The sequence below is a fragment of the Strigops habroptila genome, chromosome 5, assembly GCF_004027225.2.
Source record: "Strigops habroptila isolate Jane chromosome 5, bStrHab1.2.pri, whole genome shotgun sequence".
In the NCBI taxonomy this organism is placed as follows: domain Eukaryota; kingdom Metazoa; phylum Chordata; class Aves; order Psittaciformes; family Psittacidae; genus Strigops; species Strigops habroptila.
In genome coordinates this window covers 76,877,919-77,022,097 of record NC_044281.2, presented here as the reverse complement: position 1 = coordinate 77,022,097, position 144,179 = coordinate 76,877,919, and the positions used below count along the sequence as shown (strand labels likewise).

The 144,179-nt window shown below is 41.3% G+C and overlaps 4 protein-coding genes across 5 annotated transcripts in view; 1 reads left to right on the top strand and 3 right to left on the bottom strand.

Moving 5' to 3' along the window:
* Positions 1–24,806: 24,806 nt before the first annotated feature.
* On the bottom strand, positions 24,807–50,626 carry SEC23IP (SEC23 interacting protein). The gene is made up of 19 exons (XM_030486671.1): positions 50,447–50,626; positions 45,886–46,409; positions 44,354–44,549; positions 43,672–43,865; positions 43,248–43,337; positions 42,190–42,310; positions 41,779–41,868; positions 41,476–41,617; positions 40,023–40,231; positions 39,253–39,371; positions 38,499–38,666; positions 38,025–38,120; positions 37,266–37,472; positions 36,487–36,642; positions 35,625–35,727; positions 34,597–34,782; positions 32,917–33,079; positions 29,220–29,320; positions 24,807–26,137 (listed from the first exon to the last, which is right to left on the bottom strand). Exons 1-18 carry the CDS (start codon positions 50,592–50,594, stop codon positions 29,239–29,241), a joined length of 2,994 nt encoding a protein of 997 aa, XP_030342531.1. The 5' UTR covers positions 50,595–50,626; the 3' UTR covers positions 24,807–26,137; positions 29,220–29,238.
* Positions 50,627–50,652: 26 nt separating this feature from the next.
* MCMBP (minichromosome maintenance complex binding protein) lies at positions 50,653–69,066 on the top strand. 2 transcript variants are annotated; one of them, XR_003991483.1, is made up of 16 exons: positions 50,653–50,928; positions 51,695–51,780; positions 53,901–54,041; positions 54,361–54,402; positions 54,872–54,973; positions 56,576–56,705; positions 58,086–58,237; positions 59,275–59,375; positions 60,840–61,009; positions 61,914–62,037; positions 63,573–63,690; positions 64,863–65,028; positions 66,530–66,663; positions 67,673–67,833; positions 68,245–68,333; positions 68,684–69,066. XR_003991483.1 is itself a non-coding variant. In XM_030486672.1 (16 exons), the coding sequence occupies exons 1-16, from the start codon at positions 50,871–50,873 to the stop codon at positions 68,808–68,810; spliced, it is 1,905 nt and encodes a 634-aa protein (XP_030342532.1). In that variant the 5' UTR covers positions 50,653–50,870; the 3' UTR covers positions 68,811–69,066. The 2 variants fall into 2 exon arrangements, 1 of the variants encoding a protein (XP_030342532.1); XM_030486672.1 differs by having other exon boundaries at positions 67,669–67,833.
* Positions 69,067–71,102: 2,036 nt separating this feature from the next.
* Positions 71,103–116,663, bottom strand: INPP5F (inositol polyphosphate-5-phosphatase F). The gene is made up of 20 exons (XM_030485771.1): positions 116,290–116,663; positions 102,117–102,197; positions 94,763–94,899; positions 94,327–94,455; positions 93,441–93,608; positions 93,037–93,093; positions 91,273–91,471; positions 88,830–89,009; positions 86,554–86,621; positions 85,993–86,117; positions 84,754–84,831; positions 83,886–84,006; positions 81,651–81,779; positions 79,792–79,909; positions 79,055–79,253; positions 77,958–78,029; positions 77,788–77,861; positions 76,426–76,554; positions 75,620–75,707; positions 71,103–73,794 (listed from the first exon to the last, which is right to left on the bottom strand). Exons 1-20 carry the CDS (start codon positions 116,384–116,386, stop codon positions 72,660–72,662), a joined length of 3,384 nt encoding a protein of 1,127 aa, XP_030341631.1. The 5' UTR covers positions 116,387–116,663; the 3' UTR covers positions 71,103–72,659.
* Positions 116,664–140,251: 23,588 nt separating this feature from the next.
* BAG3 (BAG cochaperone 3) overlaps positions 140,252–144,179 on the bottom strand; it is a 30,941-nt gene continuing 27,013 nt past the window's right edge. The window contains exons 4-5 of the mRNA XM_030488108.1: positions 143,208–143,588; positions 140,252–141,561 (exon numbers count right to left, since the gene is read on the bottom strand). Of these exons, the coding sequence (XP_030343968.1) occupies positions 140,788–141,561; positions 143,208–143,588 (1,155 nt within the window). The 3' untranslated portion in view covers positions 140,252–140,787. The remainder of the gene's footprint in view (positions 141,562–143,207; positions 143,589–144,179) is intronic.

Below are 144,179 nucleotides of genomic sequence, written 5' to 3'. Positions count from 1 at the left end.
TCTCTGCACTTATGAGAACTGGATGTGACCTGACACTGAAAAGGCTCAAAGAATCAAAAATCTCCCAGCAAATGCTGAAGACAGCATTTCTCCTTAGTGATGTTAGACTTCTAGCCCATGGTTGATTTATATCCCTACAAATAGTGTAATTTCTGTATGCCGATCTTCTGAAGAGGGGGGTACAGAGCGTACACGTGCCACATTGAAGATGTATCTACAATGTCCCAGGTCAATATTAATACACATGCAGAAGTAGTTTTGCACATTATTGCTATCATGAGCAGCACAGCAGAAAGCAGACAAACTAATACAAAAACAAAAGAGCAAAAGCCTGTGGGGAACACGATCATGAAATCTCACTGAGGGGTTTGATAGTCAAATTTAGAATTGTAAACACCAGTATTTCATATTGGCCTTTATTTATGTAATTGTTTTCAACTTCAACAGAAGGACTTTAACTTGGCTTTATTCATTTTGTTATTATTAAATATAGCTAGCTTTGTTATTAATGGTAAAAGAAGATTGTTTGTTAGTTTTGATCCATTGTCTTTATAGGGAAAACGGGAGCAGGTTTGGGATGAAGGCCTTGACTTACAAAAACAAATGACAACACCGTGATCAGATCTAGACACTTATCATGACATATTGCCTCCCAACACCTACAGTAACTTGCATATTCCAATATGTTCATACTCTAGCCTTAAAACAGTATCATATCATAGCAGTGACAAGCAGTTCCTTATGTGCAATTTGAAAATAACAATAGAAATTGGACTTTTGACTCACTTCCCTAAAAAAAAATTCTTGATTGCTTGGAAATATAACAGCATTCAGCTTTGGAACTATGCATTTATGTAACTGCACAAACCCAAGTTTTTTAATCTCTGGAGGAGAAACAGACTAGAAAATACTGTATTTTTCAAGATAAACACATTAAAGTCAGTATTCAGGACTTGGACATCTAGTCTTTTTTTGCTATAGTGGTACCATAGTGATACATATCAATATTCCAGTTTTTTCCACTTACTGGTTTTGTCCTTTTTCTTTAAGCTATGTAGACTGCACCACCTTAGGAATTTTTTTTTTTTATATATGGATATAGGAAATAGATTGATGCATATTTATATCTTTGGCCTTCAGTCATTTGTCCTAGTAAAGCAATGACTAGGAGTTTCCATTAACAAACATGTACCTTGCATTTAAAAATACACTGAATAGTATTAGCTGTCTTCAGATATTGATAATTACTCCTTTTAATAGCTAAATACACCAAAATGGCATTTTTTATTCTGAGAATCGAGACTATTACAGTAACATGCTAAGCCAAACTCAGTAGCCTGGTAAACACTGATGCTTTACTGAAGCATGAATTCAGCTTTTCTGATGGGTGATATGGAAATGCTGATGTTTGAAATTAAAAACCATCATCAAACAGCTGAAGATTGTACCATTTACCTGCTATTCTGCTTAGAAATATTTAGCTTCGCTGTTGTCTTCCAAGGTCACTTCTTGCCTGATCATGCAGGGTCCATGGTTAAATGGAGTACAGATGTCCCCGATGCTCCCAAGCAGTCCTCTGCTCTTCTTTTAGTCAAAACAGGGCTGGATACAGGCATCCCTGTTTCCTTTTTCTCTTTCTTCCATTGCTTGCTATAACTTTTTAGATCTGCTTGTGCTGTCAGTGGTAGGGTATGAAAAATGAAGCTCAACTGGTGGTAGGATTGCTACTGGCAGGCAATTTATTACCATTAGTTACTAGAAGGAAAACAATGTTCAAATAAAACTATAATTTAAAAATGTAGCAACTGATGGGGCTATAATCTCTGTACTGGCAGGGTTCTTAACTTAAAGCCTCACAGGATCTATTAATTGAATTCTTTTCCTGAAGAAATCTTTCTCTGTATACATTCAGAGGATAGAATACGCAGCTCAAAGCTTGCAAAAATTACACTGATTTCATACCTGTTTAGAATAAAAAGAGGAGAGAGATTCCTTCATTCGAGAGTAAATCAAGAGGAATGCAATGATTCCCACTGAGCTACATCAAACTGAGACTAAAGACATACAATAAACACATCGGTATTTAGCACATTGGTGATAAAATCAGTCTGGTAGGAATTTTATTCATGTTAACAAAAGACACTGGACCCTGGGAAATATTATATGACAGGTTGAGACCTAGCCCCAAAACAAACATATTTAACCAGTCTTCTAGGACAGATTTATATGTGAATCATGGTAAGAATCACTAAACAGAATTTTGTGTTTATTTTCCTTAGCTTTTTAAACCTATTATTTGCAAATATGGAAATACTTCAGAAAGGCTTCAAGAAAGAAAACATGAGGCTCATATTGAACTCCTAGGAGCAATAATGACATTAGAATGACCTCAGAGGTCTTTTGAAAGTGCAGAGTAAATATATGCCAAATATACAGGTGGATAGGAGTGCCATTCTTTGGAAAATAAAGACAATTTCATCCTCAGGCTTCCTGTGTTCCTTCAATTCCTTTTCAGAAGCAGATATTTCTCCTCGTGTCTGTCCCAAAGGAGGGGGCAGAGAGCACAGTTCCATGTACCTCCAGTGTCACAGCAAGGGATTAAGCTACAACCACCAAGGATGCTGCCCATAGCTTGTGGGGATGGTTCAGCAGAAAACAGCCCTCATGAACAGATGTTGCTTTGCTGTAACAATCATTCACATGATGCATTTAGATCGTGCAGCAAGAGGTAAATTGTGTGCAGTCAGTGGCCACTAAGGAATGCTAGATCTACCTTAGGTCACTACTTGCAAATAACACCTGTTGTCTTTGTGATACTGTAAGAAGAGAATACAGAACCCAGATTGGCACATATATAGAATCACAGAATGCTTTAGGTTGGAAAGGACCTTAAAAGCTCATTCAGTTCCAACCCCCTGCCATGGGCAAGGACACTTTCCGCTAGACCAGATTGCTCCAAGCCCTATCCAACCTGGCCTTGAACACGTGGGACAGCTTATTGATTCAGATGCACAAGATTGCCTCTAAATAACCTATAGTAACCTGAAGATGGAGCTCATTGAAGATTAAGAAGCTGGTGTGTGGTCGTGTTGCTGCCGCGACTTCAGAGAGATAAACTAAGGCCAGGTTCCTGATGAGACACCATCCCTGTTTTAACTGAGTGTTGTTTCTATAATAACCCATGCAATTCCAGTAAAGTGGACAGTAGAAGCAAGCAATTCAAAATGATTTTCGAAATGAGCCATTACTCTAACTCACCAACTGAATCACAAACCCTTCATGCCACTATGCAAATTGCCAAAGTCAGGCAGGATAACTCAGCATTGTTTTTCATGCTAAGTCCACTGCAGCTGCAAATCCACTGCTGAAAACTTCTCCCCTCTCCTGGATTCATTAGTATGCTGCTCTGGTTTAAATGTCAGCAGCAGAACATGTAGCATATGATGAGTTTAGAGGGGGAACTAAAATGAGCTATCACGAGTGGCATGTGCATTGCTCTGAGTGGCACAAACATTCATTATAGCAATCACTAGTTCCCTAAATCTCTCTCCCCAGGCTTTAATGACACAGGGACACATCAGCATAATTATCCAGGATATTTTGCTGCAACTGCTTCATTTTAATCTCTTGATATCATATTGTCTGGGCTTTCAGGCAGCTTCCTGCTTTTTGATGTTTGGGGGCTATAGAATGGTTTCTTTAGTACTTAAAACTTCACCAAAAGTCATTGCAACTCAGTGGGATAACTGAGCTGCCTAAAGTTATTGCTGGATGAGGAATTCTTGTATTTCATTCACATTAACCTCACTGACATTCTTGCCACTGTCTTCCCTGGGAGCAGGTATAAGCTGCTGTAGCCTAAAGGAATAACTGGCACACAGCTATCAAGACAGGGTTCAACCTTGGAGTCAACCATGTAACAGACACATAAGCCAAAAAGACTACAAGAAAATTTATGCTGCAGAATAGGAGCCTCAAGACATCTGGACTTCCTGTAACAGATTTAAGATCTTTACTACTAACATGCCAAAAGCCAGGAGAAGCAGAAAACATTACAATACCCAAACCAAACAAGGTTATGCATTGAAGTAGGGAGGTTTGTGTGTCTTCTTGCAACGAAGAGGATGAAACACAGCTGGCTTTAAAGAACCATGTAGATGAGGCACCCTAGTGACATGGTTTAGTAGTGGACTTAAAAGTCCTTGGGTAAAGGTTGGACTTGGTGATCTTAAATATCTTTCCTAACTAAGTTGATTCTATGATTTCTAGGACACATTGTGGTTGCCATCTGGGCACCTGCCAGGCAAAGCAAAGTACTCCCTGTACAGATTGATCTGCTTTACTGTCAGCAGACACTGAAATTAGGATGTTTGTTCATTGAATAAATGAGCTTCTTATGACCAGCAAAAGCAGCCTGGCGTATGGTGATGGATGAAGGTGCAGGATAGTTACATGAGCCCTAGTTATCCTCGGGATTTATACCAAGCTAGAAAGGATTATCATCACTGTAGTGCAGGTCACTGGTTTCCTCCAGTTTTAACTAAACCTTGCCTTTCAGGATAAACCCAATCTTGACTTTTAAGCTGCCCTTGGGGAAAAATCTCCACCACAGCTTAGCATAGTAATGTATGCTAGGCTAAGTAGTTAGCATACTACTTAGCTAATATTCCAGTCAGAAAAGTAACTTGCTAACTGTATACCCCTTAATTGAGGCTGCCTTTGACTCCAACAGGCCAAATGCTCTTTAGCAGGTGATAGCATTCTCATCTTCCCTTCACCATGAAGTTCTGAGATGTAACATTAGACACAGTTTTCAGAGGTTTTCCTATGCAGGAAGCACATAGAAACAAATTGTTTTTTAAATGCATTTTTGCAATTTGGGTACTTAATTCCCTTTAGGAGCAGTCATGTCAGGTGAGCTTCAAGTGGCTGGATGAGATCTTCCCCACATAACCAGCAAACTTCTAAACTTCACTCACTAGGAGAAGAAAAAAGGTACAAGGAACAGTAATGCAATTTCTTGCCTTTACCAACTGGGAAAGGCTTTGATGAGTTCTAACTAAGAATTAGTTATCTGTATTGCTGCTCATAAAAACAATTTGCCAGTGGATACATTTTTACTACTTATCTTTAACAACTCTTCAGCAACCAAGAAATCCCCAAAAGGTATCCTCCAAACAAACCACCATACCCAGCTTGTGTCACATGTTTAAGCTCTGCTTATTTACAGGAAATTCCTAGCTTTTATACAAGCCTTTCCATTTATAGGCTTTCCCAAGCTCTAAAGGAAGTCAGTAGATGCCTCACCTTTTGAAGATGGTGAAAACATTGCAAAAAGAAAGAAAATTACCTGCCCAAAGCCTTCCACACCCCACATAGAAGCAGACTGGGGAACATATTACCAGCATGTGGCAAGGGCTGGCTGTTCCATAAAAGACAAGGGGCCACAGGGCATTGGCCTCACCAATCCAGTCTCATCCACAGTACCCAGCAAGGCAGACCCGGAGGCAACAGCCAGGTCCAACCAAGAGCCTGTATCACAAAGCAATATCACAGTGATGAGGCAGGTCCCAGGTCCAGCTAGGTCAATCTGCAGGTCAGGATCAGGTCCAGTTATCACCAGGTAGGTCCATTGTGGTAAGATCAAGCAGAAGCCAAGGCATTAAGCAAGCCCAAGAACTGAGGCCAAGATTAAAGATCTTTATGGCAATACAGACCACTTCCACAGTGGAACTAAGCACATGACCCACCAGCAGCATTACTCAGGTTTTCACACCTTTAACAGGCCCAAGCTGAGCTTAAATAGAATCCCTGAGCCAGGGCTGGGGGGTGAAGGTCCCAGGTGAAGCTGGTTGGTGCCATTAAGTCTCGTTAGTGCCCTCAGGACCTTGACATGCATGCTCCATCAAACTGTGTCTGTTATTTGCTTGGAGAAGAGGGTCCATGTGCAAGCATAGCAATCTGGTTTACTGCCTGTTAGAGGGAGCAGAGTAGCTGTGTTACACGGACCTGTGCTGTGTAACGCTGGTCCCTCTGATGCTCAGGGCCAGTGGAACATGCTGTAGGAGATGCAGCTCTCTGCAGACAAGCTGTGTCAGGTCCTCAGGTGGTGCAAATTAGCTCTGGTGGTGTTTCGGGACTGATGCAGGCTTCAGCATATTGAATTATTTTCCATTGCCTGAATCTGTACGTTTGCAGAAGGTGAAAGGCTGAGGGAAGGGAGAAGGGGCTGAGACAGACATTGCATGTCCTCACTGGCTTTACTTCACATGCCAAAGGTTCTTTACATGTCAGAGAACCCTGGTGGAAATTACAAATTAACTCATTAGTCACATAAAGGACAAGAGGAGCCAAAAGACAGAAATGAATCATAGAATCATACCATTGCTTAGGTTGGATGGGACCTCAAAAATCATCTAGTTCCAACCCCCTGCTGTGGACAAGGACACCATTTAGGTTGTATATTTTGATCTTTCAGCTTTCAAGTCAATGAGTCCCAGCAGCAGCTTATAAAGTTAGCTATATAAGATGTAATTGCCCCTGAAGCTCCACGGCAGTTTAGCTAATGGTTTATGGGAAAAGGCTGCTAAAAGTGCTAGGAAAAGGAAGATGGAAAGCCCTTTCTTGTTAAGATTGGTTGAATAAAATGCTGTTAGCTCTAAAAATTTCATAACATAATGAAATACATTACACTACTCCATGATTTTCATGGTGTTAGTAGGAAAGAAAATGATAAAAAATAGTTGGTGATAGTAAAGTGATAGTTGATGATTTTGCAAAAAGATCACCTACAGCAATTTCATTTGTTATCTTGTTTGCTATTCAGTTTGCAAGAGAAAACTGATCCTATTCTACACATTAGTATAGCTCCACCTTTAGCAGAATAGTCATAGAATCATAGAATAGTTTGGGTTGGAAAGGACCTTAAGATCATCTAGTTCAAACCCCCTGCCATGGGCAGGGACATCTCACACTAGACCATGTCACCCAAGACTCCGTCCAGCCTGTCCTTGAACACTGCCAGGGATGGAGCATAATGTCCAGAAAGAAGATGATGGCTGTTGGCACAATCCTACTCATTTCTGTATGGACATAGTTGATTTTATATGAAACTTCCTTAGCAGACCAGATGACAAAGTGTAACTGGATTCCTCCTGTCTACTCTCCTTGTCTGGAAGCACCAAGTTGTTTGAAAGTGGAATTGTTGCTCCTATATAACCAGCATGACTGAAAAAATAATTTGGCTGAACTTCAGATCTTCATTTATAAAGCTGCAGCGTAAAATTACCTTATTCTTTCTACAAAGATTGCATTTGACAGTTTAGCTTGTCAGTTCTGTCACAGCCACTTTGTATAGATGAGTTTATGGTTTTATGATTCAGCTGTACTGGAGAGAAAATATCATGTTGTGCTGACTGGTAGTAGCAGAAGCTGTACTTTCCTCATCAGCATAAATGTATTTGGATAATATTTCTGTCTTTTTCAAACAGTTTTTATTCTAATTTTTTTATTCTAATTTTATTCTAATTCTTTGGTTATTTTATTCTAATTAGAATCATAGAATCATAGAATCGTAAGGGTTGGAAAGGACCTTAAGATCAGTTCTTTAGTTATATTTTAGTTATATTCTTTAGTTATATTTTAATGAGGCATTTTTGAATGAAGCTTTAATGTGTGTTGAGTTTGCTATGTTAATTAGACCACTTTCATTTATTTTATACTAATGTTCTGGATGTAATTCTATACCCTCTGCAAGAAAACATTTCAATGACTACATCTTAAGTCTTATGAGATAATAGAAGTGTCACAATTTCATGTTCTGCATCTGATATAATTGCAGCTGTCATACAATATTCCATTTCTGACAAGAAACGAATAAACCAAGAGAAGAAAGGAAAAAATACCCAACCAAAAGAAGCAGTGATTGATGGGCAGACAACTGAGCTCGGATTTGCCCGAACAATGTTAGTTACACAACATGCCAAAAGAGAGTTTCCAAAGAGAATGTTTTTCTGATTAGATGTAAATTACAATCAGGATCAGAATAGATCTAGAAATTAAATGCTGCTAAGCATGGAAGTGAACTAAAAGGATAACTGTTCTCCTTTTAAACAGGGCTTTGTTTCTCTTGGCTTCTTATTTTGTGGCAGCTGTCCTGCCTATAAATTATGGATTTTTATCTTTTTTTCCAATTGACAAGTAAAAAATGTCATTAAAACAGAACCCTACCTGTGTTGCTATATATATAATATATATAATGTTTATAATATTCCATGTTATTAAACCTGAAAGAATGATTTCAAATCTCATTTAGTTTTCAGTAATTCACCACTCACACATTAGATGTCTTGGGCAATAAAAATATTTGTAGTTACTTCACTTTCTGGGATGTTGTAACAGGGTTTTGTAACATGTGAAGTGCTGAGAGAGGTTTGTAAGCAAACATTTCATTCATTTAGTTTCCATAAAATGAAAATATGATAAAAGATGTTAATCAACATGAGAGCCTGTAAAATGCATTTTGCCTTCTCACAAAACATGAATTACCTGGCAGCACTAATAGAGACAACTGAAGTGTCTGAGAGAAAAAATTTCTGAAGTTTGGTTTGAGAGGCCAACATGACAGAATAATTAACACAGGCTGTCCAAACATTGAATTCCAGTACCTAGCACAAGGCTGTGAATGGAAATGGAAATTCTACTCCTTGAACTTCAAGTCTGTATAAACCTACAGTAATCTTCTGAGCAGCAAGATGTGTATGGGATGCCTGCAAAGGGGCTGTGACCACCTTACCCTGTTCTTTCTCCTAGTCTTCCACTTCTCTCAAGTGGAAGCCCAGACCAAGCTATCAGCATGTTGTCTGAAAATACATATGTCTGCAGACACTTGTGTGTACTTGTTAACCCAACTTGGTAACTTGAAGCACCTCTCCTATGAAGCCAGGCTGAGAGAGCAGGGCTGGTTCAGCCTGGAGAAGAGAAGGCTCCTGAAGGGGACACCTTCGAGCAGCTCCCAGAGTCGAAAGGGGCTACAAGAAACCTGGAGAGGGGCTTTGGACAAGGGCCTGGAGGGACAGAACAAGGGGAATGGCTTTAACCTGCCAGAGGGGAGATTGAGATGAGCTCTGAGGCAGAAGTTCTTCCCTGTGAGGGTGCTGAGGCGCTGGCACAGGGTGCCCAGAGAAGCTGTGGCTGCCCCATCCCTGGCAGTGTTCAAGGTCAGGTTGGACACGGGCTTGGAGCAACCTGCTCTAGTGGAAGGTGTCCCTGCCCGTGGCAGGGGGGTGGAACTGGATGAGCTTTAAGGTCCCTTCCAACACAAACCATTCTGGGATTCTATGAAGCCCATGTGCACATAAATACCAAGCTTAAGACTCCAGTTATGGAATAAGAACCCAACATAAACTGAAGGATCTACTCCAGGAAAAAACAACTTCAGACTGAGGCTACAGACAGCAACACAGCCAGATGCATTGTAGGAAATATGCAGGTACCTCAGTGCTATTTAGGAGAAAGCATGTGCAAGTTGAAGTGTATGGGTTGCTGTTGTTCTGAAGTGTAAACAGGGATTTACAGGCAAGAGATGCCAAAGAACTTACAAGATAGCTCTTGGCAGCTTAGCAGAAGCCCTGTCTCAGTTGTGGTGTATGTTTGGGCTGGACAGAGCACTGGGCAATGCTGCTGGGACAGCAGAAATGCAGGGTACTGGTCACTTATCCAATGGAGGATGCAGCTGGACCAGATTTGTGCAGAAGAGGAGGATTTTAATACCCAACCCCATGAACACAGCAATGGCAATAAATATGAATCTACTTTAAATTATGAGGGATGTTACACTGTGTGCTTAGAGGAGGGGCTATATCAAGCTATTTTTAAGTAGGCTCACTTTTTTCTTAATCCTTTTTCAGTAGCCTTTCAGCCTGTGGTTCTTCCCTTACTCCTTAGAGTTAAAACTAAAACAGGAAAAATATGTCAACTATTGGTTTCACATCTCACACACAAATCATCTTACTACAAGGTCAACATTTTGTGCGTTGTTCTCCTATGAATTGTCTGCACTTGCTGATAATTCATTCATTTTCTGGCTCATCACCTCTTCCTTCCAAAGGATTAAATGGCCCTCATGTCTCCTCAAGAAATATGAGAGCTTGATTGCAGAGGGATGACAGAAAGGATGAATGGATTGAATTTTGACATGGCTCTTTATTTGTTTATTTCCCTACTTCTTGACAGAAAATGGTCTGCTGCCAGTGCAAACGTGCATGAGGAAAGCAGTAGAGACCCACTGGGAAATTTTACTCTTGAAAAAACAACTCAGGGCAGATGCTAATAGATGAAAATTCCCTGTGGAAGAACCCCTCTGAACAGGAGGGTGCTGCTGTCTGCTGGAGGACTGGCACACACCACGCACCTTTCACACCCTTTTGTTCTTGTCTCTGGAAACACTTCTTGCAAATTGGTCTTTCCTTCCCATGTCAAAGAAGGAATTTCAACGAATTTCCACAGTGGTACTAAAACCTCTTCACCTATTCCTCAATAGAAATACAGATGAAGTCCCTACTCTGTGACACATCTTCTAAGGAAAAGTCTGTGTGAGGGTACTGGATTTATGCTGCCAAATGCTTGTATCAGAGCAAGACAAAGGCACTATTAGCAGCCTTCCAGTATCTGGAGGGGGCTTACAAGGATGCTGGGGAGGGACACTTCATCAGGGACTGCGGTGATAGGACAAGGGGCGATGGGTTCAAACTGAAATAGGGGAAGTTCAGGTTAGACGTAAGGAAGAAGTTCTTTACTGTGAGGGCGGTGAGGCACTGGATCAGGTTGCCCAAAGAAGTGGTAAATGCTCCATCCCTGGCAGTGTTCAAGGGCAGGTTGGGCAAAGCCTTGGGCGACATGGTCTAGTGTAAACTATACCTGCCCATGGCAGGGAGGTTGAAAACAGATGATCTTAAGGTCCTTTCCAACCCTAGCTATTCTATGATACTGTGATTTTACCTCCTTTATTCCTATATCTGATTATTTAATGCAAATAAATGCTTTTGTTCCCCATTACGTCTTGGATCTTACAAGGAATGACTTGTCACAGTTACTTGCACATTCAAACAGGACTTTTGGACTCCATTTCTCTTTGTGTTTTTGTAAACTGCTTTTGCAGAGGTGCAGACTGAACTGGACGTGGAGAGAGCAGCAGGAGGTTGTTGGTAGGACTGGCTCCAAAAGCGCACCAAGTCAGATCTAAAATCCTACTGAAGCACTAATGAACACCTTGTCTGTCAGCAAAAACCCTTGTCTTTCAATTATCTTTCTGTTTCTGATACAAGTAATCATCATTTTATGTAGTACTTCCCACATGCAGTGCTGGGATGGAAAATAGCTAATTAATTTCTGCTCAAGAACACTAAAGACAGAATCAAAAGAAGATCTGCAATATGTGTTGAATATGTTATATTAAAGGGCTATTAGAGGTCCTAAAAGCCATTGTCCCCCTGCAAAGGGAAGTACCAGAGTTGTAAAACTGCTCCCAAGTTCTTCTGGATATCTGGTGGGGCTAGGCTGAAGGAAGGGGACATTCTAGACGATACCATGAGCCATAGGTGGCTCTTGTACCTCAACTGAACTCCTAAGGATAGTTTGAGTTACAGAGAGGCTAGGGGACAGCTTAATGTCATTGCCATGCAAACGTCAAAGGAGACTGCTCGTAGTCATCATACTCCATCCCTTACTCCAGCTCACATGTGTGAATTCTAATCCAACTGTACAGCTGCTACTTATCAAAAAGCATATTCAAAGAAAACATGACTTTTTCCCTGTTCAGCAGCGTGAGGTCCATCAAGCCACTGCTCCCTTGGCTGGCCAACATTGTGTCAGTGCTCCCAGAGTAAGGATTTCTGCACAAATGTGTGGCGTTTCTGCACAGACCTACCCAAACTAGCATCAGATGGTTTTGGAGCCCACTGCATACCAATTTTCTCTGCTAGTAAGTAAGCAGTGAGTACTACTTTTCTGTCAAGAGACACAGTGAAAGGCAGTACATCATCTGTGTTTGAGTACATAGCTGAAGACACAGCTAAGCTATGTGCAAGCTAAGTGGTATTTTTGGAGTATGCACCATGGACATAGTCATAGTCTTAAGGACTATTTTTTGGAGGGGAAGGTATCTCATGAATACAATCCTTGCTTGAGTGAAAGACATTGTCATTATCTTTTACTAGGAATGGTACTTAGAATCAGTCTCTTGTGTATATTAATGACACACTAATTGAATCTGGAAACTCATTGCTCAGAAGCAATGGATTCAGGGCTAATATTAGCATTTAATAGCCTTGGATAGAACGCAAGTGAGGGTCTTGCCAAGCTAAACACAAGGTTTGCTTTTATTGCTGGCAGGCATTCCTTGAGCTCCGTTGTTATAGCTGGAGTTCAGCAATGGAGATCAGCAGACAGCTTAGCCTGAAGTCTTTAACTCCCTGCTGTGCTGGAGGTGAAGTCCTACATAATCTTCACTGAAATTCCCTTAGTAAAGAGAATTTCAAGGAATTCCTAAGCCCACCCTTTCCTTTCTGAAGGAATCCGTTCTTGACACTCGATGTGAAAAGCTAAAAGATTGTGGAGTTCATTGTTATTTTAAAGTGCATTCAGGAGAGCAAGAAATGAGAAATTTCTTACCTTTGCATTGCAGGTTTCCACCGGTACATCATGTTTACCACTGGGTAATGGGGAAGGTTGGATGGAAATACTTTTTATCAGTAGCAAGCCCTACTTTGGCAGTGTGTTTTAGAGCCAGACATGGCCAGACACATTATCTAAAGTTGCTGAGGGCACTGGTGAAATTACTCTATTCTTGTTTGTCCTAGGAAGTGCTGTGCATGATTTCTGTGGTTTATCAAGCTTCTAGAACAGACTTTTTTCCTCTCTATATTCCAATGGGATTTTCAATCACTCTCTTAGGTGCCTCAAAACACATTCATCCGGAGATCTATACTCTTTACACAGACCTTGTCTGTATAGCCCTGGAGTTGTGAAGCTTGTTAACAAATTTTGGCAAGTGGCATGTATTCATTGCATTTGAAACCTGGTATATTCCTAAGGGAACTGCTTACCAAGATGACAACCCATCTGTCTCTACTTCTGGTGTTTTCTTTGCTTCCACATCCATATGTTAAGGTAGAAATAATGTTTTCAAGTCAAAAGCCTAATTTGGTCTGTAAATTACAGGTTTGTAATGATCGAAGTTGAAGCCAGACAATGAAGATTTTTCCATCACCATTTGCTGGTAGGAATTCCTTCTTCGTAGCATGACTGGCTTGCATGTTACTGCCCCAGTATTTGAATTCAGTATGGTGTATTTTATCATCACCATGTCCACATTCTGGACTTCTGCTTGTTCCACCCAGATCCATGATCATTTATAGGAACCATTCTGCTGCATTGGTCCCTGCCCGTGTCAAGAGATTGGAACTAGATGGTCTTTAAGGTCCCTTCCAGCCCAAACCATTCTGTGATTCTGTGATCAGCTGTTCTCTCCCAGTGAGGCTTCTACTATAATAAATATGGGCAGTGTAAAAAACACTTTGCAGAATATTGCTTTGATTAGCAAAGTGCTGCAAGAATGTGCTGGAGAGTCTGTGTTACATATGCAGACACCTGGAATGAACAGCAGACACATCATACATGGGCATTGCTAATCCTGCTGACAAGATGCCTGATGCTGTGCCCAAGAAGAAATGAGTTTAGACGAGATGCACCAGGCAAGGCAGTCTTTTTGAAATAAGGCATTTAGCATTGGCAGGATAAGGAGGTAAGAAGCCCAGAGCCTACGGGAAGTGTTGGATGCTCTTGGCAGCGAGAAGAGAAGACAGCAAAGGACATCACCTCAAGTCTTCACTTCTGGCAGCCTCTGTGGACAGTGTATTTAGTGATGGCACAAACCACTGTGAAGATGGGCTCCTTGCCAAGAGACCCCTTCTGTCACCACGCAGGGTACAGCAGGCAGAGGGACGACGTGATGTTGGCCATGGGCACCTTGGCTCTCCCACCAAAGGTGTCCTCAAAGACACTCAGTGTTATCCCAGTGTCCTTATTTCAGCTGGGATAGAGTTAATTTTAGCCTTTAGAGACTAGTTTTCTGCAAAGGGTTTTGGAACTTTACCCCCAAACCCATTCTTCATACTCATTTTCTTCACAATTTTCAGAGGTTCAGGTTATATGAACTTTTCCTTTCCTCTTCCCTCCTGCCATCAACTTGTATTTTAAATGAATTTGGTGAACTTCACAATCCTGACACCCTGCAAAAGCACAGGATCTTTCAAGCTTCTCCACTGTCATTGACCTCATTGAATTTATGCCTGGTTTCAAGCACTTCTGTCCTTCCCACCAACTATCAAAGTTCCACCAGTGGCCAAGCACAATCCCTGCAATGTTTTCAGCTGACAGATTATTTTAACTTGTACTTAGCTAAGCCCTAATTGCTTTACCCTCAGTGCTTCCAGTACAACATCTGCTATGATTAGCTATGCCATTAATTATCTTGTACTTTTAACTATGAACCTCCTGCTGAAATCCAAGGAAAGGTCAGTGTAAATCTAGAGAAAATGGTACATAACAAGATACATTTATCAGCAAATTAGGCACAATGTGAGTTCAGCACACGCATGTGGTCTAAAGGATTTTTACTAGTGAGCTAATGGTACCTGTTATCTTCCCAAGGATATATGCTTGTGGTCAACAGGACAGTTTTCATTGCAACATGTTTCCCTGTAGTTACAGATACACATAGGCAATCTTTTTGTTTGTAGTGTTTTCTGAAGTGTTTGGTTCCTTTTTATCCTGGCATCAGATGTGCCCTCTTATCCCTTTCCTTTATGGATATTTAACAACATAATATTGCAGTTCATAAATATTTCTGTTGAGTTTCCTTCAGTTCGATTATAACTGTCACCATCAACATACATTTTCCATAGATATTTTCAATAGCTTGACTTAACTTTTTATCACTCAATCCTCTTTTCTTGTTTTCCAACATTATCAGCAGCAGTGGAGGTACAGAAATTCATTGTTTTGGCTTTTTCCCATACAGATGTTACCAACTCAGAACATCTCCCACCAAAGGTACCACCTTCAGAGCTTGCTTTTGTCCACAGTTACTGGCCAACTTCAACTCTTACCTTCAATTGCTTTTGAGGAAATTTGAACAGAATAGGCACATATTTCCTAAAACACACCCCTAAACCACCCTACTTTTTGTTGCAAAGCCAAAATAACTTAAGTGACGTGCTCTGAAAGACACTGCATCCTTTTGCTGGATTCTCCGGCAGAGATGCAGGAGCACCTGAAGGGAGAGGTGACAGGATCCCAGTTAAGTTGTACCCATTCCATGGGTAGGAAGAGACCATATATTCCTATAATTGGAATTAAATCTTTCTCCATTTGAATCACAGAATCATAGAACAGCCTTGGGTTTTGAAGGACCTTAAAGCTCATTCAGTTCCAACCGCCTGCCACGGGCAGGGACACCTTCCACTAGAGCAGGTTGCTCCAAGCCCCTGTGTCCAACCTGGCCTTGAACACTGCCAGGGATGGGGCAGCCACAGCTTCTCTGGGCACCCTGTGCCAGCGCCTCAGCATCCTCACAGGGAAGAATATTTGCTCCTGCTTGAGGGCAAATAGCCCGCTGATGTGGAGGCAGGCGTGAGTAGCTGTGCTGCACCTTCATATGGGATGTGAGCCTGGAAGAGCCTCTCGTGCCCTGGTGAGGAGGATTGTGTGCTGGTTCCCCCTACTCACCCTCAGTTTGAGGTTTTGGGGTGGGTGGTGCTGGAAAGCAGCAGCTGGTTCTCAGTGTAGGGGAGCATCCTGCCATTTCACAGAGGAAACGTTCAGTGATAGTTACTACTACCCCGACGTGCTATTCCCAGTCTGCCAATACAGTTCCTACATTTTTTAGTGTTGGATGAACACCAACAGATATGGCATGTTTTGATAAATATAGGAGGATAGAATGGATATTTTGCAAAGTGTGGACAAATTTATCCATGGATTTATCCAGGGATTTAGGACTCTCAGCTGTTGCCAGATAAACCTCCCAAGGAACAGCTTGGCAAGCTTTTGCCTTTGGCACTGTTGCTGGCACAAGCATCTAGCCCCATGCTGTCTCCTCTATTGTGGCTGAGAAGTCATTTGGTTCTCCAGATCTAGGAGCTGAACCAGGTGAAAAAGCCTTTTTCTGCTGGGCTACATTTAACCCAAGCACAGATACAAACAAGTAGGCAGTTGAGTGGTCAAAAGAGGGGAAGGGGCTTGTAAGGGTGATGTTACTACTCAGAATCTGTCAAAACACCACCCAAGTGGTTGAAGAATTAATTAACAAATTGAGTCCATTGAGTTCAGTAAAATTCACATTTGAGTAAAAGCAGCCCTGACACAAGCCCTTTGAACACAGCACAACAGTGTTTCTACCCCTGACTTTGAATTATGCTGTATAAGTGGTCTGCTGCAGCTGGCATTTTGAACTTAATCCATTTAAAAGAAAGGCACCACGTCGAGGTGATATTAAAATATTTTGGGGACATGCTAAAATTACTTGGTTTATTTCAGTTCCATTTGTCTTAAGGGGTTTGCATCTTGTAGAATTTCTCTTGGTGGAAAGGTCAGGCTTGGGATCTATTATCAAAACAGAGTACTCGAGGCTGAAGAAGCAACTCACAGTCTACGCATCTATTTGGCACTTCATTGTTTCATCTTCCAGGTTTTGAGTAATAAAGCACCTGGGTGCACACAGCAGGTCTGCACAGATGGTTGAGCTTAGGAGGACTTGAGAGCCAAAACAAATCAATGCATTGCAGCTCCTGCTTGGGCAGCTGCATGTGTCTAGGCACTGAGGCTGCGGTGTGTTCCTGCTTCAAATGGAATGTGGCTTTCAGTGCAAAGAGAAGGAACAAGCAGTCAAAAATCAAGCCTTGGTGTTACAGGAGAGATGCCTCTTCTATCCTCAAAACCCAGAAATTTTCAAAGAGGTGTCTCAGTTTCATTCCATTCGCCATGCTCTTAGCTTAGATGCTGGTAACAGGACATCACCTTAAGACTGCAAAGTTCATACCTGAGAAATCTGGACAGACTGTCCCTGGAGACATTCAAGGCCAGGCTGGATGTGGTTCTTAGGAACCTGATCTAGTTGAAGATGTCCCTGCTCATTGCAGGGGGTTTTGATCAGATGAGCTTTGTAGGTCCCTTCCAACCCAAACTGTTGTATAATGGTATGATTCCATATAGTCTCAAACTGGCCAGTGAATACACAGTGTATATGCCACGACAGCAAGCTAACCCTGCTGTGGCAATGTCCTTTTACCTGGTTCCTACTGGAGTCAATGGAGAAAATGCCTCTTGATTTCAGCAGCAGCTCATCTTAGTAGGGAGAGAAAATGCAGTGACCTTGAATTGCCTGTATTGTGCCAGGCAGGCATTTCACAGAAGCTGCCTGTGACACTGATTTATAATCAGAAAGCTCTGCTCAGGCAGACACTAGAACATAACCTCGTGCTGCTTGAGATTTAAAATATCAAGCATTTTGAATCTGCAATAAGCACAACAGGTAAGGAATTGCACAGTTGTCTATGTCCACAGCTAAGGCTGCCAATATCCAGTGCTGGTTTTTAGCTCTGAAGAGTATGAGTTCACCTGAAAGTGGCAATTTAACAGCCAGGATGTGATAAAATTTCAGTCTTTATTATCACCAGCTAATAATACTTCAACCTTCATGCAACTTCTTTCTCCTTAGGAGCTTCCAGCCCCCCTTGCAGCCCAGGTGGCCCTTCAGCTATCTTCACACGTGCCTGTGCGTTTTGGTTCATGCAAAATCTGAATGGTTCTTCAATTTCATTCATGTTCTAAAAACAACATGAGACTAGAAGCAATGAGAAACCATCCTGGAAGAGTTTAACACACAAAAATTTAGGTCAGTTGTATTGATATAAGTAGAATATGTCTTTGAATTTTACTGTAGACTTTAGGTTTTTCTCCTGAGTGGTTCACCTGTGCTTCTGTGCTTACCACCTAAGTACCATGAAGCTCCACTGTATCTGGGCACTAAGACTCCTGTGCATATAATCTTCCAATCCACCAACGCTCAATAAACACACATTTGAAGTAATTTCAAAGTAATTTAACCTTTTTCCACATCTTTGTTTATTACGAAGATAGCAATAAAGGAAAACACACTATGATTATCTGATGTCTGAGGAGCTGAAGTATCCCTCACTCTCCACATCAAACGTGAGCCTACGCTTATGAGCTTTTAGGGTTCCATTTGGATCTGTTTCTAATATATAGATCATCATATATATATTATATATACACATCAATATATAGATCATCATTATATAGACATCATACGTGTGTGTGTGCATATCTATACAGGTAATATGTACATCAATGTATAAATGCATTTATACCTAACTGTTAGTTCTGTATAGTTGCTATCTCAGTTCAATTACTAGTTTCTGGCAATAGCTCTTTTTATACAACTATCAAGCATCACTGTTTTCTAAGTGTGTTATCTCCCGAGGGGATTTCACAAATCATTCAATATGAGATGTCATTATATTTCAATCAATAAACTTGTCCCACAATGCTATTAGTGAAGGATCTCCCATTGGCTAAACCCCCACATATTTGTAGAAAGGATGGTCTGAAAAACAACCTTAATCTTGTTTATTGACAGAGCTTGGTTTGGAAAAAGTGGTTTCTTAACAAATCCTTTAGCCGAGATGCTTTGCAGAAATACTGCCACCTTCACAAAGCAGTGTTTCAGCTTATTTGTTTCGGCTCTACGGCTGCAACTCCCATTTTTCACTCAGTATCACTGTCATTATTTTCTCCACATGTAGCCTCCACTGAGAAGCTAAGGGGGAAAAAAGGACAGAGAAAAAGTATTTGTCATGACATAGCTGTGCTCCCCTTCCCCTGCAGCCGGCTACTTTATATTGCCAGACATCTGAGACCTGTTTCTCCCTTCGCTTTCGTAGCTCCCCTCCCTCGTCACTCAAGAGACTCTCTCTGGATGCTGCTTGGGCTACAGCTCATTATTTAGAAATTCTGAGCTGTATGCTTTCAGTCCGTTGTGCAGATGGAGAAACTGGGGAAAGGACAATCATATATGAGCATCCTGCAGCGCAAAGAACATCACAATACCCCAGGCTATAGACAGATGAATAACTAAATGTTTCACAATACCCATAACAAGCCTTGGCTTAGGAGAACTTCACCTCTGCCTACACTCAAGAGAGCTCTTTTTAGTTTCTGACTAAACCCTTTCCCTACTCATGCACTCAGAGCAGTCTCAAGCACAATTACCGCTTCAGTTGCATTCATCAGGCCATTTTAACATGATTACACTAAAAGTTGTTTCAACATTCTTTCGGCAGAAAGGGAGATACAAGGTCAACTGCTTGCTTTATTCTGCCCTCAGACCTTTGTTCTCTATTACCAGCTTTTAAACAGACACACTTCACTTTTGATTGCCTGAATTTGTATGGATCTGAAGCTATTTTATTGACGTACAAAAGATGTTTCTTCTTTTATAGTCTCTGTATGTAAAGGAAGCCTGGAGAGTCCTAGGATTTGCAAGCCATTGAGCTGAAAGCACCATTCCTCCTGCATATTGGGAGAGCCGTGTTTTAACTTCAAGAAGATGCATTACACAGGGTTCTTGTACCCTCCAAGCAGCTCAGCTGAGCATTGCCGCTGCGAGCAAGACCTGGACTGATGATCACCTCTTAGGTTGCTGAAAACTTCCACTGCAGAAATAACACAAAGTCTTTGGGCTTTGCAACAAAGGAAATAGAAGTTTATGTTTTTCTGTCCATAGGTTGCTTTTGCAGTTAGGAAGAAACTCTTAAAAGGAAGCACAGACAATGGTAGTGCTGTTTGATACTTGTGCTGCCACTCAAAATGGCCTCAACAGGCTGGAGAAATGGGTGAAGAGGAGTCCTGTGAAGTTCAGCAAAGGCAACTACAAAGCCCTATGCCTGGAGATGAACAACCCTGGACAAAACTAGGGGCTGACAAGTGGGAAAGCAGCTCTGAAGAAGTCGCCGTGGGGTCCTGGTGATGGTATGAATACCATCTACATTCTTGCTTTTTGAACCACTGTTTGCATCATGCAGGAAACGAACATGATGTTCACTCACATACTTCCAGGTTCTCCAGTCAAAACCCCATGTGCATGGCGAAGGGTGCTCTAAATGACACCCAGTTTTGATGCTCCAGATCCCAGTGAACTGTAGCAATGCTCATCTTTCCCTCAGCCCCCTTCCCTATGCTGGCTGGGAGGCACCCAGGAATTGTGCGGTACCCACAGCCTGTCCTGCTTTCCTTCACCTCCTTCCCATCATCATGGGACGATGGTTATCTAGATGACACCACTAGTAACCTTCCAGATCAAATAAAAGCCCCTCACTGATTGTGGAAATGCTGAGTCCCAGCAGGTCTCTTTGTAATCATATTTACACTGGAGCGGTTCCACTAGCTTTTGGGAAGCTTTTGGGCTTCCTTGTACAAGCCTGATTTACAATGATGAAAATTAGATAGAAATCTAGAGCCAAGCTCGTATTTTAAGAGTTGCTATTACAAGGGGCTGAAAACAACCACCAGACTGCTCCTATTAAATCAAAGTAAACTATCAGTGACTTACACCATTTCAGTTGAAAACAGATACACCAAGAGTATTGAAATGGGAACAGGTATTTGAATAATATTTCCCATTATTAAGCAAGAATTCATGGGATGTTTTTATATCATCATTGGGGAACACATCCTAATTCAAAGTGATGACTAAAAAAAGAGCCCAGGTCAAAGGAGGTGATCCTGCCCCTCTACTCTGCTCTTGTGAGACCTCACTTGGACTATCGTATACAGTTCTGGTGTCCTCAACATAAAAAGGACATGGAGCTGTTGGAGCAAGTCCAGATGAGGACCACGAGGATGATCAGGGGCTGGAGCACCTCCCGTGTGAAGACAGGCTGAGAAAGTTGGGGCTGTTCAGCCTGGAGAAGAGAAGCTGCGTGGAGACCTCAGAGCAGCCTTCCAGTATCTGAAGGGGGCCTATAAGGATGCTGGGGAGGGACTCTTCATTAGGGACTGTAGTGATAGGACAAGGGGTGATGGGTTCAAACTTAAACAGGGAAAGTCCAGGTTAGAGATAAGGAAGAAGTTCTTTACTGTGACGATGGTGAGGCCCTGGAATGATTGCCCAAAGAAGTGATAAATGCTCCATCCCTTGCAGAGTTCAAGGCCAGGTTGGACAAAGCCTTGGGCAACATGGTCTAGTGTGAGGCATCCCTGCCCATGGCAGGGTTTGAAACTGGGTGATCTTTAGGTCCTTTCCAACCCCGACTACTCCATGATTCTAATACTTAGTTTGGTCTGAGAAAGACAACACTGCAAAAAACATACAGGGAGGAATCAGGGAGAATATTATTATAGAAACAGCATTTTAGACAGAGTTTGTAACACATCTGTCATATTGCAGATACAAAGTTATAAATACTAATATAACATCCATTGGGAAAGGACCAGGACAACTCTAGAAGCACAGTGACTGAAAATGTTTAGTGTTATGCAAGCCATCTGCTAGCACAAGGAAAACTTATTTGATTATGCTTCTTTACTGGAGAGATGTGCAAGGAGGTGTTCCCAGAACACAGAAACCTTCATTGCCAGCAGAGGCAATGGCTTCTGAAACAGCGGGAGAGGCGCGGTGCTCAGAAGGTCTTTCAAATGAAGTAAGTTTGCAGTGGAAGATTCAAATTCATTCATTCATTCTTTCTTTTGGAAATTAGAACCTCCCATTTTTTCTCGGAATTCAATGCATAAAACTTTCCACCTGAAGATTTAATCTTCCACATGAGATCTCAATGCAAAACTGGACTATATCAGAGTCTGACTTAGCACTTGAAAGAAGTATCCAGAAGCGTGTGACCTTTCAATGGAAGCTGATTAGTTTTTCACTTCTCTGGTTGTTTCTTTATACCAATTTCTTCTGCACATTGTGTACTTTTTCTGCCTGTGCCCTTCATTTCTTCCATGGCTGTGAGGAACACACCAACAACCTTTGGTTCCTGCACACATTCTCTGTTGCAATGCCATGAGGATGAAGTCCTTGTGGAAAAGTCAGTGGGAGCACTTTCATCCTTCAATGAACTTCTTTTCCAAGAATGTGCAATTTGACAGATTTGTAAATGAGAAAAAAAAATCCTACTATTCAACACAGCAGTTTCCTCACAGGAGAGTAAAGGCATTTGCTTTTTAACACTTCCACCAAAGCACCATATCTTGCCAAAAGCCTTCAGATCTTCTACATAAATGTCTTCAGACACGTGTTTGGGCACTGAGGTAGTCTCCCATTATACCAATAAAAGTCAGGCTGCATGATAGCAGCACAGGGAGTAAGCACCAGTTTCAGAAGATCCTCCAGAGAACACTTAACATGAACATGTTAATTGTAGGAAATACTGATTTAAGTAGCCCAGCCACCCTCAGGGCACCAGCCTCTCTCCAGCAGGCTGGGACATAGGTGGCGTTAGTTAGAGCATCACATACACGGCCCAGGGGATCTGTTTGCTGTGACTGGAGCATTTCCTAGAGCAGCTTGTTGTTAAGACTTTAATGATGACTATCTGTCCCCAAATAACACTGCAAGTTTTCAGGAGTAGGAAGGGAGATAAAGTCACAGAATCATGGAAGAGTTTGTACAGGCCCTTGTCCAAAGACCCTCTCCAGGTTTCTTGGAGCCCCTTTAGGCACTGGAGCTGCTCTAAGGTCTCCCCTTCAGGAGCCTTCTCTTCTCCAGGCTGCCCCAGCCCAGCTCTCTCAGCCTGGCTCCAGAGCAGAGCTGCTCCAGCCCTCGCAGCATCGCTGTGGCCTCCTCTAGACTTGCTCCAACAGCTCCACGTCCTTCTTGTGTTGTTGCCCCAGAGCTGGAAGCACTACTCTTCAGGAAAGTCACAGAGCTGCACAGGGCAAGATGAATCTTCTACTTCGCACCCTATCAGGTGGTTTCTGTCAGTAAGAATTACTCATATTTTTACCCTTCTGCTATGAGTGAATTCAGTTCTTTTGCCTTTGCATGAGCTACTACATGTTTATCAGTCTCAAGGATGCTTTAAGCACTGAGGAGTACAACTGCACCACGGGAGCTGTCTCTCAGGTTAGGCAGGTGGTGCCAGCATCACTTTGCACCTCACACCCCACTTGTTCCAGTATTCCTGCACACCTCTATGAGCCTACTAGCACAACTCCATTCAATACAGTGCTGCCCATCGCCTCAGTCTGTGTTTTCATGGCAGGGCCAGCTGTAGACACACCATCAGAGCTGCAGAACACAGCCAGGATTCACCCACTTCACATGAAATATCTTTAAGTTAAAGCTCACAGGCAAACTACTGAAAAACTACTAGGGGTGGGTGATGTTTTCTGGGGGATCCTAGAGCCCCGAGCCTAAGAGTACTGGTGTGAATGCTGTAAGTACCAACACCACAGCAGAATCAAGCACTTTGCTCCTACCACACCACACCAGCTGCCCCTTCCCCACTCCTGCCTCTATTTTCTAATAAGTTAATTTAGATCGTTTCACTTTCAATTCTCTTTTCTCCTGAAGTCTGAAGCAGGAGAGAAAGCCAAGGCAGAATGAAAATAGCAATGGGATGGCTCTAATTCCCAACACTCTGGGGTAGGTGAATATTTGCCCTTCTTTTCTTGTGCCATCATGCCCTACTACACAGATAATTTGATTTTTAAACAGTAAAATCTGCAAGTCAAAATAAATATAGCCCAACAAACCCACAGCAATATATATCAGAGGCTGTGCTGTGCATGGTCTGCCTAATAAGCTGCTGCTGACGAAGTCATACATCCATCTGTAGCAGACAAAAATTCACTCTTTAAACTCCATTTGGTTTACAGTTTTTCTTTGGTCTGTATAATCATTGGTATGCTGCTCTTCTTCCTTCCTTCACGTCTGAACTTCCCTTTGCTTTTGAGATTTAGGAATCACTAGCTACTGTAGCTGCAGTCAAATTTTTATGTCATTGGCACCAATTGTAATGCTATATTCCCAAAACAATTTCCCCATCCAGATGGTCCTCATTTATTTTGCTGTGCATCCTTCCATTGCAAAGTAAGCTCCTTGCCAGCCGGGGATTCCCCATGCAACACCACTTCTCACACGCCCATAGAACTTTAACTGTTCCTTGGTGCTGTTCCCTCTCTGGGGGCTGTGTCACAGCCCATCAGCTCTACAATAAGAGAAGAATACACACAAGACACCATCAGAGCTGTTTAAGCATGTTCATCAGATTAGTGTTGCGCAGAGATGATAAATATATGTGTACAACCTTCCACTCCGTGACACTTCGAATGAAAATGAAGCCAGTGGTTTGGGGTCTGTTCTGTTGGGTTGGGGTTTTAATATGTTATTTTTCCTCTAGCTAACAAAGACTGTAAAGCCTAAAAAACTTGGTGTGTAGAGGTTGATTGTCAAAGATACAAATATGTTCTGGATAAAAAGCTTCCTTTGGCAAACTTGCTTCCAGGAATGAGATGGATTTTGACAAACTAAAGCAAGCGCAGTGCAAACGCCCAAGCTGACTGCAGGGTCACAGCATGTGGCATGCAAGAAGATGTCAAGGAAAGCCTTCAGTCTTGAGAAGCCAAACATTGTCCTCAACTCTCTGATGTGGGAGTACAGGAGAAGACAGAGACATTATTCATGAGGATACACAGAGAAAGGACAAGAGGCAACAGCCATAAGCTCCATCTGGGATATTGCAATTGTGTATTACAAAAAAAATTTACAATTATAGCAGTCAAACATCAGAATAGAGGCCAGAGAGGTGAAATATCTCCACCCTTGAGCACAGCCCTAAGCCACTCCTGCTTCAAGCAGGCAAGTTGGACTAAGTAACCTCTCCAGAGGTCCCTTCCAACCTATTTTCGGTGATGAAATACAAACCCTTGCTGCATATACACACTGGAAGTAAGGTGGTTTTAATTATCATCAAAATATATAAACAATATGTGTATTTTACATGTACCAAACAAACCCAATGGCCTTTCAACATTCATTTACTGACATAATGAGGCAAATAACCAGCAGTAAGGTTCAGTCACTACTATTAAGAAAAGCCACAGTTTACATGTCAGTTGAAGCCAGAGGAAAGCTACAGAAGCTCAGTATTCAAAGGATTTCATACTACTCAACTCATCTCAACTTCATTACATGAGAATGGAGTCTGGATTGCAGGTCTGGACCTAGATCATTATGTAGAACCCATAAGCTTCAGATTCCTCTCTTTACATTCACTGTTTTGAGATATTACACTGCAAAGTCAAGGTAAGTGTTTTAGTTCTCACACCTGCAGCCTAGGTTCACTAAGATTAATTTAATTACCAGACCAAAATGTTGTTTTAAATTGTTCTTCACTTCAGGAGATGTGAACACTGAACCAGCTGTAACATTTTCAAAGTCAAAGGTTCATTTTTTACTTAAAAAAACCCCACAATAAAACTCTTAACAGAGGCTTAAAAAGGTCTTTATAAAATAATCTCCATCACACAACAGTAAGAAAATGATTCTGGATGTTAGTTTTTAGTAACTATGAACGGTTTGGTGTAATCTGTGGTAAGGATGGTTATAACTACAGTTCATTTTTAAAAGATGGATGAACAAATGTATCAAGAAAAGCAGATTTTTGCTGTTTCTCAACAAGTCCTTTTTAATAAGGACATGCTGCCTTGATAGTCAAAGCATGTTTGACAGCCAGCTGAGACAGAAGAGCTGAAGGAGAGAAGCAATGATCTGCATGCCAAAACACAACCCTCTTCTTCGGCAATCACTTTAGACATGGCAACTGTACAATTAAACTGATTTAAGGTCAACATTGGGTGATTTCATTCATCTCTTGAATGACAGTGCTGATCATCTCAAAATGTAAGTTTGCTTGAAGTGACACAAGAAGGTAGAAGCTGAGCAAGTTCTGGACTGGCACAAAAAGAGTCTGATGCTTATGCTGTCATCTGTACCTATGAAAACACTAGGTGTTCAAAGAGCTCTTCACCAGGTCTGTCGGGACAACAGGTATGGCTGTGCAGAGAAAACAGAACAAGTACACATGGGAAATGTGAAATATATCAAGTTTTCTATTCCTGCAGTAGCACTAATAACATTAAATGTGCCAACATTCCGTTTCAAGACAACTCAATACAATAAGCTCCCACAACATACTTTTTATGGACACAAATTGGCAATAGCAGTTACAAACAGTAAGAGCTCACAACTGCTCATAGGATGTCATCACTACACATTGTAATTAGCTACTGGATTCTTTAACTTGTAGTAATAAATTATCCTACTCTAAATAGAGATAGAAATAAAGATGTGACAGGTTTTATATCCAAGCTTTAATAGGCTGGTACACTCTTCTCCCTCACTGGGGCCTCTAAAAAGGGCTGTAAAACTAAGAATAATAGAGTGTACAGTGACTTGAACAAAGATTCTAACCAAGACAGTGAATCTCCTGTCAATGTAAGAAAAAGATGCTACTGGTGGCTATGCTTGACTAAAGGACTAAATTCTCATTTGCAAAAGTCACTTAAAAACATCTTAGTGTTTTCAGTTTCCTTTCGACCAAGTCACCAAAATAGATACAGAAAATTAAATCTCCAATTTATGTGTTCAAGTTGTCCCAAACACTTCTTTACACGGTTTACATGGAACCCTTTACTACTGTTTCACAAAGAACAGCTTCAAGATGACCTAGAAGAGCTGAATCAAGTCACTTATGCAAAATAAAAGAACTCAGGAGGTTTTAATCCCATGTGTTATCAGTGAGTAGAAGCAAACAGATATTGGTAGCTACTCACCAACTTTAAATGCAATGAATCCTTCTCATATGTAATTTTAGCTAAGATAGTTAATGCTAGTGACTCAACTCAGTTAAGTTACCAGTAGATGTCAAGAAAAATCTCCCAAGACAGAACACTACACAAACATGCTGTGGAGCAGACCTTTAGTTCCTCTTCTGCTCTTAAGAACACTGGTCAACTCCCCCCACCCCTCCAAAAGAAAAGAATCAAGCTAATTCAGACCAGAGATAAAACCAAACATATAGCTCCTCCCTTAGCTTGCCTCCACTAAATTACCACAGTCCCCAAGAAGTTCACGGTGCTCTTGGGCAGTGCAGATCCCTTTAAGATCAAAATTCCCTGTCTCTTCCCCTCTGCTGACTGCAGGCACCATGAAATTAAACTGGACAGCAAGAGACAGCTCTGCACATCAAAGCAGGGATGTGCTCAGGTCTCAGCATTCAAATCACTTAACATGAAAAGTATGAAGCTGGAGACCAGAGCCACCTTTGGCATTTATTCTTTCCCCTGAGCAGCCCACAATAGAGAGAAGCTGTTTCTTCACATAATCTACTTCTAGATAGGTAAATGGCTGTTGCTGTCTTAAGCAGTGCTGGATAATACATTACCTTCACACTGCCACCCTTCACATTTGAGGGTTTTAAAGGAAAAAAAGAAACCATGCCAACCCTACCTGTCTACTGCCTAACACAGGGGGACAATGTTTCTTTTCCCTACTAGAAGACTTACATGGTAATATTTGACATTTCTTCTTATGTCAAAAAGACCCTGGTCTTGTAGCGTGCAGCCTTCCTCAGATACCACTTGTCATTAAGCACATTCCAACAGGCCCTAAGCGCCCTCCCATTTAAGCCTCTGGGATCTGAATCCTCATCTCAAATGCTGCTCAGCCAAGCAAGTGTCAAGAGAAGTTCTGTGCAATTCCTAATGGTATTACATTGACAGAGGCTTCCTCAACTGTGCTTTGTTGCATGACATCCTCCTAATCCTTCCTCTGACTGCGTGGTTCTCAATGAAAACCAGAATTATCCCAGCAACAAACCCACTTATAGCTCTGTGGTGATAAATTATCACTTCCCATTCCCCCCTCCATGAGACTGAAAGTTATTTCTGTAGCACTAAGCTTCACATGTTTTCACCCTACCTAAGCAGTCATCAACAAAAGCAGAGAACAATATTCTGCAGCTATGACTTGAGACTCTGCCTAAGCCACCGTGACAACTGACACACCACTGGCAGAGCTGTGCAGCCAGGCACTGCCTCCTTCCTATTTTTTGGCCATGCTTTAGAAACTGCGTTTGATCAGCTATGACATTTCACTTCAAAAAGATGCTATCAACTGACTATCAGAACGTTCTGTTACAAAAGGCTACTAAAACTATGCTAGCATTGAAGGTATCTAGAACATTGCTCCGAAATGTCAAGTATTTCTCTTCATACTGGGTATTTGTGCACTTTGACATTATCAGTTCTTCTGAAAAATGGAGAAATATATCAGAAACTATCTTGTTATATGATTTCAAAAAAGGTGAAGTGCATATTTCTTTCTCCTTGCCTCTCAAAGAGGATATAGTCTTTTCTACAACATCCAGTGGTGTAATCTGGTACGGATCCTCAGTTAGGAAATACAGGTCTTAAAAATACCTACATGTATATTTCAGGTTTAAGATACTCAATTATATTGCATCTTTAATTTCTTTTCAGAGTGAACCAACTTCCATGCTACCTCATTTCATTTGTTCTACTGAAAATCTTAAGCTATACAAAGATAATAAAATACTGGCATATTGAGGGGTCTCATTCAGTAGTTTATCAATATCAATGTTTAACACCTTTCTAGGTGTTAAACACCTTCTTCCCTGGCATATGTGTGCACAAGTGGTCAACCAATACAACAATACACACATAAGAACAGAACACTGTTGGTGTTCTTTAATCTACTGCACTGTAAATGGAGCTTCAGCATGCCAATATCACTGAGTTTTCCTATACTTGAACATTCACTGAACAACTGAACTGAGGGAGAAACATGATAAAGGGTCATATTTTTTGACATATTTGTACTGGCAATTATTCTCCCATACCAAAAACTCTAGCATCAGATATCTTTTGGGAATGGAGGGGGGAAGAACTTGAAGACTTCTCCTGCATTTAAGTCTAGAAATTGCTTTTGGCCTCAAAATGACACTTTTTGGCTCCTGCTTCATGATTTAAACTTCAGAGGAAAAAGGGAAAGTAAAGACACCAAAGTTGCAGCTGAGCTTGGTATAAGTATGTAAGTTATATTAGAACAAACTTACAAATTCATGTTTCTATACATCAATGTTGTGGCTGCTCAGGCTGGATATTCATAGTCCTGTATATTTCTTTGAGAAACAGCAAGGCCGTGTCTTCAGATCCCCTATGAAGAAGGGAAAAAAAAAAAGCAGAAAAAAGTGTTATGTTAATACTGCCCATGTTCTAGTTCTTGTAAACTACGCTTCATCTCACTCCAGCTCTCTAAAATGTTTGTACAACCTATTGCCCTGGTACTTACCTTTCAGGAACATGACCTCTACCAACTTCCTTCAAGCTCAATTCTTCATCAGTTTTGCAGCATTTCTGCTATCAGCCTTTCCTTAGGGCATTTTATCCCCACTCTGTCCTACCTAACTTACCATGCTCCAACTCAAAATCCCTGTCTCTACCCACTTCTTTGATGTTACTCATTTGGCTTAAACCTCCTCAAATAATCTATTGCTTTTTGTCTGCAATGCGCTCCTGAATATATTCCACCAGGAATACATTCTACTTGTCAAGGCTTTCTTCCATCACTTGTGCCACTGCACCTATTAGCCCAATGTCAAAACCCACCTTTGCCACTTCTGTCAGCAATATTCTAATTCTTCTCTCCTAACTAGCTGGCCCTTTCTTGTAAACAGACTATATAATAGACCATAGTCTTCATCTCTTCCTTACCACTAAAAAGTAAGGAAGTTCAAGTAATTTAAAGATTCACATAATTCAAGTGCCATGATTCCAAGTGGCTGTTTTCCCTCTTTTCAAAGTCAAAGCTTCAGGCTACCTGAATTTAAATTGGACAGATTTTTCTTATTCATCTATAAAATGTTATTCAAACACACATAAGCAATACCAATATAAAACGGTAACAACCCCTGTGAAAAATAAAAGTTAAAGAGGCAAATGTTGTGAAGTCTCAAAGCTGGAGGAGTTGTTAGGTAAGGGCAGCTTCCTGTGATTTATAAAAGAAATTATAGAGGGAGACAGGTAAAGGAGATTTAGACAATTGGTCAGAACTGTGATCCTCCAAAGGTGAAGAATATGATTTACAAAGTACCAGTGCAGAGTTAAAATGTGCAAGCCAAGGGGCTACAGATATCTTCCACAATTGAGCATAGAGACAGTAACACATTCCTTGGTGGTCTCTGCTACTAAATAAGCAAACAAACAAGCAGAAGGCTCAGCACAGATGCTCCGTACACATTTCAGTCATTATCATTGTGCTTATCTTCTTTACTTGCATGACCAAAGCAAAAGCTATAAGTAGCAGGTTTGTAAAACCCTGGCAAGGATCGGCTGCCGCCTTGTGGAAAAGAACTCCCTGTTCCACCAACTCTACCCGTGAAACAGCACTGCCACCACCGGGTCACCGACTGCTCAGGGGCCCGGTGACCAGGCTCGATGCTCAACCGTTCCAGCACACATCAGCACCACAGCCACATAACTGCTCCTCCGGCAGCTCCTGATCTTAACAACGTACCCGAGACTGATTTTAATAGGATCCTTCAGGTAATGCTTTCAGTTCCTTATTTTAACCTCTGGAAAAGTGACTGCTTCTAAAAATTCTCAGCTATGGAAAATCAAAACCTTTAAAAGCAGAGCACTACACATTTGGCACCTGCTAAACTCAAAACAAGAAAGCAGTCACTCCTCCTTTGCCAGCACCATTCTGCACAGCTCAGCAACTGACATCCAAGTTTGTCTATTACATACATAATACTACAAAAGTGTGTTGTCATGTTGTCAGAAAGGGGCAAATACAACAGACCAATAGTTACTGCAATTCCTGTAATTGGAATGACATCTTTCTCCATTTGAATGATAGAATTATAGGACAGGTTTTGGGTTGGAAGGGACCTTAAAGCTCATCCAGCTCCAACCCCCTGTCATGGGCAGGGACACCTTCCACTAGAGCAGGTTGCTCCAAGCCCCTGTGTCCAACCTGGCCTTGAACACTGCCAGGGATGGGGCAGCCACAGCTTCTCCGGGCACCCTGTGCCAGCGCCTCAGCACCCTCACAGGGAAGAGCTTCTGCCTCAGAGCTCATCTCAATCTCCCCTCTGGCAGGTTAAAGCCATTCCCCCTTGTCCTGTCCCTACAGGCCCTTGCCCAAAGCCCCTCTCCAGGTTTCCTGAAGCCCCTTTAGGCACTGGAGCTGCTCTAAGGTCTCCCCTTCAGGAGCCTTCTCTTCTCCAGGCTGCCCCAGCCCAGCTCTCTCAGCCTGGCTCCAGAGCAGAGCTGCTCCAGCCCTCGCAGCATCTCCGTGGCCTCCTCTGGCCTCACTCCAACAGCTCCACATCCTTCTTGTGTTATTGCCCCAGAGCTGGATCAGGACTGCAGGGGGGGTCCTCATGAGAGTGGAGTACAGGGGCAGAATCACCTCCCTCGACCTGCTGCTCATGCTCTTTTTGATGCGGCTCAGGGTAAGGCTGGCTTTCATGTTCATTTGAAGCATGTAAACACTTAAAAAAAAGTAAATCCAAATCCAGATAAGGCAATGGTGTACTGCAGCTCTGACTACATCAGAATACCAAACTCTGCTTCTAGTTCTATAAATGGTTCTGTACACGAAGAACCGCTGTACACAAGCAGTAAATCAGAACCATCCAACTTTACAGGAAGTTTCACTGTGCCTTTTTGCTTTCATTTCTTTTGCTAATATTTGATAGCAAAGCATCAATATTGAGCAATTTCATTCCAATTCGAAAAGGTAATAAGGTTTTACTACATACTGGAGTCTAATAAAACAATTCATGAAGGAATTGCAGTTGAAAAACTACAGTTGTCAAAATGCTCACAGAGCTCTCCTTGTTTTGGAAATGACTGTAGCTAAAGGTATGTGTTTTGAGTCTCAGTGTGCAACGTCTTTATTGTGAACAGGATGATAGATTTGTTCACTTTGTGCTAACACAGAATTACATTAGCCAAGAGTGACATCTAGGTGTGACATCTTGAGACTGGCATCCCTGCAGTCACATATACCTTTTACCTTCATACTCAAATTGTCTCAATTTTATAACACTTGAGCACCCAGAGTATAACAAATTTATAATCTCCTGAAGGAAGTGGGAGATTCCCCAGTGTTGGACACTTAAGATTTGGCTGGACATCTAGTCTAGGTCAGGCTTGCTCAGTAAGGTTGGGCCAGCTGATCCTTTAGGTCCCTTCCAACCTGGGATTCAATGATTCTATGGAACTTATCTTTACAGTATGCCTGAGTGGGAAGGCAACATCTCTCTAAAGAAGAGGCTATTTCAGAGCTAAGTGATGAGGACTCATATCCAACTCTGCAGTCATCTTTTCCAAATGTTTAGATTACAAAGACCCAGAAAACTCAGGTCTCAAGTCATACGCATACACACCAACCACTGGAACAACTTCTGTTCTGGTAGCTTTAGAATTGGTTGGTCCTTTTGCAACCCTTCACTTCTCAAATCAGCAGTAGCCTGAAAAATAGATCTGTATATATATCAACCTAGTTATTTTTGTCAAAATGTGCTTGTAGTGAAACACTGGGGCATGATTTTTGACAGACACCACCTGAGTTTTCATCACAAACACCAAGAAACGAAACATGGTTGTAGCTATTACCATATTTGTCACAGGTAAATGACAACGGAAGCAAGATAAATGGTAGGCATGTCATTGTCAACATTTAAAGATATACAGTTATATCAGACAAGCAGGACTTATAGAATCACAAATATTCCCTCTTACCAGTAGCATAAATGACTCTGTAAAGCAAAAAGATATTCATTGAAGCTCTCTATGGGTTTTTCTTGTAGAACATAATCAATCCGACGCCCTCCATTCAGCATTCCAACCTTCACTTGATAGTCGTCATCTTTTGGAGGGTCTGGACTTTCAGTGATCTTTTCAACTGAAATTAAAGAGTTTAAGATTTCAACTCTTTTCAAGCACAGCCCGCTCGACTGTAATCAAGAAACATCACCCATTTTCCCTGCTATGATTTCCACGTGCTTCCAATAAGACAATAACAACAGCCTTAACTGATAAGCACTCCACTGCATAATTCAGAAAAGTTACTGCAACTATAGGCTTATTTCTTTCAGAAGAGTGTAAAGAGAGTGTATTTGAAGAATAGCTCCCAAACTAGCAGCTGAGCAATTTTAAAACCAAATCCCACTGTTTATCCATAGCAGATCCAGTCATTCCACAAGTGAGTAACCTGAAATAATCCATTTTTACATTCCCTTTGCATGGAGTCAATCACTATCCTCAACTTAAACTTACTTTGTCCTTGTAAGTATAGACAAAGGCAGCATTATGAAACACCAACAGATAATTCGCAGCTGGGAAACCTGCCCTTGGTATCATTAGATGTAATATCTGTATCTGACTTAAGTTCACTTTCTTCAACATTTTTTTCCTCTTAATGTACATACTTAAATACTTCTTAGATCATCCCAAACCCTCTGCAGAACACTACCGAGGAACATAAATCTCACAAATACTTACTTGTATTAATTTGCCCTGAGAAGAAAGAAAACACAACTGATTTAGAAGCCTGCCCTTCCAGCAGAAAGTTGAAAGGTTATAGAAACTTAAGCCTAAAATACCCTTCAGTAAAAGCTGTTAACTTCTCCTTTCCTAACAGACAAACGAATGCAGCAGTAGATCAGCCCATGGAGAACCCCACACTGGAGCAGGGGGATGCCTGAAGGAGGCTGTGACCCTGTGGGAAGCCTGTGCTGGAGCAGGTTTGCTGGCAGGAGCTGTGACCCTGCAGGACACCCACACTGGAGCAGTCTGTTCCTGAAGGATGCACCCCATGGAAGGGACCCCACGCTGGAGCAGTTCATGAAGAACTGCAGCCTGTGGGAAGGACTCACATTGGAGAAGTTCATGGAGAACTGTCTCCTGTGGGAGGGACCCCACACTGGAGCAGGGGAGGTGTGAGGAGTCCTCCCCTGAGGCAGAAGGAGTGGCAGAGACAACATGTGATGAACTGATCACAACTCCCATTCCCCATCCCCCTGCACCAATGGGGAGGAGGAGGTAGAGAAAACTGGGAGTAAAGTTAAGCCTGGCAAGAAGGAAAAGGTGGGGGAAGGTGTTTTGACATCCAGCTTTATTTCTTATTACCCTGCTCTGATTTGATTGGTAATAAGTTTAACTAATTTCCCTAAGTCAAGTCTGATTTGCCCTTGAGCAATCTCTCCCTGTCCTTATCTCAACTCATGAGCCTTTTGGTGTATTTCCTCTCCCCTGTCCAGTTGGCAGTGACAGAGCAGCTTTGGTGGGTACCTGGCACTTAGCACAGAGGCCTCCTTAATTTGGTCAGGAAAATCAATAGCAAGCCATCACTACGATACTCAAGTTTCTTCTCGTTTGATATTGTCAAGTTAGAAGAAAAATCATGATGTGTCCACATACCTTCTACCACTTGTTTTTCTTCTTCCTCTTTAATTTGATTAGCTACTTTCTCCAGTTCTTCTTGCAGCTGAGATGAAGATGTATGAGCACGTGCAAATTCATTCAGGGTCTGCCATGCACTCTTCAAAGAGCTAATAAAACCCTGTTTCAGATCAGATCCCATACGAGAGAGAGAGTCTTTCAACTCTAAGAAGGGGGAAAAAGGAGGGGAAAAAAGTCACCACAGGAGAAAGATGTAAAATTATGAACTAAAACCAGAATGATGGAACCCTGTTTCTCCTAATAACTGGGATATTTGTTGAGAAACAGGCTGCTATGTCATGAACATGTGTTTCTTGCTTCTCTATTCAAAAAGGATTAAGTGAAATGCAATTAATGCACCATTGATTTCTCACTGAATGGGTCAATGAGTTAAAACCTACTAGCACAGGAAACAGTCCAACTGCCTCCAAATCCAGAAGGGTCCACAAACATAGCTCCACCAGCTAATCCCTGAACACCACCCCCCCACAATCACTCCTAACATCCTGCACTAAAGGAAGAGGAAAGAGAGAGTAGTTTCAAACTCCAGTAGAGCAGAAGAGCCCACAAGAGCTGCCAAAGTCACTTGCAGTAACAGTGATTGAGAGAAACACTCCCAGACAACTCTAGCCTGTAATTCTGCTACAGCTCAGTAGTTGTGTCACCAGTAACTAAGCTGCCATTCAATACTGGTGGAAAAGTCTGAAGGAGCAATCCACAGTAACTGGTTAGAACCACCCGGGTCTGTTAGATCAGGACTCACAACTATTCTATTTTTAAAGGGAACTTTAGGAATTACAAACTCAAATCTGGAATTATGATTCTTACATCTGAATGCAACTGTGAATATCCAAATTAGAGGGCTGGGAGAAATCCCCTCCGATATTAGGCAAACATGGAGGCAGATATCCAGGAACATTAATTAGTCTCTTGAAATTTTACAATACTCTAAAGCAAATGAGTAAATTAGGAATGAGATCCACATGTGAAAGAAGTTTTCTTTTTACCCAGATGAAGTCTTTTTCTGCCTTTGTGATGTGGAATGAGAACTGGTTTTAAATCCAGGTCTTCAATGATCATTGGTTCTAACCTGTAAGCCACTGGATCAAGCTGTGAAGAAACAACACATTGACATTTAGTTAGCTTAGAAATTATTCCAATTATCATTTTTCAGTGAAAAAAATCCCTATTTATGATTAATAGAGAACCATTCTGGAATTCTGTTCCATTTCAGTTTAGAGAAACTCAGTTCATGACCATTTAGTTTAATCATAAGATTAAACAGTTTCATTAACTAATTCAGTCTTGTTCTCCAACAGAAGATTCTACAGAGGAAACACCACAGTGAAAGAACAGCAAGTTTTTGTTGCATTCTGGTGATGACTATCAACATGTCACTGTTTAATTGTCAAAGAAGATGGGACAGAAGAGGACAAATGTACTGTATGTACTGCAAAACAGCTAAGGGTTTCTAAATTTCCCAGAATCCAAACTGGAAACTCAGAAAAGTCCTATAAACAGCTCAAATACAAACTCTTCATAAAAATCTACAAGAGTGGCTTGACAGTAATGGGGAGAAAAAAAGAAGTTCTTTAAGCTCTGAAAATGAACATGGCAAATATTATCAAGCCAATCCATACCTAGAGTGTTAGGTATGGAACCTATTGCCATCTCCACTTCACTGTTGCAGTAAAGATCACAGATATTCGGAATATGTATTTCATCTGGGTCATTTCTTTTAAAAAGGGTGTTTTGGGAAACGTATGTAGGGAACCAGGAGGTGTAATGCTCAGAGGTTAAAATTTAGTCTTCTGCATTGCTGTCATCTGCATCAACTAAAATCAAATCGCACAAGTACTGCTTACTCACTGGATGATAGATATTGAAGAATCCCTTGCAGGTTGGAAGCCTGTAGTTTTCATCAATCTTCTCCACACCTCTCACAGTAAGGAACACACCAATAGGAGAACCAAGAGCAAAGAAGATATCTGGTTCAAAGTCTAATGAACTGTAAGCCACAGAAACCTACCAGACACAAATCAGATATATAATCTCTCAGGACTGCCAGATAGTCAATACAATGCTTAGTTGGGAAGGAAAAACAAGTAGTGCATTAAATCAACCACATGCTCACAGTAATTCCCATCAGTTTCAGCTGTACTGCCCTCTTCCACACTAATACCATAGTATCAGTACATATTAATACTCTAATATTAAAATGGTTTTTAAGGAAAAACTAAAAAATATGGAAAAAATTAAACATATGTTTAAAACAGGCCTTTGAGGTTTGGGGTTTAAGTTAAGTTTGAAGTAAAACTTAAGTGTAATGGTGTAAACGGATCAGTTTAGGCTGACCATTCAATATTATGTCATCCAGACAGTTCTACTTCTGGAACAGAACTGCGTGTACAGCTCACTCACTGCTGAAAGAAAAAGTGAGTTTTAGTGGCACCCTTGTTATACAAACTTTTGCTTTCAGTAATCTGACCCACTCCCCCAACCCTCCCTCCAAACAAAGGGTAAAGGTCTAAGCAAATATAACTTTTGTACAAGGGAAGAAGCACAGTCATCAATATTAAACCAAAACAAAGCCAAGCAAAAGTACAGCATTTGTTCCAAGTGAATCATTTAAATCTATGTAGGCTCACCTGGCCAGTTCCAATCTCAAAATACTCATAGTCAATGTTCATTGAAGAAACAGATGCACCAACTGGAAGCTTCCTCTTTGAGTGCAACTGACCAGACTCTGAAGAGGAGACAGAACTAACTGTCTCTTTTGCTTTCTGGGCATCTTCTTGAGTTTGAAGCGTGGCAGCCAGCACTGCTTTCTTTTCTGCTAGTGCTTTCTTCTGTTCCTTTGGAGAAAAGTTTCAAAAATCAAAGTTAAAAAAAAGTTTATTTCACAGTGGTCAAAAGTTGGGGCTGTTCAGCCTGGAAAAGAGAAGCTGCGTGGAGACCTCCGAGCAGCTTCCAGTATCTGAAGGGGGCTACAAGGATGCTGGAGAAGGACTCTTCATCAGGGACTGCAGTCATAGGACAAGAGGTGATGGGTTCAAACTGAAACAGGGGAAGTTCAGGTTAGATATAAGGAAGAAGTTCTTTATTGTGAGGGTGGTGAGACACTGGCACAGGCTGCCCAAAGAAGTGTTAAATGCTCCATCCCTGGCAGTGTTTCAAGGCCAGGTTGGACAGAGCCTTGGGCAACATGGTCTAGTGTGAGGCGTCCCTGCCCATGGCAGGGGGGGTTGGAACTGGATGAGCTTTAAGGTCCTTTCCAACCCAAACCATTCTGTGATTCTATTATTCTATATTAACAAGTGTGTTGAAGAACAGAAGTTACTCCACAGCAAGGAACGCAGTTACATTTGCTTAACAACTTTTATTTCATTCCTGAGAAGTGTGCTTACCTGCTTGGCTGCTCTGTCTTTTACAAAGTTAGCTATTTTCTTTCTTGGTCCAAGAGGTATCCCCATTTCCTTCAGGTCATCAATTGTACACATGAGCTAAAGAAAACCAAACCAAGCAAAATGAAGTTAAAAAAGTAAAATCAAACACATATCAACACTTGCTTTGTAACTTTCCTAGTATCATATAGGATTTCTTATTGGCAATGACTTAAGAATTAGAGAAGACATTTTATAAAGCTATAGAAATTGCAAGAAGAGAGACAAGATACAAAGTACCTTAACATAACTGGGGGAGTATACACCACACTAAGAGAAAGAGAGAGTCACATAACAATTAGCCCTCATGTCATGCAATAATTATCTTTCCTTTGCAGCTGCTTTCGTGCCTCATGGTACACTAAAGTCAAACAGCAAAACACCCCAAACATAAACCTCCATACCCTGGACAACCCCAAAAAGTGAAGATCATTGTACCAGAGACTCCATGTCAATTTTCTCCTTTTCAAATGTGCTTGCATATTCTGACAAGCTAAGCAGTTCCAGAGTCTTCTCCAAAGTAGGAACATCATCATCTACTTCAGGCTCACAAAGGTCATCACCAGTAGTAATAGAGGAGCCCAAGGAACTGGTATCTTCAGTGATCTTAGAACAGCACAGGAAGAGAATCACATCATTTAACAGAGAAAAAACACATGTGCTGCAAGTAAAACCAATTCCTTTATCTTAAAAGCTTTATTATATAAGCTTTATAAATTTACGCCCATTTTCACTAAAGCAGGATACAGATTTTCCACTAATAATAGATCAGCAAAATACATACTTAGTAATTTTTAAGAGGCAAAAGGTTTCTTGAGCTTTCCAACACTCAAAGGTATTCCTTTTCATCATCAAACAACTGGTCACTGTTTCTAGTATGAACACAGATAGTTTTTTTCCCTCCCTTATACTCATCTCTCCCACCATTCAGATACTGTTAAGACCAAGTTATATGTCCACAAGGGTCAAAGCTGATGTTCTGATTAAATCCCATTACAGGCCTACTTCAAACTTGAAGAAGATGCAGATTGTTTGTCCTGAGGATCGACAATATTTACACACATTCCCATTAACATGATAAAATGTGTTATCAGAACCACAACTGTGTTTCAGCTAATAAATTCTGAAAACTCAAAAGGTGCTAAAAAATATCAGAACCATTTCCCTTGAAAGACTAACATATAGACATTACCTGTTTATCATGAGCAGCCACATCCTTTCCGGTCCCATTAACACCAGAGAATGGTCCAGTATTTACTGATGATGCCAAGTCCTTCTGATTAGACAATATGTCGAATAGAATTAAGGAACCTGAAAACAGGAATCAAAGTTGCTTTGGGAAAAAGGTCAGATTTTTCTGTCACTAAATCCCAAGCAAAATTTATATGCAATAGCAACATATAGGTTGATTGTATTTAAAACTAAAATACTCATACATTAACTTGGACATAATCATTCTCAGCAAGAAACAAACTTTTTTTCCCCTCCCCATTCATGCTTCATGTAGTTACCATTATTAAACTTTCTCTCCTTAACCATCTTAGACTACATGTCAAACTGAAGGACAAGTTCCAGCCCCAACCACTATGTCACATGTCATTATAACACTTAATCTATGTTCAAAAAAAATCATCTTACTTTTACTAAGTGAGGGTTCTGAGACCCAGAAGTTACCCACCTACCAAGACACCAAGTAACCTATCAACTTTTAAACACAAACAAGACACCAAGTCTTCATGTAGGAAACTAAAGGGGGGTGGGAAACGCATGCATCCATGAAGTACTAACCTTCTCTCAAAGCTTTATGAACTTAGGTATTGAGAGGTGTTTGACTTTAATCAGCTGTGCTCTGAAAGACAGCCACCCCTATCAGCTAATTTTAGCCTTATGCTTAATGAAGGCTTCATTTCCCTTAGTGTAGGGATGCTGGTTTTACCCCAGCTCAGTTCCTAAAAGAATTACCTAAACTGTGCCCAGCCACAGAGACTCCTCCTTTGAAGTCTGGGTTCCGACTCATGAAAAGTGCATACAAACGATTCATTTCCAGCCCCACTTTGTCCACAATGGTCTGGCAGTAGGTGGGGCTGTTGTAAAACAGGATGTCGAGCAGCGTTTCGTTGGTGAAGTGCCGCAAACGGCCAATGCTTGGCAAAGTGATCTTCTTTATGTTCCTAGTAACACAAAATCATTAGAAACATGAATGCCTTTAAAGAAATGCAGGTATAAACTTTGTTAACTTTGGAACTGACAGGTAGTGGAACTGCAATGTAAATAGTACAGACATGGTCACTACAGACACTAAATAGAACATATTAGCCTTCTGGCCTCGCTGCATACTCATATGTTAGTGTTATCTGCTGATTGTACGTATTTGAGAAAGATACAGCTCCCTTTTTTCCTCTCCAGGCTGAAGGGATGCCTGAAATAATTTCTTCTCTGTGCTAACACTGCTCTTACACAGAAACAGGGAGTTTTGTGAGCAGATTGGTCAAAGTGGAAGAGAAAGAGAACTCATATATAAAAATTGAAGGTGAAACTGAAGAAACAGGCAACGTAATACTCATCACCAGGCATCACCATCTGCTTGCCTAGAGTTAAGACAGCTGGAATTGGTAGAGAACTGAGACTGCCTTAGGTAGCATTGCCTGGTTTGGTTAACAGAATAAGGATCCCTCCCCATGATAACGCAGAGTTCAAATGCAAATAAAAGACTAAGCCTCTAGGAAAGCAGTGTGACTTGACTGAGCTCCAACAGCCTGGAGAAGCACCAGCGTGCACTCTAAGCGGCACAGGTTGCTACCCTCACGATTTTTACTTCCCCATCTTTGAGCAACAGAAAACAGCTTGAAATGTCAAGCAACAGCAAAGGGATAGGTTCCAAGAAGTGATTTTAAAATAGATCTTAATATATGGTAACGCTCCTACCCCATATAGATATTGGTTTTAATTTTATTTTGAAATAAAGTAGAATAATCTTGATCTCAGTTCCATCGCCTAATCTTAATTCAGGTACTACTCTAGGACTGGACAGAGGGCCCAACGCCTTCCTTAGGAAGAGGACACTGATATCTCATCTCCTCGGGTCAGACTATCAAACTACAGGAAGATACAGGAGAGAAAGCTCTTTAGTCCAAATTGTATAGAGCTGTGTTGGACAACACGTCTCCATGCTCAGCACCTCATATTTACTATCACTACCTCTACACACTCACTCATCATCATGTATCAATGCATTAGCCACTTCCATGAAAATGTAGTGCTGAAAGAGTGTGTGTATATGCATCCTGTCACTCAGTGGCATGAAAATTAACAAGAGAAAATACTCCACGTGCCTTTCCAGCTTTCTCTATACATCTCATCAAAAAGATAAAGATGCAGCTTCTACAAAGTTCACAACGTTAAGCAATGTACTCACCTGTCTACACCTGTTGCATCACCGTGCAGGGAACTATGCCAGTGAACTGGGAGGAATTCCACCCTGCTCACTTTGTGTTCCTCTAAAGACTTCTTAAAGTGAGTCTGCAACAACTTCAGAGAAACAGTCCTAAAATCATCAACTGTAGAGAAGAATAATGAAAATCGAATAGTAGCAGTACTCAACACACAATTACAAATATTCTCTTTTGGTTTTCCCCAAAGACTTGCTTATCTGAATATAAGAGACCCACATTTAAACAGTTAAGAACATAACTGCTCATTAAACAAGTGAAAAACTTACCACATTCAACAACACTTCTAAACCTCAGGTCGCATACAGGACCTATGCCATGAACCATAAATACCAGATGGTCAATTTGGGGCATCTCTCCTGTAGGAAAAGGAAAGAAAAAATTCAGAATACCAATATGTACTGCAGTGGTGAAGTTTAGTGTCCAGCAACTTTTAAGATATGTTTGCTTTCTAAAGCTTCTTATACAACATGGTTCAGGACATAAGATAGCCCACAGGACTCCTTTGATTAAAAAAAACCCAGATAACTTCTTTCAGGCAGCTTAGATTGAGGAATAACTTTTAATCTTTAGACTCTAGGTATGAACAGTGCATTGCCACTCCACCCGCTATTATCCAACCTTTGCACAGAACCAAATTAGCTGCTCAAGCTGCAGACCCACATAGGGTAATCACATACCATCAGGAATTTCATCATGGTCATCATCAATTCCACGTTTTACTACCCTTGGTCTTGCCTGACCACCATCTTGAGAGGTGCCCCATTCATCTGGTGTGGCAGGTTGGAACTGGACTATGACCTGAAAAAAACATATTGTCCAACTATAAACACAAAAAACCCTTATGATCCATATTGTTAGTCTGATAGCATTGCATGGGTTGACACACTTTTTGCTTGATTGCTTTACCTGGCATCTGAGATTCAACTGCTTTCTTCATATGCAGAAAAAAGCCTTAGCAAACCCTAAGGCTATTCCCTGTGGCAGCTTCACTACCACTAGTAAGATAAGACTTACACCGATTCAGTGTAGTCTGAACTCATAAATCTGATACCAAGTGGTTTCAGTGCTCCTTTTCTAGGTTTTTACTGGACAGAACTCTTTAACCAGCACTATTAAGTGTCTAAAGAAGGAGCAACCGTGATAAAATAATCCAAGGGCCAGAATGTATCTATTATTACTGCATCTATGATAAGTGAACAGTTAACAGCATTGGTCAATAAGGCTGAAGTCCATGTTTTAATCCCATGAGACTGCTGGCAAAGTATTTACAATAACTTTTAAAGCTTTATTTGCTAGACTTTCTTATGGCCTAAAAATAGTTGCAGTGGAAACTTCTAATGCCTTAGATACCCAAACTAATTACTGTGCAGTTAGATTAATGCTCTTCTCCACATGAAAGCTTCTAGTCTAAATTACCTTCTATTTGGTACAGACTATCTGAGGTTAAACTAATTCAAATTGCCTCTTGTTTGCTGCCAGTTATGCTTAGTTGAAACATTTACTATGCAAACCCTTACTCCTCTTAGGTTTCAAAAGCATCATCTTTTAATAACGTACAGCACACCGAAACCAGCAGGAGTTCAGTGTTCTATAAACTTCATCATCTTTAATGCACACATATCCAAAACAATCAACTAGTATGTTTCAAGCAAGACTGCATTCAATTTATGCTGCCATCCATCTGTTCATTCACCCCTAATGAATCCTGTGAGAATCAATTGCCAAAATCCATTACCTTGGGATTATGCATAACAATTGTCTCCCCATTTGGGAATTCAAGTCGCCGATGCCATTGGTTTGTAGTTACAGCCTTTTTATATTCTGCCTGAAACAGTAAACAAGTTACACAAAGTCAGTGTGCTTTCTCAGACAAACTATTTCTTGGCCTTGTGCTTCATCTGCGATGTTAAGGTTATAACTGACATCACTTTGTTTACACAAAAGTGTCACACGAAGCCCTACACAAGTTGATATTAGCTCTCAGCAGTGCATGAGCAACGTGGCCTTCTAGCCACTCCCCTATGCAGGATTTGCTTACTTATACTCCAGGAAGTGCATTCTGGAAGTCATTTTAATGAAACACAAGGAGGTATTTCTAAACTTATCAATACGAAGAACTATCAAGTAATTAGTGAAGTTTATGTAAAGGTAACACTAACCTCTAGCTTGTCACTAAAATCCTCAGTGTAAGGAATAAACCGGCTGTCCTTGTCTCCCTTGTAAAACCACATGCAGCGTCTCACTTCCGAAGGCTCTTCATCCCAGTAAACAGCTTTCCTCATCCTGTCATACAGGTACACATCATAGCGTCCCCCGTCAGTGCTCAGAACCACACTCTCAGGATCAGGCTGGACTATGACACAAAAGTTCCACTCTGTTACAATACTAACACATACAAATCTCTTTTTCTCTCTCACCCAGCCCCAATCACTTCTCTTACAAGTATTAGGCCATTAAGACTGATAATTACACCATGGAAGAGAAGCTTCCTAATATCAGGCAACCATCATGTTGCTTCTAAAACACTTCCATATGTTCTGTACACGACGAAGTTTTTAATAACTCCCAAATATGAATACTTATTCCAGAGCTGATAAAGTGCAACAAGAAGGCAAGCCAAGACAGATAACATGAAAACATGATATCCACTAGGCATGGAACATCTTAACACTGACGGCATCAAGAAACACGTAATGTAAATGAAAGAATTTAAGTGTCATAAAATACATCTTCAAGACATGTATTAGCATTACTTATTATTGTCGTATCACACTCTCATACGTGGCATTACTCTAATATCTTCCTTCTAGTCCTGTTCACCTCTGAGTAAACCTGACTTACCAGAGTTATAGACTTCCTCTAGTTTTGCAGAATCCAGCATGCTGAATGGCATCCATATCTGCTTGTCCTCCACCTCCTTACAGTAGAACCAGTGGGGCTGAACTGGCTCATATTGGTTCTGCAGCAAAACAGGAGGTGCCTGCACCAGTGGACCTGCAGGCCTGGGAGCTGGGAACTCTGACTGAGACTCTGGAAACTGAAAATACAAATGGGCTCATCATCTCAATCGCAGAGTTTTTACAGAACTGATCTATACTTTGCTCTAGATAACACAGCCTTTAATCCTAACTTTTTTTTCCTCTTCAATATCATTACCTTTCATTCTAAAAGAGTTATGGACAAGTTGTCCACTTTATCATGTTTTTAAAACTTAGACCTTTTCAAATTGAGAAAGGATGGGAATTTTACTGCCTCAAATACTGATAAAAACTGTGATGCTCTAGAACCTCCATTACCTTAAAACCAGTAAGATATAAAATACTCCCTTAAAGTTTCAAAACTCAGGCTGAGCCTATTTGCTTATGGTGACCAAATTTGACATGAAAATAAAAATGCATTCTTCTCATTATTTATGTACATATAATTACTTATTCTGCTAAAGATTATTAATTTTAACAAGTGTCCAAATTAGTAGCAGCTCTCTTCCTGCAAAGCCAGCAGGACAGGCAGATTTCAAACTCAACTGTAGCCTCAGTGACACAAGAAAAGTAACTGATTTTGAAAGAGACTATAGCCTACATAAAGCTGATTTCATATAAATTGTATAAAGATCCCAGTTAGTTTAACTAAAAGCAAGTGATGTCAGCAGCAGCAACTGCTTTGGTCAATGCAGTTAAAGGAAATAACCCTACTCTGTCATACAATATACAAAATCAAGCAACCAGAAGCTCTGAAAGTCTAATCTAAACCTCCAGATTGCTTAGGTTCTACTACCTTTCCTATGTTTTTGTCACTATATAATCTTTAAATTCTTTATTCCCAATAGCAGTAATATAGCAATAGCTCAGGCAAAATAGAAGCAAATTTTGTTGTTTTGAACAAAACAATGCATTTGTGAAGGTAAGAAAAAGACTGGAGATTAATGCTTTATATCACACAAAATCCTCCACCAATGTGTTTCAAAAGGTTTGCTGACAATTCATGTGATCATAATTTCATAAAGTGCTGGCTTCACCAGCAAAACCAGCTTGAAAAGAGATTTTTTAGCTCCTATCTTGTAAATGGCTCAATGATCTGATTTACAGCAGAGGCACAAACAAAGCAACAGCATAAACTCAGTAACAGGCAGAAAAGAGCAACAGAACTTCACCACTTGGCTTTGCTCACCTAGCTACAGCCTCAGGGTATGCTCACGTCAAAGATCAGTTTGCCTAAAGCAACTAGCTCTAGTGAAAAGATTTTCCTATCAGAAAGGGTTCAAGACTTTTTCTGGGAGAAGAAAAATCTTCAGAAGATAAAATACACAATTCAAAGAGGAAAGTGACTTAAATTGGTTTGTTCTGGTAGCAGGCCACCAGGAATGATTTCTGTACCTGTGTCAATGAGCCTGGAGGTGTCTGATACATCTGGACAGGTGGCACAGAGCACGGTGGCTGAGCAGGGTGACTCTGTTGCAGCTGTGGTGGAGTCAGGTATGGGTTAGCTCTGCTGCTTAGGGAGGTGTGCCGGTAAGGGTTATACCCCTGCTGAGATGTTCCCGGGGGAAGAGTATATGCACTTGCAGGTGGGGGACAGCTCTGCTGAGTCTGATATGCTGTGATTCCCACCTGGGAAGTAGGTGGTACACTGTAAGAGGACTGCGACTGGGGAATATGCGGTGAAAAGGCATTTTGCCCATCCTGTGACCCAGAAACAAGTGGAAATGAAGTTGAAGGCCTGGAGAAGGCTGGTGCTCCAACAGGTGGTGCAACAGTTGTTAAGGGTGGCTGCCCAATACTTCCAAATGGATCGCTGCTACTAGGTACTTGAGAGAAATAGTTGAAAGTCTGTGGTGGATTGGGGCTGGCAGATGTCTGACCCAAGAAGCTGTCCTCTTCACCAACATCTGCAGAATCATCTGCAAAAACACAAAGACAACTACAGCTATAATGGGAGGTTCAAAGTAGTTAGTGTATGTAATCAAATTGTTCTGTAATTATCAGCTATTACCAAAACTCTGTTGACCCCCGTAAAGTCAAAAGGATTACAGAGCTTACACATACTTGATGATTAAATACATTGTAAAATGAAACAAAGCACACCAAGTCTTCAAGAACATTTCAAATGGACCATAACAGTCACTCAGTGTACTCAGAAAAAGCAACAAAAATTAAAAATCTGAAATAAGACACTAAGGTATGACTGAAGTCAGGACCTTCCCAAGCCAACTTGGCAAAGATCCCTGCTTCCAGGACACTAAAATCCCTTCCAATTTCCCTATGTCTACTAAATACAAGAGTGGCCTTGGTTCATTTCCTTTCACCATGAAAATAGTTACTAAGCATGGGAGTTTATGCTCTAATTTTTAGACTTCCAAGGTCAAACTCAAAAGCAGATCTTAAGGACATTCCCAAATAGGCCAAAGCTATTGGTTAACAATCCATCCTGGCCTGTTTCTTCAGGCAAGAGCCCTCACAAGGTTTCTCATTTGACTTGAAAGGTGGCCATAGCTTATCATTCCAAGTGATTTAATAAGCAGGACTGACTCCAGTTCTCTCTGAAAATCCTACTCTAGATTGGCACAGAAAAATAAGCCCCCATTCTGCATAACTGCAGGAGAGCGTTTTAAAAGGTGCAAGGCCATGACTGCCGCTTCATACTGAGAATATACACAAGCCAGGTCCTGGTCAATCCCAGTTTTCTGCTTTGCAGTAACCTAGAACAAGTGGGGACAAAAAGTGGTTTGACACTATCATAGGTCTCACAGTAATCTCAGTTAAGCCTGTGATGGTCTGAGCATCACTGCCTGCCTCCTGAGGGAACAGCACCTTGCAAGCACCAATGCAATCTGCGGAAGTCAAAAGTGTGGTGTTATCTGCTCTGGCAATCAGATAATCCCCAGGCTGTGGGGCAGAAACCACAGAGCTCTCATTGCTTCTCTGCTCTTCATCCCCTGCCAAAGACAGAGGCCAAGCATCTCTGAAGCTACAGGCAGCCAGTACAAATGTCATTATCCTCAGCCAACATAACTATAACATAGAGCATCAAGGGAGCACAGGGAAATCCACAGAGAAGTCTCCCTAGGAAGCTGCTGTTCTAATTAATTAATCATAAAAGCAGCAGTTCCATGAGTAAAAAGTACTATTTTAATCATCTTTTATTTCGAAGTCTTTTCAGACTGGCAGTTTGAGGCATCAGCTGAATTTGCCAACTTCTCCTACTTCCACCTATAACATTTTATCCCACTTTGAGGAACAAACCCCAAAATCTACGTGTGTGAGCCACCATGTGGAGAGTAATAAAACTATTTGTAAGCAAAGAGCACTACAAAGCCAGGCCTATGGATTATCTCCCAGATAATCCATATCCACTACAAGCCAGAAAAGCCATTTCTACTAAATAAAAGGTCTCAGCTGCTAAACAATAAAATTCTTCTTTCTTTCACATTTCATAAACACTGCAGAATAGAGGGAAGCACGCTGCATGGCACACTCTCATAGAATCATAGAATCAATCAGGTTGGAAAAGACCTTTAAGATCATCAAGTCCAACCATTAACCCAGCACTGCCTAGGCCACCGCTAACCCATGTCGCTGAGGGCCTCATCTACACGGGTTTTGAACACTCGAAGTGTCAGTTCTCAGCTTTCCAAAGTAACTGCAGAATAGGCAATTCACCCTCTCAGATCACAATAAACACACAGCAATGTGCTGAAGAGTTTAAGGCCGTTACTAAGTGCCCATTCACAAAACACCTACTGTTCTCCAATTTTAACAAGGTTTCAGAAGTTTAATCTAACTGTATCTTCCCTTGGCAAAAGCTCTGCAAAACCAAAAATGCTATGCATATATACATATACACACCCCACACACAGTTTCTCAAGTCATTACTTCATATTTTGCCTTTCTTTCATTTTGCAAAGCCTGTGTTGGAACGTAAGCCCAGACTGGCAGAAAAACAAGCACTTCATATATATTTAAAAATACCCTATGAGTATACATATACCCTATGGGCATACATGAGCTTGGATGTACAAGGGCAGTATTCTTCCCATACACAAAAGTCTTTCTTCAAAAGTGACTGAGACAACCTCCTGTATATCCCTCTCTATATAAGCTGAAACCTTGTCATTCACAGATTATCACCTGACAACCACAAGTGACATTAGTCTGCTTCCTCATTGGGAATACTCCTCTCTATCTACAGTAAGTATATTGGTTACTTCACCCGCACCCAAGCCAGAGAATGTATTTTCTGTTGTAACAGAATCCCAGACTGGTTTGTGTTGGAAGGGACCTTAAAGCTCATCCAGTTCCAACCCCCTGCCACGGGCAGGGACACCTTCCACTAGAGCAGGTTGCTCCAAGCCCCTGTGTCCAACCTGGCCTTGAACACTGCCAGGGATGGGGCAGCCACAGCTTCTCTGGGCACCCTGTGCCAGTGCCTCAGCACCCTCACAGGGAAGAATTCAAACTACAAAGCATAAACACTCTTGGAAATGTAATACCTTTATCACTGCACACAGCTTCCTAATGTTGGCTGTCAGATTCACAATTCCTTTGATCAATAAAGGTTTTACACAATTTAAAATTCAAATTCAACAGCTTGTCCTTCCCTGCTTCAAACTATGACTGAAGATGTAAGCTGTTCTACACAGCCAGATCGCTGGTGAGTGTGGTAAACCACAGCAACAGAACATTTAACAGGACATGGGCCTTACTCAGATAGACACAGAACATGACACCACCTCTGGCACTGAAATTCATCCCAGCTGCAATCCTGTAAACCTTCATGTGATCAAATTTTAAGTGAGATGGAGAGTACCTGATGCACCACATTAATGAAATCCCATCAGATTTTCTCCCTGGGTACCTTCAAAGCCTTTGGGAAATTGCCAAAGGACAGTCATCTGTGCAAAGCCACTGGCCAGACAGGCACTTCAAAACTACTTTTGCTTTTTAAATGAAACAACATATACATGCAAGAAAGAAAAAGTACAAGGATTGCACGATGAAAGCAGTAAATACATCAGCTACCAAATACCTCAAGTACTCTAATGCTTTTATCCCTCCCACCCAAAAAATTTAGTTTATCAAAAAAACCCCAAGTGTTTCAAAGCCACACTTGGTAAACATTTTCTTACATCTACAGAGATGCACTCCGCTGACTTCCATCTCTATTAATACCCATTTTAGCTAAGATACAACACTGCTGAAATCATATCTTGGATTTTGAACTCAACATATACCAATGCAGTAAAACTTAGAATATGTGACTTCTACATGTATTTTTAATATTTACGGCTTTAATCTCAGACTGAATGCTTTTCCAGAAGTCTTTTCCTTTCTCTGAAACTGTTTGAGCATCAGGTTTTAAGTCTGGAATACCATTAAGGCTTTAGAAGGGAAGGATATTAAAACCACATTTAAATTAACACGGGAACTTTAGGTGCCTGCTTAACTTGCTAATTCCAGAGGGAAAACAACATGGAAGAGAAGCTTAAAAACCCAAAACCGCTAAGTACACCCCTCAAGTTCTTTCAGCTTTTAATTGCTGAAACAAATACGCTGATCAATTAACTGAAAGCATGATAATCACCCGCTATCCCTACACACAGAGCTAAAAACCGAACACGTAAGCATGACATACGCTCGGGAAAGCGGGACGCGCACATCTCGAGCAGTTTATCCTCTTTGAAGCATTAACGCCCGGCGGTGACAACCAGCTCCGGGAGCCCCTCGGGGAGAAGATGAAGGTCTAACCAACACGTAGCGGGCCCAGACAGCGGGCAGGCCCGCAGCCGCCCTGGGCAGGCCCCAGCTCGGCTCCTCAGAGCTCCCACCGACCCCTCAGCCCGTTATCCAGCGGTACAGAGGGCTCCGCCCGGGTCCCGTGCTGCCCCTCCGCACCCCCTCCCCGCTTCCCTCACCGCTGCCCCTCAGCACCCTCCCTTACCGGCTGCCAAGAGAGCGGGGTCCGGCGGTATCACCGGAGCCTGGCTGACCGGGATGAAGGGCACGGTGAAGTTGAACTCGGTGGCGGAGGAAGAGAAGAGCAAGTTAGTGGTAGTGCTGCCGGCAGCCCCCGACTTCGCCGCCGCCATGGCTGCGCCCCGGCCACGTCCCTTCCCTCACGGCATCCCCACCCTTTCCGCCCTCATCGCTTTGCCCGCTTTCAAGATGGCGGCGGCGGCGCCTTGCCCTGACGGCCTGTCCGCGTACGGGTGAGGAGGAGAAGGCGGTCCCGGGGCTGGCAGCGCCGCCATTGCCGCAGGAAGAGGAGGAGGAGAAGGAGGGCGGAAGCGGGGAGCCCCCGTGCTAAGCTTGCGAGCGGGAGTTGGCGGCTGCAGGGTGCTGGCAGCCCCCTGCCTGCCCTCGCCATGCCGTGCGTGGCTGACTGGCTCAACAATCCCTTCAGCATCGTGCAGGGCATCTTCGGTGAGTGCGGGCCGGGCGGGGACGGGGCCTCTCGGCAGCAGCCACCCGCCGGGAGGGCGCCTGTAACCGCGCGGCGGCCGGACGGGGCTTCCCCTCATGGGGCGGCGGCGGCGGCGGCGGGAGAGCGGCGAGGCCGGGGGAAGCGGGAACGGAGACGCGGCCGGGGAGACAGCGAGCAGCGGCGGGGAGACGCGTCCTCCTTCCCCACCGGAGCGGGCGGGAACCGCCTGCCCGAGGCCTCTGAGGGGCCGGCGGCTGCGGGTCCTGTCCTGGTGCTGAGCGGGTACCTCACGGCCGGGCAGCGAGGTCTGCCGCGGCTTGGCAGGCCGGTTAGGGTTAAAAAGGAGAGCTCAGCATCTTTTGGGCTTCGGGAACAACGTGTGCTGGGTACATGGAATACCGATCAGTGGTAGTATTACCAGCGCCAGCAGCTGAAGCTGTTTCTGGGCTTGATCTTAGCTACATAAAATTTCCACAGTGAATGTAAAGCAGACAGTGGTATCTCTGCTTCTGGCTGGGTGTACTGCGGTGTTTCAGAGCTTTCCCTCACTTCCAAGAATGGCTATGTTCACCTTGGTTTGTCTGGAAAGGTATAAGGTGAGAAGTCAGTGCATTTGTAAGAGGCATGAAGTAGTTTAAATTGCAGTCATTTGCCCAGAATAGAAGTAAATATTTAAATGTTTAAATTGTGTACTATGTTAGGAGTATGCTGACTAGAAGTCTGTTATGGGATGCTAATACACATGTAAATGTGTTTTGTTTGTAGCCCAAAATGTTCCAAACTCTGATTGGGAAAAGAAGGTAACCGAATACTTCAAGGAGAAATTAAAAGAAAACAATGCCACGAACTGGGTAAGACTTTCATTCTTTCTGAGTTACGCTTCTCTTAAAGTTCTTCTTTACTTTTCTTAAGTTTAGGGGGGTTTTCTTCTCTTAATTATTGCAGTGACATGCATTTGAGAAGTTCTTCCTTTTCGTGATAAGTACACTTACGAATTCCAGGCCTTAACTTTGGGATACGTTATTTGCATCTGAATTGGTTTAATCTCCGTGTAAAGCAAAGATTTAAAATCCTGACTAAAACAGGAGAAACGAATCCACTTGTCTTCTTCAGGGCGCTGTTTTGCCCTGGGGCCATGGGTGCCGAATGCTGCCTATTTGGAGTACAAGCCAGTAGATGGCAGGAGCTGACAAATACTGTCTATTTTGAAAGTGTTAAATCCTGCCCTGTCCGCTGTGAGTCTGCAGTGAATGTTTGAGCACCACAAGTTTCTGAATTGCTCCTTATAAACCCCTTCTTCTGGGGTTGTTTAGTCTGGAGAAGAGAAGGCTCAGGGGGGACCTTGTTGCTCTCTACAACTGCCTGACAGGAGGATGGAGTGAGGTGAGGGTTGGTCTCTTCTCCCAAGTAGCAAGTGATAGAACAAGAGGAAACGGCCTCAAGCTGCGCCAGGGGAGGTTTAGGCTGGAGATTAGGAACAATTCCTTCCCCAGAGGGTGCTCAGGCATTGGAACAGGCTGTCCAGGGCAGTGCTGGAGTCACCGTCCCTGCAAGTGTTCACACACCGTGTAGATGAGGCCCTCAGTGACATGGGTTAGTGGTGGCCTTGGCAGTGCTGGGATAACAGTTGGACTTGATTTTTAAAGGTCTTTTCCAACCTAATCAGTTCTGTGATTCTCTCATGATCTTAGATCACGATGCTGCAGACTCTGTGTGGGTTGAATCAAATAGCTGCTTGGGCTTTCAGGTGTTAGGAAAAAATACTTTCATCTAAAATAGTGCCTTATTGGGCTGGATCAGGCCTGGTTTTCACAGTTTAGCAGGGAAGCTCTGCTTTAGATTTAAAAATAAAGCAGGCACCCTTGAGTTCATCAGCTGATATCTTTCTAAGAGACTGCTGGAAACAGCATTGTGGAAGAACATTTCTAAGTGGATTAGAAACTTTCATACCAAATCTGTCCTACTTGTGGCTAAAAAAACCAAGTGAAAGTGATTTCATTTCTTTTTTTCTTCCTCTGTCAGAGTATTCTGTAATTAATATTTCAGTGGCAGTTTAAATGGAAGTATAGATGGCAAAATTGTGTCAAATTTATATCATTAAAAGGAATTGAAAGTTCATTTTCTTACTCAAGAGAAACATGAGGGAATATATGTTAAAATGCCATTTCCTATAGGACCACTTCTGGGTTTTGTTGCATTTTAATGCAGGTTGTGGGGGGTTTTTTCAACAAAGAATTTATCTTCAAAATCAGAAAAGTCGATTCTTGTTGCAAGTCTCTTTATTTCAAGTTACACCACATGCTCAGGCACTGATTTTTTTCCTTCTGTTTCTCCATTGTCATGTAAACATATGTGAAAAAGACTCCCCCAGTGTGGACTTGGAAATTAACATACAGGTTTTCCACAGCCTTTTGTTAATGAAATTGTGCATGCAATTGCTATGGTACCACTGGTGCATAATACATGCTGAAAGTGCTGTAAAGTGGGAATAGGATAAGTAGGAAGTTCTATTTAATACTGCAGCTGCAAGAATTCCCAGTTTAAGAGTTAGTTTCAAATGCTGTACAGTTTTCTTACACTGAAATGCATTTCTTTTGTAGTCCAGTATCAGGACTGAGAAATGAACAGGACTGGTGGCTTTGGAACTGGAAGGATTTGGGAACTGTTAAGTGTCTGCTAATTGTAACTAAGGTCTGTAACAGTGTGTATATCTCTGTGTTGAGATATATACACTTTGTTACTGCTTGGATTAGGGTGGGAGATGTACTCAGAAAATAGGAAGTGTGTTACCTGATGAGGCACTTAATCATATCAACACCAGCAATACAGGGGTTGAGGCAAGTAACTGAACAGTAGGATATACTGGATAATCAAAGTGATAAGTTAGTGACAGCTTTTGCACTTGTTTTTGCTTACTTCAGAGCCTTTCTTCTTATATACCAGGTGTTTTGAATAAGCTCTGTTTTTATAGGTTCCATCACTGAATGATGTTCCTGTACATTACCTAAAGCCCAACAGTTTAGTGAAATTTCGCTGCATGGTCCAAGATATGTTTGATCCTGAGTTTTACATGGGAGTGTATGAAACAGTTGACCCAAACACAAATGCACGCGTAAGTGAAATGCTGATTTGTTATTTTAGTAACTGTTTATCATTCTATCTATTCTAGTCCTCATATTTCACTAGTTTCTGAGTTAAACCTATGGAGTCTGGAAGCTAGTAATAGTAGCTCTGTTTTGTGGCTCAAATGGCACCAGTAATACATCATCACTTCTTACATTTCTGTTGAGAAATAAAAATGACTAAAATGGTGAAAGCTTTGGCAGTGTGTCTTTGAGGGACTTTTGACTGCTGTGAATTTGGTGTAATTCATTCATATGGAGGCTGCTGTCAGAAACAGAATGACTGCATTGCCTTTTCCTTCTTGACAGGTTTTGCATTTTGGCAAATATAGAGATGTGGCAGAATGTGGGGTAAGTTGTACAAGTTATATGAGTTTTGAGATGAACAATTTGACGGAAAGATGCAGTTTACTTGGTAGCTTATTTGGTACTCACCAGTAGATTCATGAAGATACTGCTCTTAAAAAGCAGACTTAATCTCAGGTTTGGAAAGCAGAGTATCCTTTACTGCTCATGGGCACTCTTAAGTTCAACAGCTTCAGGCTGTTTCTGTTGTATTTCAAATTTGGTTTGCTTGCAGGGAGAGGGGAAGTGCTCTTGATCTTGAAACTTTCTGCTATAGAAAACAATTTGCTCTGGTAGTGTAGTGCCATAACATTCCAAGCACTATAGATACAGCATGGATTCGCTGTTTCATGGGTATATAGTCTTACATGTTCATTGGAACTTCTGTCTGAGTAACTGAATCTGTGGGATTAGTTGAAAAAAAGAAAACAAAGTCTAAATCAGGTTTTTAACAAACTTTCTCTTGGTATTCCAGCCTCAGCAGGAAATTGATTTGAACTCCTCACAAACAGTCACCTCAGAAAGACAGACTTTCTACTGCGTTCCAGTGCCTGGTGAATCAGCATGGGTGAAAGAAATATCCTTTTTGACTGAGCTGGTGCTCTATTATACCAACAGTCATTACCAACTAATTCATTAGATTGATGGAGATAACTTTAAACTTTGTTTTGAGTGAATCTGGAGAGGTGGTAGGTGTAGAAAAAGGAAATACTGAACAGGGGAGGTTCAGGTTAGATATAAGGAAGAAGCTCTTCCCTGTGAGGGTGCTGAGGCGCTGGCACAGGGTGCCCAGAGAAGCTGTGGCTGCCCCATCCCTGGCAGTGTTCAAGGCCAGGTTGGACACAGGGGCTTGGAGCAACCTGCTCTAGTGGAAGGTGTCCCTGCCCGTGGCAGGGGGTTGGAACTGGATGAGCTTAAGGTCGTTTCCAACCCAAACCATTCTATGATTCTATGGTGTGCTCTATGCACAAAGAGGGTGTAAATGAATTTAGAAGCATTGCTGTTTGAGTTAGTAGGGATTTGGACTAGGTTTTTGTGTTTGCTTGGGAGGGTCTTGAAAATTTCCCTTCATTTCTGTTTGCAAATGCTTAGGTAAAGAGGAGCTTCAATTGTGGGCATTCCATTGGCATTTCTGGTTAAATTAGGATGCTGTTATTAGTGAAAGTCTTCTGCAAGAACCTGTAAGAACACCTGGAGCTGAGCATGTTAAGACAATAGTTCCTGGAAATGTTGTGGGTTTAATAGTTTAACCACAGTGTGGCATTTTCTCAGTGAGTACAGGAAATGTTCTGGGGAGAAACAAATCGCCTTAAGTTTCTCCTTATAAATGGAAGTTGAATTATCTGAGTGGAATGGATACAGGATGCTTATTTTAACATCTTTTAGGAATTTTAAATTCCCTTCTTGCCCAAGGGAGTGGGGGACAGGTGTAGAAAGCTTGAGATATGTTGCAGTTTGTGAAAAGGTGTGAATTTGATGGGAAATCTCTAATGATTTGATATTTCAGTTCAGAATTTAGGAAAACTACTGCTTGTCTTTGGCATAGAATGCCAATGCAGTTTTAAACAGAAGCTAACACAATGTTTGTAATAAAATGATTGATAAGAGTTAGGCTTGGAAGCTCACAGCAAAGTACTGCAGCAATGAAAGTGGAAAGTGAGAAGGACTGTTAGGAAAACAGTGAACACTATCTCAATGTTTGCCCATCATGCTAAGAAAAGAAGTGTATTGGCTTTGCCAAAATGCATTTACCAGTGTAGTATTGCCAGTACGTGCCAAGTATGTGAACATTTTCTATGTGTTTCTTTTTAAAGTAACAATAATAATTGTATCAGAGAGCAGGTCTTCATTATTATAATGTCTGCTCTTTAGGCTTCAGATGTGGGAGAGAAAAAATCCTTGAGATTCTGAGTTGTACCTGACCACAAGCATGTTCCCTTTAGAGACTGATAGTGGAATAGCACTCTGTAGGTTTTAGTTTCTATTTTCAACAAAGCCAATGGCTGCTGTACACTTAAGCAAGTTATATGTCTGGAGAGATGATGTCTAGATAACAATTTGAATCATTATTTGAACGTATCTTGCATAATAGCAGTTTGGTTCTGCAAGCAAACAAACCCCTTAATTTGCTTGAATTTTCTCAGTTGAGTCTGTGGTTGTCCTTAATCCTCAATGTTACGCATATATTAGCGCAAGCCAAGCTCGAGTTAGTCCCTCAACATCCTACACACCGAGTCGCCACAAGAGGAGCTATGAGGAAGATGAGGACATGGATCTACATCCATCTAAACAGAAAGAGCAACATACGGGTAATAGTAGTTGCTAATGAATAGTTGTTCTGATATCTTTCCAGAATTTGCAAAGATTTCCTTTTCAACACCTGAAATACTTGCAATTGTTTGGATCAGTAGTTTTGTTGCAGCTTTCAGAACTAATTTGGTGGCTTTGCTGAAGTCATCAGTGCTTTAAACTGAAGCAGTGTGGAAGAGCCTGCGATGTTGCATGTGTATTGTATGACTTGTTGGCTTTACTCTCTAGACTTAATTCCTAAAATTAACGTTCTGTACATCAGCTCTCATGTATTGCCTTTTCTATGTACCAGCACACCAACAATTCATAGCAGCAGGATGAAGTTTAAGAATTCCTGTTTGATTTCCCACTCTATTGCCAATTTCATGTTCTCTCTCTTGTCTCTTTCACACGTTGTGTGTGCAGCTCATTGTGTAAATTGAAGCCAAACAACGTGTCAATTAGATGCTGCTTTGCTACAAACAGTAGTTTATATCTAAAAAAGCTCTTCCAGCCTTACCTGTTTTCTAACATAATTTACTAACCCAACTTCATAAAGGAACCAGATTAATACCAGACACTTGTAGCATCCTGAAGAAAGCTCTTTAACCTTCTAAGAGGATGGTGTTTGGAACACAAGCAGCGTTCAGGCGGTGTGCATTTCTTTCTTGTGTTGTAATAAGCCTGAACAATATGCTTTGCTCTGTGGAGATGCCACTTAAACTGGGGGGTTTCTTGGAGATTCTTACAAGTTTTCTTCTGAACAAGAGAAGGTGGTTAGTTAAAATTGCCAGTCCTGTTGAAGAAAAACAAAACAAACCAGAATCTATTGCTTTCTTTTGTTTAGTGTTCTGTCTGTTGGGTCCTTTAGCTGAACTCAGGCTTTTCCTTTTGTATTCTTACCAGGTTGCAAGACAGGTTATACAGTTTTCTCTTCATACTCAGACCGATCAATTGTAGAATAGATGTTTATAGCTTTATTATGCAGAAAAAATACAGAAATTTTTAATGTAAACTGTTGTGTTGATGCAGACTCTCACCTTTTAAGCTCTCCTATTTTTTTTTAGGTGCACAATAATATTTCCTGTGCAGTCCTATGGAATTTAGAAAACTCATTGTTCACACAGTTGAAGCATTACCTTTTGAAAATCATATTTCTGGCCCTGTTTAGGTTTCTAAGACACAGATATCTCTACCAGTACACTCTCTCAGACTTGATAATATGGAATATGTATTTGTGAGACTTTTCTATCCTGATAAAGAGTATTTTCTGTCAAATATATTGCATTGTTAAATATTTTTGTCTCAGATGTCTTGTTGAATTAGGTTAATTCTGTGTTGCTCGTGAAAAAAGTTGTTCACTTTTGCATTTCTGCTTATGAATCCTGTATTTTTTTCAGGCAGTGGAGGTGATATCCATGGATGTGTGGAGCCAAAGAGATTAGAAACAGAAGCTTCTGCAGGTCATCATCTCATTTCTCCCAACTGCTCCCCTCCACTTGACTTAAATTTTCCATTGCCAGGAGAGAAGGGACCAGCATGTCTTGTAAAGGTAACAAAAGTGGAGAGATGGTGAGCATGGCTGTGGCCTCAGTGAGGCAGACAGAATCTGGAGGTAGAATGTAAGTAGTTAGCCCTGCATTGCTTACACAGGCAGGGAAATTGGCTTTCAGGTCCAGAACTTTGTTTCTGCAGATAATTACGTTGTTTCTCTTCAAGATTACCTTGTTTCTCTTCACAAGTGCTGAATTTGAATTGTTGAAATGCTTTAGCAGCATTTATTAGAGCCTGCACCTTCTCTTTCTTAATTATAAAATGTCATAGAATCACAGACTGGTTTGGGTTGGAAAGGACCTTAAGATCATCTAGTTCCAACCCCCCTGCCATGGGCAGGGACACCTCACACTAGACCATGTCACCCAAGGCTCTGTCCAACCTTGCCTTGAACACTGTCAGGGATGGGGCAGCCACAGCTTCTCTGGGCACCCTGTGCCAGCGCCTCAGCACCCTCACAGGGAAGAACTTCTTCCTTGTATCTAACTTGAACTTCCCCTGTTTCATTTTAAACCCATTACCCCTTGTCCTATCACTACAGTCCCTGATGAAGAGTCCGTTACTACGTGTTTGAGGATGTAGCTGGGATTGACTCCTGGTGTTTTGCTTTAAGGATTTGTCTTCTAAGGAAGAAAGATGTGATGGAACAAATAAGAAAACCAATAAGCTACACATTTTTGTGTTGTATTTGAAAGAGTCTTTGGTATGCTGTGTTGACAAGAAACTTCCAACACAAAATTTCTATGCTTTTACTGTGTTGAATGCTCCCTTATTCAACAAGTCTTGATAAATCAGATTAGAATACAATGATTTGCATTTGTATAGCAGAAGAATGCCAGCAGGAAAAAGCATACAATCATAGAAACTCATTCTCTCAGTGTCAGCTTACTGACACTGGGGACTAGGAGAGACATCTTCACACAGAGTGTTCTCAGTCTACAGCTGAGTCTCCTGAGATGTCATTTCCTTTAGTCTGTGTTGGTGGGCAGCCTGGCCCATCTGCCTCTGTATTTTATTATTGTCTCTTTGTGGCAGGTCTATGAGAGCTGGGACAGCTTCAAAGTCAATGATGTTCTGGAGGTATACGGCATTTTGTCTGTGGATCCAGTGCTGAGCATAGTAAACAATGAAGAGAGGTAAGGCTCCCCTGGTGGGTCATCCTGAAATGCAGGGAATTTTTATTTCAACGAGCAAAATATTCTGGGGAGTGAAAATGACCAAAATGAGTAAAATTTGGGGTTATTTTTTTCCTTATATAAGGTGTATCATCACATTATACCCCTGACAGAAACTTCCCATTTCACCTGCTAATTCTGTTCAGTTACTTGCTTGGCAAAATACAAACTAATGCAGACAGACACAAGAAGTCAATTTTGAAAGTAAAACCAATGACTGATCTAACATATGTGCTGCTGATGCTTTGAACCATTGTGCTTCAGTTCTGTTGGGGATTTTGTTTCTCTTTCTGATAAGTACAATATGGCAAGTGCAGTGCGAATCCTTCATAGTGCCAGCTTCTGCAAAGCTAACTCAGCCTGCTCAGCTGCTTTTGGTTATCAGCTGTCTGACAGCTAATCCCAGGCTGACAGCTCAGTTGGTCTGTCATAGCTCATTGGGTTGTTTTCCTGCCTGTCATTCTATCACAAATAGACAAACTGGTGGCATTTAGCAATGTTTTGAATGCAAACAAAAGACGTTTCTTTCAATGGAAAGAGGGGATAGTCTGGTGATGGACTGCTGAAGAGGCTTTGAAGCTCTAAAGCTTTTCACCTTTTGAAACCAGTATACAAGTTGATCAGTACTAAACTTTACTATTATCTGACAAAGTCACTTCAGGGATTTTAGTTTCTATATAACAAATGAAAACCCTCTGGAAGGAATTTTGTAAGGCATCATGAGGAAGAGCAAAGCTTGTGTATCTGAACTCTTAAAAGGTAACACCTTCAAGTCTGAGCTGAGGTACATTAGGATTTATTTACTCATTGTTTATTACTCAGCCAGTGATACAGCTGTTATGTGACTGTCTACAAGATCTTGTTGTCAGGCTCTGGAAACTGGTGGAAGATGAAAGTCCCACATGTGTATACACAGACCAATGTCATAAATCTTTATGTCATAAATCCTGGTTAGATTTCATTCAGTACATGCTGAACAGAACATGTGTGACATTTCATTTGAAGCTACATCTTAAGTGGTGCCTACCTTCTGTGGGCACCCTGTGCCAGCGCCTCAGCACCCTCACAGGGAAGAGCTTCTGCCTAAGAGCTCATCTCAATCTCCCCTCTGGCAGGTTAAAGCCATTCCCCTTGTCCTGTCCCTACAGGCCCTTGTAAAAAGTCCCTCTCCAGATTTCTTCTTGTCCCCTTTAGGTCATATGGAAGACTGTCATATCATTATATAATTGTGATTCAGTATTTATAGTGTTTATAAAAATCATAAAGAAAGTAGTTGGAATATGGGAGGAGTTACCAGGAGCTAGGAGTGGATGTTGTTTGTTCCAGTGTGCTCAGTTCTTGGCCTCATTCCAGCTGCTCTTAGTCAGCTGGAGAGAAATTTGTGTGGAATGCTTCTAAGTCCAGTTGTGCTGTGCCCTTTCCTAGGGACAGCTCAACCCTCAATCCTGTGGAGTCTATGGACACAGCAGAGGAACAGAGAGTGCACAGTCCTCCGGCCTCATTAGTCCCAAGAATCCATGTGATTTTGGCACAGAAATTACAGCACATTAACCCATTACTGCCTGCCTGCCTTAATGAAGAGGAGAGTAAAACCTGTGAGTATCTGAACTTGACCTCTCTCTGTGTGCATGTTAAATGTGTGGACTCCTGGTACATACCCATGGCAGGGGGTTGGAACTAGATGATTTTAAGGTCCTTTCCAACCAAACCATTCTATGTGAAAACATACTACTTTATTTAAAGACATCAAGGGCTGGGTTTGAAGGAACCATGCAGTACTACAGACTGGACAAGATGCAAGTGTGTGTGTTTATGTGATGCTTACATGTTTAGAGTTCTGAAATGAATATGATTTATATAAAACTTGGTTTTGCCTTCTGTGTGCCCAAGGATTTTACCACGTTGTTCAGCTATAAAATTTGATTTGTTCTCAAGGAGTGTGTTGCTGGCAAATTGAATTTTCAATTTAGTATATAGCAGTGAAAATAAGAAACATGCTGACAGCAGAAAGAATCATAATACTGGGAAGAAAATCAGGCAATTCTGGTTTTAAACAACTCTGCTCTTCCTTGTGGCCTACTTGACTCTTCTTTTTGTTATTGAACTATTGCATGCAACCTCTAATTGATATCTATCATTTTCTTCCTTGCATGCCTTGTATTGCTTGTCCTGAGCTGTGCTATGTGTAAGGGTTTATTTCTGCCTTTGATACAGTGTGGATAGTCCATCAATTTTAGATATTTGACTCCAAACTTTACAGCCTTCTGCTAAGAGGTTACACAATATCTAGTTAGACAAGATAAAGCATTTCCAAGGCAATGGTGAGTGACTCAAGTTACCCAAAGCCGATAATTGCTCAGTTAGAAAACCAATGAATGTTTGTTTATTTGTCCTAAATTGCTTTGGATCACACTGTAATGAAAAGTAAGACTTCTACAGAGGCAAGAGGGTGAGAACAGCACATTTCCTGACATTTGATGACTTCTGCTCTTTCATCAGTTGTGTCTAATTTCATGTCGGAGCTGTCACCAGTGAGAGCAGAGTTGCTTGGGTTCCTCACCCATGCCCTCTTGGGAGACAGTTTGGCTGCCGAATACCTTATACTGCATCTCATCTCTACAGTGTAAGTATTGAGATGTTTGCTGAGAATTTACATCTTCATCTTTTACGGGAAATCTCCTTTTATGGGGTTCTTCACCACTCTGCAAATAAATGGCAGAAATAGCTTACATAGCACTTATTCAGTAGTACTTTGTCCACCTAGAGTTGCCCTGTCATAATAGACACAGTAACATGTCTAAGTTTAGTTACAAGGCCCATTTTGTGGCAATATATCCTTGCAATGTTCCTTTGAGAGCTGGACAGTAAGATCCAAAAGTAAGATCCAAGATCCTACTTTTAAACAGAGATATGAAAATACCTTTTCATCTCTAGCTCCTTTTATTGACTAGGACATGCAACTGGCATTTACAAACTGCAGTAGTTATTCCTTAGGTATTAAAAGACACTGAAAGGTGTGTTCTGGGAGTTTGTTTAATTAACTGTAGACATATGTTTAATGATGAGTTCAGGTGACCCCCATTAGCATGTGATGGAAATTTACCACCTGAGCTGATGCCATAGCTGAACGTTCATGCACTGTGACCTGTCTTTATGGCTGATTAAAGTGCATCTTAACGTTCTCTTACCTTGGTTTAAACTGTCTCTGGATAAAAGAGCAGCATCCTTTGACTCATTAAAGTTTCAGGTGGGAGACTTCAGACAATAGGTTCTGATTAGATTGAGTATTGTCAGGCTCAAATTTCTTTCTTCAAAGTAAAAATGGATTCCCTTTTCTAAATAGTAATAATTTCTTGGTAAAGAAACCACTGTGGTTTTATGGGTTTCAAAGATTCCATTCTGCTGCAAGGTGAGTACAGCTCATATTTGTCTTAACAGAAATGTTCACAGAGCTGTAATTGGACTCAGTGTCTTACCTTTCTCATACCTGCAACTGATGTGTAAAAAGCCATAAGACATTTCTCAGTGAGACAGCATAATTATGAGCTAAGATTTATGGTTGGGTTATGTTTACAGTCTGCCCTGAACCCTGTCCCCATGTAAATACAAGTACTTCAGTATCAATACGTGGGGTTTTTCATTTCTGTGCACACTTTGTACTTTCTAGTGGGACTGTGAATGCTCTAACACTTAGATTAGAATGTGTTTTCTCTCTTAGCTGTATCACACAAAAGTTGACATTTGTCCAGAATGGGGAGAAGATATACAGTGAGAAGAGGGAGAGGAAAGCTGAGGGCAGGTAAAGGAAATGAACAAGCATGATAAGCAGGGACATTGAGATTGGGCAGCAAGAAAGGAAAAGGATGAAGTACATGAAGTACTTACACTGAGTAGCAGTAGAGCACAAGGAGGACAGAAGTCTGGAGCACTGTAAGTGCATTGCTTTTGTCCCATTGCTGCAAAGCCTTCCAAAGCAGCCTTCAGCCTAACTTAGCTCCTTGGACACTGGAGCAGGAAGAAAAGGTTGCTATTATTTATGTACTATTAGCAGTGAAACCCTGCTAGCTATCAGAGATCCTGCACAGCACCCAGACTGATTGATACCTGTATTCACCATGTTAATCATTGCTTGCCTAACCTCTGTTGTTTCTGGTTTAGTTATGCAAGACGAGATGTGCTTCCTCTGGGAAAATTCACAGTCAACTTGAGCGGATGTCCAAGGAATAACATCTTCACGGAGCACATATACCGCATCATCCAGCAGCTTGTGCCAGCAGTAAGGACAATGGCATTACAGGGCTTTAATATTTCTGATGGGAGATGTTGGGTTAATTGTTCCAGTGAAATAAACAGTATTTTAGTTAAAAGCCAGGCTTCTTAAATGAAGGGCAAGGAAAAATGGAATTATGGTTTGCCTGTTCAGTTGAAGTCTCTATTTACCTAATCACCTGGGGTGAATATGAAATAAAGTCATATCCTCGTAGATATTAAACTGACAGTCAGATGCTGCATAGTTAGTTTTGTCTTTCTGGCTTAATATGGTTAGAAATTGTTGTGGCTGCCCTATCCCTGGCAGTGTTCAAGGCCAGGTTGGACACAGGGGCTTGGAGCAACCTGCTCTAGTGGAAGGTGTCCCTGCCCATGGCAGGGGGTTGGAACTGGATGAGGTTTGAGGTCCCTTCAACCCAAACCAGTCTGGGATTTAATTATTTTGCTGTTAGTGTTTATTCTCAAGTTTGCAGATACCATTCTGCAGAAAATTCATAGTAATTCAATTTGGGATCATAATAATTGTATTGCTGCCATAAATCATTTGTTGGTTTCCACACCCTAGATGTGTAATAGAATCATAGTATCACAGACTGGTTTGGGTTGGAAAGGACCTTAAAGCTCATCCAGTTCCAACTCCCTGCCATGGGCAGGGGCACCTCACCCTAGACCATGTCACCAAAGGCTCTGTCCAACCTGGCCTTGAACACTGCCAGGGATGGAGCATTTACCACTTCCTCAGGCAGCCTGTTCCAGTGCCTCACCACCCACACAGGGAAGAACTTCTTCCTTATCTCTAACCTGAACTTCCCTTGTTTTAGTTTGAACCCATCACCCCTTGTCCTATCACTACAGTCCCTGATGAAAAGTCCCTCTCCAGCATCCTTGTAGCCCCCTTCAGATCCTGGAAGGCTGCTGTCACAGTAATTGTATTGCTGCCATAAATCACTTGGTGGTTTGCTCACCTTTAGTATGTAATACAGGTGATAGAAGTTCTTAACAGCATTATTTTAAGTACTTACCATTTGGAAACTGAGGATAAAGTATGTTCTATAGTGTGGTAACAAGTTTTGGTTTACTCACTATGGAGGATCACAGTTATAGCTCTTGCTAAAGGAAGCAGCATGAGGGAAGCTGGAGGAGAGGAAAGGTGCTGATTAGTTTCTCTTCTCCTTGCAGTCCTATCGCCTCCAAATGACCATTGAGAACATGAACCACTCACGATTCATCCCACACAAAGACTATGCAGCCAATCGCTTAGTCAGTGGGGTGTTGCAGCTTGCCAGCAACACTTCCCTTGTCGTGGATGAGACTCAGCTCGAGCAAGGACAGCTTGACACAAAAGGTAGACATTTGGTTGTTTTTGTAAAGCCAATCTCATCTGGCAGGTTCAAAGTTGATGTATTTTAAGACAGTGATGCTCATTGTGTCCCAGGGATAATTGTCTATAACAAAACTGTGATTTCCATATCCTATTTCATTGCTTCCTGCTATCTGCAGCCTTCTTGGGCAACTTAAGGCTTGATCTCTTGGGGTTTGGGGTTTTTTTTCCATATTCCACTTTCAGGAAGTTTCTGCTATTCTGCTCAGAAATGCTTCTGTGGAGTCACAAATCTCTATCTCAGACCACAAATGGGACATAACAAAACAAGGTGGTTCCTTGTTCAGTTTCACTTTGGTTGCATTGTAGAAAACACTGGACAGTGTCTGTCACTTGGTGGAAAAGGCCACTGATTTGATTAATCCTTTGGACCAAAATACCTCTGATTCATTAGAATAGCCTTTTACTTTCCTGCTGTAATGAATGAAGAAGAGGGGGAAGCATATGCTGCTGCCTTATGCTTTATAACTTTATTGTCTATATGGAAACCATCCCTGAAAATCCAACTAAAAAATGGAGATTAAATAAATAGCTATTCCTGTGTGGAACAGAACGAAGTGCACTATGTGGTGCTTTCTACAGAGCTCTAGGCAGTTCCTTTAATTACAAGCTACCTGAAAGAGGTGAGTTGCACTACTTGTTAGAAGTTCAGTAACCAGAGGATGCTTCATACAGGTATCTGTGGTGGTTTCAAGGAAGGAAGAATACGAAATCACTGGAAGTGACTTTATCCTGAACTAAAAATGCTGTCCTGAGAAGCCTGCTAGATGGCACAATGCCATGAGCCTCCTGGGGCTCCCCAGTGAGTGTCAGGGCTCTCCTTAAAGCATTTAGTGTGGCAGAACTGGGGAGGTTCAGATTTCAGCTTGATTCTATTTAGAAACTTTTTGTTCTATTTCTTGCAATTAGAAGTAATTGACTGAAATGATTCACTTGGTTTCAAGTCTTCAGGGTTTTCTCGTTCCTCTGTTTTGGTAGAATTACTAAATTTCACTAAAGAAAATAGTAAAACTAATAGAAATCTTTGCGTTGTTTCAGAAAAAATAAGTCAAAACTTGGAAAAGCTCCCATTTACAGAAAAATCTCCCTGTGCTGGTTTATAGGTTTGCTAAAACACGTGTCATTAATGTCTAAAGAAACCTCGACATTTAATGAGAAGTCAGATTTTCAGCGTTCAAAGTTGCAGATAACAAGGGCTTGTCGATGTTACTTTGTTTCTGTTGGTGTGATGTTCTTCTCTACCAAATTTAGGGTAGAAAAAGATCAGACTTTTTAATTTCAAGTCTGAATTTTGGGCTGAAGACGTGGCTGTTTCTATCTGGAAGACCTCACAGACACCAGAAGAAACAAGATGCTTGCAAGAACTTTTCTACCAGCTGCTCGCTAAAGACAGATTGGAAAGAAAGCAAATCAGATCTGACGTTTGTTTAGGTCCTGTTGTCAGAGTTTGTTCTTGCTCTTCCAGGTGTCCATAACGTGACAGCGCTGGGTAACCTGATCACTTGGCAGAAGGTGGATTATGACTTCAGTTACCACCAGATGGAATTCCCGTGCAATATTAATGTTCTTATCACTTCCGAGGGCCGATCGCTCCTACCGGTATGGCAAAGGCTTTTCCTGAATTTGGGGAGTAATTACAGGTAGTAGGTAGTTACTTAGAACATGCCATTCCTGAGAGGTGAAGGCAGGAAAACTGCCTTGTGCTGAGGGGTGGGTATGGTACTGGTGCTAGTTACTCGCTCCTGGCTGCAGGGAGGCCAAAACCCTGTCCAAGGAAAACAGAGGGATAGACCTTCCCTCCTCCTCCTGGGCTGAATGGTGATGGGGAAAGCCTGCAGCTATACTGTGACTCTCCAAGCCTATTCTAGGCTAGTAGTTTAGGAGCTGATGGGCACAGGAATAAAGAGTGATGGAACTGACATTAACGCTAGAAACACTGAGCAGCCTGAGCTTACAAATACCTGCATTCCAGCTTTATGAACTGAGCATTTGGCTTTCTCAGCTCTTAAGTGAACAGGCTGAGAGAGCTGGGCTGGTTCAGCCTGGAGAAGAGAAGGCTCCTGAAGGGGAGACCTCAGAGCAGCTCCAGTGCCTAAAGGGGCTCCAGGAAACCTGGACAGGGGCTTTGGACAAGGGCCTGTAGGGACAGGACAAGGGGAATGGCTTTAACCTGCCAGAGGGGAGATTGAGATGAGCTCTGAGGCAGAAGCTCTTCCCCGTGAGGGTGCTGAGGCGCTGGCACAGGGTGCCCAGAGAAGCTGTGGCTGCCCCATCCCTGGCAGTGTTCAAGGCCAGGTTGGACACAGGAGCTTGGAGCAACCTGCTCTAGTGGAAGGTGTCCCTGCCCGTGGCAGGGGGTTGGAACTGGATGAGCTTTAAGGTCCCTTCCAACACAAACCTGCCTGGGATTCTGTGAAACTGGCTCCTGCTTGAAGAAGGACTTCACGCAGGTCTTCGAAAAGGGAGTTGTTAAATATTTAAGGAATGCATCGTCTTACCCTAATTCTGGGAAATAGTGACTTCTGTTGCTTCAGAAAGTAAATCCATGGTGGAATGGGAAAAGACAGGATGTGGAAAGAGACGATATGCACTTCTGTTTTTCAGTCAGATTGCCAAGTCCACTTACAACCACAGATAATCCCACCAAACATGGAGGAGTACATGAGCAGCCTCCTCACAGCAGTGCTCCCTTCTGTCCTCAACAAGTTTCGCATTTACCTCAGCTTGTTGAGGCTGCTGGACTACAGCATCTCTGAGGAAGTGACCAAGGTACGGGGGACCCCACTAACAACTCCTCAACTGTATGTTCAGATAAAAGCAGTTTAACAGGACTGTACGTTCCCATTGCTCTCCCTGTCAGTGATTCTCCTTAATGTTTTCTAAGAAACCAAAGAGAAGCGTTTTCTCTCTGTTCCTCTCAAGGATTTGTACTCTTTGAGTATTTCAGTACGTACCTTACCCATATCCTGCTTTCTTAAAACTCATTTTGAAACCTAATTCTTTTCCAAATCTCATCTTGAAATCTCATTTTGGAAGATGACCTGTTTTGACTTGCTTCCTGACAGTGACGAGTTGCAATGGTTCTCCTGCAATCTAAGGGTAGTTACAGTGTTTAACTCCTTAAAAGTTTCTGTGGAGTGAAGACTCTTTGTTACCAGTTACCTGTTGTGTTGGTTACAGGCAGTAGAAGAAGACTTTGTCGAGATGAGGAAGAACGACCCTGAGAGTGTGACAGCCGATGACCTGCACAGAACACTGCTCGTAGCGAGGTGGGTGTTGCTGTTTGTGGCAACTGAGGCCTTTCTGGCAAGTTTGAGTTATAGAATCATAGAATCAGCTGGGTTGGAAAAGACCTTTAACATCATCAAGTCCAACCTTTACCCCTTTTTTAAGGTCAAGTCCAACCTTTACCTTTAGTTGCATGAGGCTGGCCAGCAATCAAATGATGTAATCTCTTCTGTTGTGCCTCTTGTTACAGATTCCTAGTCAGGCAAAGTGTTTCCCCCCCACATTTCTTCCCTAGTTCATGGGATATTGAAGGAAAACTGTGTTTTACTGTATTAAGCTCATCAAACCTGACACTTGACCAAGGTTTTAAGCCCTGTTTCTGCTCATCCAGGTTCCTGTCTCTCAGCGTGGGGCAAACGACGCTATCCAGGGAGAGGTGGCTGAGAGCAAAACAACTGGAGGCCTTACGGAAAGCCAGGCTGCAGCAGCAGAAATGTGTCAATGGGAATGAACTTTAACCCTCTGTGGATGTCACTAGGAGAGTTTGTCTAATCCTAGATGGAAGCCCCCTACTAAGATTGGAATATTGTTTATACCAGTTTTTGTAGATAATTTATACCAAAAGAAGTTATGGCTATTTACCCTCAGAGGCTGAGCACACTTAACCCCGGTCAGCCGGTTCACCATATTTTATGACCTTTTTTTGGAGCCTGTTTTGTAATTGAAAATTGGTAACAATGAGCAAATTGTTTGATATTAAACTTTAATACTGAAGTTGTGTCAACTCCTGTCCTTTAATCATGAGGAAACACAACCCAGAGCCCTTCCTACACCGCAGTGCTAGGCTCTATGTTGGAGTAAGCTTGTGCTCTAACTCTTTGAGTGGCTGAGGTCTGAGTATCAGAGCTGGCAGCAGCTGAAAGAACCAGACTTGCTCTCTGGGTCTCTGCACTGCTGGTCCTGTGAGTAAAGGCACGTTGCACTCACAGCAACATAACAGTGGTAGAAAGAATTTATTTGAGGTTCCAGTATGAAATACATCCTTACTGTTAGAGAGCACCATGACGCACTTCTTCAGTGTCTCTAATGAACGAGCTTTATTCTGGCACAATAAGAGGGAAAAGAGGAATTGACTGGAGATTTGGTGATACTCATGTACTCGTACAGAATGTATTTAACTTTCTACATGAGCAGTAACATGGTGTTTAAACTGTTTGAGTAATAGCCAGTAAGTACTATAGAACTTACTCACATTGTACAGTACGAGCTGGTTTCCAGAGGCCACCCTGCCACTATTGCCACTGGCAGAACTGGTTTAACAAGGGTGGTTTAAGCAGTGAAACATTAAACCAACACAGAGGAGGAGTCCAGAAAAGCTCTGCTGTGCTGGTGGAGGCAGCCTGCAGGAGCCAGTGCTGGAGCTGATTCTACATCGTGCTTCAATTCATCCTTTTATCAACAAGAACAAAGGCTCCTGCCAAGTTGAGATGAAGCCAAAACCCCCCTCGCTTGGTGCTGGATCACGAACAGGAACTCCCTTTTTTCACTGCATTTCTAGTCTAAACATGACACGGGTTGTTGTTGCACAGCCAAACTGGCACCGTCCTTTTCATCTCTGCACACTCACAGTGATTCAAGTATTTATACTATAAATAGGGGGATTTTTTTGTGTATCATCTTAAACTGCAGCCAAGCTTGATGCCCTTTCAGCTCACTTGAACACTAAAATGAGGATTCCTGGTTTCATCTGCCTTGTGCTACATTAATATGTAGTTAAGCAACTGAAGAGAGGAAGGAAAATGAAGTGTCTGGTCAAAAGGCAGCCTGGCTGGAGCACAGCTGGTTTCTAAGGTCATCTCAGTGCTGCTTCCAGCATGGTTTGATGCACAGTGCCGTGGGTTATGTGAGACCATCTCCCATATTTCCTAAGTATTGGGCAATGCCTAAGCTGGAAGGACACAGCGTGTTTGGGTCCCCAAGCAGAAGGCAGGGAACCACTGCAGCAGGTCAGGAATTCATTTCCAGGAGGATCTGTCCTGACTATTGACTGAGCAACACTGGTTTTAAGATACAAGAGCGACTTTACAGCTATTAGTACCCTGCCTTACAGGACTCAGGCTATCAAAGTCACTGCATATGTGTTTGTAGAGACCAGTTCCTCTTTCTCCTGCCTAAATAATGGCAAATATTAGGAATTTCCTCTCCCTCCTCCAGCCCTTTATAAGTTCCAAGGCTTGGGCAGCTTTTAAGGAGTCCCTTCATCATGTCAATGGCTTTAACTTCCCTTGAGGCCAGCATTGCAGCAGGGCAATGATAGAAGAAAAGGATACAGGATTAAGTCATGTATGTGTCCCTTGCCTGGCAGGGGATCTTATTCATGTCTATAACATTACTAACATGTCTATATTGTCTTAAGATGTCTATTATATATTATTAATATATAACATTAATAAGAGGGGGAGGGTGCAAGGCAGACAGAGCCCAGCTGCAACCACTGGTGCCAGGACAGGAGGCCACAGGCATAAACCAGAACACAGGAAGGTCCCTCTGAGCATCAGGAACCACTTTCTACCATTAGGATGACTGAGCACTGGAAGCAGTTGCCCAGAGGGGTGGTGGAGCCTCCATCCTTGGAGATACTCAGGACATGGTTGGACCAGGTAAGTCCAACCCCTTCCAACCTCAACCCTGCTGTGATTCTGTGACTCTCAAGCCAGAGAAAGTCAAGATAAGCCCCCACCTCTGAAACTCAGCCCCCCCCAGCCCTGGTGCCCCACATCCCTTCACATCACAGCCAAAAGCCATCTTTTGATTCCACTTTTTTATTAAAATATCTCCTGTATATTGCTCACATTAAAATACAGCAGTAGTTTAATTTTAAATAGAGCCACAAGTAGAGACACTCAAAAAAAACCCAAACCCACAGCACTGTCATAAAATAAATAAACCAAATCTGTTTATCAAAGTCTCAGACCATCAGGGACAGAGGATAACCATTTCAGACACACTTAGAAGCCCTAAGACACTTGTACTACCCTACCCCTATGACACTATTTTCTCTGAACACCACGTGCAGCCTACCTACAGTACATGGACAAGAACACCAAGGCACCGGGTCTGCAACGGTGGTTACAGTCACAAACCACAGCATAGCAAGGTCCTGCTGTACAGGAGCTGTTGGGTAATGTCCTACACTAGAACAGCACGGCAAGGCATTGCTGGGAAAGAGAGGTTAAGGTAGATGTAATCTTTTGACACACATAGATAAGGGTTGGGGTGGGGGTTTAATCCCATTCCCAGCACGAGCGGATGCTTAGCCTGCCTTAGCCTGCAAGTATGCAAAGCTTGAGGTGGTAATGAATTTGGTTTTGATTAGATGTTGACAGCTATGCTCTAATGCAACACTGATACCATGGAACAGTACATTTGCCTTCTCTTCTAGAAGTTATTTGGACTTTTCCATCTGGACAGTTAGAATATAGCTTAAATGAAATCACAGAGAGGGACACAACGCCTGAAGGGCAGGTATTGGCCTTGTCTTGCTTTATACAGTGACAAAAACTAGAGCAAATTGCCAGTGTTTGAAATTTAGGGGAAAAGAAAGAAATAGGAGTATCTTTAGCATGGGCAAGACAATGAGAGGACGTTTGCTCCATCTCCCCTCACCTCAACACAAGTGGGAAACCAAAAAGAGATCTACAGAGTGAATTTGCACCACACGATGGTGGGTATTTCAGGTGGGATCGATACGCTTTATGTGGACTGAACGTGTCCCAGGAGGTGTGGAAAGGAAAAGACAGCAAAAAGAAAACCTTCATTTCTGGTTAACGTAATGAAATGGAACAGAAACGCATCAATTCCCATTGGAGAGGCACAATTCATAGAAAGCTGCATCTAAAACTTCAATGGAAACAAGTAAAAACACTAGTCCAAAAATAAATAAAGTGTAATTTACCGGTTAAGTTCTTTTGCTGGTGTAGTGCAAGGTAAGTAGTAAGGTCACAGAAGTGCAGTTATCACCTTTTGAGTATAAATACTTTCTACAAGAAGTCAGAAGAGCTACAAAATCAGTCTCCAAAAATAACTGTGCAACACATTGAAGATAGACAGCATGCTTAATACATCCCAGTGTCTAAGCTACCTGTTTAAATAGGGGCTTTACCGTTCCCTTGTCTCACCTGCCTGAGGGAAGTCGGAAGCTTGGTCAGAACCAAATTCATTCACATCTCTCACTTCCTGTAAACAAGTTACCTGTATTATTGATCCCAGTATTCAGTAGCACTTCATTGCCACAGTGAGTCCTGATATCGTTTTCTTTACTATTGTATTAAAAGCCACAACTAGAGGAACACTTCCTAAAGGAGTAACTAGATTTGAATGATCCGCGTCTGGCATTGAGTGAACATCGCTCTCAGTTCTTTCTGTTTGATTTCATTGAGAGCTTCTTGTTCTGCAGGGCTCTTCTGGACCTTTGCCACAGCAAAGTTAATCCCTTGAGTCAATCCTGCTTGTGTGATGTTAGCAACCTGGACCATGGAACTGCGGATCTTAGCGAAAGGAGACACAGCTCTGCTGCTGCTGCTGTCAGCTGGAGAGGGAGTCATGTGGAGTCCTGTCTCAGGGTTACCAGATGCAGACTCTGGGCTCTTATGAGATCTGGTGAAGTCAGTCCCACCAACAGCTAAAAGCTGAGGATTTGGCTCAGAAGACTGTACATCCAACTTAGATGGCCTGGAAGGAGCATCTCCAATAGCTTCAGCCTTGGTTTCTGCTGCCTTAGATGTATTATTGCTGCTTTGATTTATTATGTGATGGGGCTCTTGAGAACCAGCCTCAGCCTCCAAAACATCAGACACCTTGTTTTGAGCATCGTGCACAAACCTCTGGCAATACTCATCCATAGGTTTAGCAAATTCCATCTCCATGTTGTCAGCAGAAGGCATGGCTACGTCTTCACAGTCAGACCGGTCACCCTGAGACACGCGGATCTCGGATGGAACGTGAATGCTGATGTTCATGTCAGTGCTGCTGATCGACTGGGACCGGCTGCCCAACCGTGGGGCTGAGGCAATGATCCCACAGCTGGGCAACACATAGTCTGTCTGCCCTATGTTCTCCAGGGAGTCAGTCAGCTGGTTGTCCTCATCGGATTTAGAATTGGTCAGGAAGTCATCAGAGTGGAAGGAATCGTTATCTGACCCTTCTGTATCAGATTCAGTGTGGACTTTAGCATCTGCCACCGGATTCTCTAACGTTTCGAGGCTACTGTCTGATTTCCAAAGATTCACTTTCAAGTTTGGTTTTAGGAAATTGACTTTCACCTCAGGCTTGGTAAAGCTGCCCAACTTGCGGAGGTTGCTGATGTTCACATTGGATTTGGTTTGTTTCACTTTTTGATTGAGAGATGAGAACTTGCTCAGTAAATAGTTCTTGCCTTGGGCCAGGGACCCTCTGTTCCGAGACCGAATGCCAATGATGTCTTCATGAGGTTTACTGCTCTTCCTGGAAGAAAAAGAAGGAAATCTCTAACGCACAATCAAGGCAGTCTCATAAACAGCAAGTATTTACCATCTTCCAGTCTGTTTCCATAATATAGGTGGACATTTTCATTGAATCCCAGACTGGTTAGTGTTGAAGGGACCTTAAAGCTCATCCAGTTCCAGCCCCCTGCCACGGGCAGGGACACCTTCCACTAGAGCAGGTTGCTCCAAGCCCCTGTGTCCAAGCTGGCCTTGAACACTGCCAGGGATGGGGCAGCCACAGCTTCTCTGGGCACCCTGTGCCAGCGCCTCAGCACCCTCACAGGGAAGAACTTCTGCTTAAGAGCTCATCTCAATCTCCCCTCTGGCAGGTTAAAGCCATTCCCCTTGTCCTGTCCCTACAGGCCCTTGTCCAAAGCCCCTCTCCAGGTTTCTTGGACCCCTTTAGGCACTGGAGCTGCTCTAAGGTCTTCCCTTCAGAAGCCTTCTCTTCTCCAGGCTGCCCCAGCCCAGCTCTCTCAGCCTGGCTCCAGAGCAGAGCTGCTCCAGCCCTCGCAGCAGCTCCGGGGCCTCCTCTGGCCTCGCTCCAGCAGCTCCACGTCCCTCTTGTGCTGTTGCCCCAGAGCTGGATCAGGACTGCAGGGGGGGTCTCCCCAGAGCAGAGCAGAGGGGGAGAATCCCCTTCTTTGACCAACCATTTTACCTACTACATTATCCTTTCCTTACCTAATTGCACCCACGTAAGCTAATCAAATTCACAACAACAAGAACAAAGGAGTGTTGAAACAAATGGTAGCCAAATGAGGGGAAAAGCAAGCTTCTGCAGGCGTTATTAGGTTTAGAGGAAATTGGATTTCAGGTCTGGATTTGTAACCCTGATTTTGTGTACGCTGTACTCAGTAGACAGATTTAGGAAACATTCAGTCTTCAGTACCTGTAAAAAAGAGCTAGATTTTCTTGCTATACTTTTCACTCAGCTGGGAAAAGCAGCTGAAATAGTAGCCCAATAATGAAATGCAGAAGAAAGTTACCAAAATATGTTCCTTAATAGTTTTTGGTTGACAATTTACAGCTGTGCTACACATCTTGCAGTAGTTCATACAGTCTGCATTGGAAGGGTCCAGAATAATGCAACAGATCACACTCAAAGTGGTAAAACAATGCTGAACTCCAGGTAGCCGCTCACTTATTTCCATTCCAGTGTCCTTTGTAAATTATTTCCTCACTGTAACACCCCATCAGTATTTGTGGATAAAGGTTACTTCTGTTTATTTATAGGCAATTGAGTTATTAGTGAAAACCAAATGATTCTAGTAAGTATTTTTCAAGCATTACTATGTTTCATGTGCCCTCTTGCCTTAACAGGCTTACAAAACAAGAACTTCTCCTCCCTTCTGACTAACACTGAGGAGTTCAGAAGTTTAACTTCAGCCATTTCCTTACACAAGACCTGTAATGTGATCTGGATTTGTTAAACACTCCGCTGCAGTGGAATCCAAACAGATTTACCCTTCACAGCCTGTCGTCTTACTACAGAATCAGACATTAAGTTTGAACAGGAAAAATGAAATTTGACAAACTAATCATCATTTGCAGTATGTTATTTACATTTGGAAGTGTCTATTATCTATAAGCACACAAGTATAAAACAGTGTTCTTGCTTATACTTCTTGATAAGCACCTGCAGGCTGTTATCATCGGAAGCAGCACATGGAGAAATTAACTCCCAGCCCAGTAGCTAGATATGAATGTTTCTTTTAGGCATCACATATATGGCTGTTACCACATACTGTTAGCCACTGAGAAGAAAGTAGGAAGCAGAAGATTCACATTATTTAAGTACTCACCTCTCCAGCTTCTTCTCAATAATGGGCACATCTAATCCCATCGCTTGCTTTGTGATTCTCAGCATTTCTGCAATGCACTGAAGAGTGTCTGAAACCCAAGTAGCAGCCTGTCAGAGCCTTAATAAACCCTCAAAACCCCATAGTCCAAAATCGACAAAGAAATAAGTCTGATTTTAATGTAATTAATTTTGTTTGGGTTTGTCATTTGGCTTTTTTCTTTCACTCTACAGAATAGCTGCACCCTACAAGTTGTATTTAGAGATTACAAAGTAGGCTTGGAGAATAGACTCTCCTTAAGCTCTAAATACTGGGTGTAAGTGAATCACTGCCATGATTCATCATTTGTGGAAGGAAGAGAAGCAATTATACTTACTCTAATCCTTGTTGACAAAACCCAGTGCTCCAGGTAAGAAGTGGTATTTTTCCCTTATTAGTGTTCATTTAATTCACTTAAACAACAAGCAAGAACATTTTCAGACATTGATTTCACTAAACAAATCAATTCCTTCCGCTCTTTAGGAGCTAATTTTAAGTTCATTTAATCAGGTTTTGGAGCAGTAAAGATCTGGACCTGGAAATGTCTCAATTCTAGAGAGACATATTGCTTTAAGTCCATATCTGAACCAATTTTGTTTGTATTAAAAGCCACATACAGGGTTTTTGTGGATTCTCCTCCCCACACAACTGGATTATATTAAAATTTATCCTTTAGAAGTTATTCGAAGAGCAATGGAAAGTGTTTTCTAGAGAAACCCTGGTATACTGAGTACGCTTCTATGTATAAAGCTTTTACATACGAAACAAACCTTTTCCATCTTCTTCTGGGCTGCGTACCACAGCTCTGAGAGTGTGAAAATAGCCACTCATTTCTTTGTATTTGTAGTGCAGCCTCATGCAAGAGAACTTGGGTTTGCCAAAGAGAGTAGGCTCAGGCCCTGAGAAATAAACCAGGAAGTTAGAAATCTTCTTTAACCAAACACCGAAAGAGATATTGCAAAGACTGTACCTCAATGTAGGTGTTAACAGTCTTTCTCAGCATAAACTGATTTGTGTTTTCTTTAGAGTAGGATAGACATTTTGAATGAAAGACTTTCACAATAGCCAAACAATCATTTACAAAAAGCAATCAGACTCTCTGTATATATCTATTATATCAGCCTGATTGTTTATTACAGATCACCCTTTCAAATAGTAGAAAAAGAAATTACACCTATTACATCCTGTGTTTTAGGGTATGCTCCTGCAAGGATTAAAGGGAAAGTAGTAAGTTTTTACCAAATTGAAGTACTTCAACTCTTCAATGCACTGCACTGTATCTATTTTTGTTTGGCTTTGAAAGGTATTTGGTGTAAATGTTCCACCTATATTCTGTACATCAGGATGTGTTACAGATCTCCACAATACACAGAGAGACACCTTCCCACTGCACTGTTAGAAATTGCACAAAGACAGTAAAAGTTACAGTAAGGAGATGATGAAATCACTATGCATAGTGTAATGGAGGAGTAAACTATCAAGGTGAGCGGGACAAACACTGGGAGCCACAAAAATATCCCTCCATTCCAACCGGAATGCCGTTTTCATCTGTAAAGTCAGATATCACATCTTGAATACTTTCAGCTTAAAATGCTGGATTTAGCCTGCAGATGTTACAGTCTTTAGCAGGTAAGTTAAATTGGCATAACAAGGTGATTTCATAACAGCATGTTCCTTATAAGACCTTGAGAAAGGAGAGTTTTAAAAAGCTATGAACCAGATCTGAAGTACAGTTCAGAACCAGCTGCTGTATTTGGATCAAAGACAGAGTGCATTGGGTACACAAACCTGGGATTTATTCTAGAAGTTGATCAAATTATTACTGCCACTTGATCAATCATGACATTTGTTTTGATGAATCCATGGGTTTAAGAGGTTGAAAGAAGGAAACTTTTAGAACCCCACCATTGATCAAAGCTTCTATTTCAAGCAGCAGCAAAAGACAGGACTGACAAAGAACACAGATTCAACTCTGATATCCATTTTCAGCAAGAAAGCACCTTTCTAGCTGTGGTGATATACAGGATAAACATTGAGGCTGGCTGATTCAATACAGTTGTAGGATGCTTTAATAAGTGCTCAAGCTATTGTTAAGAGCATTCAATAAACGTATCTGGTGACTACATTCTTACCTATTTCTATTTTTTCCAGAGCTTCGAGACTTAACCTTTGGTACTGATTCACCTTGTCGATTTCATCATCATAACTAGGAAAAGAAAGAATCAGAATTTAATGCTTTTACTAATCTAAAATAGAGCTACTAGAAATAAACTACACATAGTAAGACAAAGCGGTAACTTACTAGGCCACGTAGTAAGCAGAATTAGAAAGTAACAGCAGAACATCGACATCCTTATGAGTGGCATCAATGAGACTAAGGAAGGGGGAAGAAGGAAGAGGAATGAATACAGAGAAGTTTATCTGCACAGCTGTAACCCATCCCCAGTGTATTTTAGGGACACTCTTACACTTGAGGGCACTTTACAACAAGAGGTTTCAATTATGGTCTGGTAGCTATGTGATGCTGCTGCCTCTTCACAGCCGCTGAAAAACCGAGGCTTGTGAAGTGTCTCACCTAACAAGTTGTGATGTGCCATTACACTACCACAGAATAAGTGGATCCACATAAGCAACACTCCTTCTTAAACCTGGAGTTACCCAATAGCTCAAACAGGTCAGCAGCAGGTCCAAAAAAAAGTAGAAAACCCACAAGTTACTAAAAATGCTAACAGAGATATGGAAAAATGTCTCAGCCTCTGTTAAGGTGATGACTGTGTGCTTTCAGTAGCTGTCATAACATCTTGCCTTGCTATTTTTAGATGCTGCAGTGAAACCTGCTGAAGATCTAATCATTATCTTTGTTTTACAAGTTAGTAAACTCTGAACTTGATAAAGAGACTTATGAGTGAAGTTAAAGAGTTCAGGCTCACTGCTCTTAATGAAGAGAAACCTAGGCTTTCCTAACCACTGCCTCGTTACACAAGAATTTAATTTGACCAGATATGGCTTTGAAGTTACACTGTCCCTATAAAGCAATAAGGAACAACAGCTCCTAAACAGCCTCTTTGAGAGCTAAGGGTGGTTAGAAGTTCTGTTCATGGTGCCTACCACATTTTGGCAGTATTAACTGAATGTATGCATTTCCAGGTGATGTCTCAAAGGTAATTCAGGTAATTCCAGCATGCACCATTCTTACGGCACTTTGGGAAAAGTAAATGTTTAGAGAACCTTTACTTTTACAATTACAAGGGTTCAATCCCTTTAAGAACTCTTGTCATTCTACATAACTGCCCATTTGTATTGTGTTAACTCATCAGCTACCAAAATCGTTTAACATCAGTAGCATTTAACAGAGCTGCCATAGCAGCAGCTGAACAATTATGACTGTGTTCAACAAACCTTGGATCACAGTCAATAAGTGCCCATCCTCCATGGAATTTTTCATCATCTGGTAAAAGCAGTTTCATGTAGCTCTGCAAGAGCTGGCTGATCAGTTCCTGATGGCTCCTCAGGTTCTCCTTGTGCAGGGCTTCATGCTCTTTCTCTTTTGTAAATATGGAGTAAAGATCCTCTGTCACAGGGATACCCTGCATCAAGTCTAAACAAAATCCATGAGATATCAAACAAGAGGCCAACAGTTAAAAGTGACGCACACCAATAGTCTGTTGATTACTTTGTAAACTCCTTCCCAATGTTTCATAGTTACAGATTCTCTTGAGAATTTGTTATTCTTTCTGAATAGAATGGTGCCTGAAACTGAAAACTCGGTAGGTGTAACACTATTTTCTCTCAGGGAAAATCAATAGCTAACTCACCATTTAAGAAACACTTACTACATAAAGTTAACCTTGTGTAAAGGTGAGGTGTTACAAGACAGTTAATGCTGAAATGAAGTTAAGAGTAAATTCTACAGCGTGTTACACTGCATGTAATCCTTGTGAATTGAGTGTTCTTTAATCTCCAAATGGAGAAGCTCAGTATGGTGCCCACTACGGAGGCATGAACGAGATATACACACAAGGTGCTTTTAAGCTTCAGAAAATGAAACCAAAACCAAGTGAGAAAGATAAGCCAAGATGATTTTAACAAACTTTTCTAAATACTATAGTTCACGTTAGTGGAAATTGTGTTCTTACCTATGACTGCTTGCCTGTAAGCATCCCTGAAACGATTCAAGTAGTATCTGTTTGCAGAATTAACTCCATCCTTCATTACCCCCGCCAGCTTTCTTTCACCAGTCCTTGTGAAGTCACCCTGTCACACAGAACATGGGAGTCATGCACACATGCAGCTGTGAAGGAGCAGTCTCAGCTCAAAAGCTTTGGCATTCTGAAACTCAGAACTGAATAGATGACAGCTCAGAAGTTATGTTCAAGTAACTATTTCATATAGACATTGAAAATACTGATTTTCAAAGAGCGTCTAATTCTCATGGCATTGTTTGACTCTGCTGAGAATCTTAGGCTTTTGACAGACATGATTCTATATGAAGTCCTAAGGGAAAACAATAATCTGGCTGTATATGCGAGCCAACATTAAGGCAGAACTTTCAAGACATCAGTTACTTCAATGCTTGAATACCTCAAGAAATTATTATTTAGCCTTTAATGCTGGAATAATGGAGAGGCCTGGAGCCTACTGAAAAATGGTTTTCATCACCTCTGCTTCTGCTACCAAAACCAGCCAAGCATAACATACTGAAGGAAAATAGCACATATGCTCACAAGCTCAGAAACAAGAGTTGCTAGACCACAGAAGGCTTAGAATTTGAATAAAAAGCAGTTTTGGTAGTTGCACTTGATGAGAGGATTCTAGTTTCAGAGACGCTCTGAACATTGGCTCAGAGCAGTTCTAAAAGCCACGCCAACTACTATGAAGATCATTCCAAGTGTGTTTCATTTTCAAATTAAAAGAAATATCACAAGCTGGAAATAAATTTAATCCATGAGCCTGAGGAGTGAGTAGAGAAATCTTCAAGCAGAATGGCTGAAAATTTACATCTACAGAGTTCTGTGATTCAGATTTAAATATTCATAGTCAAGGCAAGCGCCCACGGCAGGGGGTTGGAACTAGATGATCTTAAGGTCCTTTCCAACCTTAACTATTCTATGATTCTGGTTTTTTATTACATTTTCTTTTAAATATTAATGTATTAGACTAATCAAAGCTCAGTAGAAAGATTTAAAAAGATATTTAAATGTAAGCATTTCCACCGTAAAGGTTTTTCCAATGCCAAATATCAGGAACACTAAAAATTGTTCCATCAGTGACAATGCACACAGAAAGTAGCCCAAATTCTATGACTTCTCAAAGAGTTTCATGCCCAATTTCTGGTCTTGGTAGACAGACTGCACTACAGCTAATTAAGAAAAGTCTTTAGAATATGTAATTAATTAATATCACCCTACTACCCACATACCCTGATCTTCAGTCCCCCAGAATATTTAAGTACTGTAACTGCTTAGAAGTACTATAATCGTGCTTAAATTTAAACAGAAGTAATGCTTAATATTGGTCTTAATCTCTTACCTCATAGAATCATAGAATGGTTTGGGTTGGAAAGGACCTGAAGCTCATCTAGTTCCAACCCCCTGCCATGGGCAGGGACACCTCACACTAGACCATGTCACCCAAGGCTCTGTCCAACCTGGCCTTGAACCCTGCCAGGAATGGAGCACTTGCCACTTCTCTGGGCAACCTGTGCCAGTGCCTCACCACCCTTACAGTAAAGAACTTCTTCCTTATATCTAATCAGCTTCATATCTAGATGCAAAAAATACAGTCAGCACTGCCTGAACACCCAAGTCTTCTCCAATTCACATTGAGTGTGATACAAAATATTCCTCTATTAAAAAGTCTTATTCTCTCTAAGGCAAAGCCATGCAGAATATTTGGTTAACTTTGTTATATATACCAGAGTTCCTCACGGGACATAAAACCTGTACCATAAGATAACTACTCATCATCAGAACACATCACACTCTTCACCCCTTACCTTTAACGCTGCTGTGCCAGCGTACTGCCGGCTTATGGCATCCCCGTTGTTTGCCCATATTATCTGGTAGATTCTATTGCATTTTACTGGCAAAGGCTGTTCTGGTGGCATCACACCCAGTTTTTTGAGCTGGAATTTGACAGACACATTAATATAAGGTTCAAGATAAAAATCATTCTCGATAGCAGAGCTTGATAAAGACAGTGGAACACTGCCAAGCATTTCATTGTTAAAGTTTATATGATCTGAAAAAGAAACCCATTCTGCTAATTTGTCAGATTAATTGTTAGCAGTGAATCTCTAATTCATTGTTAAACATCATATCACTGGATGCAGTAATATATTAATTATGAATGTAGGAGTTAATCTCCAAAAAGGTTTGCTCAGGTAAAACAAGTTACTCTAAATTACTCAAGATAGGAAATGTTTCTATTCTCTCTATAGAGAGCTATCAAAAGAACAGACATCACAGAACTAATATGGATAAACAAGTTAATGTCTTCTATTGCAAAGGCATTTGTGACCTCAAAGGTTTGAAAAATAAAGAAATGGAATTTCTTTCCAGTTACAAGGAAAAGCACACTGGAATCTTTCGCTTCTAGACACTAAAGCAAATGTAGCGGCTCCACCTTCAAATTTACTCCTCTCCTAAAATAAGCCTTAAAACAATTTCATATGTTGTGTTTGTTACTAATGCTTGTGCAGTTTGGACAGTTAGTGTTTAACACTGATACCAATACTAATATTGTATTAGTAAGTAAGAGTAAGATATTTTACTTATAGTAGTAAGTAAACTTACTGTTATTAATAACTTACTACTTATAGTAGTAAGTAAGAGTAAGATATTTTACTTTTCCGAACAACCACTACTTAAGTTTTCCCAAGATAAGGCTCAGGTACAATACAAACTTTACCAATTTATAGTGTGTAAAAAGACTAAAGCAACACATATGTAACTGCAATGTAGTCACTAAACTGCCAGGATAACTTGAACTAAATCATAGGCAAACCTCAATTTACAGCCATACAAAAAACTCTTTGCAAGAGTAAGACAGAAGTTGATACAAGTCTCTTGATTGACTTTGAAAGCCCTATCAAGTTTCCAGCTGGGAGAAAACAAGTCTTGTGGTTCCAAGGAAGTACAAAGGTAAGGTACATGTGACCCTCAGTCTTCCACTTTATGTCGGTCACCTTCCAATGCTTCAGGCATTTCTCAGTTATGAATTGATTGTGAAGTACTTAAGCTATGAGAATGATGTAACGCATCACAAGATAATACTATAGCCATGATTACTGAAGTCCTCTTCACAACAATCTATGCAACTCTTGAACTCTTGGGGTTTATATATATAGAAATCCTATTCTAAAATAACCACCACAGAATTGCTGGTCCCACCCCTTGTCCCCATTACTCTTTCTATATCAGGAACTCAAAAGCAGATGACAAATAGGAACTGCCAGATACAGTGGTTGGAGCCATTCATTCTTCATCCTAATGAATGACCCACTTCACTCTTTATCCTTCACTCCAAGCATAGACAAGTTTGCTCATTTTGGGCTGGGCTGTAACCAAGGCTTCAAAGTTTCAGTTACAGTACTATTAAGTCTTCACAAGGGAAGATATCATCCCTGAGCTTCTATATCAAAAAATAAATGGAGGTAGAGTAAAGAGGAAGAAGACTAAAGGAAGGACTCTCAGTCTGCTTGGAAATGCCTTCTCTATACCGGGAAAGCTCTTCCAGAGTATAGTAGTCACAGCCATCTGGGATAACTACACCATGAGTTAACTACTCCTCTACACACAGAAAAGACAACTAATCTCCACTGCTGCACCACCTCAGAACAGCTAAAATAGCATCCCTCCCGCAGTTAGATTTTAGACCTTTAACATATTGTTTGGGCCAGGGATTTATTGGGGGTGGAATGATGGTGTTTGCTTTCAAACTTTGCATTACTGCATAACTTAAACTGACCAAATCGAAATAAGAATATTCTCTCCAAGATGTGGACAGCAGTCATTTCCTCTCTGAAACAGGAAGTTGGGCATCACTGGCTTAGAATGATTTCAAGTTTAGTCGTACATACTATTTCCAGTTTCTTAGCTCTCCAAGCAGTTTGCAAAGATCCTTTGCAGTGGAGGTTACTTTAGCATTTTCAAACACACAGATTTCCCTATGAATAACAATGAAGTTCTGAGGTACTCAGAACTTGAAAAAGTACATTAGTTATACATGCCTGCTGTTCCATGACCACTCTTGCAATAGCAGCCTGCACAACATTGGTACGATCCAGACAGTCCATGCAGTTAACTCGAAAAATTCCTTCCTGTTTACAAATCACACCAGCTTGGTCAACCCTTGCAACAGGAAAAAACAGAGCAAAAGCATACTGAGACACTTAAAATCCAGTGTAATTTCTCAGCTCCTACAAACAGCAGAAAACTTTACACATGGAGTACTATTTATAGTTGCACCCATCACCCCAGCCACACCCTACCCAATTAACTACTCTTGTTACCACCTATCCTCCTCTTTAGTCTATGTTAGATATCCAAAGTACATCCTACTGGGGCCATAAACTTGATATATAATCAGATGCTGAATTCAATTCATACATATATAATATGAGCTTTCAAGAGATAAAGCATTTAATTTCAAAAACATAGAAGCCAACAATAATGCCAGCAACATCTCACCCACAAAATACATTGAACAATATCAGTAATTGAAGACTGCGGCTATATTCACTACCAAAATGCATGAACTTTAATCATCACAAACTAAAGGTCAAACATGCCTATGCTTATCAATAGCAAGGTTGGCCTTCTAAGGGTTTGTGGGTCAAATACAAAGTGTTTTGTGCTAAATATAAGAAACCCTAAAAGTGTTAAATGCAGTAACCTTCTGGCAGAATGCAGCATCTGAAAATTTTTGCTGTTACTTGTGTAGAACACCACTGCTTCAGACCACAGAAACTCTGACACTGGCTGGGCATCAAGAGAGGAATATAAAACATACCAGTTATGACAAAAATCAAGGCCTCTGAATACGTACTGGTTTAATACATATATTTCATACTAGTCTAAAACCAGTTAAGTACCTACCAGCACCACTTCATGTCAAGAATAATATCGTGAATGGCATCAGTCAGTGTTTGAACGTTTTCAAACTTCATTCCTCGGCTAAAACACAGAATTCCACAGAAGTTAGTTTGGACTAGAGCAGTGATTTTTCCTTACTTATATTACTTGTAATGTTAACAAAGATAGTGTTTTGGCTAAGTGGGAGAGACAGGACGCTCTCTCCTGCAATAAACTTTAAATAGCAGCCAATATTCTGGACTGTTTTAAATCACAATTCAATATCTAAATCAAGGGAAGAGAATAAGATGTTTAAACTCCCAAGAATTTGCATTCTTGAATGCTGCTTCCATAAGGAAGACAGAGTGCACAGCTCTTCAGGCATGTGCAACATTCTGTTCTCATTTCAGGCACAATCTCAACAAAACTAACCACTATAGATTTGAAACAGGGACGGCCTGCCCTGAAGTTGGTGCTGCCCTGCCCTGCGTTACCACCAATTCTACAGAAAAATCACCTACAGACATAATATTCCCTCCTCTCCCCACCCCACCAGGGGGTTTTCAGTATTGTTCTTGATTCACTCATGCACGCAGTGCAAAAAGAAACAGTCCTGGTCACTACAGCAGTTCTTAGGAGAAAAGCAAACAAACAAAAATGAAAGCTTATTTAAACAAAAGTATCAAATCAATTCAGGATGTCAACAGTCATCTAGAAAAACCATCTCAAAGGCCATCACTATTTTGAGGGGCTTTTTGCTTTTCCCTTTCCCTCTCAGACAATATCTACTAATGACATACTTTTTCGGTCAGTAATGCTTTCCCAGGCCAGATGCAATCCCTAGATTAAGTCAGGAAATGAAGATTAAAAGAGTTTTTAGACCCCATATTAGTACACAAATGCAGCCTGCTTGAGGGAAGCATGAGAAATACATGCCTGTGTGACGGATCACATGCTTGGGCATGTGAACACTGCATGAGACCATGCTAACATCAGAGTGGAGATATTAAAATAGCAGCTATTTCTAATAGATTAAAGTCAAATTCAATGTATGTTATAACAGAAAAACAGCATCAGGGTCCTGAAAGAACCCAAACTTGAACTTTTATAGTGCTTTAGTTTACCAAATATATTTTGTCCTATTTGAAAGCATTTCATGCAAAAATTAGAAATCATAATAATAATGATGTTTCCCCTCCCTTTTACTCTTCTTTCATGCTAATAAAAAAAGATGCAAAGTGACATTTTTAAAAGGTTTCTTACCAGTGCTCATGGAAGTCAAACGAAACATAAGTCAGATTTGCATTGTTGTACAGAAGAACCTGTTTAAGGTAAGCATCTCCAATGATCTTTTCTCTGCCCGTCTGATCCACCAGATTAATAATAACCTGTTCAGAAGTTTAATAATTAAACACTTGTCATCTGCTACAAGACTTGCTTAGATACATACCATGGCATAACAAATAGCTCAAGAGTTAAAAGGTTTGTAAGCAATCTTACTGAAGTCACAATCGTTGCTAGGTCATACCCAAGATCGAATAAGCTCCAACAGCTACCTGCCTACCTGAATTTTCCTGCAGAGAAGCTATGAATTCACAAGACAAGTACACAAAGTTGGTCTTACATTTCTGTAAGTTATTGCTGGTTTTAGCAGTTACTTACAAGGATACTTGAAAGACTATTAAAATTCAATTTATGTAGCAATCTTCCCATGTCAACAGCTTCTAAACTGTAACACATCAGCAACAGGAATAACAAACTAAAACCACAAACTTTGATCCCTTGCATTTCCATAAGATGACTATTTTATCATGTAGCACTCACCTGCTTCTTGTAATTTTTCAGCTGTTCTTCAAAATGTGCACGAAAACAAGACACTGTCTCATTTTCACCTACAAGGCAGAGAGAAGTGTTAGAAACAGCCTGCTCAGCAACAAGTCCTCTTAGAGGTATTAAATCATGCCTAAATCTATACTCTAAAAAACCCAAGATAACTTCACTTAAAGTATGTAGACACACAACATAACCCATTGTACAGAAATACTTTTAAAGGTCTTTCATCGATTTGCTCAACTTCAACATTGTTACTTTACTACATTAGTGTGCAGGAAACACCATTCTTAAATTTCCTTTATTTTTGGGGTTTTGTGCAGATAGGACAAAGAATTAACTTTTAATAAACCTGTTTAATCCTTCTACATATGCACCACATGCCCACATAAGCATCTCTTCCAAAAGACGACTGCTTATATTTGTTTTACATCTTTTGACAAAGCAAAGTGAAGTACAAGTTTGCAATTTGCAGAGGGGGATATGCGGGGCAGGCGATAATGCTGGAAGTATTATTCACTTCTCCTAGAGAACAAAACTACTTGTAACTAAAACAAAAAAATGCTACTCAGTTGATTTGAGGCATCACTGATTCCTCAAAGTCTCAATTCCTGCCTATAAATCTACCAAATTAAATGCAACTCCTCAATATTTTGTGAAACTACTCCTATTAGAAAACAATAATAATAAAAAAAAAGATGGTCAAAAAGAACTGCTCAGCTCTAGAAACAGCTGTCACGGCACAAGCCTTCAGTTGGAACTCATCAAGTGTTGCTTCCAAATATCACAGCAGGGGGGTGGGAACTGGCAAGTATTTTTATTTCCCTCACTTTGCTTTTATTTAACATTTCCATTTCTATGACGTGGCAAAGAGGCATTCCTCTCCAGTCATCTCCAGGATATTTGGTATAAATAGAAACTCAAATCTGTTGATACATCTTCCTTAAGTTTGTAATGACAGTAACTGCTTGCCAACTCCTGTGCTTAGCCCAAGTTCCTAAGCAAGCTGGAAGGCACATTTTACTACTCTTACCAAGACACAGGAAAAACAGTCCTTTAACTTTCCAACATTGCAGCCCCCTCTGAAGAGCAGACTTTTTTAATTTCAGCCCTACGAATAGTCTTCAATGGCAGAAGACCAGACCTGCTAGTGCTAGAGGAGAAAGTAAAGCCAACACACAAGTTGGACTTACAGAAATACGTATGTATGATTCTAGGATGTTGATCAACCCAATCCAGTGGGAGATCATAAGCATACTAAATTACTTTCAAGAAAAGTTTCTGCTTTACAATGCTAAACCTAAAGAAGATTCTGTTGACCTCTATCTTCTAAGGAAGTTCAGGCTGTGAATGCCTAGTTCATACAAGCATCCATTTATGCCACAGTCTCATAAATATTCGTACATGTTTTGGCTTTTCCATTATCTTTAAGTGGAAAAAAGGAAGCAATTTAGATCTGACAAACCCACTAGATAGTACTTAATTCCAGAGAAGACAAAAGCATGTGAAAAACCAATATCAAAGCCAGCCTTTGATGCCAATGACTGCTAACACGTTTATGCAGCAGAGGCACACAGACTCTGATGAGGGGCACTTATATTGGCAGCTTCTGGGTCAAGCAACTAAAGGTCTTTCAACTTGATTTTCACTTTGTTTCTTAAATATCCAATATAAAAAATCCTGGTATATTTGATGTGATTTCTTCAGGTTGCAGGAGGTATGTGCAAAATGATGGCACATTCCCATGAGTACTGGAACAACAGGGAACAATTTCAAAAGTCAATGGCAGTGAAGGCAAAGACCTCCTAAAGTGAAGTACTAGACGAGAAAACTTTAAGACGACAAAACTGGTGTTAAAGAAATATCTATGTTTTCCCACAGTGAAATAGCAGTTCCTAATGCAGAAGGAACCTCAGTATAAGTTCACTTTGTGGACAAAGATATTTGTAAGACATCAGTGTCTATGGAAGTTTCAAGAGAAGACTAAATTGTCTCCCTTCCCAACCCAGAAAGCACTACAACAAAGAAGACTAGACATAAACCAGGCTCTTCATTAAATATTGATATTCAAGACCTGTTGAAATTTACAACGGACAAGAAGTCAGAGTTCTGCATAATTGCAATTAGAGTAGGAGTTAAGTGGAGTCAAGTCATTACTGTTACTCCTGGCTTCTAGAAAGTGCCACTAAAAGGCTAGTGGTAAAACAACGCTCCAATGAGCCTATTTCTAAGCGAACTCTGATCTTTAGGTACTCCACTCAAATACTTACTCTTGTCCAGCCGGGGCCGTGGGTTATATCTATATCCAACTTGGCTCCAAAAAACAGGCACAGAGCCTCTTGTTTGTATAAACGAAAGAGTATGATTATGAACATGAATCAGTTGCTCCGTCTCAACATAATTTGCCACATTTCCATTTTTATCAACCCCTCTTCGCTTATACCGCATTCCTAGGAGGAATGAGAATGATCAATTCATCTTAAAGTATTAAACATTAATAACTTTTGTTACCATTTCTGGTAACAGATGACAGTTCTAGACAAAATCTACAATTTATGGTAAGAGTTACTCCTATCCAAGACTAATCCCCAAAAGTTAAGTTGCCTAGATGGATAAAGTTTATTTACTGATATACTATGAGCAGCAGAAAGTAAGTTGACAGGGCAAGGCAATCTACTGGCACTATAGAGTCACAAACACATTTAGTCCACCCTAAAGGAAACATTACTTCCTGTTCTGTCAAGTTTAGCAGTAAGTTTTACTTTAGGTTCATGGAAAATATCAAGCACTAAAGGCCACTTTTACTAACAGATGTTCTACTTCTCACAATAGGAGATCCCACAAGCAGCCCAAGACAACTTGTATGTTCCACAAAACAGAGGACTTCCCCACCTTGTTTTAACCTGTATAACTAATCCTGCAAATTAAGAACAGATACTGCTCTTCCAAATACACAGTTTTTGCCTAGCCGTCTCTGATCTGATCATTAAGCAGAACAGTTAAGTCTTTGCATTTCCTTTACTCAAGGAAGAGTACATCACTATTTCAGAAAGGATGCAGGTGGTAGCAAGGGATGAGGAAGGAGTAAATAAAACGGGTTGGAGAAAGATTCAAGGCCATGGCTTCCACAGAATTGGAACAACTCTGTTCCAAGTCCTGAAGTAGCACCTGAACCCCAACAGCACTAGCTAAGGACTGTGGGAGAGAAGGGAAGAGGTTAGAAACAGGGAAGCAAAAGGAATGAAAAATACCTATCATTGGGACCTTTATAGGCTTACAAAATGTCAAAGCAGTATTACAGCATTTAACCAGCAGAGGCTTTTAAACTAAGGCATCAGACACCCTTTACTGATGTCCTGCCACCAATAATGGTTCTTCAGTGGGAACTGAATCTAAGGCATCCAAGTGAGCTGTGGTACAAGGCAAGTACCATATCAGGGTAAGCTCACCAGTTTATTTATTCTTGGGTCTTTTTTGACATGTTAAAAACATGACCATGAAGGAAAGGAGTTGGAAACGGTGGAGAGTATTTTTTTTAAATCTGATAGACTGAAAAGGCTTAGAGTTAACAGAGCCTATGTCGTGGTTTGAGCCCAGCCGGTAACTCAGAACCACACAGCCGCTCGCTCACTCCCCCCCCCCCCCCCTTCTTCCTCCCCCCGCTCCCGGAGGGATGGGGAGGAGAATGGGAAGAATGTAACTCCCACGGGTTGAGATAAGAGCAGTCCCGCAACTAAGGTATAACACAAAACCACTACTGCTACCACCAATGACAATAACGATTAGTGAAATAACAAGGGGAGAGGATACAATTGCTCACCACCCGCCGACCGATACCCAGCCCGACCCGAGCAGTGATCTGGGCCTTCCGGGTAACTCCCCCTGGTTTATATACTGGGCATGACGTGCTGTGGTATGGAATACCCCTTTGGCTAGTTTGGGTCAGGTGTCCTGTCTCTGCTTCCTCCCGGCTTCCCCTCCTCCCTGGCAAAGCATGAGACTGAGAAAGTCCTTGGTTGGAATAAACATTACTTAGCAACAACTAAAAACATCGGTGTTATCAGCGTTGTTCCCAGGCTGAAAGTTAAAAAACACAGCACTGCACCACCTACTAAGCAGGAGAAAAAATGACTGCTATAGCTGAACCCAGGACAGCCTACTAAATTGTACAATTTAGTCTTACTTTCTGTGCTCCTAAGGATAGGAAATAACTTGTTTGCCCTGCTTCTACTAGTACTGGTTCTTATTTCACACCTTAGACATACATAAACATCTCTTGGGACACAGGTACTCACACACACATGCTTTTTCAAGTCTCTACTGAGCTGCTGCCATAGCCCACAAAGGAAGACCTAGAAAATTTAACCCCTCCCTGCCCCCGGCCTACTGAAATCATCAGGACTGTACGCAAGGTCCTAATCAAGGTGTTCTTTGCAAAGACAGAACTTTATCTCAGAACTGTGACTTCCAAAGATGCATTCAGTGCTCCAGAGACTAGTGAACCTCACTTAGTAACTGCTCTAAGTAATAGCTGTGTAGTGCTATATGCACTACAGCCTTTTCTTTTCCTACTATGAGCAGGAAAGGCTGTAGACATATTTTGTTAACAGCTGACTATCTGCTGAATAGCACAGTATTCTGTCAAGTTTTATCCTTTGCATCCCTCTCCAGCATTCAGGAACAATCCCAATACCTTGAACTATGTTTGCCTACCAGCTCGGTGCCGACTCCGGCGTGAAATAAGTGCCACCAGAAATGTTGGATGAACATCATCTACACAAGTTGATTCCTGAAGAGGAGTTTCAGGACTGCTCTTATCATCATCAGAAGATTCACTGTAGTTTACTACAAGTTCTTCAATTTGCACAAATCCTTGTATGATGGGTATAATCCAGAAGTCCACTTCAGCATGCTGAAGGTTACAAAAAACATTTAAATTCCTGTTGGTTCTATATTACCTACAATTATTCTGCTGTTTCTCATGTTCATAAACTGTTGCTTTGCACACTTTTAATGTTTTAAGAAGCTTTTGCCATATCCTTGTCTTGTTTCTGTAAGAGGTATCAGCATTTTTCCTCCATTAGTCATAGAGCTTTAAGTCAGAGGGAAAAAAGAGGAAGCAACTTAAGATTCTTCTGTGGAGATAAAGCAAGCTGAATCGAGGCAAGACAAAAAGCCCTCCTCTACTCCCAGCTATCTAGGGACAGATGAAAACAATATTTAAACGATATTTAAAAGCTTATTTTCCAGTTTCCATAAAGGCAGTTTTCAATACAACTGTACATCTGATGTTTAAGCACATTAAAAGCTTAAGCAGTAACTTCTCATGTTAAAGACAAGGGTAGTCAGTTTACATACAACAGGAAATATAAGTAATTTCTTACCTAGTTTCTGCTTTAAGGTACTTTTACAACCTCTATGTGAACATACAGTATATTACATTTATATAGGTAGCTAAAAAAAGCGTAATGTTATTACCCCATTTTCAGCAAAACACATTAGCATAAGCTTTATATGGGCCAACTTAGTACTCAAGCCACCTGGTTCAGGGCTCTGCACATTAGTGCTTTGTCACCCTAAAACCTCAATTTCTTGAGCAGAATCAAGACCTGAATTCCCTTCTAATTCAAGGTTATCCCTTTATACCTTATAACATGAAAAATACAACTAGTTAAACTCCTGCATTATACACAACTTCTCACAGGGCGTCTAAGTTTACCCTGCTCTGACCACATAACCATTACAGTACGTAAAATTATTAATGAAAGAGATGCATGGCATAAGCTAAGATGCTTTCTATCTAAAAGAACCTAAGACTTGGCCTAAAGTGGCAAATAGTAGTTATTAACTCAGTCCTTTCTCTACAAGGTTAATTTAAAATGAAGTGAGACCATATCCTGAAGAAAAAGAGTGGTTGTTCTGTTTCTTTATGTGCTCATTAACCAGGCAAATGCTTTATCTGGATAGCTGTTCAGAAAAACTTGTTCTGCACTATTGTTACATTGATCTGCTGCTCTGTTCAAGGAGAAAAAATAGTATTCTTCACTGAGGAAGACAAAAATTCTTGTCTCAAGAAAACTTTGGAATTCAGTTTCTTTCTTTTCTGAAGAAATCATCATCTCCTCCTCCATACCAAGTTCAGTTCTGTCCAGGGATAGTCCATTTCACAGATGAATACATCTTAAGTATTCAGAAATCAGCACAAACATATCACACCAAGTTATTCTGCATTGCTTTATTGTACTAAAATGTTTAATTCAGTCAATGTTCATTCATTAGCAACTAGAGGGCTGCTGGAAGGCTGGCTGGGGGAACAAGGTAATGCCAGCTACTCAGCTTCAGAAGGCAGCGCCCTGATCCTGACCTGTCTGCCAAGAAGGTTTGTAAGTAAACTTCCGTGAAGCCTTAAGTAAACAGTTCAACTAAAACTAAATAAAGGTTCTCATCATACACATTACTGTTTGGAATACGACTCACATCAATGGTGATGAGATCTTCGATCATGTGCTTGTTCCAAAAGAATCTGTCATCAACCTGTTTAAAGCAAAAAGGGCAGATTTTGCAATATGTTCAGTAAGGTTTGGCAATATATTTGGTAAAGACGCCAGTGTTATTTACTACAACTGTACATACAAGTCTAGTGTTCACTACATTTGAACATAACAGCTCAGTTCAAGACATGCTGCTGGAGGCTTTTGTTCCATTTCCTTGCACTGAAGCGGGTTACAGGGTAAGATCTTCAGTTGCTGTAAATTATACCAGCAGAGAATGTGACCAGTCAAGTTTGGACCACATACGTTACTGAACACCACATCTTCTAAAAGAAAGAAAATAACCAAAACAAGAAGACATCCATGTACCAAACCCAAACCATAACTTACTTTTCGCCACAGTGGTAAGTTGGTCTTCTCACATGCACTCTGCCTCTGCACAGAATTTGTTAGGTCATAGGTGAGGCTGTAGTAAAAGGAGTCTGAATCCATGAACATTTTGAACAACTCCTCCAATAATCTCTTCTCCAGCTTTTCTTTCTCTTTGCTTTCTTTAATCTGAGAGAAAAGTAACAGCTTTCTTTTATCTTTTGCTTTGAAAAAGACTCCAGTCACACTGCTAAATGTCATTTCAAGCCTTGTAGGACAAACGTTTTCCCACTGAGGACCAGGATCTTAGAATTCCCAGCAGAGATGAACACAAGGGATGGCATCCTCAGAAATAACACACTATTACTTTTAGCAGTTAAGGCATTCAAAGCACTCAAATTCAAACTTCTGAAGCTTACATTCAAGTATTAGGTTTTAATCTCAAGAGTTTAAGAAATACTGCATCTACCTGTTCTAATTGCAATAAATATTGTTTGGACTTTCTAATCCAAACCATTATTGTATTAAAAGCATTTTGATAAGATTGAATAGTGTTCTCTGAGGAACTGTGCACCAAATTTTGTCTCCAATTCTGTATTATAGGAGATGCTTATGCAGAGTGATTTTTATTGGTTTAGTATCCCACTAGAAGCTAATCCTGGTAAAATTTAAAAGTGCCTTAAAAAAAGCACTTTACTAGTAATTCTACCCAAATCATATAATTACAAAAGGAAAAAAAAAAAAATCATAAAGAATTTGGACTTCAAGACAGAGTAGCTGCACATTCTGCAGTTTTCCCACTATTTCTCTTTTTAGGTCTTAGTGCTCCATTTGATCATCCACCACAACCTTTGAATTATCAACTAAACATTTGGAAAAGAAACAATAGAACAGTAGAAAGCTTTACCTTCTTTTTATTTGGAGCTGACACATTTGATTTAATTTGAGTAAGAGTCTTCAGCAGAAACTTTGTGTCATCTGGGGACTGGGTAATCTTCTCTGGCTTGTTTATCCCAAAATGGTGCTTTTTACAAAGCTAAATAATGATATTGAATTAAAGCCAATACTTAAATAAATCTTTAAAATGTTCAAGGAAATGTTAATTAAAGTCTATAAAATAAGACTGTGATATCCACACTCCTAGGGCAGACACTCGGAAATACGGGGGGAACATTCAGATTTTCATCTTCAGTGTAATCAATAACATGGTATTTAAAAAGCATAGAGTGTTTAATATGCCTGCATATATCAAGTGATAAGAGCCATTTAACTATTATGTCTTGCATTTAAGTTTCACTGAAGCAGAAGGGGGAAAAATCAGAGTTCATGGAAGACAGTCATACCTCTAATTCCAGATCCTGAGGTTCTGTTTCAGAAAGTGGAATCACTGCAATCTTTGTTATTTTGCAAACCTCATGGTCTCCTGGAAGTTTGCCAATCAGTGCTTTCTGACGAATCAAAAGTAGCCACCATGGTAAATCTGGAAAAAAAGATTAGTAAATGCTTTGATTTGTCTTGTCAGGCATTTACTTTGATCCATCTGACAGAAGCTTCTCCCCAGTGTAAAACTCCTGCCAGGAACCATTTAACTAGAAAACTCCAGTGAATGATGATTGACTATTGCTATGTGTTGTTATGCATTGCAATAAAAATACACTAAAAATACTTATTCAGTCTGTAATATAAGAAGGAGATAAACTATTTCATAGACTTACTCATTGCAGGTAAAGCTAGCACTGCTTCACCTATAGCAGTTAGGCAATCCCTAGGATGATGCATACTCCCACCAATGTCACTAATGGCAGTACAATTGGAAAAGAACAGCTAGAACTCAACAGCTAAGACTTCCCCTTTGTACCTTCTGTTGTGTATAAAGCAGCAAACAAGACACACACAGGTAACGTCTGATCACAAGATTCACAAGTTAAAAAACCTGGTGAGCAAACACAGACTATATGATAAAGCAGCTCATGTATGTTTAAAGCTTCACAACATCATTCCTGAAGTATACACATTAAGTGGCAGGCTTTTCAAAGTCATAATACATGACACAATCTAATGTCATAAGTGTGGAAGCATATTTAAATCTGTCATAGCAGGCTTTTAATGCCTGTATATGATCTTAAGGTCCTTTCCAACCCTGACTGTTCTATGATTAATGAAGATATTGCTAACAGGTACTGGCACATACACATTCAGTCTGACACATTTGCAATTCTAGACTTCAACACTTTAAAGAGACAGGGGAACAGACCAACAGACATTCCCACTCATTGCTGAACAGTGTCTGGACATGAGCTTCCTAGATTTTAATCCCTTGGTTAGATCAGTAACATGCTGGGCTTTTATGAGTCAAAAGTTAAAGTTCTGTTAAGAGAGATGGAAAAGGCACAGAAAGTCTTAGAGACACACATATATACTAATTCTCCCAGCTGAGAAGCAACCGAGTTTAACTGAAGAGCTCATACACAGGCATTATATGCTGTAACAGACTTAAATAAGCTTCCACACTTATGACAGCAGGTTGTGTCATGTATTATGCCTTTGAATACAATATACAGCCTTTGAAGCGCCTATTTAGAGGCTTTATAGCAAATACATCTGTTTTCCTTGCGTGGTAAATTCTAAATGGTATTTTATCTTCTGAGTGCTTAAGAAAAAACCAGAATTAACTTGTTTGAAGCCACAGGACACCCAGAGTTGTTCTCTTTCCCAGAATTTCCAATATAGTTTCAAAAGATGATTAAAGCTCTAGCACAGTTGTAAGCATCTTTCCAAAAACTACAATTAAAAAAACATGTTGAAGGACTCAACCCAAATTTGACAAGATATGTATAAGCAGCAGTTTCTTCTACCTAAAGAAAATAAATAATCATTGCAAATAGACTACTGTGCAGTATGACACTCCTTTCTTTGATTCGATATTACTATCTTTAGAAAAGGGATGTGCTTATGTTGGGTACTAAGAAGTCTTTAAAAATTACAGATCCTCATAATTTCAAATGCGCTGTGAGAAGCAGAGGCTGCCCCCCATAAAGGGAGGAGGTGAAGGGGAATGAAGACATGCATCACTCATTTGATGTATGTGATCTTCTAAAGAGAGTGCTGCACTACTTCCTGAACACAGCATCAGAACTATTATCTCTCTAGGATCACAGAGACAAGTCAGGTTGGAACGGATCTCAGGATGTCACCTTGCTCAATCAGGGCCAGCTCTCACGTTGGACCAGGTTACTCAAAGCTGTGACATGAGTCTCCTAAACGCTGGTCAAAGGATAACAAATAAGGACAAGAGAGTGACAGCAAATGCCAGCAAGACAGGTATCCTTGCTGACAGGAGGAGCCGGAACAGCTTTTCTCTACACGTACAGGCAACAGGACTTGAAGAACACCCGCCTTTGCCTCCAGCATTCCACCTAGCAACTATGGGGATAAGGTGAAAAAAAGAAAAAGGAATCTGAGGAACACAGAGCAGATTCTATGCAACAGTGAGAAGAGCAACAAACAGGTAAGAAAAACCCTTTTAAAAGGGGAAATTGAAACTCTGCCAAAACCCGCAGCAACAGATGATTACTACTGTTTCATTGAAAACGAAGGTTTACCATATTGCTTTCCAGTAGGGAAAACCAAGTCTCTGGAAAGCCAGGGCAACCCAAGCTTAACAGAAAGGTGGTACAAGAGGGCATCCAGACAGCTATTCCTGTTGGGCTATTCCTAATCCTATCATTTCATCTCTTCCCACCTACAGAAGGTTAGCTACGCTACTTACTCCTACGAGGAGATCACCAGTGTATGTCAACAAACAAAACAGATACTCTCTTAAGAAAGGATACCATCCAGAGCTCCAGTCAAATAATCAATATGATTCTATTGCATTGAAAAGTATAATGTAAAGGCATTTTAATTCACTTTAGTGAAAACTGGCAAAGAAAAAGCCTCTGGCTACTCTTCAGTTTACCTCATACTAACAAACCCCGGTAGCAGTAAACAAGAACATAAGAGCTTAACACAGCCAAGTGAGTTCTGTAGCCTTTTATCCTTTTTAAAAATGAACTCAAAGTCATCTTGGTGTATGCTTCAAAACTTCATTTGTATTATAGCCAGAGCCACAGAACACTGAAGAAAACAGGAATTCCCCTGCGGATCAAAAGAGAACAGTCAGGAAGTAATTATGCAGATAAAGTATGCCCTAAAGTGAAAGCTTCAACAATAGTCATAGAAGCAGCATATTATAATTGCCAACAATATCGGAATAACTGAATCCCTAAACAAAGTGTGTGCTTCTGCAGTTAAAAAACCACACTAATTCCATAGAATAGCTTTAAAAAAGAAAATATTAGTTATTGTCTACTCAATGTGGGAGGTATGGTACGTACAGGAGACCAACGCTACAGCTTTATGTCATTCCAGAAGAGCACATGCTTTAAATCATCTCTTAAGACCTGATGTTCATTTTTAGTGTTTTATGAACTATGGTAGAACAGATGACAATGAATGATTTAAAGTACTATATCTAAAGTAAGTTATTCCCTCCCATTCCTCACTAAAACAGGAACCTAACTCCTCTTCTGCTTCAATACTGTCAGCGCACCACTGCTGTTTTTCTCTAACACTTCCCAAACAATCTAGGATTCAGCTTCCCCAAATGCTTTGGCAGTAGCTTTTCTTAAACTGTGATTAAGTTGACTATAAATGCTGCTTTTATTCCATGCTACCATTTTCTTATTTTTTGTTACTTAAGTAACTTAGAAATTAGTTGCATGCAAAAAGAATGTTTTGAGCTGTTGATTGGATGAAGGTTGAAATGGAGCAGTTACATCTCACTGAAGATATTTCAGATGCTGAACCACCACCCTTTGTTTCTATCAAGATTTAGAGGCATGCTAACAAAAAAAAACTTTCCTTTCCTGGGGATAGGGAAGGAGGAACTCCACTTCCCTTCTCTTTTCTGAGTCTAAGGAACCTTGCCAGCAGCATTTCATCTGGGTCTTAATTACCCAGCACTGGAAAAGCACACCAAATTGATACAAGTACAGATATTAAACTGCACAGCAGCGTGTTTTGACCAAAAAACAGAAAAAACACGTGGTGGCAATGAATGAGTTAAGTGGAAGTTGCTGGAACTGGTTAAGAAAACCAGCTTTGGTTATAGTTAGATATACAGTACTAACTCTGGGCATATGCTAGCCCTACAATGTTTGGTCAACTTGCTAAGTAGTCTCTGATCAACAGTGATTCAATTTCAAGCTACCAGAACCATTTTAGTGGATTTAAGTATCTACTTCTCATTTTAATAAAAAAATAAAACCACCTCTTTAGTTCTGTATTGGGATTTTGATGAACTGAAATTGAGTGGCCACACTTACATTTGTATGTACTTAAGTTAACTAAATTACAAAACAAAATTAACATTCTATTAAGGAGACACTGTTGATGCAAGAGATGTGCTTGCCTCTGTATGGGAAGATCATGCAGAGACAATTTTAACTGTGCATCTGTACCAAGAACATGTGCAGTGTTCTGTTTCAGTAACACAACTCCACAACACATCCTAAAATGCTTCTTATTCTAGTCCCATTTTTACTCCACATTCTCTTACAAGTCATCTTGGGATGAGCCAGAAAAAGGTAAGAGGCCATAACCTTACATTCTGATATTCAATTAAGGTTTTGTTGTTTAGGTTCCCTCCAACGCATCTTAATGTTTAAGAAAATTCAGTATTAAGGAAGAACCAGATTATATATTAACTAGATTTTAATCTCCAATATGAATGTACAGTTATGTCCAGATGTACAACTGACCTTCTCAAAGCAAAAATTCTTTAAAGAATTAAAAAATAAACCATGTGATATTGGCTGGCTGATTTCTATGAGACTGCTTCCCTGCCACAGCAGCTTTCCTACAAATTCTGCTCTACTAAGCCAGCAATACAACCAGCAAAATTAAAAGTAAATTAAATCCCATCCCTAGTTACAGCGATTTGGCAAGGGTAATTCAATGCAAAATTAAGGAGAGCCCAAGACTGACTACGGGACATTTCAAGGCCGTTTTAGGGCTACTCCAGCATTGCTGCATTGAGCAAATCTTTCAAGAACATATAAGGATCTATGCCCAAGACATTATAGTGCACCCGGGCTTAATGACAGCTTTATAGTGTACTGATAGCAACTTCAATACTTAAAAAGGTATTGAAAGTTTCTAACATTAGTCAGTATGTGCTAAGCATTTTTAAGACACACCAGTACTTCTTTCCAACAATAGCTAATAACAAGTTTCTGAGCAGGGCAAGCCCATACAAGACTCTAGTTAGCCAAAAGAGCTTAAGTTTTCTGATCCTTACAATCTGAGGGCAGGAGAGAAGAAATCAGAGCAACAGCTCTGTCTCAGATCATCTCTGGGGAAAAAAGCATTTCCCCAGCTTCTGCAGCACAGTTCTCTTACCAGGTCCGGAGATAATGGTCCAGCTATGTTAAATATTTATACAACTTCTGCTGATAAAGTTTCCAGGTGACAAAGATTGATAGAAGAATAAGTAATGAAGGCAGGTTTCTGTTACAGTGTGCTAGATGATTCAGCTAGAGGATTACATAAAACTACACTTGAATCTGATCAAGTGAGAGTTCATCAGAAACAACAGGTTTCAAGAGACCTTTGACAAACATCTCAGCCCTCTTGTTTTGACTGCAGCCCATTGGAGGACACTCATCATCTGTTAACAAATTCAAGGGAGCAGTAGTTCTCAGCAAAAGAGTAAGGATAAATAGTTCTCAGCAGAAGAGTAAGGATAAATAGCTGGAGACTGTATCTTCCTTCAGACATTTAATGGTAGAAAATAAATGTCTGTTTACAGGAGAGGTGCATCACTAAATATCAGGATACCTACAACAAGAAGGGTAGTCTATGAACAGTTTGTGATCATGTCACTTGAACAAGGCAGAGAGGAAGCAAAGTGCTTCCACCGGCCTAAGCAGCAATTGAATGGAGTGCTTGGCTGAGCAAAATTGATTCAGCAGCTCTATAGGACATGTGGAAAGACGACCAGGCTTATTACCTGACAATCTTAATTTACTTGACAACAGCAAGCTGGCACTCGTTGAAGTATCACACGCTGAGGAAAGTTTTAACTCAGCTTTCATAAGCAGAGGAAGCGTCTCACAGTAAGCACACATACAAGGATATTTGGTTGCCATAACATACTCGACCTTCCAGAAAGGATTTGATAAGGTCTTCCCCTTCAAAGGCTTTTATACTGGAGTCCCTAGAGAAAGGGGGGGGAGGCCACTGCGTAGCCAAGTGCTTGGGGTTTTGAAAAAAGGCAAAAAACCATGCTAAAAACAATCATTGAGCATTTTCCCACAGCAGAAATAAATCATTATTGGAGTTTAGCCATCATTCATCATGAACAATGCTGAACAGTACAGAGAACCTGGATGGGCAGAAGAGAGAGTGAGATCGCAGAGTCTGAACCACTTCACATCATCAGATCTGACAAAGGATGTCTGCATAGGTCTGCAGAATGAGCACAGACAAAAACATCCAGTGAAATTCAAAGAAGATGAAGTGATACAGCTGAAAGAGGACATGATTCTAAACTTTATGGAGAGATGGGTTCTCAACTAATACTCTCAGAAAAAAGACCTAGAGGTTACAGTAACTATGCAGCCAAGCATTTCCCAGAACTAGATCTGTCACAAGCTCATGCAGTGGTGTACCAGTCCCCGTTTTCCTTCCTCCCCTAATGCTAGTATGCCACTGCCATCTTGATTAATCTGTTTCTATTCAACAGACCAAACATCTGATCCATTTCAGCACTTAATCCATCCTGCTAACCTGGAACACACTTGAAACTTTACCTGTATTGATCATATTGCCAGGCACTACTTTAAATGCAGGGTCTAAGCATTCACAAAAAGAACAGCACACAGTAAGTGAAGCAGAGTTTATGGCTGGCTTTCCTACCTGTCTGCAAATGGATATCCAGAGCTCTACTGGCAAAAGAATCTTTATAGACAAAGCTGGTATACATCAAAATAGATATTTGCTATGGCTACAGGACGTTGTAGCTGACTAAAGTAAAAGAACACTGACCTTATTTTAAAGGAAAAGGTTACTAGAATCAGTTAGAGATATTAACATTAAATCACAATGCATTCTACTTCTGCTTTCACTTCATAGCTATGTCTTGCACCTAACTACAAATAAATGTAAGTGTTCCTTTTACTTTCAAATAGGCACTTGCCAAGAGAGTAATTATTCTTCAGGTTTTCACATAGCATTGAGAATTCAAGCCTTATATATGAAAACTTCCATCATTAGTTTTTGCACTGTACCATAGGAGAACAACAAAAATCTGCTTGAAAGGATTATTCAAAAAGGTGCAGGAGTTTCAAGCCTTCACATGGAGCCTCAGGTAGAACTTCAAACACAAATTTCTACTCTGTGAATGCAGCTCTCCAGATTACAGGCAGTGACAAACCAAAATACATACGCTGGAAAGTAGAGGGGATTTGCATCTGCAACTGTAACATAATCACTTCAACAAGTTCACATAGTTGGGGAATACTCCTCCATTGCAAAGGCCACCACATAATGGCATTTGAGCTACACAGTGTTATTTGTAGTATCACTGACTTCAAAACAAAGTGCATTAGCAGTGCAAGAAAAATATGCAACAAAAAACCAGCATGAACCACCTACCTGTATGAAGCTGAACTTTACCGATGACTCCCTCTACCAGGCCCAGGCAAATGGGATTCCAAGCCAAAAGAAGGTCAGTGGCTGCAAAAAGAGAACAAAGCTCCTGTTTTTTTTAAAGTAAACTCAACAGGACAGATAACCCAGTGATGGTTGTTCTTTCCACTTCCCCCGCCTTAGAGGGCAGACTAAATACCAGGATTCTTGCAATAAGATACATATGCTGTTCAATTGTAGATTGTTACCAAGTAACTATGACCAAACTACGAAGTTCCTAACTAATTTAATAAGTAGTAAGTACTAATTTAAAGCCCTACCCTAGATATTTCAGAAAAAAAATACATAATTGTATTGGGCCATGGTAATTTAGTTTAATGGAGGCTCAATTCTTCTATATCCATTAGAATTCGTAGCTTATCTGAAATTTTACATGGCTATAGTGAAATTGAATACAGGTCATTAAGTTGGTAATGTAGCTTCCAAAACCTAGCAGCTGTTAACCTTCAGCCCCAGCTCTTTCCCATACCTATCCCATTACTATTAGTTTCACATCGTCTTTCTATATACACGTGTACACACACACACACTTCCCCTTCTGTTAAAACACTCTCAACAACTACATGGAATACCAATGTACACAAAGTTAAGTTTTAGGTTTTTAGTTCTCCTACTGTTAAGAAATTGCAGTGAACCACATAGGAAAGAGAAGAGAAAGCAGGAAGGCAACACTATCAACTTTCTAATCTGTGAAGGCTACTCCTCTTAACATGCACTCAAGCCATCATTTGATACAAGTCAGTAAGATAGTAAACACATGAAGAGTAAGTATCCCGTGGTCACACAGACACACACTGTTGATACTCAGCAAGAGTTTCTAACAAGGTAGGACCTGTTCAAGAGTTCAAGTCTGTGCGAAAGAACAAATCAAATCTTTTAAGTGAAAACAAATCCTTAAAAACAATATCTGCATAGGAGAGAACAAACTCCCAAAGGCAAAGAAGAGAGGGCTTTCCTATATCAAGAAGGACAAGAAGCTTGTTATTATCTACCAAAACTACTTGTTTCTAGGTGGAAGAGTTTCTCCAGTTTTAACATCCAAGCAAATTAAATATCTTAGCTCTCAGTGTAAGTAGATGAACATTTGAAAGAACAAACTCACATGATATCTCAAGACAGAGAAGGGTACAAATCATGGGCACCTATATATACTTTATTTACAAGACCTCAGCTTCTTCTTGGAAGTCCAAGATCTGCAGGTGACAACTGATAGTCTGATAATTTTTATGTACTTGTTCTCAAACACTGTACCCTCCTTGAAACATTTGTAATTGAGACTTTGGTATTCCACAAACACACACTTATTCCTAGCTTTCAGCATTTAACATTTAATAGTAAACCAGACTCAGCTAATTTCACCATTAAATACAAGCAATACATGAGATACTACAGAAATGGTTGAAGTCAGGGTAGATCTAAATTGAACTGCTTTAAATGGGATATATCACGTTTTTGTATATAGACAAGAAAGAACTAAGAGCACATGGTACCAGAATTCAAAGCAATGTTTGCAGGAGACACTGCAGAGCTACAATTAATGTGTGTAACCATGCAGTACCATTTAATGGACTGTATCTGCAGGGAAACTCCTGCTTCTTCCCATTTCACTGTAAGAGTACTACAGACAGTTACTTGGTCTGTAAAGAACCCAGTATGAATCATGCCATAATCAAATGAAGTTCTTAAGGAGACTAAGAGACATAGATGAGCGCCAGGAGATAAGCGAGTGTTTATAACAGTGGGAACAGTTTAACTTACTCTCAAACCTTGCTGAAGTACCCAAACTCATTTTGTATCAATATGAGAGAGACTTGTGCTCATAGAGAACGAGTTTAGGACAGCCTGAGCTCAGAGTTTCAGTCCAGATAACATGCAAGAGCATCTGTATGCTGAATGGGAAATCTGCACTATCACACTTACAGGGAAGAGGGACAAAAGCAGCTTTCCTCACTTTCAAATCTTCCACCTTCTTTCCCAGTTCATCCACACTATCCCAGAGTCTTGTTTTCACCCCGGGCATTCTCTAGAGCTGTATTGTCTCAGACTTCATCTGCTTTTTGCCATCTTTACAATTGATTTCCACATTCATATTCCATTGAGAGCTAGAAGGCAGCTAGATACATCAAGCAACCAAAAAAAGCTAGGCACAGGAGGAATTTAAAGAACCAAACCACTGAAGGTTTACCATAGTTACTATGAACCCAGCAACCTAGAATATCATCTAAGTATTTTTAAACCACTGATTTCCTGCTCTGATAAGAGACATTAGTAGAAAAGCTCTGTACAGTAAGTGAAGTTTCTTCTAGGAGCTTACAAGAGATTTCAAAAAGAAAACAAGATTTTAAGATATAAGGAAATTATAGTTTTAACTTGCCTGCAAAAGGACATAAGGAAACTGGTATCAGGGACTGTAGGGCAAGTGGGTCTTACATGGCTGTTCTATTAGTTTTGTGAGTTACTCTGTCATATGTAGCCCTAGACATAACCATATGGAACATCCATTACTTCTACAGGAATACATCTCCCTAGTAGCAAAGCAACACAATGAGAACTGGCTCTAAACTTTGATTCCTATGTTCACTTCAAGTACAGGCGAGCTTTGGGAAGAAAGAGAATACATTTGGAGTTAAATGCACATTGTACTTGAAGAGTTTAAAGACAGCAGCTATAGATCCACCAGCTGGGCAGCACTGGATTTCTTTGGTGACAGCATCATACTTTCTGTCCTGTGACAACATTGAGGAAGCAAGTTGATTTAACTAAATATAACTCATCTGGTTCTGACCTTCTGGCTAAAACTTTGTTACTGGTTATAGTTCTATTTCCTGTGTGAAAGCCTTATCTTGCCTCAGAGACAACCCCCAACCATGCTGAATAAATACGACAGTAAACACTGATGAACCCCTTGCTCTTCAGGAGTACACTCTGGAAATGGATGAACCAAATTAAAAGGTTTAACCATCATTCACCCACTCATCCCAAAAGTAGATGGGCTTTCATGTTGAGTGCAGTCCTAGTTACTCTGGTTTCAAAGAAGCTGTCTCCAACTTTTGTCTAATCCTATAAAATTGTTCAAGTTTGTTCACTTGCAGTCATTTAGTCTGTCTGGCAATTTAGGCAGCAGCATCTTCAGCCACCATCTGTATCTTTGAAAATTATAACCACTTAATCTTTGCTTAAGTAAAGATTTTAAATACACAAAGTTAACTGCAAGCCTGAAGGAGATTAGCCTTTAACTGTAAAGTAAAGCAGAATTTAAAAGGCAGCATAAGTTGGTAGACAGTGAGACATATTACAAAAGGTATTTACATCTTTTTAAAGCCAAAGGGGAAAGTAACCATACAAGACAAACCTGAAAATCCTCAGTTAATAGTTTTTGGATAGTTTTTGGAGAGACCTGGCCACACTTCTGACTGCTGAATGCTGAAACAACACATGGCAAGTTTGATTTTCTTTTATAAATGCTTTTATCAATAAGAATTAACTAGCACAAGGCTCTATCAAAGGAAACACTGGACTTTCCTCTACGCACAAAACAGACTGAACGCTTTGAGATGTTATGTTAAGTACAATTTATCAATACAGTTACTCTTCCTTCCCCACACAAACCTATCTTCCTATAGATGTCATACTATTCACCTAGTGATCCCTTCAAACTCAGCCAGCCAGGAATAAAGACTCAACCTGAAACTGCAACACAACGTGGTTGACACAGATTTCTTGCAGTATTGTGCTGATGATAACGAGCACTGTCAAAATAGTCAAAAGCAGAAAGTAGGAAGCTGTGCACAGAAAGACCCACTACGAGCAGTGAGCTGAGCCCCATGGAATATCTTCCTTGACATGGGGAGTTCTCTGGAGTCCTCAGTATGTTTTAATTTGAGAGAACTGCCTGGGTTTGACAGGTCTTAACACACGCCCTTAACACTCTGAGGTATGTACTTGCTTACCAAGTTTCCATCCTGACATACAAAATTGCTCATTCTTTCCCTTATCCCAAAAACTAAATTCATGCTATTGAAATAAGCGTCACCTCTTTCTGCCAATTCCTGTTAGAGATTAACGATCACTGACGATACATTTACCAGTCACAGTGATTGTATCAGCATTGTGGCTGCAGCACAATAGAACTTCCGTCACAAATTCAGAACAAAACCAGCTTTGATGTGATTACTTCCACCACCACCCCTCAGAGCTTACCAGCAGTGATGCAGGGCCATGCAATGCCTGATAAAGTTTCTTTAATTCTCTGTGTTTACACAAATGAAACCCTGAAAAAGCAGATGCAAAAGCAGGTTGGAAGAGCATCAAAAGCCAAAAGCGCTTTCTAGCTCTTTCTCCAATCTCCCACCAGCAGAATTGATCCTAGGTCAGGCACAAATTCCGACAAGAAAACAAGCTTCTGCTTTGGGATAAGCCACTTGCTCTACATTGAATGACTATGCAAGCATGAAGAGTTTAAGGAGGAGGGCTGTCAGCTTCCTTTGGAGAGAAGGCAGGAAGAAGAAAAGGTTTCATTTGCAATCACTTGAATCCAGCCCTTACTAGTGAACCACTGCCTGGTTCAATCCATCAGATAGCTTTAAGTATTTATCTTCCGATCTTGCTATAGCTCGGGCAGTATACTCTTCTTAACTTCCTCAAACGTTGTTGGCTTTCAGAAATGGACCTTGGCTAGAAAGTGTTTCCTGCCAGTATGTACAAAAACATACAAAACATCACAGAGCTTCAAGCTCAGTTTATATGTGAGTGTATAAACACAGACATGCTATTTCTCAAAAATTCTTTCCATAGCCTGGCAGAGTAGTAACTCTCACAATCATTCTCAACATTCAACACAAGCAGTAGACATTTATATACAAAAAGTAAAAGCTGAATAACTCAATGTAAATAACCAAAGTAAATCTTTCAGCTCTGCTAACATGACTTTTGACACCTGAAGTGTTAACTTTCAGAGGGTGAAAAAAACCAACTTCAGTACTATTTTCAAATAGAGTGTTTTTTCTATACCTGTGTCTGCTTTAAATCAGAGACAAATTATTAGCACTATTTGACCCCTATGACCTCATGTGGCTTTTCAACAGAGAGCCTGCTTCCAAGTTCCAGTTCATCTTTGAACACTGTTCTGAATTATTAGCCAGGATTAAGAGATTATCTATTAACTGGGAAGACTTAAGCGTATAAACCTGAACTTCTTTCTCTAGTAGGAAATAAAGTACTACTTATGCAAATGAAACTTGGCTAATTAGGTTTTCCTTTCAGCACAGATTTCTAAAGTTATATTAGCTACCATAATTACAGAAAGATGGACGAGTATGAAGACATTTAGTATTACAAGCTTTTAATTGTCATGATGTGTTAACTTTACTTACTCGCATATTCTCCCCCAAACTTTAAACAAGTTATCCCTTCAGCTAATCACCTGTTTGAATTACCTCTAATTTGTCACTTATACAGCTTGCACTGCAAGTGTTACAGCCTTGAGAGCCGTCAATCACTTAGAATTGAAACGCTTTGCTTTACTAGAGAAATGAAATCAATTCTGCTCTCCATTCTGCCCACACCCCCCTGCCTTAAGCAGCCTCCAGCCAGGCTACCCTAGGAGGATTTCAAAACATCCCAGTTAGTCTCCTCGTTGCTACTATACCCTACAGCCTTGCTAGAAAGCCTGCTTATCCTCCAATCTCCAGTAATGAGAAGCATGTTTTCCAAAGGGTAATTCAATGCAAGTTTCTTACAGAGTGCCTGTCTCCCCTGTTACAAGCACAGCACACTACAAAGTACACATCCACCCACTTGTATCTAAGAAAATGAAACGGTGATTTAGTTTCTTTGAACACTTTGCTTCAGTATCTCAAAGTTAGACCAGATGAACGGGAACAAGTACAATTCAAGTTGTATAGTGACAGATTTAAAGCAGTGGAGCTGGGAGCATACAACACAAGTTTGTATTATTCCAGTAAAAGCAGGATGCAAGTCCCAGAGAAAGTACCTAACAAAAGTGAATCCTTACTATTCACTTTGATGAAGAACACTTCTTTGTATTCTGTTGCAGTCATAAAATCCCCTGAGTCACCAGGCATTGCTCGGGAAACTTAAAAACATACAGAAAACGTTCAGAGAGTTCTGAACCTTTGGAGAGTCTGGAGAGTTTCCAGTATTACAAGTAACTGCACACGGAACTCCTGTACTAGACGTGGTAACAAACTGTGTCAGCAGTTGTTACCAGGTGAAACATCTTCTCTCCAAACGGGATTTGACCATCTAGATCAGTGGTCTCCAAACTTCTTTATTACATACCACACCAGTTAAAAACAGTTTAACATGCATCCCAAATATACATATATTTATTTATAAATCATAGAATGGTTTGGGTTGGAAGGGACCTTAAAGTTCATCCAGTTCCAACCCCTCTGCCACACAGGACACCTTCCACTAGACCAGGTTGCTAAATAACATACAAGTTCTACTGCACTAATACTAAATACATTACAACACGTATACAGAAATACAAGTTTTAAATGGATGAAATAAAGATAAAATAACACTATTTTATTAATGGTACAAAATATTTCTTCCCACACCTCAATGGGTTACCTTCTGCACTCTTGAAGTGTATGCACCCCACTTTAGAGATGAAATGAGTGCCAAAATGTGTGCAACAAGCTCTTAAGATGTGTTTCTACCACTTGAAATTAGAATCACCTCCTCAACTCTTCCACAAAGGTGTAAATACATTCAGGTAAGTGCCAAGCAGTGGCTCTCTTAAAACGCAGATAGGCACTAAGCCACTGAAGCTCAGTGGTTTTGGCTTTTTTTTTTTATGTAGGATTTCCTTTTATTCTTCTACACTGCTGAATTCTGCTAGTAAACATAACCTCTATCACTTCTGACAAAGGAAATAATATCTTTCATCCTTCCCAAGGTAACAAGTGCTTAATAATGTTATTACAGACCAACACCATCCCTATTTTCAGCTGGTATTTCAACAAAGCTCAAGTTGTTTGTTGGTAAGGATACCTTCAAGCTAGGAAAGCAGCAGGTTGTCTGCATTTTTAATCCTGTTTACTTTGTAAGAAGGAAATTCTCAGAAAGGCAGGAGGAAGATTTTATTCAAACCTACTTCTAAAACCAACAGTTTAAACACTATATTCACTCCTTCAGAAGACATGCTGTTCTAAAACATTTGCTCAACAGTTTCAGCTATATTCAAAAGGTTTGAATATAAACATTAATTGAGCAGAAAGATTTCACTATTATGACAAATAATCTGCTTTACTTATCACTGAAGTGACTTATGTTGACGCTTCTTAAGAGCCATGAGAGCAATACTAGTACAAGCTGTGGTAAGCCAAGTCTAAGCAAGGTGAGGTTTTCCCTCACTATCACCTTTCCTGCTCACTCCATAATTAACTTTCCTCTCTGACTAGCTAACTAATCAAACTCAAAGCAGAAAAAGAATTATGGATTTGGAACAATCATTTCAAACATTGAATAAGGGAGTTGTACTCAAAAACTTGGCACATGTGTTTCAGGAACAGAGAGTAAACAATTTCATGCCACAGGCACCACATGCTTCCTTCCTTCCCCCCCTCTTTTAAACTGTTGGGGACAAATTGACTATTTAATCAAACGACAACAAGCAATGTATCGTAAACATGTCAGGATAGGGAAAAACATTTAAGCATCAGCCATGTGTTGCTGTTTTTCCTAAACTGAGAAACAGACATGGAGAAAAGAAACTGAAAGTTAACAATTAATGATAGACCAGCGCATTTGCCATGTACATTTTGCAACCAGCTCTTGGGCAAGGCCATATACTTTTAAATTTGGCTCAGAGCTCTGTTTTGCACAATGCTGGCACCTTTTATGCAATTTACTTCAGCATCTCTGTATGATCTTACATACTCTCCTCAATATTTTATCAGAGATAAAGACTTACTACATTACTCAAAGCAGAGCATAGGTTTTTGAGCTCTAAGTATGTTCAAGCGCCTTGTTTGCAGTTTTCCAAAGACACAATAAACACTGTTTCAGAGTTTCTATTCTAGTAAGATTTCTTCTTTAAAAGGAAAACCTAAGTGTTCAAGTGAAATCCATTCATTTTGGTTCAGCTTTTCAGGAAAAGAAATCCTCTCCCAGTTTTTATTGGGAAGGAATTAGAGATGTTTGGAACAAGAATACACAACTGATCATTGAGCATTAATATTCCTGTTTGCTAAAGCAGAACTTTCAAAAGGAAGGGGGTTACACTATTTGCAAATTCCTCCTCTAGAAATCTGTCCAACACTTTCATCTCTTCTTGATACTCAGCTCCTGTGACTTTGTGTCCTATGAAGACATGTGAAATGATTTTAACGAATAAGGATATAATTAGAACCTGATCAGCTGATAGATCCGATGACCATCAGCTGGAAGCATTAACTCCGCAGACAGGAATTAGAGCACTTCACAAAAGGTTTAAACAGGAGAAGAAAAACCTGCACATACCCATAAGCACACCACTTCTCAGTGGACTCTCTTTTCATATTCTTTCTTATAACAAATGTTATTTCCTGGTTAAAATTCTTGCAAATGATTCCTGCCAAGAGTGATATGGCTAAATCACAACTGAAAATAAACTGGGAAAAGTTTTGTTGTTGTTACTGTTTGTTTAAATCAAGAGTTCAATCATACAGATCAAGTTAAATTGCCATACCAGGACAGTGGATTTTCAAGAAATACAGATTTGGTTCTGTAAGTTTCTCAATTGGAATAACCATGTGCATTTCTATAACAAATCCAGAACATTCAAGGAACAGAACTACTTTTGTAAATCACAAGTTTATAGCAAGTTTAACACTTAACGAGAAGCAAAATTTGAGTTACCAAATTTTTACCTTTTTCTCTAATAACCTCTATGTATATTAAAAATTCATACTCTTTCTAACATTAAACCTGAAACCTCTGAACACTGTCAAAGAAAAAGGTTTTGCCCATAGTCTCAAATCTTTTAGACAATTGAAGAGAAAAAAGTACAGCGTGCCAAACTTTGGGCCTCAAGCCTCAATAGACAGCCCTAACAGGATGAGTTTCTGAAACACATGTAATTGAATATGTAACTAAGCTGTATTTGAAACCTGTTCGATATTGCACTGAAGGATTTGCTTCTCAAAGAAAATTGTAACCCACCATCTGAGAAGTCTCATAGTTTGAAGTATTTGGTGGAAGGTATTGCAGAGTCCCTTAAGAAGCTACAGCATTAACCATTCTTTCTGGGGCATAACTTCAGCAACATAAGATCTCTCCTGTATGCTGAATAGTATCAATTAAAGACCATTAAAAAAAACCACATTTCAATCTACAATAGTTGTTTTGAAAGAACATAAATGGCATATCAAATAAACGATTGCCTTTTACTGCAATTCAAAACTTAAGTCACTTAAAGTTTTAATGTTTCCTTACACATACAGCTGAAATATCACCCACACTACTAAACTGTGAAAGAACCTAATAACAGTGTTCACAGATCGAAAAACCACAAGCCTTTGATACAGACCCTTCTTAATTGAAGGGCTGCTAGTTGTTGATGCCTTCTGTTCTAAATATTTTAGTTGCAGTTAGTCTGTAATTTCCTATTCACCATTTCGTTAATACTAACCCATGAGATCAAAGATGAGTGCAACCTCTACTAAAATCCGAGCCACAAAAATCCACCTGAATTACAGATTTATTTTAATTCTGGTAAATACATTTGAAGATCTTGCCTCACAGTCAGAAGCTAGAAAAAATTGACTACTGTATGTAGGAAGGATACACAGCAGCCTATCCCTCTACCTTAGTCCTTTCTATTCTCTTTTGCAAGAAGAGGCAATCAGCAACAGGGAACTAAGTGTTCAAGATTTTTTTTAAGCATACATTCTTGCTGGGTTGCAGCTAATACAGATCAGATCTAACATCTGGTTTGTCACATACACCACAAGTACGTTGTGCTGACAACTGAGAAAGGGTACAGAAAAGAGGGAACAGAACGAGCCAGCAAGGGGGAGAAACAGTTCAGTAACCACTGCAGCTAGAGAAGTGTCAAAAAACAGCTTGAGGTTCCTTAACAAGTAACTTGAAATATGGAGAGATTTATTCCTAAAGCTACAACTACCTCCTCTGGAATTCATTTTCCAGAATAGATAAGCAGTTCCTAAGACATAATACTGAAATTCAGGAAGTCGGTTTTGTATGAAATACTTAATTCGGTAGCACAAGTTCACACTCAGGCCATCATCAAGATGATTCTGTAGCCTTAAACCTACTGATCCATCTATTGGTACCAGTGGCATTGCTCCTTACGCTGCTCAAGGCCACCACTCAAGCATGTACAGGCACCAGACTTCAAACAAAGGAACTAATCTTCTCCTCCAGTCTACAGTCATGAACAGCAGCTCAGGAATTCTGACAAGCAATTCCTACATGACTCCTGCAATGTCTTTGGGGAGGAAGGCAAGCACACAAAGCTAGCATATTAAATGGCCTTATGATTTGTGATTCAGAGAAGGTTTCACACTATCAGGCTAAGCCACCGAACCTGAAATCTGTCCTCCAGTACTCTGACATACTGTTTGGTAACATGCCTCTCATTAAAAGCAAAATATTTAAGAGGCATTGCTTCAGCTGCTGATTCACAACAGATGAAAGTCAGTGCTGTAACACTAATTTCCTAAAGCATTTAGAACAAACAAATGCTCATTTGCCTCAAGTTATAGCTCCAGAAGTAGGACACACCTTAACAGCATCTTACTCTTGCAGGCAGAGACTACGGAGTCTTTGAGCATGAAGCGCGCAAAAGTTGTGTTAGAATAATTCCAATCCATATATCACTCAAAGTATCTTGGAGGTTTTTTCCTGCAGGGTGGTGGGAACCAGCATTACTACTAGTAATAGTTTTAGTAACAACTACTCCGAAACTTATCTAGTCTGGCATTACTGCCCAGAGTATTATCAAGGCCAACACAATTATAATAGCGTTCACCCCATAAAATAGTCCCATTCCTTTTTCTGCTAATAAGGAAATTGCAAGAATTTAGTGTCCTCAATACTTTCACTCTTTTCTATATGTGTATATGCATGTGTCTATAAATACATCATTTATACCAACAACATCAATAAAACCATGTTTGCAATCTGTGTAGAACTACCAGTCAGGAGCAGCCAAACAGAGCATAAACAAACCAAACCAAGAGTGAAATCTCAATCAAGAGCTGATGCAAGATATTTAAAGCATGGTTGAACAGCACATGTTTTTTCACAACAGTGATGAAAGCACACTGTAGACAGCTAAATTCCTCACCAAATCTATGATGCCAAAGTGATTCATAGATTTCCTGCAGGTGACTCATTAGTGCTTTCACTTCAGAGGGGAAAAAACCACCAGAAACATCTTGTAAACACAGGCAGAAATCCTCCAAACCAGGGCCAACCTCAGATTTTGCTTTTAGCAAATATTTACCAAGGGTTTTTGCCTTTTTTAATTCAAGCTGTTCTCTCCGTGATTCAAAGAACCATGATTCTCACATGGTTCTGCATGTCAGAAATACAGCTTTCAAAAATCAGCACATTTCTGAACATGCCTTTGCAGTTGAGGGAGGAGAGTTTTCCAAGGCTTAACATCAGCTCTTCAGACTCAGACCTATCATATAAAGCACTACTCTGCAAGGTTTGCCAGTGTTATCTATTTCAGTCTGTGAATATATAAAGATTAATTCAGAGCAGCCTCTGTGGGACAGAATAAAACCGAGGCCTCCAAAGCCAAGCAAAGACACACATAGTTAAATTACAGCCTTTTGACAGACTATTAAACATGTCAATGAACATGAGTTATGACTTTGGGATTTTTAATGTGGCAGTGACTCATCACACAATAATCCAGTTACTCACTTCCGGTCAGTGGCCTTGATTAATAAAATTAAACTGTAATAAAATTGTAATCTTGAGGATATTTAGCTTTGTCTTCATACACGCAAGAGCTATTGAGCCAAGAAAGACTTCTTGTCAGAGAACCATTTCTGCCTTGGGCTTGCTTTCAACACCTTAAGGTATTTCATTTCACAGCCCTAGAGCCCACTTCCATTAAGATGATCCACAGGCAGGGTTGGAAAAACAAGACTACAAACACATTGAAACAGGAAAGCGTGACTAACGTCAAGAGTTTCAAGCGGACTGAGATACTTTGATATCACGTTACCTTTCATTAATCTGTAGGTCAGGGATCACATGTATACTGGCTGAAAATCTAAAGGAAAGCTAAGGATAAAATGCTGCTGAGCAGTACAGAGGCATTGTTGAGCACTGGCAAAGCCTCCATGAGGTTAATAGACTTTGAGAAAATCAAAATATATTAAAAAATCACAGCAATGGCTGCATGAAAGCAAGTGATAGTTTTAAAATTAAAGCTTTCAACTACATAACTACATAACACCATAACTACACTAGTTTGTTCTTTCATTAGTCTGGGTCAAGCAAGAGCTTTTATGCTTTTGTAGATGATTATGGCTATTGCAAATCTAGAACTGAGAGTTTCCCCACATACACACACAAAACCACATTTCATTGACTGGCAGTATTGTTTGCTGCCTTAACATCAAGTAGTCTGTAAGATGATGTATAAGTCAAAGCATTACTAGACTTTCAACCACAAGTGAAGCTGCTGGACAAGAATAAGTCACGTTAACTTGAGGCAGACGGTAATTTTATCTAAGAGATGCAAAACACACTGACAAGACATGACCCAAGTACAAAAACATAACACAAGGCAGACCAGTCTGAAAAACAGCTCTTTGGATAAACACAGATAACAATGGTATTCGATGTTTATGTATAAAGTTTTTCCAGCCTTTTATAAAAGGGATCATGAAGCGTGCTGTGCTCAGATAGCCAACCTGGTCATATGCGTGCTGAACTGGCTTTATCAGCAAAAATGGATCCCAAATTTAGAAGACTTTTTGTTTGGTGAAACATCCAGCTATTTAGAGTATTTTTAACTTATAAGCAGGTTTACCATGGTCCTTTACATCTAAGGTACATCTACCACTTAAAGCAAGCTGATTTCAGTAGCACAGGGTGCCCAGAGAAGCTGTGGCTGCCCCATCCCTGGCAGTGTTCAAGGCCAGGTTGGACACAGGGGCTTGGAGCAACTTGCTCTAGTGGAAGGTGTCCCTGCCCATGGCAGGGGGTTGGAGCTGGATGAGCTTTAAGGTCCCTTCAACCCAAACCAGTCTGGGATTCTACGATTCTAACAACAGTATTTCGTTTTACAGACACTTTTACTGACTCACCTCCCAGACAGGTTATTATCATTATCATTGTTTCAAGATTTCTGTAACACAACCCTACGCGAACATTTTTGTTAACACAAATCCACAATTTTTGATCCCACTTCCTTCTCTTCAGCCTTATATTAACACACTTAACCCCCTTTGTAACCATCACTTACACTAAGAAAATTTGAGAGCAATTTAGAAGTGTAGAGCACTGGTCAACCTCTCCTCACCGAGGAGACCAGGGGACACGTTTGTCCCAAGACGCAATCACCATTTACCGGGAACAGTGGCCAGCATCACTTACGTAAGGCTGACACCAGCACAAGATGGCCCTTCTGGTTTGGTGATGCTCCCCTGAGGGTGCCCAGATCCATTTCCAACACCATAAACTATCCAGGCTCCCCACGGCGGGGGGGGGGGGGCTGGCAGGGGCAGCCCTATTTGATTTTGGAGAGAAACGAACACATGGTGCAATAAAACCCCAATTCCTCACCCCGCAGAAGGAGCGTTCCGCGCGGGGCCAGGACACGCGTGACCTCCCGCCCCTCGGGCACGGCTCCGGGCAGCGCGGGGCCGGCGGCAGCCGGAACTCGCCCTCCGCGGGGCGGGCGATGGGCAGAGGCGGTTACCGCGCCCGCGGGGGGCTGAGCCCCACCGGACCCACCCGCGGCAACACCACCGAGCCCCGCCGCCCCTCACCGGGGCTGGGCACCGACACCGCCCTTCCCGCAGCGACCCTCTCCCCGTCCGCTCCCAGCCATCGCGCCCCGGCGAGGGCACCCCGGCCCTTCCCCACACAGGAAGCGGCGGCGCCGGCGGCGGGGTCTCACCGGCTCTCAGCTGCAGGCTGCCGTCCCTCCGGCTGCACCACAGCGCCCGCTCCCCGCTCTGCAGGATGTAGTGGTCCTTGGCTTGGAACAGCTCCATCCTCGCACACCGCCGGGAAGGAAGGAGGGAGAGAGGGCGAACGGGGCGCTCCCGCCGCTCCGCACCCGTGTACACCGGGCGGTAAAGCGGAGGGGCAAGCGGGGAACGGGGCGGGGGGGGCGCGGTGGGAGGTGTGGAGGGCCGGGGCGCGCTCCCGAGCCGAGCGCGGGGGCGCGCACGCGCGCGCTGCCGCACGGAGCCCGCCGGGTCCCAGCGCTGCCACGGCCGCTCCCGCCGAGGGGCGCTTCCTCGGGCCAGCCGGGAGCGAGCGCGGGTTCCGGCCCCGCCTACCCTCCCCGCACGTGACGCTGTCCGTCAGCGCATGGCTGCGCTCTCATTGGTGCAGAGCGGCACGGGGGCGGGGCTTGAGGAGCGCGAAGGGCGGGGCTGCCCCTCCCCTCAGCCCCCTGCTCCCCTCAGCGCTGGCCCGCGGAGGGAGGCGGGCCGGGGACCGCGCACAGAGTGAGCGGCGGGCGAGGGCCGGGCTGGGGGGCCGTGGTGGGGATAACAGGGATAACTGGCGCTGGAGAGAGCGCAGAGAATGGCAGTGGAGCTGGTGAAGGAGCACAAGTGTGATGAGGAAAGGCTGAGGGACCTGGGGGGGTTTAGTCTGGAGAAGAGAAGGCTCAGGAGGGACCTTATCGCTCTCTACAGCGGCCTGACAGGAGGATGGAGTGAGGTGGAGTCGGTCTCTGCTCCCAAGGAACAAGGGATGAGACAAGAGGAAACGGCCTCAAGCTGCACCAGGGGAGGTTTAGATGGAGATGAGGAACAATTCCTTCCCCAGAGGGTGCTCAGGCACTGGAACAGGCTGCCCAGGGCAGTGCTGGAGTCACCGTCCCTGCAAGTGTTCACACTCCGTGTAGCCGAGGCCCTCAGTGACATGGGTTGGTGGTGGCCTTGGCAGTGCTGGGGAATGGTTGGACTTGATGATCTTAAAGGTCTTTTCAAACCTAAATAATTCTGTGATAACGCCGGTGCCGGCAGTGGCTGGGGTTGGGTCTGAGGGAGGGGCGCGCTCTCCTGCCCGGCTCCCCGGTTGCCCTGGCTCTCGCCGGCCCTGTCGGTGCCTGTCGGGGTGCCGGGGCCCCGCAGGGCCTGGAAGCTGCCAACAGCACAAGCCGCAAAGCCGCTGGGGGGTCATATCCAGCCACTACAGGCGAGGCGGTAACAACCAAGCCGGCATCCCCCAAGGTCTTTCTGCTTTCCCCAGGAGGGAGCACTTTTAATAACTGGTGGAAAGAGTCAGGAGTTGATACAGTGGTGATAGGAAATCTCAACACCATAGCCCAGGACTCATGATTTTAAATATTTATACGGAAAGGAGCATCTCCTGATGCAAGTTATTAGTATAGTATAGTTAGTTACACGCTCTCTCCTCTCCAGGCAACACTGGAAAACGTACCAGCAAACTCATCACTGCTACAAACTTACTGGCCGCTTATCCAGAGGTTTTCAGAGCTTTTGTTTGTTCACAGAAGCTGAAGTCCTGCTCGCTATGAAATTGAAGTAGAAATAGACAAATAGCATCCCGTTGTGCCTACAGCCATTTGGGAGCAGCTTGGTTTGTTGAAAGAATATCTTCAGTATATTGTGAAAATTAATGGTCCATGCAAGTAAGTAGTTTTACATCATACCAGAAAACCAATTTTCCCATCTTTTCATTTATTTCCATCTACCCTTCCTAAAAGAATTGATTTTTCTAGTGACTCTGTACTGGATTTATATTATTTTGAATGCAGTTTAAGGTTTTTCTTTCAAATATAAGGTCTGACCTCTGCTTTTTAAGGACGCTTAAGTAGTATAGCAACAATATGAATGGAACTGAACTCTATTTGATTTGATAATAGATGCTGATATCTCTTAAAATTTTCCCCAGGGCAGGTGTACAAAAGGATGCACTGTTCTTGGCTACAGATCCTGATTTTAAACACGCTACACCTTGTGAATGCCCTATAGCTTCCAGTGTAGCACTGTCTTGCCCAATTCTTGTATGAGGCAGTCAATGCCATTGGCTGAATGCTAGTAATTCAGATCACTCCTGTAAGTACTGGGCAGGAAAGGAGTTTGAATGGCTTCTCATCATTTTAATAAATAGATCTCTTTTGAATTAATTACTCTTGACTTTGTTATAAGCAAAGCTTATAACATTCTGCTATAAGCACAATGTCACCTATTTCCAAAGGCATATCAAACATATACAGAAATGCAGTATAGAGACGGATTAGTCCACAGCTTATTTCCTAGCACAACAACGTAGTGCTGTTTCCTCACTTGTAAATGAAATACATTTATAGTGCCATAAAATGAAGCCTAGTTCCTAGCCCAAGTGGAGAAGGCATTGTGAAATTTCAGGTCAAATAAGTGGAGAGCGGAGCTGTGATTGCAATGGGATGTATTTTGTGTCTCTAACTGAAAGCTCCTGGTGTGCAAAGAAAGCAGTGTCTGTCTTTCAGATTTAGCTGCCTAAAGGGCTCCTGGAGAGAAGTTCCTCTGTGACCCTGCAAGGAGCTGGCAATTGTCAGCTAGAAGAGGTTCTTGAGTTTTGCTCTTCTTCTCTGTCTCTTCCCTGCCTTGCACTATGAGAAGGGCAGAAGGATGGTAGTCAGTTAGATGAGCCACAGGCAGCAGACATCTTAGTGGCAGTAGATGCAGCAATCCCCTTTTCAGACAGAAATGTGTGAAGCCTTAAGGAAAAAAAGAAATTTGAGAATCATTTGGGGTCAAGATCTGGGAGGTGAGGAAGATGTTTGAGAAGTTCAGTCCTTAGGTAGAAGAATCCCTTTTAGCTGTCAGTTGTACACACCTGCCTGTATACTTTGTTGTCTTTTCCTGGACAGAGCAAATAAACACATTATTCAGTGGTATCATTCCTTCATTTCATTGTGCAAACGTCAGCAGTTGACTTTAATTGAATTCATTATCTGCGAAACCCGTACAGACTTATTAACTGGGGTGATTAATATTCTCCTGTAAGAACAAATGATAATCACTATGAAAATGCATTAAGAAAGATGTCCTGCCCCTGCTACGGATTCCATCGACTCAGAGCAGCTCCATCAACAGTTCACTTGGCATTTGTCACACAACAGGACAGTGGAGATCTCCAGCTGGGGCATGGGAACTAGCAGCTGAGGGCAGAGATTTCCAGAATGAGCCTGTTCTGTCAGTGGCAGATCAATTTAGGAATTTCCTTCCCCTGCCAGAAGTTTCTGCTTCCCTTTATCATGCCAAATCAAAAGTTCCTTTGGACACAGCACTGGCTGGGAGCACTGGAGACTGTGCTGATGCAGAGGGATGGGCTGCTGCAGAGCAGCACATCTTCAACTCGCAAATAGGAAGATTTTCCAACTATTATTAAACTACTCACTACTGAACAGCACTGCTTTGAAACCATTCTTTTCAAAGATTGGTTTCTCTCCCATACAATGTTTCTCTATTAGTGTATTATTCATATATATTAGTTATAGAATCATAGAATGGTTAGGGTTGGAAAGGACCTTAACATCATGTGATGACAGGACATTAAGAAATGGAAAATGTCCTTACTATATGTTAACGTTCAAGACCCAGGCAAGAGCTTGATTTTGGAAGCATCAAGTTTAGAAAAGCATTTTAAGTGTATGCAGTCTGCACCATCATTTGCTAAGTGTTTCTCACTGCCACTTGCAATATCATCTCTATTCTGCATGCATTTTCCAAATGGCTTGCTGTTGTGTAATGCAGAGAGTTGCCATTAAAATAATTCAGAGCTCCTTGCAGGGATTTGGAGGACAGATTTTGATTCACTGTTGTTCACCCTTTGATCAGGGTTTTTTTTCCCCCTTAGGCAGTTTTCTGTTCACATTCGGTGTGTTCTCCACAGATTCACAGCTGGTCAGTGTGTTTATGAGCCTGTCAGCTTCAGTTAGCACAGGAAAAAACGAATTGGAAAGGGAGCTTTTCATTTTTGCAGTTCATTGTCAATAGCTAATGGTGAGGAAATGCAGAGGCTGATGATTAGTCACGGGTTCTCACTCTCAGTATCACCTGATTTCAAGTTTAAATGTTGATTAATCGGAAGTGCTGATATAGCAACACTCCCTGCTTGGAAGCACAATTGTCTGGATAGATTGCACAAATACACATCTTCCTGGGATGAATAATACCCATCTTGGAAATGACATTGTAGAGAGTGTGAGGATCTTTTTTCTAAGTGTCTGTGATTAAGAAGATGTGGAACATTTTTGTTTGTCTGGCTTTCATGCTCCTGGTAGCTTTCCATCAGAAAAATCTCCTTTGGCAGTGAATACACCTATAACATATTTGAAGCAGTCCTGTCAGCCTGCACAATATCCTTATAGGTAGTTCACTCTTTTGCTACTAGACATACCAGCTCATAGGTGCAGTGGGTGGACATTTTATACTATGGGCATTTGCTGCTTTGCTTTCACTTAACAGGTTAAGCCATCACTTACTTACCTATCCCACAATGAGAGGAAAGAATTTTTGCTGCCTTGTTCTTTATTCGAGGTATATTTAGTCTAGTTGTTTACAGGATTAAGTGCCATGATAAAGATGATAAAAAGCAATCTTGCAGGGACATCAGCCAGCTCCCTCAGCACTTCTGGATGCATCCCATCAGGTCCCAAGGACTATTTGTATGTCAGTTTATTCAAGTAACTCCTAATGCAGTCATCTTCTACTGCTGGTAGAACTTCTGTAGCCTACCTTTGCTCTTAGACACAGAGGCAAGGGAGGCCTGAAGGCAGATAAAACCTGAGGCAAAAAGGGCCTCGGCCTTTTCTCTGTCCTCACCCAGCAGCAAGGGAGGCCTGAAAGCAGATAAAACCTGAGGCAAAAAGGGCCTCGGCCTTTTCTCTGTCCTCACAACAGCAGCGAGCTTAAGTTTTCTTTGGTCATCTTCTTGATGCCAGAGTAACTGGAGAAGCCTTCTTTGTTACCCTTCGTGCTCCTTGCCAGTTTTTCATCTAGCTGTGCTTTGTCATTCCTATTTGCATCCCTGTGTGCCCAGGCAATGCATCTGTATTCCTCCTGAGTAGTCCCTACCCACATGCGCCTTCCATATGCTTCCTTTATGCTTCCCTAACTGAGCTTAGGTTTCCCCATCCAGTTGTCCCCATTCAGCCTCCTGTTATGCCTTCTGGTTTTCTTGCAGACAAGACAAACTGGTTTGCCTGACTCTGTAATTGAGATGTTTCTAATATGTTCCTACTAATACAGGAATACGAGTAATTAATTCATGATGCTATACCCTTAATATCTGAAATCAAATGCTTGGATTAGGGCTTCTACAATATTCCAATCAGATTCTTTAATTTCCCCTATTTTTCATCACATAGTTAGTAACCTGATAGCTCCCCAGCTGTGTGGGATGGTTGATAAACTATCATGCAAGAAGGACTCTTGGGTTACCTTCCTCTTCTGAAATAGGTTTTTTTAAGGCTTTTATGTGCTTTTAGAGAGGCTGTGTCACGTATTAACCAGACACTGTGAAAAGCCTGCTTTGAGAAGGAACCTCCTCAGAACAGAAGTAACACAGTAGGTTCTTCACATTGGCAATATAGCAGATAAAGAGATATTTGTTTGTGACAGCCAACAGTTGCCACCAGAACACTTCTGAAGTACCTGTAAATGTACTTTCAGTATTAGATACTCTGAAAAATGCTTGTATGTTGTGTTTTAGAACAGAAAAATACAAAACCACTGGCATATGAATATTAGCTTTTGGCAAGAAAATGACAACTTTCTCAAAGCCAGGGGAATCAGTTTAGCATACAAATTTCTGCCTGATTTTATTTTAAGCTTTCTTTCCACTGAAATAACTTTTTCATATGGCAGCTGTAGTTGTTATCTCTAAAGGAAGAGGGACTTTGGTATTTCCTCCTTCCCCATGAAAACCTCTTGCTTGCCAATGAGAAATTTCCACTAGCTTCACCATCTTCACTGAGCACATAGGAAAACAATAACATTTTCCCTGCAAAGCCATGTGTATGTGGTTACCATCTGCAATGTACTACATGGCTTGTGGGTAATATATCGATTTCCCTCTGCTGCACTTACTGTTACAATCAAATCAATGAGACCATTTGCAAAAAGAAATGAGGATGTTCTGACTGCCTGCAGTTCATTTATTCTACAATTGCAAACTTCACTTTGCAGTCTATCAAGCTAGCACAATCACACATGAAAAGATTCCTTACTGTGTTATTGATCTGCCTTCATCAGTTAAAATACTGTTTATAGTATACCAAGGCTGCATTTAATTCCCTATTTCTCCAAGCTAAATGACAGGCTGATCTTCATGGCCATTGTAATAAAATTCATAGCTAATTTAAAACAGATTCTACTTGCTTTTCCTCCTTTGATCACCCGGGCATGCTGCTTTCACAGTGATTTTAGAAGTGGACAAAGTAGACCAGACACAGAAAGTCCTTCACTAAGTAGACTGTATTTTTTGTTCCACTTTCAGTCTTTTCATTGATTAAAGGTTGATGAATCTCATTTGCCAGAAAGCATCGAGGAAATCTACACAACGCACTCCTTTTTCCCCAAGTGTGGGTTTTTGCGCATTTGCCTTACAAGAGATTTTCCTTTCTAGAGCTTTGATCACAGAAAGTTTCAGTGTGGGTGGTTCTAAACCAGGCTTCCTCACAACCATATGTGTCTTTATTAGGGTGGCGTGAGGTCACAGTTGGGGCTTCTATGGAAATGTTCCAAAGACAACCTTGTCTTGGTGGTGATTACAGCTACAAACCAGTATTTAACTCCGTGTCTTGGGAGTGGAGCAGAATACATTTAATAAAAAATGGGACGGAAATCCATTGGCTACTCATTGAAGATATATCCAGGAAAAGAAGATTTAAAAACAATTGGAGCAAGTTAATGGTTTCATTACCCTTTGGAAGAGCTTAACTTACCTCCCTTCATTTTTAATTTGGGTTGGGTTTTGTAGGAGTAAAATAGTTCACACTTCAACAAATGATGAAAAGTAAAATTTTAAGGTCAAACATTAAGGGTTTAATATGTCTTTTAGGAAAAAAAAATCAGAGTTATTTTTTTCTGATACCATTTAGCCAATTTAAATCAATTTTGTAAGAGGCTTTCTTGAAAGTTGCTCTATTTTCCCTGGGGTTTTTTTCTATTTTAATATTACAGAAACAAATCCCATCCAGTTATCTTTGTAATGCTATTGGGCTTCATTGAATCTAGCTTTTTCCTTAAGATTTATCTTATTTCATGTCTCTATTTATAAATATGACTACTCAGTTTCTCTGAGTATCGCAGCGATTTGGTAGTAAAATAGCAAAATAGATGTATTCCATTCTTCATGTAACTAACTCCCTCTGTTGTGAATCCTGTTGAGGCTAAGCATCAAGTATTGCCTGAAGAATAGCAATAGTTGCCAAGTACTGAAGTGTTATTACATTTCTCTGTCACTTTTCACCCCGGTTTTGGCTGTCTTATGAAAAATGAATTTATTAGTTATTCAGTGCAAAAATCTTTGTCAGCTGAACATGATGGGAATAAATGCAGGAAAAGCCTTACCTTCCCTGAGTTTGGTTTCTTTTAAAATCGCTTTCCTCTTGCTCCCCTTTCTCATGGCACTTACTATTTTGTACAACAGCTATTAATTATTGTGCATTGATTACATTACTCTCATGCCCAGGAACTCTAGTTATGGATAAGGACCCCTGCCGTGCTATACTCTACAAAGCCAGGGTGTAATGCCTATTCACGTTCCAGAGATTTAGAACCATTACAAAAGACAAGGAACAAGGAGAGAATGTGAGGTTTACAGGATGGAACACAAGCTAATGAGACATTATTGATCAGCCTGGAAGCCAGTGCTTTCAGCACTCCAGGATTTTAAGCACTACCAAATTGTGATGGAAAACATACTGTAGTACTCCAGTTATTACATTTTTAATACAAAATATTTCTATTCTATCACTGTAGTTGACTTCATTTTCTATATTGTGAGCTAACATGCTTTTAAAAGAGCAGATGCACTTATAGAGTTGCAGCAAAAGCCTATGCAATAAGTGAATTTGGGGTAAAATTCTTTCCTTACCCCAGAAGATGTTCCAGAGGGAACTTGCAGAGTAAGGTTTGCCATGCTGTGACATTCAGCAACAATTCTGCTAAAGCCAGCTTAAATAATCATTTCCTCCTTCCAGCTGTGTGTTTCTATTCCTGTACCATGCCCGCGCTGTACAGCCACAAGCATTTGTGCAGCACATTGTGAACTGAATTCGGGGAACTAATACAGATGCAGAATAAGCTACTAAAAGAGTGTTTGTAAAACTGGACTCCAAATAACAGTAACCAGAGTAATAGCAAACCTGCCTGGTCCTTATTGAACAGAAACAGCCTAATTCTTTAGGCTTAGAATTTAATTCACTTGGCAATTTACTCTTGAGTTAAAGATTTGATCTAGTTTTGTCCTCAGCAACTGGAGCACCAGTCCTGGAGTGCATCTTCCGGTTTTGTTTCAGCTGTAAGGACTCCATGTGCTCATCCATATTTGGAGCAGCAAAGCCCTGTGATAATACGCAGAGGTGCCATCCAAAGGAGCTTTTCCAGTGACCATTACATCACCTTCCCAAATGACACAAGCTGGAACAGTGAGGATGGGCTTCTGTAAGCCTTGCTGTAGCTCAGCCAGATTCACCAGCACAGATATGCTGGCTGAAGAGCTCATTATTTTTAACACTGCTAGTGAAGTTATTCTAGTAGACATCCAAAGCCATGATAAAATGTGTTGACATTCATACACACGCCTTTCCAGTAAAATTCATCTTTACAGAACCCCAACCTCTACATAAAGCTGTGTTTCTACTGCAGATAAACACATAAGTATTTAAGAGTAGGAATGTATTAAGTTCTAAGAGGGACACTGAACCTCTTTCTCCCAAGAGCAGAAGCTCCAGCTGCTAAGTGTTAATTTAGGTCAAAACCCACTGTGTCAGCTTTTCTTCATCTGTGGCATGTGGATAAGAATATGTGTATAGAATTAGCAATCCTCAAGCTCTTGATGCTCCATTAAGTACTGTACCGGTAATTAGAATTCTTATGACTCTCAAAGGGCTAAACCAGAAGATTAAAAGAACTTTCTTTTCCTGTGAGATGATACATTTTATTCTTGGATAACTAGGATAGATGATCATTGCCATAGAGAGGCTAGAAGTGTTTATTGCTGGCTTAGCCTTTCTTGAGCAATGATATGTAGGTCATTTTAAAACCTAGGGAAAGGAGATAGGCATGGGACTGCAAATCAGGAAGTCTGAATCCTTGACCAATCTGCCTGGCCTTGGATAAATACCTTAAGCTCTCTGTACCTCATTTTTACATTTGACTAAAGATAGGATTTCCCCTACTGCATGGAGGTGCTATAGCCTGACTATTAATATGTGTAAAACGTTTTAAACTGCTATGGTGAAAGAGTTTATGCTCATATTTATATGCAGATAAATGAAAGCAAGCTCTATATTTTATGGAAATAATAATTAAAAAATTTATGTAAGACTATACCTCAAACAAACCAGGGAAGTTGTGGGTTGGTGTTGGAGTCAGTCAGGTTTTGCATTTGGTGAAGGGGAATGCCAGTGAGAAGCCAAGGTGGAATCAGAGCCGCATGTAACACTTGGCAGTTACTAATGTGCTTTTCATTTTGTTTGACATTTTCATTATGTTACAACATATATATACATTCGAATAATATATATACGGCCTATCTGTAATAGCTTTATACCCTAGATCTATGACTATGTGTGATAAATCAGAGAGCTAACACTATGACTGATACGTAGCTGCACGGATGACTCAGCTTTACCAGATGTTTCCAAGAAAAGGTCAATGCCATTCCTGAGCAAAATGTTAACATTTCTTAGAAACTTCTTATAAATACTCAATTACCTCTTTGGGGAAAGAGGAACACAAAGTACTGCAAGACCCCATTTCATTTATTAAGGCATCATAAACCTGCCATTTACACCATACAGAATGTAGGAGGAAATAGATCTCTGAGTAATTACTGAAGGGAAGAGTTACAAGCACGTGGTGTTGTTGCAGGAGTCTACACTATGTCGTCTATCCAGAAGGACCAGATGGAGACGTGATAACCTTGCAGAAGTATTGATCTTTGAAAACTAACAGAAGCCCCAGAAAGCAGGAAAAGTATTTGGGCTTCTAATTTACTGTTGTTTGCCCATGTCAGTGAGATTTGAACCAGTTAACAGAATAAATTGAAGATGGAATCAATATCCTTTCTTCTTATGCCAGTCCTGAGCAGTAACATATATCTGCACTTAATACGACCTTTGATCCTGTCTCTTGTGGTTTTCCCATAACTATCTAAGGAAAAAGGGTCCAGCTACGACACCTCCACAGTCCCAAATAGTTGAGAAGCTTTTCTTGCAGAGCGGTTACTAACGGTTAACTCATGAGTTTGTATTTGCCAATGGCCCAAATAGTAGAATAACAAGTGGACTTAGTAACTTGTCGAGTTAGAAGGGCCTGAGAGCCCACTGGGTGTCAGGATTCCATTATCAGGTTATTATGGCAAGTCGAAGAAGTTATCTGAAATGAATGAAATGACTGGCAAGAGGAATGATCATCTGCATCAATACTAGCTCAGGAACAGCTGGATAATCAGGAGTTCTGGGGTAATCCTAGGTCATAAATTGATCAAGCAACCAGGAACAAAAACAGTCAAAAAATAATCCAGTTATACTAAAATGAATACACAGGAGAATTATACGTAAGACCTATGCAGTAATCCTTTTACTCTACTATGAGTAAGACCTCAGTGGGAATGCTATATTCACTTTGGTACAACCATTTCAAGAACTACCAACTGAAAACAGGCCAAAGGAAATCAAGGATAATCTGAATTCTAGAAGCTGTGATTTAAGATTTCAAGAATTAGGATTCTTTTGACTAGTTTCTCATGGGAAACAGGAAAACAGTCTGGAAATAGATGAAAATTGCTGGAAAGAGGACAAGAATAACTTGTTTCTTTGTTCACTGTCACTGAATCATAGGATGGTTGAGGTTGAAAGGAACCTGCGGTCCAACCCTTCTGTTCACTGCAGGCTCAGCTACAGCAGGTTGCCCAGGATCATGTCCAGTGGGGTTTTGTGTATCTCTAGAGATGGTGACTCCACAGCCACCCTGGGCAGCCTGGGCCAGTATTTGGCCTCCCTCACAGTGAAAAAGCTTTTTCTTAACTTGAAGTGGATTTCCTGTATTTCTGTTTTGTCCATTTCCTCTTGTCCTGTCACTGAATACTACTGAGAAGAGCCTGGCCCCATCTTGTTTTCATCCTCTCATCAGGCATTTACACACAATCATAAGATTTCCCTGGAGACTTTTCTTTTTGAGGCTAAATAATCCCAGGTCTTATCCCAGGAAAGACAAGACATAGTGAGCATAATTGACAGCAATTAAGAATTTGGATAAATACGCATGGGAATAGGCTGCTCACTGACGTCAGCTGGCCAATGTCCACTACTGGCTTTTAAGGTTAGGCAAGAGAGGAATGAGGTTAATGTCATCTCTTCCTATTCACAACTTAGGACGATTTGTGGCACCCTTATTTATTTGAATCTCAGTCTCTTTGCCCACCTCCACATGGCCTTAACCTTCTTTTCATCCATCTCATTCTGTCTTCTCTTGTGCATGTATCTATCAAGTAGCAGCAGAAGCTCCTGTCAAGGCATCGCAACACCCCAGAACTACAAACACTTGCTAGTGAACCAGAAACTGCAAGATTCATCCTGCTTGGCTCTCTTTGCTTGCTGCCTTTCCTCCAGCTGGGTTCTGAGCCTTCAGAACGATCGTCTTAGTGTCATGTCCTATGCTCAGGGCTTGTGAGGTTATTCAATTTAAACCTGCCTCCTTATAAATAACAAATTGAACCAAAGCTCCAAATCCACCTGAGAAACAGTAGGATCCATAGTGTACCAATTTCTTGTTTTAATTAAGAACTACCTCCTTCACAAGAATTTAGTTTCTATCTGTGCTGTTCACTGATTATTTTTTCCTTGGCATCTGTTGTCCAAATGTACTTCCAAACTTGAGGGAGTTTTTGTCAATGTTTACCCAAAAAAAGTAATGAATGAGCAATGTAAAGAAAAAGGTTCACACAGACAACAGGGAAAAAGACAAAAAAGACTGGCATTCTATTTTTCCCCACTCAGCCATGCTTGCTTCTTTACAGAAGCAGTGGCTTTGAAAGTGCCAAAAAACTCCTAAGCCCTAAAAATCATAGAATCGCAGAATGGTTTGGGTTGGAAAGGACCTTAAGATCATCCAGTTCCAACCTCATGGGCAGGGACACCTCACACTAGACCATGTCACGCAAGGCTCTGTCCAACCTGGCCTTGAACGCTGCCAGGGATGGAGCATTTACCACTTCTTTGGGCAGCCTTTCCAGTGCCTCACCTCCTCACAGTAAAGAACTTCTTCCTTATGTCTAACCTGAACTTCCCCTGTTTAAGCTTGAACCCATCACCCCTTGTCCTACCACTCCAGTCCCTGATGAAGAGTCCCTCCCCAGCATCCTTATAGGCCCCCTTCAGACACTGGAAGCTGCTCTGAGGTCTCCACGCAGCTTCTCTTCTCCAGGCTGAACAGCCCCAACTCTCTCAGCCTGTCTTCATACGGGAGGTGCTCCAGCCCCTGATCATCCTTGTGGTCCCCTCTGAACTTGCTCCAACAGCTCCATGTCCTTTTTATGTTGGGGACACTATTATTTCAAAAATAAGAAAACAAATGTGAGCAAGACCCCAAATAACTTTCTTCCTCAACTAAAATGGTTTGAAATCAGGTTTCTGAGACCAACTAGTGCATTATGCTGGGATTGTTCTGTTTGCCTCAAGCCTCTATGTTAACTACAGTGAAAAAGCGAAATACAGACTATAATTTGCTAACAATCTTTAAAATAGATGCTCCTGCCCTACTCTTAATCCAACACAGCATCTACAAATGCAATTTAATGCTACCAAACCCAGCTGTGGTCACAGATTTGATTCTCAGTTGGAGTATGTCATTTTAAGGAGCCATGTAGCCTTCAGTTTTGTTCAATGGATTTGGATTCAGCTTATGGAAGATAAACATTTATCTCCTGTCACAGCAATATAATGCCTATGGGAAAAGGATTTGGGAAGGACTGGGAATTAACACTGCTGGGTTGTGCTACTGATCCTGCAGATAATTTACCATGCCACTCGTAAACTCAAATAATAGGTGTATGACCTATCCCTGTGGAGTGTTTTATGGCTGGAAAGCACTTTGGAATCATTTAATTGAAATATCAGATAAGTACACATAAGAGCATGCAAAGTTCCCTGAGGTGGCAATAAGGTGAAAAATAATCCCCAACCATTGTGATAATAGGAGGAATTTATGTGGACAGTGCTCCATTATGCAAAGACCAATTTTTACTCTCTGCTTGACATGATCTCTTCTTACAGCTCAATGTGTTAAAGAGAAGGCTGCATCAGCGACTGGATCAAAAAGGTTGGAGCAATTCTTACAGTCAGATGGTTGTTCACTTCTTGGCAGCTTGTGTTGCTCATCATTCCATGCTCAGCCCTCTGTCCTTCATCAAAAGTGCACTTCACCTGGGTGCTGGGGCAATCCCAAGGACAAACACAGGCTGGGCAGAGACAGGATTGAGAGCAGCCCTGAAAAGAAGGACCTGGGAGTGTTCGAGAAGCTCCCCATGACCCAGCTTCAGTGTGCGCTTGAGCCCAGAACCCCCCCATGTGCTGGGCTGCACCCCCAGAGTGTGAGCAGCAGGTCGAGGGAGGGGATTCTCCCCCTCTGCTGTGCTCTGGGGAGACCCCCCCTGCAGTCCTGATCCAGCTCTGGGGCAACAGCACAAGAGGGACGTGGAGCTGTTGGAGCGAGCCCAGAGGAGGCCACGGAGCGGCTGCGAGGGCTGGAGCAGCTCTGCTCTGGAGCCAGGCTGAGAGAGCTGGGCTGGGGCAGCCTGGAGAAGAGAAGGCTCCTGAAGGGGAGACCTTAGAGCAGTGCCTAAAGGGGCTACAAGAAATCTTCCCAGTGAGGGTGCTGAGGCGCTGGCACAGGGTGCCCAGAGAAGCTGTGGCTGCCCCATCCCTGGCAGTGTTCAAGGCCAGGTTGGACACAGGGGCTTGGAGCAACCTGCTCTAGTGGAAGGTGCCCCTGCCCGGGATAAGCTTTAAGGTCCCTTCCAACACAAACCGTTCCGTGATTCTATGATTCAAAGCGGCTGCTTTAGGAAGATGCCGCCTCCGTGAGTCCCCCCCGGCCGCGGTTCCAGCGGCAGGACCCGGCAGCGAGCCCCGCGCTTTGCCCGCGGGAGGATCCGGCCGTGGCGGCCCCATCCGCGGCTCTCTGCTGCCCTCTGCTGCTCGATGGGGACCCTGCGCGCCCCCGGTTCGATGTCACGTTTCTATTGACGTTATAAATGAAGCTGTACCGGCGACATTAGGCCGGAATGAGCAGTAAGGCCGTATTTGCCACTTGCGTTAATGCAAGTGTATCAGGTGGCCCTGAGAAAGGTAATTTGTCACGGTATGAAATTGAACGGTACATGCTGTAAGGGCCTATGTTCTTTAGGTAACTGTTGGCTGCGTGATGAACACTAAATTACCACTTACTGACATTGTCAGTTTTTTCCACTGACTGGATTTTGCCTTTGTCAGAGCACCATAAAGCAAATAAAGTTAGTTAAGAACATGTTTCTTGGCTCCAGCCCAAGTAACTTTTGGAGTTTTAGGTTTTTGGATTCTAAATTTGAAAGACTCTCAGAGGTTTTTTTGCCAAGACGCACCGTCTGCACAGCACCTGCTGGAATCACACCTGAAATGTCCATATGAACTCATACAAAAATTGGTCTTTTCTTCCTCCATCATTTACATAAATGTACTCAGATTGTGTTCCAACTTCTGGCAACAGCAGAAGCTTCGGCTGTGCAATGCATGGGACAGAAAATCCCCCAGGGAGAACAGGGAAAATCACAAGCACACAAAGCTCCCCGACTTTCCTGCCTCTGGATGCAAAGATGCTTCAGGAGTGGATTAGGCTGATGGATGAGGCTCTGTCCACAACTACTGGAGACACACAGAGTTCCCAGTGGAAAACATATGGACAAAAAGCAAAAATATCACCAGGTGACACTGGGAGAATTTCACCCTCTTGGATGGTACAAACTCTGAATCAGTGCATCTGATTCAATCCATTATAAAATAAATGCTTTGAGCCTCCCTGTAAAAATCTGAGAACACATGTTTTATTTGAACAGAATTAAGGCAATCTAAAGTGATTTGCTTGGAGTGGTGGTCATAAGGAACACGTCATTCCCTAAGCAACCAGAACCAGCATCATGTTTTCTTCTTCCACCACCCTTCTCTGCATGCCGCTTACGTACAGACCCTCTGCTAAACTGGTGGCAGTGTGTCCTAAAGGTACCAAAGCACAGGCGGAAGAGGGGCTGTTTGTGCCTCACAGCTGAGCCGTGTGTCTGAAACACCCCGTGAGTTATGCACTAATGCATCTTTAAGAACTACCAAAAAATAAAGTACTGGTTTATCAGAAGAAAGCTGAAATGATTCAGAAATACTAAAGACGTGGCTAAATTCCACATTCCTCATTGAATAAAAGCACAAATTCAAGTGAATGAGTAAAAGCTGTCAGCCTTTTCTAGATGAACATTTACATAGGGCCTGCTTTTAGAATGGGCTGACTCATTCCCTCCTATTGAAAAGCCAAACCTACCGTGCAAAAACAAACCTGTTAAATCTCAAAAGTAGGTGTCGCTGAGAAGAAGGTATTTGAAACTACACCTTTGCTCAGTGTTTTTTCCACTTTAATTTACCACCCTTACCCTCAGCTAGGTTGTGCTCAGTTCTAAACCTGCAGGAACTGAAGAACTGCTGCTAGTGTTCAGCCCAGTGCTGCTGGAAACATCCAAGGCTTGTGCTGCCCGAGCCCACAGGCTTGTGTTTCTTTTGAGGCAGGTAGAGATTGATGGATTGTTGTTAGAGTTAAGATTTGGAATGAGGATTAGAGTTGTGGATATGGAATAAAGAGGTGCAGATATGAGCCAATGGCTTTCTATTTGGTTTACAAACAGAAAACCAAGCTCTAATACCTCTGCTAGGGGATAACTGTCTTCAGTACTCGGCACTGGTGAGGCCGCACCGCGAATCCTGTGTTCAGTTCTGGGCCCCTCACTACAAGAGAGACGTTGAGGTGCTGTAGCAGGTCCAGAGAAGGGCAGTGGAGCTGGTGCAGGGCCTGGAGCACAAGTGTGATGAGGAACGGCTGAGGGACCTGGAGGGGTTTAGTCTGGAGAAGAGAAGGCTCAAGGGGGACCTTATCGCTCTCTGCAACTACCTGAAAGGAGGTTGTAGTGAGGTGGGGGTCAGTCTCTTCTCCCAAGTAACAAGCGATAGGACAAGAGGAAACGGCTTCAAGCTGCACCAGGGGAGGTTTAGATTGGATATTAGGAACAATTTCTTCACCGAGAGTGTGGTCAGGCATTGGAACAGGCTGCCAGAGCAGTGGTGGAGTCACCGTCCCTGGAAGTGTTCACAACAAACCGTGTAGATGAAGCTTTAGTGGTGGACTTGGCAGTCCTGGAGTAATGGTTGGACTCAATCATCTTAAAGGTCTTTTCCAACTGAGTTGATTCTATGATTGTATAATTCAGGTAGGTCCCAGACTGGAAAAGGTTATTGGTTTTATGCAAAGCTTGAGAGCATGACGTGCAAGGAAGGTTCTACAAACCCTAGTTTGGCAGTCAAATCTGAAAGTATCCCAGGTTTTAAAAAGCTGGGTATGTCAATGTTGTTTGTGAAAGTCGGACTGCAGGAACCCAGGGCCTCCAACACCCTGCAAACCTGCATTAACCTGACACCTTTTATAAGCTCGGAAAAAAATCATAGGAATGTCGGCATCTACTAGAGCCTGCCACCACAGCATGTAAGCATCCTGCCAACATGGTTACTCACTGCTGTAATGAACACATGCAAGATTAGAAAGTTTGTTTAACTATTACTGGAAACCATTTTCCATCACAGTCCTTTCAGCTGTTTTACAAATACTGCAGGAGGAAATTCTGCCTTCGGCCTCATAGGCTTGGAACGTGCTGTGGTGGGGCAGGAAGAATTAAGGGGAGCTCCTGATGGGAGCGCACTGTAAGTCACTGTAAGAGTGACATACACGAGCATTAAGTGACATGAGCAATGTCAAGGGATGTAAGACTCACAGCCTATCCTGGTTCTCCTGTCAAACAACCTCAGGTAATGTACCTTTGCTATGGCACAACTACATTCTGATTGCAAGCACCAAAACAGGAATGTGTGGACATAAGTGAGTTGATAAATCAGAGTAAATCAGAGGCAGAGGAGGAACTAGAACTCAGTGATGCAGAGAGCCAGTTTCTCAGCTCTATCAAATATGTATCCTGTAATTTCATAGCCTTGTATTGTTTCTTAGTGTAGTCAAGCATAAACTATTTAAGGCAGGGATCCCCTATGCATGTTAATTGTGTCTTATGTAACAAGAGGGATGTGTCTAATTGTTACTGTACAAAAAGAAGTATAATAATAATGATGATTGCTCTGATTTCTGCCTTCCCTCATGGTGCATATTTTCCTTGAAGTAATCAGGGACTTGTTGCTAGGTAGTTAATATTTAAGGTACCTTAAATATTTTAATGTGTCTGTGCCTGCCGTTTCTAGGCAGCAATATTTGTTTATGATATTGTTATACAACCCTTTCTACCTTATAGCCTTTATTCAGCGTAATCTAATATAGCCATACAGTTAAATTTCAGTCCTGAGACTTTTGTTTTTCTCACAGAGTAGCATATTGAAGTAGCTACTGTTAAGAAAGATAAAATACCTCTGACGTAGAAGATTTATATGTCAGGATGCACTGCTGCCATTCTTTTCTTTCTTAGTACTATCTTCAAAACTGAATAAAATACTTCAATAAGGCCATTTACAAGTTGGGGGTGCTTCTGTGCACTTACAGCACCTATTGCTGATGCTTACTTGTTTCAAAAGCACAAAAGTCCACAGTTTTAAAGTAAATCATCAGTGGTTTGGGTGGAGAGAAGCCCAGTTTGGATTGAATTAGTTACCTTCATCTTCGTCCTCATGCTTCCAGGCATGTTGCATCTCTACAGTTGGCTTTCTACCTAGTCTGCAGGCATGCAGAAATCATGATAAGTGGTTGAATTTAATGGCTGAGGATCAAGATCACCTCTAGTTGGAAAGATAAATTAGAGTCGAACTCCCAACTATTTTTGACCAAGCTCTCTAAATTGTTAGGAGAAATCTTCACATGCAAATCTTCTCCATCTCACTCCTTCCTAAGAGGCCAAGAGAAAGAAAGAGGTTTCATGGTAGTTGGAAAGGCAGTTGAGGAGAGCAGGAGTAGAGATGAGACAAGAGCTCATCAGATATGGTGACCCTTAGAGAAGGTCCTGGGGACCAAGTAATCACCAACACCTACTGAAATGCTTAACTAGGGGTATGTGTTACCATTTCATCACCTTTGGAAGTAAAAATCAATATATTTTTGTCTGCTGGGCAACACTGCTTTAGGTTTTCCTTGGAGTAATCTCAATTTTATTTCAATAAAATAGAAAAACTCTAAAACATTTAACTCGGGTTAAATGTTATTGCTCTTACTAACAGGTTTTATCCTCTGAGCTTGCGCTTGGCGAGGCAAGAGACTCTGCTGACTCCTTACGGTCTTTGCCACAGATCTATATGGGCTGCAGAAAACATACATCACCTACCTGCCAAGCCTGTGGGAAACACGGAATAGAGTTACTCCAGACAGTGCTCATACCTGCAAATGGAAGCTGAGCTTTCCTAACAAGACAGAAATGGATGGGAACTCAAAGTTCACCAAATGATGAAAAGCATAAATCAGGGCTTCAGGTAATCCATGTAGATGGTTTTGCAAATCTAATCTGTTCACTGTCAGGTGCTGCAGAAATACAGTAAAGTCAGGCAAAGTTCCAGAGCCCGTTGCTGCTAAATTCAGTGTATTTCTTTTACTGTTTTAAACCTAAGATAACCCCCCCCATTTCAGCTGCCTTTGTGAAGGCAGCTGAACAGCCCTGCAGACAGACGCTCTATCCACTGAGTAGAAGCAATAGAAGTAGTTACACTGCAGAGTTTGTTATATTTTCCTGCCTGCTCACCTTATTCCTAGAACAGGTACTATTAATTACACATTAGGAGAAGCGACTGATTTCCATGTTTCTTCAGTCTCCAGCCTTTTTACTGAGACTTCCAGTAACATTATAAATAGTACAAATTCTAACAGTGATTTCTGTATTTATTGTGGAACGCATCACAGAATACTGCACAGTCCTTGTGTAACAGGACAGTCCAAACGTAATGGACCAGAGATTAAGAACTCCACATACCACGTTTACTTCTGAAATGTGAAGTGTGTCTTTGCCAATTGGTGCCCTTTGGAATCCTTTCCTGAAATATGAGCGGCAAACACGCTTCTCATTTCCTAATCTGAAATTCAACAGAAGATCCCCTACTTGTGCTTGTCCTACAGTTTGCTGGTGCAGAGGCATATAAAGACTGAAGGCTGAGCCTGTTCCTTCCTTTCGTGCAGACTCCCAGCTTCTGAGGACAGCAGTGACAATCTGGTAGGTAACAACTAAACTAAGTTCTGATTTTTACCTTCTTTTAAAGTTGCTTATTTATAAATTCTGGAAAGGTATTTGACTGAGAATTGGTATGTTCCACTGCTTTGTAACCACCTTCTTGCCCATCTTAAAATAACTCTTGCTTTGGGTTACACTGTCTGGCATACAATTACATTTGTATCTAGTATTACAAAGAGTGGACAGACCGTTCGCGTTCACTTGGTGGTTCACAGGAGTGTAGACTGATGCCATCCACAATACTATGACTGTGTTGTCTGTATAGAGCTGGGAAATCCAAATTGTCCAGTATAAAAGGCTCTTTCTTTGTGCAGAAAGGTTAATGTAGCTTAGTGCCATCCATTTATCTGTAGGCAAATGCTTTTATCTTAAGAACAAAGTGGTTTATTTTAAACAGACCGGTTGATTTGGATCTCCAATACTGTTACGAGATACTCCTATCCTCACAAATAGATGAAAGTGCCAATAAGACCATTGTATCTATTGCTAAAATGATTGCATTCATATTTCATTAATTAAAATATTATATATCCAGAGAAATTTAGATTTTGTGTCTTAGGATTTATGTTAAAGCTCCAGAAAATCATATTTTGTATGGTTAACTTGTGGCTTCAATCTGTATTCTACAGCCAGCACTACTGAGCTCAGATTAGCTTGTTCTAAAGGCCTCCCTTACCCAAGTGGCCCAAAAGGCCTGGACTTGTTTCTGTCAGAAAAACTACGTTATTGATCAATAACAGCTTTTGTAACAAAACCAAAGCTTGATCTGATATTAAATGCTTACAGTCAATGATTTACTTCAGTTTCATAACACACCTGCTTGGTGTGTTAACACACATTACTCGGACACAACAGGCCCAAAAGCACAGAAGTTACTGCCCATAACTAGTCCTTTAAGCTGAGCCCGTTTTACCCTCACGTTTGTGTACGTCACATTTAAGATCATGATGCAGAAGTGTCTTTTATTTGGTTACCTGCAGATTTAAAAAGATCAATACACGCTCATCTCAAGAGGGAGATTGAAAACCTAGCAAATATAAATCTCATAAACATGTCTTGGTTAACCTATGTCCTCTTCAGCAGCTACATGCCAGCCACCAGAAGCTTTACTATATAGAATTCCAACTATCATTTTATAAAGTAAGAAGTGTGACATGATATCCTCACTGAGGATATGAGACTAAAGCCTTCTTAGACTGGTTTACACTGCTACTGCAGTGGAGGGGAAAGACCTGCCTCTACAAACTGTGCTGTGTTGCTTTCCTGCCTTCTGGGTGGAGTTTCATTTGCACTCCTTTCCTTCCCCAACTTGTCTGCAAACACAGCTGAGCTAACATGAAGTTGGAAGTCAAACATATCCCAGATAACGGGCTTGTACCTCCCACCGGACAGAGGGAGGAACCGCACACCAGAGAGTGCCACAACCGTGTCCTTGGGGGCAGTGTAACTATCTGCTGCCCCTTCCTTCAGCGTGTGGTATGATTTGGTTGTGTGTAAATAGTCAAAATGCTATATTTATAGGAAACACAATGCCTCACTGCTGTGATAGTTTAAATATAGAGAACAAGCCACTACTGGCATTTAAAATATCACTAGCTGGACAAGATAGTGCAATCAGAAAATAGCCTCAGCTTTTACTGTGATTCTGTGTACAGGCTTTTCATATCCCTCTTACTGCTTTTAAATGAGTTGGAACAGAGGATTATTTGCTTCTTGAACAAATGAAATGCTTGACATTTACCCAAAATGAGTAACAGGCAGCTTTATTTTTGTCCTAATGAAAATCTTTGGGGTATTTTTGTATTTTTGCAAATGCAGTGTGTGTATTTGAACGCCTTGTATTCCACAGCACATCTGCATTTGTTGTGCACAGCTGTATTTGAACAGTAACGCAATGTAATGTCATTCTTATCGTTAGTATTAAAACTGCAATTACTTTCTACCTGAGTTTCAAAGCCAAGTTCCCAGTTACTTACTCAGGGTCAAGCCAGAGACCAGCCAGTACTGTACTGCAGAAGAACAAGTTAATGAAGAATCCTTTTCCTCTCCTCTGCCAGCTACCCACATCACTGGTCCCATCGCAAGGCAGCAAACAGGCCCCGCAGAGTAGGTCATAAGCTTACAGGGAAGGGGTGGGAATCTTCATCCACTTCCTCCTTTTCTACTCCCTCCTCCCAGCCCATATGCAGAATTGGTAGCTCTGCTGATGTGTCGAGACATATATGCTGGGCTGGGTGTAGTGTACTCTTGAGCAAGAGAGGAAACAAAGAGAGACTATGACTCAGAGCAACAGTCTTCCAGCCAGGCAGCTAAATGCACTTTCCCTTATTAGGCCAGATCATGAAACCTTACTTCATTTTGAGTGGTACCTAATTCTGCAGTAGTATCACTCACTTCAATAACCAACTTTTCAAGTCCCACTTAGCGGAGTGAAACTCAACCTGTAGCTTTAATTCTTAAAACCAACCAAACAGAAAACCCCTACAAACACTTGTAATTAAACTTGACTCCACCTACTCTGCCCAACATCGAATAGTATAACATGAATCAGGCTCCATTAGCAGCAGATGACATGTTTTAAAAGGATGGCACCTGCTTAACTTCCTCTAAATGCTATGGTTTTATACCGTAATCTGAATTGCCTCATTGCCACCTCAGCTAAGGAGGTAGGTTTGATCTGGATTACTTTAGTGGGCTCCGAAGAGAAACCAGAAGAGATAGGGCCTCATGCCTCCCACAGACCTTGCTCATAGCTTGACTGGAAGGACCCATAGCTGATTTTCCCTGATTTAAGTATTTTTGTTACATGATGTCAGAGAACCGTGTCCTCAACTGAAATGTAATCCTGCAGGAGGGATGTGTCACTGAAGTGAGTTCATACAACAATTATGCAGGCAGATGAACTTTCATACCTCTTCTGCTAGAATGCCTACAATGCTGCTCCAAAAGCTGGAGTAGCCAAACGGTTACAAGACATTGCGTATTCTTACACGGTGTTGTTGACTATCAAAATGAAACTAAAAGAAGCATCAGCCTTCTACCTACAGCTAAGCAGACAGTTCAGCTGTTATTTCAAAACACTTGTTGCATTGTAATTAATAAAATAACATGTTATAGTTATTTTAAAATAAAAGAGTGACAGTTCTAGATGATCACTTTCAACCTGCCTTTTAAAACCAGGTTTTGGATGCATTTAAACCTAATTTCCCAACTAATCTCATGAGTCAGAGTGTATGTAATTCAATATGTAATCAATTGCCTTGAGCAGCTATTTTCCTCATAAACACAGGCTGTCAGGTTAAGAAAAGATTTGTTCATTTTACAAATGCAAGTCAAAGGTAACTTCTGGAGTTTGGTTAGGAGCCCCCCTTCCTCCCTTGCACTCACTTCACTGGGCTGACTCTGCTGCTTCCATTTTACATGGATGTAGCTGAAATACATTTTAGGTCCCTTGCTTAAGTGTAAGTTGCTAATCACTTCAAACCACCATGAAGTATTGCCTAAACTGCTCACAGGAGGCTACACTACCTTTCATCATATTGAACACAAAGTGTGTTTGGCTGGAAACTCAGAAGTAATTGTTAATAAAAGACTACTGACATTGCAGAACAAGTTAAGATGCTGTAAAGTAAATTTCTGTAGACAATAGCAGTAGATACTGATTGCTTCATGTTGTCAACATTTCTGTTAAGTCACAGAATCACAGAATCACAGAATGGTTTGGGTTGGAAAGGACCTTAAGATCATCCAGTTCCAACCCCCCTGCCATGGGCAGGAACACCTCACATTAGACCCTGTTGCCCAAGGCTCTGTCCAACCTGGCCTTGAACACTGCCAGGGATGGAGCATTTACCACTTCTCTGAGCAACCTGTGCCAGTGCCTCAGCACCCTCACAGTAAATGGTGATTCCCAAGGCAGAAGGAGGGGGAAGGAAAAAAAACAAGAAATGCTAAGCCAAGTTCTCTCCTCAATCCACATATGTGATACAGCAACAACATTAAAAGGGAGCAAAGTGAATGGAGAAAGGTGCATTTTGGTCCTGATGAGAAAGCAGCTGTCAGAGTTCAACTACAGCAGTGTACTAAAAGAAACCTGTGTTTAGAGGAATGCATTTGAAACCCATGACTGCCCTTCCATTTCCAGCTTATAAAATCACGAGACTAAATTAGGCTTCTATATTATTTTATTTCCCTCTTAAAATATAGCATTGAAGTCCTGCACACATATAAATATCCCTACAGTTTCTTACACACTTTCTATCCATCATTACTTAAAGTGCCCAACTGTGAACATTAGAAATAAAAACATTACTGTTAAGAGTGGCTACACTTGGAGAAGGACTGGTATTCTGACAGTGCAGGCCTCTGATTTTACAAAAATCACCTGCAGAAGAATACACCCTCAACAACACACATCAAGATTAACCCTGAAGTACTCGCTTTGGGTTTTTTTTACTCTGATCTGAAAGTGATTAACATACAGGGTTTAATTTTGATGTCTTTTACATAGTGTAAGAATAAAGGATAAATGCATTACTTTCTTTCTAGCTCCCTCCTTCCCCCACAAAGTGTTTACTGTGTCCCAAGCTGCTATGTTGATTAAAAACCAGTTGAAAAGAGCTCTGGAAATGCATGCAACTTAAAATTCACTTAAACACACTTTCAGTTATAAAGTCTGAGAGATTTTAAGTTCCGCACGTGGCTATGGTTCAGTTGGGTTATTAGATGTGTTTGTCGTAGTGGTGAGATTGGTAAACACTTCTTCCTTAGTTTCAGGCTGATGTCTTTCCATTTTGGTTTCCTCTTTAGCATCTTTATTACTGGTATCTCCTTTGCTCTTGACTACCACAGGTTCAATCTCCATGATTTCCTGTGGTGGTTTTGGCTCTGGCAAATTTGGCTGAAGTCCATCAACTTGAACAGGTTCTGGGACATCTTCTGCTTTCTGTTCAAGTCTTTCCAAAATATTCTGGACCTTCCTTACACCATCTCTCCTGGCCTGGCGCACATCTGCACGACCCTCAGGGTCCACTGAGTCTAGGGCTAGCAACTCTTTGGTCAAATACTCTTCGATCATCAAGTATTTTTTGTCATTTTTCTTGCCTTCAAAGGAGTTGACTGCCTGCTCGAGCATTTGTACTTTCTCCAGAATTGCCTCCACTTTCAACACACCAGGATGCTTTTGAGGTTCTCCTGTTTCCACCGTCTTCGGTGCTGCCACTTCTTCAGGAGGAGGAGGCCTTTCCTGCGGGGGAACCACCTTAGCTGGGGCAGGAACCTTTTTATCAGCTTTCTCTGCCATGGCTGGAGGCTTCTGGGGTGGTAGTTTAGTATCCGGCTCTTGGTGGGTGACCTGAATTGGGATATATGGTGACGGTGCCTCAGCTGCGGGTGGTGGGACTGCCTTGTTCTCAGGTTTGATTTCAGGGGATGGTCTTGGTGGCTCTTGAGGTGGGACTTGTTGTTGCTGAGAAACCTGGTGAGCACAAGGCAAGTTTGTGTTGAGACACAATGACCAATGCTCCTTATTTCTGTCTAAAGAAGTAGTAACCTAACTTCCAGTTGTCTGTACTTCTAGAAGTGCAATCTTCACACCCCCCAGATGACTCATCTTCCCTGGGCACTGCTGAATTTTATTGTTTTAACATTAAAAAAGCACTGTGCTGAAGAGTTCACTTATTGTTTTCAAGCTATTGCAGATTACAAGCACCAGACAACTCTCAGAGACAATAAACCAACCTGCCCACGCTCACTGAAATCAGCCCTACAAGCGGTTTTATAAGACCCTAGAGCAAAGCCCTCACCTGCTCTAAGTCAGTAAGACTTGCTGTAGCTGACTGCAGCACAGTCAAGATTTCATCCTCAGCATGTCACTAACTGAGAGCTGGTGCTTCTTGAAAAGCTAACTGCTTTGCTGAGTTTTAACCACATTTTGAGCTATTCTCACCCCATTTCTATTTTCAGGACATTCCTTTTGTTGCTTGTGCTTATTTTTACTGTTTTTATCTTTAGAGTATTTACACACATAGGTTACTATGTCAATCTTATTACACTGTAGTGATTAGAGACAATCCTGGGATTACTAGAGCTTTAACAGTCATCAGATCAGAAACCTCTTGCAATTGAGATTAGTTTGGAAATCTTAGCAGAAAACTGCAATTCATGAGCTCTGTATTTTCCATCTGCCACCCCCTTCACTTACTCTTGCACATATACAGTGATTTTGGAAAGGTGCTACTAGATCCACCTGGATTTAATCTTTAATCTTTAAATCCACATGGATTTAAAAGGCTTAAGTAAAATACCTACATTATACTTAGACCAAGTAAGTAAATGGCCTACACTGACAATCTGTTACTGCTTTACCCACTGAACGTAAAGTTTGATGAGGGAGCTCCAGTTCTCATCCATAAAAATAAATGAGCATTATAACCTGGGATATGCCATTACATCTGAAGTCTTCATTGTTTTGTACTACCTCCTGGGTTTTCAACACTATTAGCCTAGTTCTGCTGTCAGTTTTAATGTGAAATCTCTCCAGAGAGGAAATCAAGGCTTGTTTTTATAACACACCCTTCCACACACTCACACTTGTCAAATTCCCAGAAGGTTTTGTAGTTTTAGTAAGAATTTTAACATGGATAAAGGCTTCAATGAGCAACAGGTTCTGTGAGCAAGAGCATGCTTCCTATAGGAAGAATAAAATGCTCTAAGACTAGGGTTTGCTGATCCCTTCTTCAGAACTAAAATTACTCTGTGCACCTGATGCTATCCTAAATGCTTCTGAGACATCAATGAAGTGTATTTACATAGATGCCACAAATCCTACAGACCTGATTTTCTTCTCACAAGCATAATGCAACATCAGTGACCTCAGTGTCATTACACCACATTATATTCTGATCAGAGGAAAATCAAACTGTGTGCTAAATCAGACTTCAGGGATCCACGAACTCCACACTCCTGCTAAATGGAAAGGCCACTTGCTGCCAGTATCATCTCAGCATCTCCCTGCTTGTTTAAATCCAGAACAGAGACTGCTTCACATCAGCACGAGCTGATTTCTCAGCTTTACACTGAACAAACTACCTGGCCTGTAAGTCCCTTCCCCGCTCTACGTACCTGGGGTCTGTCTACAACTGTCTGCACTCTGATGGGTGCTGGGGGCTGTATCTGGGTGGTAACTCTGGCTGGTGAACTGTCACGGCTCGAGGAGCCTCTCTGGGCCATCCTGAATGGAGACTGCGCTCGCGTTGTCTTCGGCTCCCTCTCCTCTGGTTGGATTTTGTGGAACACTGGTTGGTGGGCTTGGAATTCGCTCTGCTGGGCAGGGTAGTGTGTCTTCTGTGCCTGGTGGTACACTTGCGCTGGTTGCCGCTGGATGTTTTCATGGATCACAGGAATTGGAATATAACCGCGAGGAAGCTGATGGCTCCCTGCGTTGGGTCTGCCAGAGGACTGAGGGGAAGCGGTTGCAGAATCGGGAGCTCCAGGACATTGAGGCTGCCATGAAAACAAAATCCATCATTAAACTTTGTGCTCACAGTACTTTTCATTTCCAAAGAGAAAAGGAGATGGTCATAGAAACTGAACTGGTGTTTACGGCATGCAAGGGATCCACTTCCTTGTTTTTTTAGTGAAGGCCGCTCTAGACAAACCACAGGAGTTGTGAGAGCATCATTATAACAAGTAGGAACCTGAGCTACAGCATTCCCAGCCCTCAAATGAGCAGGGAGTGGATGCTCAGTCAGAATGTTTGCTGCTTTTGCATGGCTGTTCCTGTCTAAACCTGTCAAATTTGAGGTAAGCTAAAGTTAAGCAAACAAATTATATGCTGGAGACAAAAACAAACCCCTAACAGAGGCACACAGCATTTAGACTTCTGATCGCAGTCCCACTAACAGATTTTGTTTGGTTTGGGGGTTTTTAGAAGCATGTAATTAATTCAGCACCAGGCTATGGCAATGTATATACAGCTCATGCTCCCTTTTTCCCCCTAGGACCTTCCAACACCTTAGCCCCTTGGCAGCTAAAGAGCTGCACTAGCTCAGACCTGCTGTTGGCAGAAGTGAGCTGCAGAACCCAGTTCCCAGC

What these genes read in the sequence shown, in the direction of transcription:
- INPP5F (XM_030485771.1), bottom strand. Translation starts at nt 116,386, where the DNA reads ATGGAGCTGTTCCAAGCCAAGGACCACTACATCCTGCAGAGCGGGGAG. An exon ending in TTTGACTTCCATGAGCACTG is followed by an intron (nt 84,832 to 85,992) that starts GTAAGAAACCTT and finishes TCTGTGTTTTAG; the next exon opens with CCGAGGAATGAAGTTTGAAA. An exon ending in TTACAGGCAAGCAGTCATAG is followed by an intron (nt 79,254 to 79,791) that starts GTAAGAACACAA and finishes GATTTTGTTTAG; the next exon opens with ACTTGATGCAGGGTATCCCT.
- MCMBP (XM_030486672.1), top strand. Translation starts at nt 50,871, where the DNA reads ATGCCGTGCGTGGCTGACTGGCTCAACAATCCCTTCAGCATCGTGCAG. An exon ending in TGAAGAGGAGAGTAAAACCT is followed by an intron (nt 61,010 to 61,913) that starts GTGAGTATCTGA and finishes CTCTTTCATCAG; the next exon opens with TTGTGTCTAATTTCATGTCG. An exon ending in TCTCTGAGGAAGTGACCAAG is followed by an intron (nt 67,834 to 68,244) that starts GTACGGGGGACC and finishes TGTTGGTTACAG; the next exon opens with GCAGTAGAAGAAGACTTTGT.
- SEC23IP (XM_030486671.1), bottom strand. Translation starts at nt 50,594, where the DNA reads ATGGCGGCGGCGAAGTCGGGGGCTGCCGGCAGCACTACCACTAACTTG. An exon ending in CTCCAGGCTCATTGACACAG is followed by an intron (nt 44,550 to 45,885) that starts GTACAGAAATCA and finishes TTGTATTTTCAG; the next exon opens with TTTCCAGAGTCTCAGTCAGA. An exon ending in TTGTTATGCATAATCCCAAG is followed by an intron (nt 42,311 to 43,247) that starts GTAATGGATTTT and finishes TGTTTTTTTCAG; the next exon opens with GTCATAGTCCAGTTCCAACC.